We start from the raw sequence: 144,179 nt of genomic DNA, 5'->3' as shown, positions 1-144,179 counted from the left end.
TGAGCAGAGCACAGGTAAGGTACAATACAAACAATGGAATTTTAAACAAAGAAAATGAAATACAAAATACAAGAAAAAAAAAGCTTCTTCATATTAAAAACAGAGACGAGGGGAAGCTCTTCCGCTGAATTTAGTTTGTTAGCAGTCAAGTTATAGAGTATAAATACATTATCAATTTACAAGCAATGTGCAAAATACGCACGTTCACTCCTAAAGTGCAAATGCAATTACAGTACACTTCAAACGAAGACAAAAAGTGCCAGTGCATTCGAATTTTCAAATAGTGCAAAACATGCCAAAGAAAGTGCCTTTAATAGCTTATCAATTGAACCTGTCAAAAACTTAGGACTGCTAGCGTACATTTTAACTTAATATCAACATTAATCTGAGATATTTAGCTTATTTAGTTTAACCCCCTCGTAACCTCAAGAGTCTCCAGGTATTTCCAGTTATTTTCAAATCTCCTGACTGCACCCACCCTCTTAGCATAAGCTTTTTCAAAACTCCTTGACCTCCTCATTTTATTAAGCCATTTCAGATGTGATGGAACTTCCTTGGTTTTCCAATTTTGGAGAATTAGGGAGCGAGCAATGACACAAGAAATAAATACAAATGTTTCCTCAGTATTTTTAAGAAACCCTCTATCCTTACTAATCCCAAATAGGGCCAACTCTGGTGTGGGAAGAAGTTTTTTACCACCCAGAGCCACCTCTAAATCTGCGAAAATGGCTTCCCAAAAAGATGTAAGCTGGGGACAAGTGAAAACAATATGAAGCCAACCTCCCTTGCTCTCAGCTTGGCATCTGAAGCACTTATTCACTACCTCAGGGAACCTCTTCCCAAGTGCCTCCGGAGTCCAATACGCCAACCAGCGGGACAAGAATGCCATTCTCTTAAAATTGGCAGCACGCAACGATTTATAGCCCAACACACTTAAAGTTTCCCAGTCTTTATGTGTAAAATTACATTGTGTTAGGGTGTCTATTTTGACTAGATGACAATCTATCATAGAGGCTTGCCCCTCGTAGTGAAGCTTCTTGTACCAGTTTCCTATCCCGCTGATTTTAGACTCGTACAAAAGTGTTGCCATCTCGTTCGTTGAATCTAGTAAGCCACCTATATCTTTCCTTAGAAAATGAACAATTTGTAAATATTCAAGAAAAATGGGTCTGTCAGAATTACATACTCTGGCCAATACTTCTTGCCATGTAATAATGCTATTATGGATGATAAAATGCCTTAACTCCCTAAATCCCAAATTCTCCCAATTTATTATATGGCTATTTCTGATTTGCAGGCCTAAACAAGTACACTCTCGTAAGCTCAAAAACTTAGAGGCAGAGGAGCCAAGGTTTTTCTTAAAAAAGGACTGCACTCTGAATAAGTAGTCTTTCAGAGTCTTATATCGTGTCCTTTTTGGGAGCTTTGCAGTTTTTAAAAATACCTGGACTTGGGATTCAGCCTCCTGTAGCGTTTTTTCTAAGAAGAAGCAATCACGAATGTTTTTTGCACCTATCAGGCCTGCCATTAAATCAATAAAAACGCATCATAAAACGTTTTAACATGTGGCAGAGCCAGTCCCCCCTGTTCAGTTGGAAGTTGAATTACGGACAGCTTCACCCTTGGTGCTTTCCCACCCCAAACAAATCTTCTAAACAAAGTTTCCATGTCTCTAAAAAAAATACAATTCAATTTAATAGGAACATTACAAAACAAGAATATTAGTAGGGGAAGGATCGACATCTTTATCAAGGATACCCTGCCAATCAGACTGAGGGGGAGTAAAAGCCATTGAGCGAACAGATTCTTAATTTTATTAATCATTCTCCCATAGTTGAGAGAATACAACTGATTATATTCGCAGGTCACATAAATACCTAGGTATCTTATCGGGTCTCGGCTGGCAGCCTGAGCACGTAGGCAAGATGGAAAGAGGCTGAGTTTAGTATTTAGCGCGAGAACTTCAGTTTTCTTTGGATTTATTTTGTAACCTCCTATTTGTTCATAGGCCTTAAATTCCCTCAAAATACAGTCTAAATTCTCTTTGTTCATCCTTAAATAGAGGATAATATCGTCTGCGAAGAGCTTGAGCTTCGCCATCCCACGGATAGGGGCGGGAAATAAAAGGATTGTTTCTAATTTTGATCACCAAGGGTTCGATAAAAAAAGTAAAAAGCAGGGGAGATAACGGGCAGCCCTGCCTGGTCCCGCGATTGACTTTGATGGAACCGGCGTTATTCGAGTTTATTATAACCTTCGCTGAAGCATCATGATAGATATTTTGAAGCATCTTAATCACATGTTCTGGAAACCCAAACTGGCCCAGAGAATAAAACAAGGTTGACCAGTTTACTAGGTCGAATGCTTTTTCCGCATCGACCATTAAGATGCAGGCAGGGAATGAATTAATGTTGAAAAAATCCAGAGCCTGAATTACAAATTCAGTATTTGAGGCCATTGAGCGGCCAGCTATAAATCCAGATTGGTCGAGCTGTATAACTTCTTGTGCAGCATATACAAAGCGACGAGCCCAGATTTTCATTAAGATCTTATAATCTGAATTTAAAAGGCTAATAGGCCGATAGGAATTAATATCTTCTGGATTCTTATCTTTTTTAACAAATGATACTATAGTTGCTTCCTTAAAGGATGCAGGTACCAATCCACCTTGTTTAATATGATTAAATAAATTCTTAAGAGGTGTCGATAATTCCTTTATAAAGGTTTTAAAAAACTCGATTGGAAATCCGTGCTGCCCGCAGGCTTTCGCCCCTGCTGTAACTTTTATAGAGTCTACTATTTCCCCTATACTAATTTCAATCCCAAGTTCAAAAGCCCGATTGGCCGAGATCTTCGGGATTTCTATGTTAGAGAAATACTCCACTATTTGATCCTCCCTCACCGGATATTCGGTGGTATAAATACGACCAAAATGCTGCAAAAAAGCCTTTTGAATCAGATCCTTATTCACTAATTCTTGGCCACTCGTGGGATCCTTAATTTTAGCTATCGAGGCGGACTCCTGTCTCTTCCTCGTGGAATTAGCCAGGAGCTTGCCCACCAACTGGCTATCCTCATACACCGTCTGCTGGAAGGTTCTAGAACTATTAATTTCTTCCAGGATTAAAAAGTCTCTTAGCTCTGCCTTTGCTTGTACCAATTGATTTGGATGTAGACAGAGCTGAAGGGCGTATTCTTTATCTACAGTTTTTTGGAGCATAGATATTTTTAATATCTCTTTAGCCAAGGCCGATGTAAAAGATATTATCTGACCGCGAGCCGTGGCCTTAAACCCCTCCCAAACCGCAAATGGTTCAGCTGTATCGTTATTGATTTTAAAATATTCCGCAATCCATGCCCTGAACCCAGTTACCCACTCCTGGTTCTGAAGCAGAGTACGATCCAGCTGCCACCTGGATTGGTCTCTGCTTCCTGCGCCAATACTAACTTCCAATTCTACCTTCCCATGATCGGAAAAGGGATTACACCCAATAGATGAATCTAGGGTCTGGATGGATCTAGATATAAAAAAAAGTCAATCCTGGACGGTGTCCTGAAGCGATGAGAGTAGCAAGTAAAGGACTCCCCATCTGGATTCAACAGGCGCCATGGGTCAATAAGTTGGTATTCTGACATTAAGGCGCCTAAAACTTTTTTGATGTTAGGTTTTAATTGTTTCTTGTTTTTATTGGAGGTATCCTTTTTTAGATCTTGTATAAAGTTAACATCTCCTCCCATAATAATCTGCCCAGGAGCCCCTCTCAGAAAATCAATGATTTCTAAGATACTGGAGACTTCGTCGGATACCTGCCCATAATAATTGATAAAATTCATCACCTTTCATGTAATCTGGCAACAACCCATAACCATCTCCCTTTAGGATCCCTTTGAATTTGTATAACTTCCCAAGGAAGTCTTCTGGAGAAGTAAATGGCAACACCTCTCTGGGCGACCCCTGCTGCTGATGCAAAAACAGCGTGGGAAAAGTATCTTGGAATAAATAGATTAGGAGCATTTGATTTTAAGTGGGTCTCCTGGAGAAATAACACATGGGGATTTTAGGAAACTGCCCATTTTATAAGAGCGCCATATTTCTGTTTCTTTAAGACACCATTGGCATTCACTGATAGGATACCACATTTACTCATTTCCAGAAAAAATTATCCCACAATTTTACTTTCTCATATGCGAATAAATTCAAACCCTGTCTGTACCTTCTGCTCTTTTTAACTGCTTTCCCCCCAACCCCCCAAGCCCCCCAACCCCAAATGGATCCCCACTCCCCCTGAAATGTGGAGCCTTCAGGCAAAGGGGTAATGGTATAAACCTGGAGGATCCTACAAGAAGCGACAATTATAATGCATTTAAATAACACATCAAACCTCTCATGGTCGCTTCTCCTAGAAAGGAATAAAACACATCAGCAAGTACTTTTCAGGTTAACAAAGAACTTCAAAGAACACAGCCTTTAGTCATTTGAGACAAGCCTTTCTTCTTGTGAATGCGGGTTGGCTGCGACCCAGATCAGATCATCAGAATACTAAGGAAGCCCACCTCTGCAAAAAAATTCAGTACAGTGAAGTGAATCTCCCTCTCATTTCCGGCTTGTACATATGGTGCACTAGGAGCAAATCAGGCTTGTAAATACGGTGCACGCTAAACACTTCAGGCTTGTAAATACGATTCATGAAGAGTAATTCAGGTTGGTAATTATGCAGCACGTTGAATAATGCAGCCTGGTAAATTTGTAGGCAAAACGATAAAATGAGGCACATTCAGAACAGGGGGGCCAACAAGACCCAGTCACAGTGAACCCCGGGGTAGGGGCGACTTCGGGCCTCTCTTGGCCTACCGCCCTCCTCCCCAGGGGGTTACCTCACTTCTTTGGCCCTCCGGGGCCCTTGCGCAGACTCAGGGGACCGGAGTAGGAGCTCTAGCACGTCCGGGGCCTCACCCGTCCCTGCACGACGTGGGGGCAGTTCAGGAGCCCCGGCGCTGGGGCGAGGCTGAATTAGCTTTTGGGGACAACCGGAGGGGGCTATGAGGCTCCACGGCCCCCTCCGCGTCGATCTTGGGATTCCCTCGAAGGTAGGCAGGGGCGCGGGGCAGCAGCCAATCGCTGCCCGGCTTAGGCGGGGGCGCGGCCTATGACGCGGTCGTGTCTCCCGTCACGTGATGAGGGCCCAAGGCGGCTTCAGGCCTAGCGCGGCCTGTCAGTTTCGATGCGGCGGCTCTCTTCTGGTATACGGGGGCCGCCGAGGGGATCAGGCCAGAGCGGCGCTCCAGCCGGAGGGTACTTCCAGGCCTATTGAGAATTCCGGCAGCCCTCTTCTGGCATACGGGGGCCACCGAGGGGGAATACACGCTCCCTCTGAGGAGATTCCTGCGGTGAGTTGGCCGGGCAATAGGCGCTTCAGTGCACAGCGCGGTGACGGCGGGTAGCGCTTGGGAGTGCTTCTCAGCGCTAGGGGCCGGCAGGGCAGGGAGGCAATTTCGATGATCCCTGACAGGGCAGGCAGCCTCAAACACAGCGCTGGGCAGGAGGGCAAATTACAGCGCTCCACAACTTAGTCAGTCAGAACTGTGGCAGGATGGGGCAAATTATAGCGCTTATCACATAGTTCAGTCAGGGGAAGACAGATAGGCCCAGCTTAAGGCAGGGGATGCGTAGGGCAGGTCAGTCCAGTACCTTGTCTCATGAAGTAAGTCTCTTGGCGCTTGGATGATTCTGCGCCCTTGGTTGCTTGTTGCTTGAAGTTGCAGAAGAGGGGGGGGGAATGAGTTGAGGGCCTGAATAATTTCTCCCCAGTCACTGCAGATCGGCCCTGGGGTTCCCTACCACTGGGCCAGATCAGGGGGATAGCTTTGGACACCTCACTGAGCTTAAGAGGCAGCACCTAAATCCTGTCACTCCCAGTAGCATAGGTTCCTCACTAGGCCCACCCGCCTAAAACTCCTGGTGGGTTCCCCAGGTCAGTGATGCCCCAACTGACTAGAAAGTTTCCCTCCTTTTCCTTATATAGTGTCAGTTGGCAGTTGGCAGTGGCAGTTGGTACCTCCCCTATTCTGGAAGGTTCCAGGAGCTTCCCTCATTCTAACTATGGACCGGGGCTGGGTGGCTGGTGTTGCAACAATGTATGGGGACCCAGCCTGCTCCTGGCAACTAGGGTGCTACACTAAAAAGACCTCGCTGCAGTAGCAGCGGCCAGTGGCAGCCATGTTGAAAGTAGAGAGCACCTGCACCCTAACACAGGTTAGCTGTAAAAAGGTGCCCGAAGACCTAAGAACCAACAAAAAATAGGTGGAAAAAATGAGGCTAGGGCGAAAAGTCACGGGGAAAGATCACCCCAAGGCTGACAGGTCTAACAATGTTGAAGAGCTCTTTGTTGTTGTGTGCGTTGTTGTAAAGAGTTCCATAATGGAAGTCCTTTTGGCAGTTTGGATGAGTTGGTGGTGTCTGCGCTCTTTTGGGCTGCATTGCTGTCTGGTGTTTGTTCGTGGTGCCACTTCATCTCGAGCCTTCGACAGGTCTGCTTGGATGCCTAAAGGTCGGCGATGAACCAGATGGCTTTTCTGTTGGTGCGTCTGTTTGAGGGTTTCTTGATCGGACGAGAGTGTTGGCACAGTCGTTGATCCATTGCCTGAGGTTGCGTGTGGCAGTGTCGGTGTCGGCGGTGTCAGTTCGTGGGTTTCATACAAGGGTGGCGATTAGCTGGTCTTCGGTGACTTTTGCTCCAGCTGCAGCGGGGGGTCCGTTGTGTGTGGTGGTGCATGGTGGGTTTCTCGAAGGTGAAGTGGTGGTCGGTCCAGTGTAGTTTGGTGATGTGGTTAAAGGTGACATAGTTGCTGGCGAAGAAGATGATGTTGAGCATGTGTCCGGCGGAGTGGGTGGGAGTCGTGACAATTAGTTTGAGTCCGAGGTTGTCGAGCAGGGTGATAGAGTTGATGTTGAGGTGGAAGTTCAGGTCTCCGAGGCGGATGTAGTCCGTGGATGCAAGGGCATGCGTGCTGACGAAGTCGGGGATGTAGTCGCTGCACTGTGCCCGGGGGGCTCTGTAGACGAGGATTCCTCTGAGGGTGGTATAGGGGTCGATGTGGATCTGGAAGTGCTGGTGTTCGGCGGCGCTGAGAGTGTCGTCGGTGCTGGTCAAGATTCTGAGGGTGTTCCTGTGGCTGATGGTGATTCCTCCTCCTGCACTGTTGGTACGGTCCCTGTGGGTAATCTTGTAGCCGTCCGGGATGGCTATGGCGATGTCGGGTGCAGAGGAGGGGTTCATCCAGGTCTCCATCAGGAAGGCGTCGTCTGGGGAGGATGAGTCGGGTAGGTCCCAGAGTTCGATGGCGTGCTTGCGGGCAGAGCGGGTGTTGAGTAGTATGCATCTGAGGTGGTGGCGTCCTACCCCGGTGGGCGAGGAGGCGGCTTGGAGGCTGGTGAAGCTGCAGATCTGGCAGGAGAAGCGTCCTTGGGTGCGCTGTGGTGTGGCCAGGAAGCAGATGAATGATCTGCCAATGTTGAGTGCGTGGAGGGTGCTGGAGTCGTAGTGGCGTTCGGGGGGGCCAAGGGGTCTGGTGCTGGGCGCGGTCAGGCACGGACGAGCACAGGCAGGTTTGCATTTGGCACGCTTTTGGTACGGACGTCATTAGAAGGGGAGGTGGGAGGGAGGAGCAGGGGACGCAGCAGCGGGAGGGAGAGAGGAAGGCTGGAATGCTGGAGACCTATAGAGCGAAAAACAGGCGGAAGCACAGAATACAAAGAAAAGTAATACAACAGTGGGCCTAAAAAAATACAGCAGCAGAAAGCAAAGTAGTAATACAACAGTGGGTAACAGATACCGCAAAAATTAATACAACAGCAGACAAATAACAGGCAAAAAGGAACAGAGCGAGCACACAGATACTTACGGCTCACCACTTGGCCACCAGGGATAAGGGGCAGGTGGAAGCCTGCGGGTGGAGGAGGACCTTGAACTCGCGGCAGCAGCAAGATCAGGGAGCAGGGACATGGGCACAGACAGGTAGAGCTGTGTGGCGTGGAGAGCGACCTGCCTGGATCAGGGTCAGGGGTCGCTCCTTTATCTCACTCTTGAAACATGGCTCTTTAATCCACAACCAGCCATTCTCGGCTCCTTTATCTCACTCTTGATTCCACCTCGTGGCTCTTTAATCCACCACCAGCCACTCCCGGCTTCTGTAGCTCACTCTTGAGTCCACCTCATGGCTCTTTAATCCACCCCTAGACACTCTCTGCTCCTTTATCTGACTCTTGATTCCACCTCGTGGCTCTTTAATCCACCACCAGCCACTCCCGGCTTCTGTAGCTCACTCTTGAGTCCACCTCATGGCTCTTTAATCCACCCCCAGACACTCTCTGCTCCTTTATCTTACTCTTGATTCCACCTCGTGGCTGTTTAATCCACCCCCAGACACTCCCGGCTCCTTTATCTCACTCCTGTAGGTCCCTGCTTTCTCCCATTGACACTTTGTGTCATCTTTCTCTTCCCCTTTCTTCCCCCTTATGTGTTTTTCACTCCCTTGTTATGTGTCAAAGTCTGATGAGGAAAAATAAGTGCCGGCCCTCAAAAGGAGAGGGCTGTTGAGCCCCACCTGCGACCACCAGCTCAAATTAAGCTCTAATCAACATTTTGGGGAATATTTGTGTACAGAGCTTCGATATCCAAGGTGACCAGTAGTTGTGTCACCTTGTCGAAGCTCTGACCTTCAAACATTGAGATGGTATTGGCCGTGTCCTTTAGGTACGACCTCTGTTTCTGGACAATCGGTCTCAAAAAGAAGTCAGCATATTTTCTGTGAGGCTCTAACAGTGAGCCCAAACTACTGACAATGGGCCGCAAAAGGGGATTTGTTACATTATTGTGGATATTCGGCAATCCGTATATGGCCGGAATTATTGGATTGGTGTTAAATAAAAACCTATATTCATCTTCGCAAATCATGTCATTTTCCCTGCCATGATTTAGAAAATGGGCCACCTCTCTTTTTAATTTATCGATCATATTAAAAGAAACCGGTATATAATGCTCGGTTACATTTAGGAGAGACCCCATTTCATTGTCGTAGTCTATGCTACTCAACACTACTACCCCGTCCCCTTTGTCTGCGGGTTTTATTGTTATTTGGTCACATTCATCATGAGATCACCATAGCCTTTGAGTGAGAAGCAACAGCTAAAACGCAGACATTCGCTGTATCAGAACATCTTACCTCTTGGTTGATAAATGAAAGAATTTAGGGCCATCGGGTGGGGTGGGGAAAGAAGAAAAACAGACAGGAAGGAGAAGAATGAAAGAAAAGAAAACACAAAAAAGAGAATGCTGAGGAAGAGCATACACGCGAGTCACTCCATGACCACATCTCCTCGATCCATCACTGTGGACTTCTGATACAGCGAATGTCTGCGTTTTAGCTGTTGCTTCTCACTCAAAGGCTATGGTGATCTCATGATGAATGTGACCAAATAACAATAAAACCCGCAGACAAAGGGGACGGGGTAGTAGTGTTGAGTAGCATAGACTACGACAATGAAATGGGGTCTCTCCTAAATGTAACCGAGCATTATATACCGGTTTCTTTTAATATGATCGATAAATTAAAAAGAGAGGTGGCCCATTTTCTAAATCATGGCAGGGAAAATGACATGATTTGCGAAGATGAATATAGGTTTTTATTTAACACCAATCCAATAATTCCGGCCATATACGGATTGCCGAATATCCACAATAATGTAACAAATCCCCTTTTGCGGCCCATTGTCAGTAGTTTGGGCTCACTGTTAGAGCCTCACAGAAAATATGCTGACTTCTTTTTGAGACCGATTGTCCAGAAACAGAGGTCGTACCTAAAGGACACGGCCAATACCATCTCAATGTTTGAAGGTCAGAGCTTCGACAAGGTGACACAACTACTGGTCACCTTGGATATCGAAGCTCTGTACACAAATATTCCCCAAAATGACACAATTGGGGTCATGTCCGCAATATTGGCTGAAGAAAATCTAAATGGTGGCCACAAAGAGTTCATCCTTGGATGCATTCAGCTAGTATTGAAAAATAATATTTTTTTGTTTAAGGAAGAGCTTTTCAAACAGGTGAAGGGGACCAGCATGGGGGCCACATGTGCCCCCAGTCTGGCATGCCTCTATGTTGGCCATTTCGAACAGAAGCATATTTACAATGAAATGGCACCATACTTTGAAAATGTTTCTCGCTGGCACTGTTTCATTGATGATATCATCTTCATCTGGAACAGTGCCAGCGAAGAACTTCAGGCTTTTTTAGAATGGCTAAACATGGGAGATGAAAATCTTAAGTTTACAGCACATTTCAGTGATACTAGTGTAGATTTTCTGGACATTAAGATTAAAGAATCAGGAGGGGTGTTGGAAGTGGAGCTTTTCTCTAAGCCAACAGATAAGAATACCCTGCTCCAATACCAGAGTAACCACCCACGGTCCCAAAAGGATAACATTCCTTTTGGGGAATTTTTAAGGTTGCGACGCAACTGTACGAATTTAAATGACTTCTACTACCATGCAGAAGTTATGGACGAAAAATTAAGAGAGAGAGGATACCCAAAAAAACTTGTTAAACAGTCTTTAAAACGGGCAAGATTTTACGATAGGGACCACCTACTAGACATGAATAAAAAGAAAAAGAACAATGTCCAAGATCGGATAGTGTTTGTAAGCCAGTATTCGGGTGTAAGCAATAAAATCAAAAATATTGTGAATCGTAATTGGAAAATTTTAAATAATGGACTTACAACCCCAATATCCAAACCCCTTTTTTCATTCAGGCGGAATAGAACAATTAAGAATGCTCTAGTAAAAACTTATAAAAACTCTGAAAATAGCATCTAAAGTATCCTGAATAAGACAAAAGCAGTTGGTAACTACAAGTGTGGTACCCGTTCTATCTGCCCAAACTGTATTGAAACCAAAACATTTGAGTTCAATGGGAAAGTCCTGTCCTCCAAAACACTCAATAATTGCAGAAGCAAAAGTGTTATCTATCTACTCGTTTGCCCCTGTGGTTGGGGGTACGTGGGTGAGACTGGTAGGGAGCTCAGGATAAGACTCTTGGAACATAGGTCGTCCATTAAAAATAAAAAAATAAAACGCACCTTTGACTGATCATTTCCTCAAAAATAACCATGGGTGTAATGACTTTACGTGGTATGTTTTGGAAAAGGTCAATATAAATCGTAGGGGTGGAAATTTGGAAGCAATTAGGAAACCACGTGAACAATGATTCATGTGCCCCCTCAATACAATTGATAAAGGCCTGAACACGAGAGAAGAATGGATGAAGCTAGTAGCCAATCAGTAATACATGAAGAATAACTAGAATAAAAATATGAATATCAGGAACTATAGGATGATAGGTTTTTAAATAGAATGTTGCATCCTTAGATGTAGGTTTCTCAAAAATAGAATAAGATGTGGAAAAGGACAAACATCAAGGAAAATGAACCATGGAGGGCATCAACTAGTGGAAAAGAGATAGGAGTACTGACATGATAGACACACAATGCCTACGATATCATCGAAATTCACCGAATAAATAGGAAGATGTATAGATGCAATAACATTACATTACCGTTGAAATGTTAGTAATGTAAAGATAGGAATGTCCATTCATTATGATAAAAGTATATAATTTGGCCAAATCGATTAGTGAAAGGAATAGGGGAAAATGCACTAATAGACCTCTTAGATACGGAGAAATTTGGGGACGAAACAAATTCGAGCCATTGAAAAGCCAATGAACCAAAAATGAGGCCTGCAATTTGGACAGTAGGCACGAAATTGAATTCTTGAATTTCAAGTGGTTCTGAAGTAATGTAAAAATCATAGAGTTATTAACGTTTATTAGCGGGGACAATAAATGAAACTAAATGGTGGTATAAAGACGTAATCACCAGCCATTGGTAACTAAAAAAGAGGCTTGGTATTGAACTAGAAATAATGCGAGGTTACTCGCAATGCGTGTAGGTAACAAGGGGTTTAGGCCACGCCCAGTATCGAAAGCGAGGCTTGGTTATCGGAAAATGAGGCTTGGATGCCGTATATCGTGGCATGCTTATAAACAACAATTATACAATTAAAATGCCCAAGAAATAAGTCTTCATAACATAGGGCATAGAGAGCAAGCCACAAATGCAAAAATAATTGGTGTCGAAATAATTGGTGACACAGCCTTTGCAAATACAAGCCAAATCAAGGCTTGAAAGATACAGCCAATAATAAGATGAGGGACAAGCTCCTCCGGGTCTAAGGGGGGTGGAGCTCCGGGGGCAATGTATGGAATAGCGCTAACAGAAAAGTATTAACAGCTGTAGCTTATTAATTTCCACCAATGAGAGCCGGGGTTTAACATTTAAATAAACGGATGAAAGCGACCTACAAATCTAGCCGCTTTCCGTGAAGAAGACCCGGGTGAGTACGTGTGATTCCCAACGTCTGTATCAGCGTTTGGATTTTTGAGGTAAGGAGGCAAACTTTCAAGCTCTAATAGATGAGAGGAGCAATAGTAATAGAGGAAGTGTGTCTGTTTTACCTTGTTTACCGCAGAATATACCAAGTCCAACTAGGAGACATACGATTTAACATTACTTCGAGGATTGTATTGCGAAGGGAGGATCAAGAATACCTTTTTAAATGTAAGTATAATCTCCCCATAGGGATAGCTCTTTTTGGAACAAAACCCAATATATAATTGCAAACAGCGCCCCATGTTGTTTTGATTTCATTGTTGAGTCAGGAAAACAGAAAAAAATTGTTGAATCTCTACTGAGCCGCCAAATGCAATCTGCTAAGGGGAACAAGACGAACAAAAATACAATATAAAGAGGTACGTCTTGAGATGTAGCATTGGATACAAATATTTTAGGTATTGAACTACCGTGAAATAGAGAATTAAGTCGACAATTCTTTACCATAGAGACATGAACTAGGGACAAACCTGCTGTATCGCCCCCATAGGTGACATTTAGAATCATACGAGGTGGAGGAGAAGATTACTCATATAACGCACGAAAAAGGAGGTATGTTAAAGAGAAAATAAACTGTTACAAATAAATCAAGCGAGTGAAATAAGTGTGAAGTACAAACTTTTAATATTCCCGTTTCGTAGATTAAACTACACAGACAAGAAATACGAAAGTGACCTGTTTGAATTAACAACTAATAGATGTGGAAAGCAACTAAAGCATAATAAACAAGCATTTGCAATGCAATAGGTCTCGCATTAGGAAAGTTTGAGCTATTGGTCTTGTAAATGACAAATTTTTTATTCATGTGTTGGTTTTGAAAATAGCGAAATTAATAGCTTTGTCATTTACATTGTAATGCAACATGTTTTGTATTTACGTGACTTAGATGTATTGATATTGATATTACAAATAACAATGGCTTTTAATTTTTTTAAATAATTAATACTTAAATAAAAGTAATTTATAATGGCAATAGCTTAAACTTTTGTAAATAACTTTTGTGAAGATTATGTTCGGTGTATTTTATTGTGACGAAAATCCAAGAACAGAAGTGAAATATTAACATCTTTTTGTGACATTTGTATTAAAGCTTGAAACATTGAGAGAAAATATTTGAACCAGTTGTCGTTGAATGGTTGCACAGATTGATACTGTGGTGGCGCTGAGTGATGTTGTGTTGGCGAAGAGTGATGCTGTGGCGTTCAGTGATGCTGTGGTAGCGCATAGTAATGTTGTAGTGCCCCTGAGTGATGCTGTGGTGCCCCTGAGTGATGCTGTGGTGGTGCGATAGATAGAGTGAGGGCGATAGATAGCTAGAGGGAGGACGAAAGATAGATAGAGTAAGGGCGAAAGATAGAGTGAGGGCGATAGATAGAGTGAGGGCGATAGATAGCGGGAGGGCGATAGATAGATAGCGTGAGGGCGATAGATAGATAGTGTGAGGGCGATAGAGTGAGGGCGATAGAGTGAGGGCAATAGATAGAGTGAGGGCGATAGATGGAGTGAGGGCGATAGATGGAGTGAGGGCGGTAGATCGATAGAGTGAGGGCGATAAATAGAGTGAGGGCGATAGATAGATAAGATAGAGTGAGGGCGATAGATAGAGTGAGGGCGATAGATGGAGTGAGGGCGATAGATGGAGTGAGGGCGATAGATGGAGTGAGGGCGATAGATGGAGTGAGGGCGATAGATCGATAGAGTGAGGGCGATAGATCGATAGAGTGAGGGCGATAGATCGATAGAGTGAGGGCGATAGAGTGAGGGCGATAGATAGAGTGAGGGCGATAGATGGAGTGAGGGCGATAGATGGAGTGAGGGCGATAGATGGAGTAAGGGTGATAGATCGATAGAGTGAGGGCGATAGATAGATAGAGTGAGGGCGATAGATAGAGTGAGGGCGATAGATAGATAGATAGATAAGATAGAGTGAGGGTGATAATTAGATAGATAGAGTCAGGGCGATAGATAGAAGTGTGTGGTTGTGTGTGTGTGTGGTTGTGTGTGTGTGGTTGTGGGTGTGTGTGGTTGTGTGTGTGTGTGGTTGTGTGTGTGTATGGTTGTGTGTGTGTGTGAGGTTGTGTGTGTGGTTGTATGTGTGTGGTTGGGTGTGGTTGTGTGGTTATGTGAGGTGTGTGTGTGGTTTGGTGTGGTTGTGTGTGTGTATGGTTGTGTGTGTGGTTGTATGTGTGGCTGTGTGTGTGGTTGTGTGTGGTTGTGTGTGTGTGGTTGTATGTGTGATTGTGTGTGTGGTTGTGTGTGTGCGTGTGGTTGTGTGTATATGGGTGTGTGTGTGTGGTTGTGTGTGTGGTTATATGTGTGTGGTTGTGTGTTGTTGTGTGTCTGGTTGTGTGTGGTTGGGTGTGTGGTTGGGTGTGGTTGTGTGTGTGTATGGTTGTATGTGTGGTTGTATGTGTGGCTGTGCGTGTGGTTGGGTGTGGTTGGGTGTGTGTGTGTGGTTGTGGTTGTGTGTGTGGTTGTGTTTGTGGTTGTGGTTGAGTGTGTGGGTGTGAGTGTGGGTGTGAGTGTGGTTGAGTGTGTGGTTGAGTGTGTGGTTGAGTGTGTGGTTGAGTGTGTGGTTGTGCGTGTGGGGTGATGTGTGGGGTGGTGTGTGGGGTGATGTTTGTGTGGGGTGATGTTTGTGTGGGGTGATGTTTGTGTGTGGGGTTGTGTGTGGTTGTGTGTGTGGTTGTGTGTGGTTGTGTGTGTGTGGTTGTGTGTGTGTGGTTGTATGTGTTTGTGTGGTTGTGTGAGTGCGTGGTTGTATGTGTGTGTGTGCGTGGTTGTATGTATGTGTGTGTGCAGTTACAGAAAGATGTATGTGGAAGAGAGCAGCAGATCAGCACAGCAGAAGAGAACAGGGAGTTAAAGAAGGAGGCGGGTGGAAGAGAGCAGCTGATGAGCACAGGAGAAGAGAGCAGGGAGTTAGAGAAGGAGGCGGTGGAAGGTAACAGCAGATCAGCACGGGATAAGAGAACAGGGAGTTGGAGAAAGGGCGGGGTGGAAGAGAGCAGCAGATCAGCATGGGCGAACAGAACAGGGAGTTAAAGAAGGAGGCGGTGGAAGAGAGCAGCAGATCAGCACAAGAGAAGAGAAGAGAAGAGAACAGGGAGTTAAAGAAGGTGGTAGGGTGGAAGAGAGCAGCAGATCAGCACAGCAAAAGAGAACAGGGAGTTAAAGAAGGAGGTGGGGTGGAAGAGAGCAGCAGATCAGCACAGGAAAAGAGAAGAGAACAGATAGTTAGAGAAGGAGGAACGGTGGAATAGAGCAGCAGATCAGCACGAGAGAAGAGAAGAGAACAGGGAGTTAGAGAAGGAGGTGGGTGGAAGAGAGGAACAGATCAGCAAGGTAGAAGAGAACAGGAAGTTAAAGAAGGAGGTGGGGTGGAAGAGAGCAGCAGATCAGCACAGGAGAAGAGAATAGAACAGGGAGTTAGATAAGGAGGTGAGGTGGAAGAGAGCAGCAGATCTGCAGAAGTTAACAGGGAGTTAAAGAAGGCGGTGGAGTTGAAGAGAGCAGCAGAACAGCACAGGAGAAGAGAACAGGGAGGTAGAGAAGGAGGCGGGTTGAAGAGAGCAGAAGATCAGCACAGGAGAAGAGAACAGGTAGTTAGAGAAAGAGGCGAGTGGACGATAACAGCAGATTAGCGCAGGAGAAGAAAACAGGGAGTTAAAGAAGGAGGCTGGTTGGAAGAGAGCAGCAGATCAGCACAGGAGAAGAGAAGAGAGTTAGAGAAGGAGGCAGGGTGTAAGAGAGCAGCAGATCAGCACAGGAGAAGAGAACAGGGAGTTAAGGAAGGATGTGGGTGGAAGAGAACAGCATATTAGCACAAGAGTAGAGAACAGGGAGTTAGAGAAGGAGGCGGGGTGAAATAGAACAGCAGATCAGCACAGGAGAAGAGACCAGGGAGTTAAAGAAGGAGGCGGGTGGAAGAGAGCAGCAGATTAGCAAAGGAGTAGAGAACAGGGAGTTAAAGAAGGAGGTGGAGTGGAAGAGAGCAGCAGATCAGCACAGCAAAAGAGAACAGGGAGTTGAAGAAGGAGGTGGGTGGAAGAGAGGGAGGGCGATAGATAGAGGGAGGGCGATAGATAGAGTGAGGGCGATAGATAGAGGCAGGCTGATAGGTAGATAGATAGAAGGAGGGCGATAGATAGAGGGAGGGCGATAGAGGGAGGGCGATAGATAGAGGGAGGGAGGGGGATAGCTAGATAGGAGGGCTATCAATATAGAGGGAGAGCGATAGATAGAGTGAAGGAGGGTGATAGATAGAGTGAGGGAGGGGGATATATAGAGTGAGGGCGATAGAGTGAGGGAGGGCGGTAGAGTGAGTGAGGGCGGTAGAGTGGTAGAGTGAGGGCGGTAGAGTGAGGGCAGTAGAGTGAGGGCGGTAGAGTGAGGGCGGTAGAGTGAGGGCGATAGAGTGAGGGCGGTAGAGTGAAGGCAGTAGAGTGAGGGTGGTAGAGTGAGGGCGGTAGAGTGGTAGAGTGGTGAGGGTGAGGGTGTGTGAGTGTGAGGGTGTGTGAGAGAGTGAGGGTATGTGTGAGGGTGAGGGTGTGTGGGGGTGCGGGTGTGTGAGTGAGGGTGTGTAAGGGTGAGGGGGTATGAGAGGGTGAGGGGGTGTGAGTGGGTGAGGGTGAGGGGGTGTGAGGGAGAGGGAGTGTGAGGCTGAGGGCATGTGAGGGAGAGGGAGGGTGAGGGTGTGTGTGGGAGAGGGAGGGTGGGTGAGAGGCTGGGAGGGTGTGTGAGGATGAGAGGGTGTGTGAGGGTGTGAGGGAAGGTGAAGGGATGTGAGGGTGAGGGGGGGTGAGGGTGAGAGAGTGTGAGGGTGAGAGGGTGTGTGAGGGTGAGGATGAGGGGGTGTGAGGGTGAGGATGAGGGGGTGTGAGGGTGAAGGGGTGTGAGAGTGAGGGGGTGTGAGGATGAGGGGGAGAGGGTGTGTGAGGGTGAGTGAGAGGGTGTGTGAGGGTGAGGGGGTGGGTGAAGGTGGGTGAGGGTGTGAGGGTGAGAGGGTGGGTGAGGGTGGATGAGAGAGTGAGAGGGTGTGTGAGGGTGAGAGGGTGTGTGAGGGTGAGTGAGAGGGTGTGTGAGGGTGAGGATGAGGGGGTGTGAGGGTGAGGATGAGGGGTGTGAGGGAGGGTGAGGGGATGTGAGGGTGAGGGTGTGTGAGGGTGAGGGTGTGTGAGAGGGTGTGTGAGGGTGAGGATGAGGGGGTGTGAGGGTGAGGATGAGGGGGTGTGAGGGTGAAGGAGTGTGAGAGTGAGGGGGTGTGAGGGTGAAGAGGTGTCTGCAGGATGAGGGGAGAGGGGGTGTGAGGGTGAGGGTACGTGAGGGGTGTGAGGGGTGAGAGGGTTGTGAGGGTGAGGGAGGGTGTGTGAGGGTGAGAGGGTGTGAGGGTGTGTGGGGGGTGAGGGTGTGAGGGTGAGTGGGTGTGAGGGTGAGGGTTGTGAGGGTGAGGGGGTGAGGGTGAGTGAGGGTGATAGGGTTGTGAGGGTGAGGGAGGTGAGAGTATGTGAGGGTGTGTGAGGGTGAGGAGGTGTGAGGGTGGGTATAGGTGTATGGGGGTGCGAGGGTGTGTGAGGGTGAGGGGTGTGTGAGGGTGAGAGGGTGGGTGAGGGTGAGAGGGTGGGTGAGGGTGAGAGGGTGGGTAAGGGTGAGAGGGTGAGTGAGGGTGAGTGAGGGTGCTGTGATCATTTTTTACATCTACCTCTGCACGCAAATAATTTGCAGATGCTGCACAAAAATTGCACCTGTAGCGCGACCTGAGATTTGAACATGAGGCCATGAATGAAGGCCACTGAACAGAAAGAGAGTGTAAGGAGGGAGAGTCACTGAGTGTGAAATACAATGATAACGAGACCGAAGAAGGAAAGAGAGACTAGGGTTGTGATACGTTATGAGAGCAAGGGTGAGAGAGAGAAAGAAACTAGTGAGATTGCAGGACGAGAGGAACTTTCAGAATGTGAGATGCATGAAGAGAGAGAGAGACAGAGACAAGGAGAGGAAGGCTGTGGAGAAACTCAATGCGAGATACAATGAATGAGAGACTGTTAAAGTTCGTGCACGAGACAGTGAATGTAAGATGCATGACGAGAGAGTTAGAGGAGGAAGATGAGAGATACATGTCACGCGAGGAAGCCTTGCCACCAATTAACCTGCGGCTCAGATCACAGTAGGCCGCGTAACCTGGCTGCCACAATGAAGCCAATCACAGCCAAGGAAAATTCAGTCCAACTTACTCATCAATTCAATCTGGGTGACTCGTCTAGATGCCTGAGACAAGTGGGTGGATGTAGAGAAGGGCATCACCTGCCTACGCCGATTTGGGCCTGGTAACTTTCTAATGAGATATGGGCTAGAACCACCATTTCTCACACCACAAAACTCACAGCATTACAGCTCCTCTTATTATCACATCTATACATACTTTCCACGTACCCATGCACCATCTCGAACATCTCAACAAACAAAGGTTGCAAGCCTAAATGACAACCAAGTATGCATAATGCACATAATTGCACGAGCATCCCATTCCTCACCTCGTAAAGCAAAATAATTTAAAAGTGCTTTTTGTTGATTTATGCTCATGCGAAAGCAATGTATGCAATGGAGGTAAGTGCTTGCATCAAGAGAAATAGTTTTGATGCCATAGTGCTTGAAAAACCCCGTCAGGGAGACCAATGGTCACCTATAACACTACAGCATCAAGCACACCGACTTTCTCAAACAAGCCCTCGGCATTGCTGTGGCGGGGGAAGGGGGGGGAGCGTTAGCCTTTGAAGTCAGAAGCGTCAAAAACAGCGCTATGGAGGGGGACACATTGCAGTAAGCACGGAGAGACGGGGAGCAAATGGGAGCAAGGCATTGCGCAGAGGGGGCGGGGGATAGCATTCCTTTGAAGTGTGAAGCTCTCAGCATTGCTGTGGCGGGTCCGATGCGAGGATGCAGGCGGCTCGAGGAGCGAATGGCAGCAAGCGCGTGCACGGGCACATGCACTGAGGGTAATCCGCCTCCCAAAGCCCTCTTGGTCAGCTTTACTGTTCCGCCTCTATATGTCTCGACAACTGCAATGCGCAAGCGCATTGGCAAAGGTCGAGACCTAAAAACGAGTCAAAACTGGGAGGTCAGAAAGCAAAAGACAGGGGAAACACGCCAAAAGATGCAAGGTCTAACACATATGCACTATGTTATACTTATACATGTCTGTTTTAATGATTAGTTTATCATCGACTTATTTTCATTGGGTAGATGCGACTTTTACGGCTAATTGTGTGCTGATTTTTGCATTTTATCTAATCAGAATCGGGTCTTGTTCTTATTTGAACATGGTCCGAATTTTGAAAGTCAGAACATTTTTAAAATACATATGCCCTTAAACGGAAAAAAATGTAATTCCCTGGCCTGCCCCCTACTCAGCCAAAGATATCAACTAACCCACTAAAATAACATGCTAGCATGCTTAATTAACAATGAACTTGAATTAATTAGAGACCAGGGTTAAATAGATAAAGCATGTTAATTAGTTCGTGTTAATTATATAATTATGCATATTATGCATGTAGACTGATCTTAGTATGGAATTAGTAGTACACCCCAGCTGGAGCCAGTGGGAGAACATTTCAGAGCTCTGTAATCTATTTTGTCAGTTGTCCAAGCGCTGAAGAATGACAGATGACTGGAAGTGTGCGTGTTACCTCAGCGTGCGCGTGGCTGAAACGTGCTCCACCTGGAGCCTATTACAGAAGAGCGTTTAATCCTTCTGCCATCTTTCCCAAGGTGGCGATGGGTTATTATGCTGAGATCTTTGCAGCAGCACAACTATACACTCTATGCGGTAGACAATTTGCCTAAGAGAAGGCACTCGTGACCGCATTTAGAACTCGTCTTTCCTCCCGTTATTGACAGGAAGAAGCTCTCTGCCCTGCTAGCTGCCCTAATAGTTGGCAAGGGTTTACAAAAGGCCCCGAGCAAGATTGGATCAGATACCTGAGATATACAAAGCAATCTGCGACTATGGATGAGGAACTGCGACTATGGGTGAGGAGGTGTGAAGTAGAGTTGGCACCATTCTGAGGGAAACATTCGGGACATTTGTTCATGTTTGGAGATTCTGGAAGAAACAGGAAGGCGTAGGTCCCAGGGTAACATGCTGCATAACAAGCAAAGGATAACGTCGTGAGCGTGCGAGCATGCACCTCAGCTGTAAGGACGCACACTCAAAGTCACGCTGTAAGCGTTTCCATGTGCCGTGAGCGTGCACATCGGACGTCTAGGAAACTCGTCATCGAGAAAAGGAGCTGAACCTGAGGCGAGGCGGGTCGCAAACAGGAAGCCAGCCGGAAGATTTGCGGTGTGTGAGATAGCGGGGCTCCCGTGCTCATGGAGAGCCCCGCCTGCTACCGAGCCTGAGCCGCTGACCCTAGACACCTGAGGAGGAAAGACCGGCCTGGAGAGCAGGCGGGGGAGTCCTGAGTCAGCCCGGTGAGTAGGGGATGTGTAGACACTGTTTTTGGTGCATCAGGCTTGCGAGACAGGCACTTCAAGTGTGTGAATGCGCGTGTGTGACTGTGTGTGGATGCGCGTGTGTGACTGTGTGTGTGTGTGCGCGTGAGCCCGTGAGTAGGTTGGGGGGGGTGCGCGTGTGTGAGCATGTGTGTATGCAGTGTGTGTGCGCCTGCGTGTGTGTGTGTGCGCGCGACTGAGAGAGGCATGGCTGACTTCCTGGCAATCTGGAGATGTGCACGGCTCCGGGGGGGCTGGACGTGCGCGCCCACGATGTGAAATCGACGCGCGTGCCCCGGTCAAGATATTGATACACATCCCTCTCGATCTTTTCAGACTTCCTCACAGAAATCGGAAAGAAGAGGACGGTCAGAAAACAAGGAAGCACACATCAACTCCAAAGACAAGGGACCTGCTCATCAAAGTAAAAAGTTACAATTTCCAAGAAAGAAGGTAGCCAGTATTAAAATAAAACATGCCAATGATGCTGAGGACACAACTGAAAAACAGAGAGTGGGCCCAGACAATGCTAGACAGCGCAGCAGAAGTAACCATAGCTCGCAAGATCCTGATGAATCTTCTGGAGACAGTGCACACGAATGAATACATTCAAGTGGAAACTGCAGACACCAGTGTTAGCAAACCCCATAAATTATATGAAATAACATTACGTATAGAGGGGGACAAGACTAGGAAAATAAAGGGTCTCTTTTGGGATAACCTTTCAAAAGGCTATGATATCCTTCTAGCTGAGAGAGACTGGCCACCAGAGTTTGTCAGGGAGTGCCCTCATGGCGAAGAAATGATTATGCCTGCCTTCTCAAATCATATTCCAATTCATAAAAAATACACATTTGCAAGAAAATGGGCAGTGGCCCAAGCTCCTGCATTATATAAAAATCATGTAGGATGGGATGAGGATTCTCCTCCCCACAAAATCCAGTTAAAAAGTCAACCTACTGCACAAAGGCAGTATCCTGTTAAGCAAGAAGCTAAAAAACGAGTCAGGGAGATCTTAGATCAACTTGAATATCAGGGGGTGATTGAAACATGCACCTCACAAATGAACAATCCTTTGTTTCCTGTCTCCAAGCCAGACGATTCATATCGTCTAGTTTTGGACTACAGACACCTAAACTCATGCTGCACAACATTTGCAGTACAAAACTCACACAGTGCAGCACTAATGAATAACATCGTGCGAAAAAATATAAAACAACATTAGACATCTCAAATGGTTTCTTTTGTCAAAACATTGCACCTGAAAGCAGGTATTTGACCGCTTTCTCAACAATGGGGTCGTAAAAAAAATTCTGTTGTCTCCCACAGGGATTCAAGAACAGTCCAGGATTATTCTCAGCAAGGGTAACAGAGTTACTACAAATATATGATGATGAGGCATTATCTTATGTCGATGACATCTATCTCACAGATGATGACCTGGAGACACACTTGAAAAGAGTGAACACTATAATACTTGGGTTCGCAGCTGAAGGGTATAAATTCAACTTTAACCCCTTTGACTCTGATGACGAACTGAGCTCGTCATGAGTTACGCCTCTCGTACGCTCATGACGAGCTCAGCTCGTCATGTAACGAGCGTTTTTAAAAAACGCCGCGTACAGCGGGAAAAGCCGCCGCGCGCATGCGGTTAAAAAGTCACGAATTGCTCACCTAACTGTCCTGTTTTTAAGATATGAATTATCAAGTGAAGGCAAGAGCCTTGCAGACAACTTCTTAGAGAAATGTGCTGTACTCCAAGCACCAAAAACGCTGAAGAACTTACAATCAATACTAGGTTTCCTGAATTTCGGAAGAACATACATTCTAAATTATGCAGAGAGGGTTAAACCTCTCTTTGAATTAATAAAACCTGATTTCAAACCAATCAATTGGACTCAGAAACACACAGAAATGTTAAGATCATTACAAACAGACATGTTAACTAAAACAAAACTGCAAACATGCGCAAATGAACGCTACCTTGTAATCCGAGTCATCCCAGGAAGATGCGGATTCACGTACCTGGCCTCTAATGAGGGAGAAACGGTACCAATAGCTTACAAATTACATTTGTACACACAAGCTGAAATAAAATTCAGTTCTACTGAAAAAATTCTAACTGCGGTTCAAACTGCTGTAGCAAAAGAAAGAGCCCTAGTCCAAGGAAGAAACATGTCTGTTTTAACAGTAGAATCAGCCCTTGAGGCAGTGGCAAGACCACGCATTCCAAATGCAGTGGCATTAGATCCAAAATGGATACAATGGGAAAATTCTCTTGCTGCAGAAGACGTGAAACACGCTTTTGATCCGAAAATGAAAAAACTAGAAGATCTAGAATATGAAGAAGAATATCCTCTGCCAATCGAAATTCTGCCTCTCGAACAATACACCTGTGTAATCTACATGGACAGATTTGCACAACACTACAATGTGGATAAAAAATCCTACAATGCAGCGTGCGCGATTGTTAAAGGTCGCTGGCGCTTAGGTAAATTCAGACCGATAATCATCAAAACTGAATCACTCAGAAACTGTACAGCTCAGCGTGCTGAAATAAAATCTTTAAAATGGCGCTTGAAAATGCCGATCGCGAATTCCCCACACTAATAGTGTGCGATTCGCATTACTGCGTCAAGTCTTATAATAGTGACATGCAGACATGGATCAAAAACGGTTACAAAGATGACACAGGTGCCACAATAAAGCATAAAAAGCTTTGGGAACAAGTAGTTCTTTTGCAGAAAGAACTACAAAAGACTCACGTGATACATACACTGAGTCATCAACGTGATGGCATTCACGTTGCAGGGAATGAATTGGCTAACAGAGCCACAGCGGAAGCGGTTCAACCGGCTTCCGTAGCCACAAAAAAGCATTCTAAAAAACACATAGACATGCTGGCGGTAAAAGCCTCATTAAAAGGCGACTATGCAGCATTACCTCTCGACTATCCACTCAATAATACATACATAATTGATGCAAACTCCGTTCCTTTTGCTCAAATCCCTTGAGTGGGGGATAGAGTAATTCCAAACACGAACCTGAGAATCTTCTTGATTGAAGACGCACACCTGGGACAGGGTCTAAGGCACCAAGAGATCGTGAAATCTTTAAAAGAATTACAATCAGAATGCTGGTGGCCGGGGATGAGCCTGCAAAATTACAAATTTGCAAAGGATTGTCCAGACTGCAACAGAGATTGCAATAGTGAACCGGACCAGACTACTGCCAGGACTCCTTTACTAGAAAGCATCAGGCTATCTATACGCAGAAATCCAGCCGGAGAAATGCGTTCCCATAAAAATTAAGACTAGATTCACTTAAAATGCAGGCCCAAATGCTCGGCTGACGCCAGAACTGTTATACAAAGATGTGTGAGTCTTTATCGGCACATACGCAATTGGCATGCTACATTCTGACCAGGGTCCTGTGTTTAGCTCTCAAGCTTACAAAGAGGCCATGACCAGCATGGGCATTGCATTACGGTACTCTTCCCCCTTCCATCCTGAGGGTAATGCGATAGTGGAAAGAAAAAAACGTGACATAAAGCAATCTATAACGACGAGGGTATTAGGTTCGGGTGATGGGTGGGTCAAACATTTAACAAGTGTCCAACGTAGTCTTAACAATCTGCCAAGAAATTCTCTAAAAGGTATAATAATCCACATTTGTAAAGCGCACAATCACCCGTTAGGGTCTCTAGGCGCTGGGGGCCGTCGGGAAGATTAAGCAAGCTATTGCCCAGAGTCACATGGTGCTGGGCTAAAAGGTATCACTCCGTACGAACTATTGTTCGGCACTAGAATGCACATTCAGGATCTAGATTGTCATACTTCAGGGGTAGAAGAAAACGCCTTTGATATCAAAGATCGTTTGGCTGTTTTACAGGACTTAAATGAAACAAGAAGAAGTCTGAGTAATATAAAGTTAAAGCCAACAGCCACTGAAGAGAAACCACCTGTCGCAGCAAGACCTGTCTGGATTTCAAAGATTGGGGCTCTAGTCAGAGAGAAGATCGCGGTGAAGAAGGAATTTGGGCCTTCTTACAGAAAAGCAGTAACTGTCTTAGCTGTCAGCGGAACAAGATCAGTAGTACTACCGCCCCTTGCTGGTAAAAAGGAGAACAGAGTTGTATCCATCGACCTGGTAAAACCACAATCATGTGGCCAATAATAAGTAGTAGGCCCAGTGGACTCCCAAGAAGTAGCAGAAGACCAAATCTTGCTACAATCCAAGAGGTTCAAACTGAGAGACTAATCACTTTTGATAAACCTGCAGTGAAGAAAAAAGGACTATGCAACAAAGCCATGGAACTTGTGCCTCTCGAAACCCAAATTGCAACAGTTCGTCAAGAAACACCTGTCTACAACGATGTAGCATCGGACTATACTAATGTCCCAAAGAAAGATCCAAAAACTAAAGAAAATCCGGCAGTAATTCCAACAATTGACAGAACTGCATCTGGCTACTTCATCAATTTCGATGACTTTTCTGATGATCCATGTGAACATGAAGAAACGCCAGCAACAAAAACTTTCAAAGACAAAGTAACTGAACTCTTTCAGCAACTCAAGGAAACATATCTGATTTCTCCATGGATTGAATTTTGGATTGTGTTAGGTGTACTTTTCCTCCTGCTTTGGCTCATCATGGTTTTATGTTTGGGTAGATTTATTTATGGAAAATATAGTACAATGGACACAGCAAGTCAGAACATCAACTTGGTCCTAAAGCCTCACACATCATCTCACATCGAGAAAAGAGAACTGTCATCAGTGAACATCACAGCCAATCCAATACCCGGTGGGGTAGCATGGGACAAAACGGATTATGACATTTAAGGCCCGATTGAGCTCTTGAAATATCCACACCAGTTCAAGGTTTCATTAGGTGACTTTGTAAAACCAAGTACTTTCTCTGATGATTGGGACTTTGAAAATATTAATAATATGATGTCAGATTTAGTAATGTCAGCTAAATTCACAGAACATGATTACTTGCAGGGTTCATCAAATTATGAAGAAATGTACTGTTATAATCACTATGGTCATCACTATTTGCATAAAACTGCTCAACCTAGAAATGTTTTTAATTATAACCAATGGGAACATTGTGCAACACCGCCTAAAGGCAGCTCGAAAACATTTTATGAGAAATTCCCATACTTCTCAGGGTTTAACACAAGTGATGCAGAAACGTTTTATTTTAAAATGTTAAATAAGACAGGAATAAAAACAATGTTGACAAATACTAAATTGATTTATTCTGAAACATTTTATGAAAAAATGACTACATTTGGTTTTGAATTTTGGAAAAACAACATTGAAACAAAAACCATCTGGGGTACAAAAGACTGGCAGGTACATGGTTTAGAAGCATTATTTAGAGCCTGCATGATCCCAGAACAATTAATATTCCTGAATGACACCATTCAGCAAACAACCTGTCTTGGTTTAGCCAAGATAAAAGACTTAAACAAACCGTCTATTCCAAAGCCCATACCTGATAGTAATAGCACTACAGATGTGGAGATAGACGTATCCCATATTTTACACCAAAACAGAACAAATCCTGATTGGAAAAAATGGTTGATCTAGCTCATAGACACAAATAACTGTCAAGATATATTCCTGAACAAAACATAGGGGTTAAAACTGAACAGGCCAGACCCAAGATAATCGCAGAGACAACATCCAGGGATAGTTACAACATACAGTGTAGGGAAACTATGCCTCGAATGGCTACAGAAATCCACACTGGCTAAAATTAAGCAACACTTGACTTTACTTAAAGAAGGTGCTGACTTGTGTGATTTCATACTGGGACCATGCAAACAGCGCCAACAACTTTTCATATACGCCGGTATATATGCTGCTTACAATGAGGCTTGGAAAGTAACACAATTGAAACTGCTGAACAAATATGAGAAATTGATCGTATAAATTTGGGAAAATCCCTTTCTGTAGTGGACAATGGGTTATCGACTCTGTCCTCCAGAATATATTCACTGGACAGCATCGTATCATATGCTATTGATATAATAGAGCAGGACTTGCTAATGTTACAACATGGTCAGTCCCAATTACGTTCTTTTGTACAGCTAGGCTGGACGCTGCAAAATCTGCGTTCAGGCTACGTGCCATGGCGTTTAATCAACACAACATCATTATTCTTTATCTTTAACCTTACTGATAAACAAATCAGTTTGGCACAAAAAGGAGCAGACTATACGATTCTGAGCATTGAAAAACTTGAGAGATTACCATTGACAATGTCAGAGAGATCTGTCATTGAATGGATAATACATGGAACGATTACAATCCCAATAACAACTTTCCAGTTTAAGTATTGCCAAAAATATATACCAGCAGGCCTGTATGAAAGGTTGGGTAAAGGATACATCAAGTCAACATGGAAATTACCTTATACACACAAATGTTATAGTGAAGGGAAAAAATAGGTATTTCTTAGTGGTAACAATTGTAAAAAATCACTAAGCGGTACACTTCTGTGTCAAGGTATTAACTTGCATGGAGCCTGCGAAGGTTCTTCAAATAACCTTTCATGTCACCTGCATGGCACTCCTGCAACACAGATAGAGCCATTTTTCAGACTGCTTTCCAACGGCAGCTACGTTCTAATAAGTGACCACAGCTGTTGTGGCATGGTGCCAGGAAACGCCTATATTGTGAGCGTTACTTTCATGGTCACTTGCTGTATGCAAGTATTGTATCCAAGCAGCAATCCAGACATGGAAGCGGCAATATGGCTGTAGGAGAGTAGGGTCTGCTATCCTATGGTCACCCCAAATTTTTGCTTTTTGCTTCACTGGTTTTCGACTTACTGAGGCTGTGGGCCTGCTAATCAGACCCCCAACCTGCTGTTCTCTCTCTAAATTAGTAATACATGTGCTATAGGTACATACCACAATTGGAAATGGACTCCTTGTCAGCCCCTGTACTATGCACTATAGGTGCTCAGGGCATAGGTGCCACCAAGGCCTACCAGGGGCTGCAGCATAGCTTTTGCCACCCCTGGCTGGTTCTTAAATTGACACAACTAGCTGATCACTCAGCTGGGGCAAGATGGTGTAATCACCTCTTGCTTAGATATAGTATACCTATATCTAAACCTATATCTGGACACATATAAACCTGTGAGCCACTCCTATGGAAGGCCTTATCAATCCTGGAGGCAGAGTGCGTGGTTTAATGTGAGATGGAGCTCTAGCATGAGCTGAGCCTGTCTGCAGCTGTCGGGAATAACTCCCTAAGCTGTTCCGGGATAACGCCATACCATATACTATTAAGTGCATTATAATCCTCGCGGTTATATGGCAACTTTGGTTTGGCTTTATCAAAACATGTCGTGTAAGGTGTCATACGATTTGGAATACTATCCCCTCGCGAGGCCTGGCGACGGGGATAGCATTCCACCCCTCTAGTGGGAGAAGACATGTTACTTTACTGAAATGCGGTTGATTTTTAAAAGAGCCTCAGATCCACAAAATGGATGCTTCTGCCACAGACACGGGTCTGACCTCCTGCAGCTGACCGAAACTCAGCCAAGGAGGCCTGGACAAAGGGTTTCCTGTCGCAGGGAGGTGTCACACCCCCCCACACAGGAGATAGTGGATTGTGGCAGGGAGGTTTGAAAGAAACCAGACACTGCTTGGGGAGCACAAGGCTGCCCCTTGCATAATCCGGCCAAACCGGTTCTGGGGCCCACCAGCCCCCGTCCCAGCGTGGCCTGGATCAAAGGAAAGGGGTGTAGCCACCCCCTTCCTGGGTCCCACCCATAGGAGGGGACCTAGCAGGTAATCCAGCCCCCTAGATTGGTATAAGAATGGGAGCAGTGCCAATGCACTTCAGATTATCCTGATGAAACATAAGAAATGAAACTCTGGACCCTTCGACATCCTACTCGACGTAGAAGACTGAAGAATCTCCCTTGTGGTCAAAGAGTGACCACCCTGTGCAAACAGGCACCATCCAGCACCTCGACGTCTGTTTTGTTGCAGTTCCCGCCGGAACTCGAGCGACAGATCGACGAGATCAAGCTTGCCTGCCTTCTTACTGCCCAATCCACAGTCCCTGCAGAGCTGAGACCCGTGGAGGCGACCGGAAGCGTGGGGCACGCCATCTTGAAAAGACCATGAGACGCTGACCGTGCAGCCCACGAGTGACCCTCGAAGCTGTACACCGGGGATTGAGAAGCCCCAACCCTGAGTCACTTTTGCACCGAAGCTCACCCCTCTACACTCGACGAGTGCTGCGTGGGGCCCTTCTGCTTCCTTTGGCTCAACGCATTGGCCCGGTCACTTGCCAGCTGGCTTGTGGCCCCTGTGCCGGCGAAAACCTAAATACGACTTGTGATTCTGGTTGCTCCAGACTTGCACCCGCTCCTCTGAAAAGGAGCACCTGCTCTGATCCTCCTGGTCCGAGTGAGAAGCAATCTTCCAGCTTCGCGTGGATTGCTCTTGCCAAGTGTTGTTTGCTCCAATCTTGAAGCCGACAGTGCCGACGGTGAGAGCCTACATGGGACAGCTCGTGACCCGCTCCTGGACGTCGCAGATGCCCCAGAGCCCACGTGGCAGTGGAGAGAAGCTCCTCGACAACCACCTGACAGCGCCCGACAATGCCTGGTTCCGTCCTGGTTCCACCCTGGTCACTGCTGAGTGACCCAGACTCTGTCCCCTCTGCTTTCAGGTACTTTTCTACTCTGATCCACCCTTGGATCACACCGGACACTTCTCCTTCACATCGCCTGCAGCATCTTCAGCTTCAAGCACCCGGAACCTGCGTGACGAAACCCGACGCCACTTCGACCCTATGCACCCGCTTCCTGTGGGTGAGGTAACATTGCAACGCCGGTGTTCACACACTGGCACACACCTCTAGGGTCTGTGTCTGAAGTTTTGTCCTTCCAGGTTCATCGGAAGTATCCTAAAACTCTATTTGTGTAACTTTTACGCACCATTGACTTAACATTGGTGCATGCGTGTGCTTTTAAGCACTGCACCCGAATCCCACGGGCTTTTCCCGACTTCAGCATTGCTTGTCCCGACTGCTCCCAGCGATTCCCTAGGCCCTAGGTCTAACCACTGTTCGATTGGTATTTCTTATACCACTTTCTTAGTATATGGTCTGAGTGGCCACCCGCCCTCATCCATAATTGTGCAACTTTGTATGTTATACTGTGCTTTTGATTTAACGCTTGTGCCCCTTTGTTCATAAAGAGTACTGGGGATTCTTTTTAGAAATAAACACATATATTTTTATAATATATACTTGTGTGGTGTCCTTTCATTTGATATTACAGGACTGTGATTGGTAAAACAGCTCGCTTAACACGACCTCTTGAGTTTAGCCTTTAAGGCTGCTTAGTCTATGCTACCATTAAGATAGCTTGTCTACAAGGTTGACTTACAACCAGACACCATAAGGGATAGTTTGGACTGATACAAGGTGGTCCCAGAAGTGGAAACATCATATATCAGGCCAACTTCTCACAATGGCCTTCTTTGAATATCTCTTCTATTCGAATTGATACTTTAAGCAGAATGAAGTCAATTATTTTACAGACAACTGTGCCTTTAACCTCGTCCAAAGAGACGTATGGATCTGCAAGTTGCAAGGACAGCGGCAGAGATACATTCCCTATTATTAACAAATTGCCCCGTGCATTTTGTAGAAATGTTAGGTCAAATTTTAAACATGTCTGATACCAGTGGCATCACATATGTATTTAAGACAATTTTTTCGGGACGGTTAGCACCCTTTGAAACAGTTCTGGGCATTTTCCCGAATTTTGTGCATTCCCTTTTCGGCGGCCTGCCTCTTCTTTTAGGACTCGTAGCAGGAATTTTATTTTTGATCCTTCTGCTCCGATATGGCAAGCCAAGCCAGAGACAATACTCCAGCTACAATGGGAGAGACGATCCTAGCAATACGCTGCAGAGACCGAATCACTAAAGTCCTCGGATTAGCCCGGCTAAGAGATCTGAGTGCAACTTGGTTTCTTTCATTCAGACCAATCTGGCAAGATTGCATCTTACCTGTGCTTCGATGTCTGCTATGCGGAGAAGAATGCGTGTTGGACGTCTGTCTTACACTACCATCAGCAGTACCAATGGATATCGATACTTTGATAGGTCCGGTAACGACTCATGCAACGTGTTGTCCCCAGCGGCTGCCTATTCTGATGACGGCATTCGTTACGACTTCACCATTACGAGTAGGTGGCAGTGAAGTACGAGATGAAAGCGGCACCACACAGGTACAACCTTCTGTGAGCATTGCTGATCCCGACATCGATGATGGCAATGATTCTCACATATGCGCTATTTCAGCATTTTCGAACTTGGTCGAACATTCACCTGATGTTGTAGACCAATTTTTCGCAACCCTGTCTGATATGATGTTCTCTCCCAACAACGAGAATAACTTTTAATACAACGAGCACACAGCGTTCCCTGAACTCTGAATTCGGCCTTCAGTTTTTGATAAAACGAAACTACTGAAAATAATTGGAACTATTTTTTCCCCTGAAAGCGAAATTATTTTTTCCACTTCCAAAATATTTACCTTTTGTTGGCACATGGTACTATGCTTAAAGTAGAACTATTCTTAGAGAACAGAGCTTCTATTTTTAGAGACATTAGAGACAATATTTTACCTCAGCCTCTAGCACATGTACAGTATTTTGTAAATATGTGATGAAATGGTCTCAACCTTCTTTTCTGTATTCAGAGCCATTTCATAAATGTAATTTTCGCAATTCATTCAGCCGATATTTATATATGCATTTTCTGAATGATATCACTGCTTGAAAAACGTACAGTACCAATACTCATTTTCGTGTATATACCATACTCCATTTCAAATGCAATTTATGTATTTTGGGGTGGGTTGGAAATCACAAATGCATTGTTATATGTTTAATATTGCTTAGTATTTAGTAATGATGGACATTAATACGTGGAGTGGGTGTTGTGAATCTATCTAGGATCCTAATCAAGATATCCCCGATTCATGCCCTTATATGGTTATAACAAAACGTATCCTTATAAAGGCATAGGAATCATGCTCATATCTAGTCATAGCCCATGCTGTCCAAATACGGCATGGCTACTCCCATAGACTCCTAGAAAGTACAACGCGTTCTTTAAACAAACCAAGCCTCCAGCAGCCCGGGAAATACCCCTGCTTTTGTTTTGATTTGCACAAGAACTCCTGGAGTCCAGAAAGAACTGTTAGTTCTTAGGGACGTCTTATGTCCAACCTTACGTCAAACCCGGCACCTTTCAGGTATAAATATACCAATGTTGCCTTAAGCAAGCACACAGTGGTTTGGAGCAGAGCGGCTATCTACTTGCCAGACGCCCAGCTGATGCGAGTGCCGAAGGAAGCCGACCCTCCCCATTTGACGCACTGAGAGAGACTCTGTCTTTTCTCCTGCTGAGAAATTCCAGCTCCGGTGTTTCCAGTCACCCTTGCGGGTTGCTGGGAGATCGAGTCCTGAGAGAGAGATACAAGACCTCCTACATTCTAGAACCAAGGTACGGAGCTGACTAAATCCTTAAGAGAATTCTTGATTCAGATTCTTGGCAAAAAACCAACTTAACTTAAACTGCAACGTACTCCTTCCCACGTATTAGGCTTAGGTCAGGTACACCGGGGTAGGCGTATCTTAGAAGCACCAGTTGAGTACGTTAGTCAATGTTTTTATGTATGTATATATTTTATCCATTTTAAAGTATCATATGGCTAAGAAACCATATCAATGCTTTTACAGTATTATTTCATAATACTCCTTTTACTGTACGCACTTTACTTCATGATAAGTATTGCAATTGTGGCAACTCATTTCTCTTGCATGAGAAAGAGGACTGCTCAATAAATAACACCTTTTATTGAAAACGCCCGTCTCTCTATTTCTCTGCACTCTGGTGAAACTAAGTATGCACGATTGACTGAGTGAAATAACTGTCTATTGTTTTCACACGGCTCTAGAGATATACTCTTTATTCTGAGGGAGCAAAGTTGTCATGTTTATGCGGTTGTCAGAAGCTAATCCCTTCTTGTCTAAATCAGGAAGGTTAACTCCTTCTTGAACATTCGAGAAAGTTTCTAGTGACCTCTGAGCTAGCTGGCAAAACTAATTAAGTCTAATATAGTCAGTAGAGACCTAGATGACCTCAGTCCTACGTCTACACTGCTGTTTATATTATTCCAATGTGCAGAGCCTATTGGGAATATAGGAACTACACTACACACCATCCCACATGCATGCATTTGACACAGCAGACACCATCCCACATGCATGCATTTGACACAGCAGACACCATCCCACATGCATGCATTTGACACAGCAGACACCATCCCACATGCATACATTTGACACAGCAGACACCATCCCACATGCATACATTTGACACAGCAGACACCATCCCGAATGCATACATTTGACACAGCAGACACCATCCCACATGCATACATTTCACACAGCAGACACCATCCCACATGCATACATTCAACACAGCAGACACCATCCCACATGCATACATTTGACACAGCAGACACCATCCATGCATACATTTGACACAGCAGACACCATCCATGCATACATTTGACACAGCAGACACCATCCCACATGCATACATTAGACCCAGCAGACACCATCCCACATGCATACATTTAACACAGCAGACACCATCCCGCATGCATACATTTAACACAGCAGACACCATCCCACATGCATACATTCAACACAGCAGACACCATCCCACATGCATACATTTGACACAGCAGACACCATCCCACATGCATACATTTAACGCAGCAGACACCATCCCACATGCATACGTTTGACACAGCAGACACTATCCCACATGCATACACTTAACGCAGCAGACACCATCCCACATGCATACATTCGACCCAGCAGACACCATCCCACATGCATACACTTAACGCAGCAGACACCATCCCACATGCATACATGTGACACAGCAGACACCATCCCACATGCATACATTTGACACAGCAGACACCATCCCACATGCATACATTTGACACAGCAGACACCATCCCACATGCATACATTTGACACAGCAGACACCATCCATGCATACATTTGACACAGCAGACACCATCCCGAATGCATACATTTGACACAGCAGACACCATCCCACATGCATACATTTAAGACAGCAGACACCATCCCAATGCATACATTTAACGCAGCAGACACCATCCCACATGCATACATTCGACCCAGCAGACACCATCCCACATGCATACACTTAACGCAGCAGACACCATCCCACATGCATACATTCGACCCAGCAGACACCATCCCACATGCATACACTTAACGCAGCAGACACCATCCCACATGCATACATTCGACCCAGCAGACACCATCCCACATGCATACATTTGACACAGCAGACACCATCCCACATGCATACATTTGACACATCAGACACCATCCCGAATGCATACATTTGACACAGCAGACACCATCCCACATGCATACATTCGACCCAGCAGACACCATCCCACATGCATACACTTAACGCAGCAGACACCATCCCACATGCATACATTCGACCCAGCAGACACCATCCCACATGCATACATTTGACACAGCAGACACCATCCCACATGCATACATTTGACACATCAGACACCATCCCGAATGCATACATTTGACACAGCAGACACCATCCCACATGCATACATTTAACACAGCAGACACCATCCCGCATGCATACATTTAACACAGCAGACACCATCCCACATGCATACGTTTGACACAGCAGACACTATCCCACATGCATACACTTAACGCAGCAGACACCATCCCACATGCATACACTTAACGCAGCAGACACCATCCCACATGCATACATTCGACCGAGCAGACACCATCCCACATGCATACATTTGACACAGCAGACACCAACCCTCATGCATACATGTGACACAGCAGACACCATCCCACATGCATACATTTGACACAGCAGACACCATCCCACATGCATACATTTGACACAGCAGACACCATCCCACATGCATACATTTGACACAGCAGACACCATCCATGCATACATTTGACACAGCAGACACCATCCCGAATGCATACATTTGACACAGCAGACACCATCCCACATGCATACATTTAACGCAGCAGACACCATCCCACATGCATACATTTGACACAGCAGACACCATCCCACATGCATACATTTGACACAGCAGACACCATCCCACATGCATACATTTGACACAGCAGACACCATCCATGCATACATTTGACACAGCAGACACCATCCCGAATGCATACATTTGACACAGCAGACACCATCCCACATGCATACATTTAACGCAGCAGACACCATCCCACATGCATACACTTAACGCAGTAGACACCATCCCACATGCATACATTCGACCCAGCATACACCATCCCACATGCATACACTTAACGCAGCAGACACCATCCCACATGCATACATTCGACCCAGCAGACACCATCCCACATGCATACACTTAACGCAGCAGACACCATCCCACATGCATACATTCGACCCAGCAGACACCATCCCACATGCATACATTTGACACAGCAGACACCAACCCTCATGCATACATGTGCGCGAACAAAGCATGGCGTCTCACGGCTGCGCACGCGCAAGGCCGCGCGTCACGGCTGCGCACGTGCGGGGCGAAGGCACTACTTCCATTCACCGAGTTAGGACCTATGACCTGCCCTAGACAGAGAACGCTCAGCCTCACTGCGCATGCGCAGAGCAAAGACACCCCCCCCCCATAGAGAAGCTCTGCCCTGAAATACATCTCACCCTGTGCTGTAGCGCGAGGCGCCTCGCGCTCCGTGGCAGAAGGCAGCTGTTGCTTCTCACTCATTGTGTCCCTGCGCGGACACCGTCCCACCTGTGCTGGCTCTGAGGTGTGGCCCTTCCCTGCGCTCCGTGCTGTTGGAGCCGGTGCTGCGCTCCGGCTGTGAATCTTTCTTGCAACAACTTCTGGAGTTGGATTGCCCTAACAGCGGTGTCTGTCCGCCGCGCATGCGCAGTTAATCCAAGGCCTCTTTAACCCACGCTATGGGAAGCGCTGTCTGTCCCCAGCGCCTGCGCAGTTGTCCATGAACAGCCTCTTCTTCCCGCGCTCATGGTTCAGTCCTAGGGTTACACAAAGACCCTACAAAGCTCAACCCGACCCCAGCAGGGAGCCCAGGCCCCGCATGAAACCCCAGGTGAGGTCTTGAGATACAAAGACTGTCTGGGGCTGGAGGGTCTCGAGCCTGCTGACCGGGATTCATTTGTTGTTTTTGTTGTTGTTGCATCGATGGATGATTATTTTGTATCCACAATGCTCCTTGGCCCTCACTGCTGGAGTTGGGTCGCTCTTTACAAGGCCTCAGCAAACGGGGACATTTGTTTCTCCGGCGCTGTGAGATGCGTTTTTTGAAGGAATGCAATGTGCACACGCTGGCGCTTAACGTAAGCGTACGTTGCGTATCTCTTGCGCGGTGTGTGGAGACCCCGTGTGTTCAGGGCGAGAATACTGATATCTGCGCACTGCATTGGGGAGCCGGACAAACTCTACCTGCGCCTTGTTGCGCGATCCGAACCGCTGGGTGTGTGGACAAGGGGAGTGACCTGGATGCGCTGTCGTCACGAATAGCCCTCACAAGCCCCCCTCCTGACGTGCTGGTGACCCAGGTGCTCATGTCTCCTGTGGGGTGAAAGGGACCAGATAACAGAGGGAATAAAACATAGAACTTGGTGGGAAAACAGTCCCAATACTTGGGGCATATCAGCAAGCTAGATACGTCCAAACACATGCTCATGAAACAAAGAGCAAACTGTCAATACGTTGGGGTGGCAGGTCGCAGCTGTGTGGTGGGATCCCGCTAGGGCGTTGGAAGGAGTAATGCTCGTTGTTGAAGAGTGTAATGTCACGATTGTGTAGTAACACATTATGCGGGTAACCTCCCTTCCGGGATTTCTGCTTCACAAGAGGCTGTTGGTGGTGGCATACTACTGGATGACATCTTCTGGTATGTTCAGTACAGGGCATCGTCAAGCAGTGGGGTGCCGGGGGCAGTGTAACAGAGTCCCCTGTGGGATGGGCCCCGTTGCTGTCCCCTTGATGTCTTCCTCGGAGGGGGAGCCCATAGGTCCGTGACAGCTTGGAGGGCTTTGCGACGCTCCCGCATGATCTGCTCTAGGTCCGGTGAGTCGATCTCATGTCTTCTCGTAAGTTCTCCCCAGTTCTGTTGCCCCTGTGTTTGCGTTGGTTGTGAAGCGCGGCTCCTGTTGCGCGGTGCTCTTTGGCTACGTTTTGGCGGTATGACCGCGATCGGTCCTTTTGTACAGTGGCGGTCTTCCCATTCGCAGGCATCTGCTGCAGTGGAGAAGAAGTGTGTGGAGCCGGCGTGAAGGACTTTCAGGCTGGCCGGGAACAGCAGAGAGTACTGTATGTCATTTGCCCGCCGGTGCCGCTTCACCTCCAGGAAGGACGCTCTGAGCTTCTGCACCGCTTTGGCGTAGTCAGGAAAGACCATGACTTGTTGGTTTTCGACTTGTAGTGGACCTGCACGTTTGGCGGCTCGCAATACAGCATCCGGATCTTGAAAATGCAGAAATTTCGCAAGCAGTGGGCGAGGTGCGTTACTGGGTGGTGGTGTACGAGCTGGGACTCGGTGGGCTTGTTCTATCGAGAAAAACGCTGTGCGGTCTTTAGTTGGAGTAAAGGATTTGACCCAGGCCTCCACGTACTCAATCGGATGAGTCCCCTCCACGCCCTCCGGTAGACCCAGGACGCGTAAATTACAGCGTCGAGAGCGCCCTTCCAAATCATCCAAGCGTTTTTCCACGTTCGTCAGATGACCCAGGGCTGTTTGGAGGGTCCGCTGTTGCGTAGTCAGGGTGGGCTGTATATCAGCGAGGGATCTCTCTCCTTCCCTCACCTTTTCCGCTAGTTTCCGATAATCGTCGCGGATTAGATTGATGTCCGTGGTGAGCGCGCCCAGGCGCTCCTCCTTTGAGGCGCTGGATAGTTCAATGGCCGCCAGAACCCGATCCAGTTTGTCTGAGATGGTGGGGTCTGGCTGGGTCGCTAGTGTGTCAGAGAGAGTGTTGGCGCGGGGCTGATCTTCTGGCGCCATTTCAGGGACCGACGTCTGTTGGGTGGCCCTCGGCTTTCCCATGCTGCTGTTCGTGGATGTCCTTCCTTGTTGCCGTGTCGATCGTGGGGACGGAGCTCTGGCAGCGCGCCCCAGGGGATCGATTGTTCAGCTTGTGGCCCTTTTGTTATAGGGGGCGTAATGCGCCCGTATGTCTCCAGCACCCCAGAGGGGCCCTCTCCCCCGTACTGCCAGTCGTGCCACTCAGGGGGGGTGCCCGCTCCCTGCCCAGCATGTTGGGGGGCCCCTCAGAACACACAGTTATATTTAATATGGCACTCGTTGGGCAAGTCAGCAGCGGGGCACAGTCACGGTCTAATGGTACTGGTCCTGTCTGAGATGAGACCCACACACTGCATCGGAGGGCTTGGAGTTGGTCAGGGCCAGTTTATTCACCGCGTCCTGGCTGCCATGTTAAGGTCAGGCAATGGCGGGTCGCAGTCCGGTCCTCCGGTCGAGGAGACCTGTCGGATGGGAGTGGAATTGTGGACGCCTCAGGGGTAACGTCGCGCGCCTGCTCACCTCTGTATTCGCCACAATCCCAGGCTTCAAGGAGTGTGGGTAGTCGATTACGGGCCTGGCTTTCCCGCGGGAGCCATGATAGGGTCAGGCAGTCTCTGGCGCGAAGGTACGAGCTTTCAGGAAGGCCTGTCAGAGCGGGGTCTCTAGGTAGTCAGCCCCGGGGTCTGTCACCCGCTGGCCGCCGGATGAGGTCCCCGACCTATCCGTCAAAGGTGCACTGCTGTTCGGTGATGTCACTGCCGTCCGATCGTCGCCGCTGGCCTGCGACCCTGCACGGCTCTCTGCTCACCCGGGGCTGAGGACAATCCGAGGTGGTCGGAGTCGCGGGGGCCACACCAGGCTTAGCTCATGCCCCAAGCGCTCCTTCTGTGCCCTTGCCACCGAGGATCGTTCGGCTCGGCTGCGTCCTACAGGTCAGTCCGGGCTAGGGACGGGTGGCCGCCATGTTGGATTCGGGCCCGGGGACAGGAGTCATCGGCTGCATTGGATGTTGCTGCAGTTAACGCCACTATTTTCGGGCACTCCCTGGTGTCGCTGGGATTCCGCTGTCCAGAGGGGCATTTGTTTCCCCCCGGTCGACGAGTTATGAGGATCTTCTGGGCCGCCCGGCTGCGGAGCCTCAGCAGACCGTGTCCGCCATCGTGGCTTGCTTAGCCATGCCCCCTTCTAGATGACTGCATGAAGCTAGATAGAGCCGCAGATATTCCCTGGTTAAGCTATGTTTCTCTGCAGCTTTCAGCACTAGGACAACCAAAGCTATTTAATCAACCAAGAAAGCCGCACCTCATGGAGGTGAAAATTATAAAAACTCAATTCTTAACTAGGAGAAATCTGGATAGGGAAGCAAATGAACTTAAGAAACCTACATGCAGATTTTTACTGATTATAAGTCCTGAGATTTTAGATGAACCTCTTTGGTCTTTTGTTAATAATTTGCATCATCGTTTTCTTTTATCTAGATTTAAATTTAATTGTATCCATTGGATCCTTAATGTACCTAAAGGTTTCTCAAAGCCAGGAACCTTACAGCCATGTGCATGTGACACTTTTTCTGACCAAGATCTGTTGTACTTTATGTTCTTCTGTTGCTTTTATACTGAGCTGCGACCAAAATATATTCTACCACTTTTAAGAAATTGCTATTTTTCACAAGTAAGACTAGCACTGATTTACCTGCAAATGTTCTACTCCCAACTTATTTCTCAAGTCACAAGTTTTTTATCAGGGGCTATACGTAAAAGAAAAAACATGGGTTGACAATAGCAATGACTTGGCTCTATTTGGAAATGTTTTTATTTTATTAATGCATATTATTTGTGCTCTTAACCACATTCGTTTCAGAAAAGGGGGTGGTGATGAACAGAGTGTCTGAATTAAGCAGACCACTCTTACCCAGTCCAAAGATCAGGGCTTGATCCATCACCGTTATTTAGCTCACTGCCCCATCCCAGCTCAGAACCTGGCTATATGCAAATTAGTCTGTCCCTGGCCCAGTGCATCATGGGAACAGGGCAGACCAAACTACCAAGCCAATTCTTCACCAGAAAGGAGACAAGCTACCGGGGACCGGTTTCTGGCATTTCAGCCTCGTCGGCCCGGCTTGCTTGAATCCTGATGGAGCAGTGAGCAAGGGACTCATGTCTGAGTATACCCTGCCACACCTATAGTGGCCAAAAACGATTCAGAAAAGGGGGTGGTGATGAACAGAGTGTCTGAATTAAGCAGACCACTCTTACCCAGTCCAAAGATCAGGGCTTGATCCATCACCGTTATTTAGCTCACTGCCCCATCCCAGCTCAGAACCTGGCTATATGCAAATTAGTCTGTCCCTGGCCCAGTGCATCATGGGAACAGGGCAGACCAAACTACCAAGCCAATTCTTCACCAGAAAGGAGACAAGCTACCGGGGACCGGTTTCTGGCATTTCAGCCTCGTCGGCCCGGCTTGCTTGAATCCTGATGGAGCAGTGAGCAAGGGACTCATGTCTGAGTATACCCTGCCACACCTATAGTGGCCAAAAACGATTCAGAAAAGGGGGTGGTGATGAACAGAGTGTCTGAATTAAGCAGACCACTCTTACCCAGTCCAAAGATCAGGGCTTGATCCATCACCGTTATTTAGCTCACTGCTCCATCCCAGCTCAGAACCTGGCTATATGCAAATTAGTCTGTCCCTGGCCCAGTGCATCATGGGAACAGGGCAGACCAAACTACCAAGCCAATTCTTCACCAGAAAGGAGACAAGCTACCGGGGACCGGTTTCTGGCATTTCAGCCTCGTCGGCCCGGCTTGCTTGAATCCTGATGGAGCAGTGAGCAAGGGACTCATGTCTGAGTATACCCTGCCACACCTATAGTGGCCAAAAACGATTCAGAAAAGGGGGTGGTGATGAACAGAGTGTCTGAATTAAGCAGACCACTCTTACCCAGTCCAAAGATCAGGGCTTGATCCATCACCGTTATTTAGCTCACTGCCCCATCCCAGCTCAGAACCTGGCTATATGCAAATTAGTCTGTCCCTGGCCCAGTGCATCATGGGAACAGGGCAGACCAAACTACCAAGCCAATTCTTCACCAGAAAGGACACAAGCTACCGGGGACCGGTTTCTGGCATTTCAGCCTCGTCGGCCCGGCTTGCTTGAATCCTGATGGAGCAGTGAGCAAGGGACTCATGTCTGAGTATACCCTGCCACACCTATAGTGGCCAAAAACGATTCAGAAAAGGGGGTGGTGATGAACAGAGTGTCTGAATTAAGCAGACCACTCTTACCCAGTCCAAAGATCAGGGCTTGATCCATCACCGTTATTTAGCTCACTGCCCCATCCCAGCTCAGAACCTGGCTATATGCAAATTAGTCTGTCCCTGGCCCAGTGCATCATGGGAACAGGGCAGACCAAACTACCAAGCCAATTCTTCACCAGAAAGGAGACAAGCTACCGGGGACCGGTTTCTGGCATTTCAGCCTCGTCGGCCCGGCTTGCTTGAATCCTGATGGAGCAGTGAGCAAGGGACTCATGTCTGAGTATACCCTGCCACACCTATAGTGGCCAAAAACGATTCAGAAAAGGGGGTGGCGATGAACAGAGTGTCTGAATTAAGCAGACCACTTTTACCCAGTCCAAAGATCAGGGCTTGATCCATCACCGTTATTTAGCTCACTGCCCCATCCCAGCTCAGAACCTGGCTATATGCAAATTAGTCTGTCCCTGGCCCAGTGCATCATGGGAACAGGGCAGACCAAACTACCAAGCCAATTCTTCACCAGAAAGGAGACAAGCTACCGGGGACCGGTTTCTGGCATTTCAGCCTCGTCGGCCCGGCTTGCTTGAATCCTGATGGAGCAGTGAGCAAGGGACTCATGTCTGAGTATACCCTGCCACACCTATAGTGGCCAAAAACGATTCAGAAAAGGGGGTGGTGATGAACAGAGTGTCTGAATTAAGCAGACCACTCTTACCCAGTCCAAAGATCAGGGCTTGATCCATCACCGTTATTTAGCTCACTGCCCCATCCCAGCTCAGAACCTGGCGATATGCAAATTAGTCTGTCCCTGGCCCAGTGCATCATGGGAACAGGGCAGACCAAACTACCAAGCCAATTCTTCACCAGAAAGGAGACAAGCTACCGGGGACCGGTTTCTGGCATTTCAGCCTCGTCGGCCCGGCTTGCTTGAATCCTGATGGAGCAGTGAGCAAGGGACTCATGTCTGAGTATACCCTGCCACACCTATAGTGGCCAAAAACGATTCAGAAAAGGGGGTGGTGATGAACAGAGTGTCTGAATTAAGCAGACCACTCTTACCCAGTCCAAAGATCAGGGCTTGATCCATCACCGTTATTTAGCTCACTGCCCCATCCCAGCTCAGAACCTGGCAATATGCAAATTAGTCTGTCCCTGGCCCAGTGCATCATGGGAACAGGGCAGACCAAACTACCAAGCCAATTCTTCACCAGAAAGGATACAGCTACCGGGGACCGGTTTCTGGCATTACAGCCTCGTCGGCCCGGCTTGCTTGAATCCTGATGGAGCAGTGAGCAAGGGACTCATGTCTGAGTATACCCTGCCACACCTATAGTGGCCAAAAACGATTCAGAAAAGGGGGTGGTAACCACATTCGTAGCACAGTTATAAATGTTATCTGTTTGTGGCCTGTTCGGTGAAATTTACTTTTATGGCCAGAACGTGGCCGAATAAAGTTTTATTGAACTGAACTGTACTGCCTGCTAAAGGGACTATAAGTCCCAGGAGACCTGTTTGTCTGCAGGTGGAGGAGGAGGGAACACAACTTCCACTCGCTATATAGTGCCAGACTCTCAAATGCAGTGCTGGGTGGCACACCACTGCAGCTGCTTGGTAAAGGGACTACAAATCCCAGGAGACCTGTTGTCTGCTGGGGCAGGAGGAGGGACTGCATCTTCAATGTGCTACGTAGCCCTTACTGTCTCACGCAGCACAGGATGCCAATCGCACGTCTTCATTAGGCCTGTAACTGTTAGTTTAGCTGAGAGGCTGCTCTGCATTTCCCTGTATGCAGGCAGCTGCACAAAGCAACTTTACAGCTGGGAGCCCCTAAAGCAATTATGAAAGTGACACAGCTCGGAGCTCTGCAGTCACTGACTGTCTGCACAACAAGTTATGTCCTGTTCAGTTTCATAAAGCTGGCTCCAGCCCGCTCACCGTAGGGCCTCTCACGAGTGCCCTTATTTATGTTTCAGGTTCTTTGCAGCAGTAAGGTCAGTTAAAATAATGAAATTAAAAGATTGTGAAAGAACAGATTGCAATACTTTGTGAGCTTTTGAAAATATATTGAGTCCGTCAAACAAACGTAAGTTATCGTATAGCAGTCAAATAAACCATATATCAGTTCATGAAACCCACTGTTATTACGCAACACTGTCTTCTCCAATGTGTGCAAACTTCAACCGATTTCACAAAAAATTCATCCAAATAGTATAGTTAGGAAAAAAGCGCTCTGACGTGGCAAGCACTGGAAGCGTCATAGCTCTTTATTTTCTTACGGCAGATTGGTAGTATGGGTGTTGGGGTAAGATGTAGCATTATAAGTCTAGTTAGCTGTATAAGTATATATATTTAAAAGTAAAAATCTGTTGTAATTCAAGTCTGTAAAAATATATAATATGGAAATTTGTTTTAAATGTTTGAAATAAATGTATGCGTCTAGGATGTGCATCTATCAGTGACATACAGTCACAGGGAGAGTTTAAAGTGTACATGCGATTGAAATCAAGAAATAAACAAAGCATGTTGAGAAAAGTATTTAAAGTATGCGGTCTGGATGTGCATCTGCTAAGGGCATAGTTACTAGGCAAGTTTAAAATATATACGTGAATATCATTAAAAGAAAGCTATTGAATGAAGTTTTAAAAAGAGAAAAAAAGCCTCTGGTAACAAAATATGTTTGTAAGTAGACATCAAGGGAGCAGGGAAAAGTAGATCCCACAACCCAAACAGTGGAAGGATACACAAGTACCAGGGCATGCTTCAAGGAAGGTTGAAATTAACGAAGGATGACATGGGAGAATGCGCTGACCAATGAACAGAAACATACCGATCGACAGACCTGATTCTGGTGGGATACCCATGATTTTTTAAGCAAAAAATTCCTTTATTTTATGTGTCACAAATACCCTACTGAAAGCCCACCAGTAAGCCCACCTGTAGGTTCGTCACTGGATGTAAGGCTGTGACTAAATTATACTAGGTGATTCAAATGCAGAAAATGGGAGGAAACATAGAGCAAACAATTCACTGAGGAGAAATGGGACAAGCTATGGGGCTACTGTTAGACCTGGCATCATTGGCGTGAGCCTCCCTTCCATTTTTGACGGCTTGCCTCCTCTGTTTTGACATGTTTTTGCTGGATTTATGCTTTGGGCACTGTGCCACTGCTAATCAGTGCCACAGTGCAAGTGCTCCCTATGTTAAATTAATGTACTAATTGGTTATTCCATGATTGGGTTATTTGATTTATCTGTCAGCCCCTAGTACAGTGCACCATGTGTGCCCAGGGATTGTAAATCAAATGCTGCTGGTGGGCTAGCAGCACTGGTTGTGCCACCCACAGTAGCAGCTTGTAAAGTGTGTCTCAGGCCTGCCATTGCAAGGCCTGTGTGCAGTCTAGCATTGCCATGGCGACTTGGCCAAGTGCACCCACTTACCAGTCTCTAAACATTCCCTTTGCTTCATATTAGACACCCCTATGGTAGACTCAAGGAGAGAGTGCATTGTAAGTATAAGGTAGGACATGCTATGATGTGTGTAGCATATTCTAATAGTGAATTACAGCCATTTTTGTTTTTCTCTATCAGTTAGATTATTACATTCTTATAATCCTAACTGACTCAGGGAACACGGTGGAAATTCGAATTTAGTATTCCTGACCTCAGAATAATAAAGTACATCTTTTAGTAAGGTTTATTTTAGTATTCTGTGTTTGCAAATACCACTTTTAGAAAGTAGGTATTTGCTTGCCTAACCATTTGAGCCTGCCTCGGCTGAGTTGTGTATGGCTGATGTGCTGAGTAAGGTTGGGGTTCGTAAGGCTTTTGAGGAGGGTATATGAATTTCAGTCATTACGGTCCTCTAGGTGAAAGTTCGGGTCTCAAGGAAGGATGAAAGTTCTAGAGTTGATGGTAATCTCAGAATTAGATAAAACACACACAATGGATTAGATTCATTGCAATTTCCAGTTTTTCTGTTACACAGAATTATATCTGTATTTTACTTTGGGACTGTGAAGTACCATAAATAAATAACCTATGGAGCTATACTTACCACTAGCCCTCAATACCAATTACCAAATAATCAGTCAGTTGGCAGTGAAGAAAGTTCAATCATTTATTAAACAAAAATACTCTGTAGAGGAGCCTCTCTGACCCTCACACCTCGGGTGCAGAGAGAAGACTGCTGGCTTATAGTCAAAACAGAATATATATACTTTCAGATCAACACATGAAGTCACTGTACATGGAAATGTACAAGCTGACCCAGGGGGCCTCAAGGAAGGACCATATATGGCATACAGGATTGGTTCAGAATACCTCTATTCTATATAATAAGGTCAAAGGGGTGACTCCCTTTCGTCCTGGTGCCCAGGAGTGGAGGCACAGAGCCTTTCGGAATGCGCTTATCACATTCAAAGCCAGATGTAACCTTGAGTCCTTGGGGAAGGGAAAATACAATCTACCTTTCAGCTGCTCTCTGTAACTCAAATATTGGGATCCTGTCAGCAGAATAGAAATAACACGTGACTACAGCTTAGGATAGGACATGGGCAACAAAATGGCGTCTGCATGGTTTTCGGCCTAACTCGCTAATACAAAGGGAAAACAGTACGATGCTCCTAATTTCACTAAAGTAAATACATGAGTAAATATACATTATATAATATATGAAATGATATATAGGTACATCATGCTAACAATATATAATTGTATCTAATGCTACTGAAAGGGAGGGAAATCAGATTTTTCATCCCTCACCCTCTGACTTTTGACAATTCACTCTGTTGTTAACCTAGAAAGACATAAGTCAGCTACTTCACTTTAATTCTTCCAAAAAGTTTGACGACACTGAATTCTTCAATCTCTGACCCAATGAGAACCTCATTCAGTTTGTGAACATCTGAGGCGAAAAAAGAAAATTGGGGTTTTCCCCTCACGGGATTCGGTCCGTATGAAGGTCACCTTCTTCAGATATCAACCGTTGTATCCTCTCTGGTTAATTATTTGATGTCTTGAATACTACGTGGAATGAACATCCAGTCCCCTGTAATCCCATACTCTTTACCAAGAGACTAAAAACGGCCAAAGTGTACACCAATTACATTGAGAGTGGATAGATCCCCTTCTAACAATGCTATGATGTGACTGGCTGTGATGGCAGTAGATTATTCATCCGTGTTCACTTGCACCTCTAAGGGGAATACTGCTGACTGAGGGTGGGGAGGACAGCTTTGTGTCTGTCTGTCTGTCTGTTTGTTGTTACTTGCTAGTTGTCCTATGTCTCTGATGTGCCGGACAACCTGACCATTTCTATTGCTTTGGCTCCCCTACCTGATATTGGAAGTAGGTGGGGAAGGTGGGGGATCTTGAAATCCCTTTCATTGTAGGAGCAGTTTTCCTCTGAGCTCAGTGAAATCCAGCTTCCTTTTCTTCAGTCAATTTTAGCTCTGTGACTTTATAACTCAAATGCCAATTAGGAAGAAGGTGACCTAGAGCAGCTCAGAATCACCTGATCTTTGAACTGTTCAGCCAGGAAAGGAGCAACATCTGACTGGAATAAAGTTCTGGAACTTCTTCATGAGACACCTCTTTCCTTGAGTGGGCTTCAAACCAGTGAACCACCACAAACCACAGGCCACTTACAGCCCAGCTGGCCTCAGAGCAACAACAAGCATCATCCAGGGCAGTGGTGGTGTGGAAACACACTTTCTGTTGGTCGTTCTATGACCACAGGTGTCATGGCACCTACCGTTGCGGAAAAAGACGACCCCAATGCCGCAGCCCGAACCCTGCACAGATGGATCACTGATAACAACAACACCTTATCCCCCCTCAAGAAAAACAACAACACCCACGCCAAGAAAGCTAGATGGTTTATCACCGAACTTCAAGAGTGCAGACGCACCTGCTGCTGGCTTGAAAAGGACTGGAGGAACACCAAATCCACAGAAGCCCCCAACAACTTCAGAGCCGCCACCGAAGTCCACCACCAACTCATCAGAAAAATGAGGAAAAAAAGCGCTCGAAGACAGAATCTCCACCCACGCCCCCAACATCAAAGCATTCTTCAACATCAATAAGGAGTAAGCTTGATCTGTCTGTCCAAGCAACCGTAGATGTATCCATGAGAAGGCTTCTGGTCCTGGTACTTAACCAGGTTCAATCACATCATTGGTAGACGTGCCATTAATGTCTACCTCATCTCGGGCAATTGGGTACTCCATGTCATCCCCACTGGATAGCCAGCCTGTGTCAACCGGCACTAGAGAGAATCTCCTCATGCTCGAGATACTTCTTCCCAACTATAGTCCTGTCAGCACCTGTGTCAGGGTAAGGACCTTCCTCCCTTGGAGGCTAGCTAAGAACAGAGACCCAATGTTATTTGAACGGATGCACCTTGGAACGTCTGTGTCCCCTTCGAAAATGGTGATTGCTGCTAGATTGAATCCAACAGGGAGCTATTACCCAAGTCAACACACTCGGTATAATGGGTGCTGCTGAGACACGTCTGTCACCTGATAGTTCTTTACTGAATGGCCACTCACTATCGCCCCTGTAGCAAGTTATCCCTTTTGGCTTGAAAGAATGTTCTTTCATTTTTGAACTGACTTGAAATCCAATTCCTTCTTTGACTGTGTCATACCCCTGGGAATGTTATACTGTTCTTACGAATAATGTAGGACTGTGTATTCTGGGCAACATAAATTTCAGAATATGGTCATTCAGTTCACATGTGTCATCAGGAATTGTTGGCCTGGTTCCTAACTAGCTCACAGTGCCCCATCTGAACCCCCTAAACTTACTAGGATACCAGATGCTTAAGATGGTACATAACATACCTGACTGTCATGTATCACAAAGCCAGCCTGTGTAGAATGGTTAGCATCCATCTTTTTGAGACACTTGTCATGAAACAGAACCTAGAATGCTTATGATACAATATTTTTTCAAAGAATATATGTGATTTCACAATGCAGTCATGCCATTGTCCACAACAACCAATGCATTTTCCAAATTAATCCCGTCAATTTGTCCTAAGTGTTCAGCAGGGCCCTGCTGAGGAGTTTTCCACAGTTCATTGTAAGTGGAGTGTATGAATCTGTAAGAATGTGGTGACCTAAGACCCAAGAACAAATCTTGTAAATCCATGTCATCAGAAAGGAAATATTAGATGTTCCTTAACTACAGATAATGTGGAATGTTGTAACCATTGCTGTGTGGAAGCAGGTTCGGGTTATCAAAAAGTAGAACAGCGAGGCTTGGCAGTCAGGAACAGTTTAAATTAATTAAACAATAATGGCCAGGAATAGCTGCCACATCTCCGACAGCTTCGTGCTGGAATTCACTTTGCATTAGGTCCGTGGCATGCTTCATTCTGTATGCCCGGTGCAATAAAGTGAAGCTTGCCCCCCTTTGGGCAGGACATTCTGGTACAGTGGGTCATAAATATTGTGTTTAGATACTTTATTCCTCTCTTATAGAAGGGACCATTAATACCAACTGGATGTCACATTCTGAGGTGGTCCTGGTATGTTGTGTATGTTATCTAGAGAAAAGCTTACTGCAAATACATTGTTTGGGCTTCATCTGATGAGTGCAACTGACCGGCTGCTCTGACCTACTCCTTGGCCAGAGTGCATGCTCTCAGCAGTGCATTTATTTGTGTTTGAGTGTGTGCATCTGACTTGGTGCTTTAACACCTTCAGCGCGGCGCGAATTTTCGCGCTGTGCTGAAGGTTCTAATGAGCCTACCGGCTCATGACGGAACGGTTCCGTCATGAGCACAGGCCAACCGACGCTCATGACGGAACCGTTCCGTCATGAGCATCGAAGGGGTTGAGTATTAGATCCTGGGCCCACATGTGATTTTTTCTGTTGCAATCTTCCTGGTATGTTTGAGGCTTGTTCCATGTCTGATGTTTCCATCACGGTAAGTTCTAGGAATGAACAGAGGACAGCTGTGTTATATTGATCTGATAAAGGGTCACTCTGGAACTGTAACAAGTGTTTTATGGTGATTTAGGTAGTGCAGGCAACAGTTGTTCTCTGGTGTTCTGGACTCCTATGGGACTCCTAAGAGCGGGCCCTTTTAATAAATTAACCCAAATCTAACATTGCCCCTCCCTAATTGAGTTATCTACTACCCTGGCTGTTTGTGTCCGTATCTTGAGCATGGACGGTTCCTGTTTCTGGCTTGTGGTGTGAGTGTTTCCCTTGGCATTGTGTGTCCTAATCAGGTGTATTCCCCCTATTTTCAGGGAAGCCTTCTTCACGCAGGCCCATATTAGTTGCAGGGTGCGGCACAGCAAGAGCAAAATTGAAACCACTGGTAACGATGCCTTACATCAATTCATTTTCAGTAATTGGGCAATTAACGACAGACTAATGAAAATGGTCAAATAAAACAACCCCCCTCTCTAACAAACTTCCTAGTCCGAATGACTGAGTATAACAAATTTGCAGTCATAAAAGAGATGAAAGGGCTTTCCAGGGAATGAATTACTGTAAGGGCTGAAGAGTAAGAAAATAGACTCAGTTTTGTTAACATTCGGAGAATGAATTTTTATCTTTACATTTTATAAAAACAACAGAAGAATAAAATATGAGACATTGTTTGAGTAGACCAGCCATCACAAGGACATACCAATAGATTATTTAGTTTATGTTCTTAAAATTAAATCTCATCCTTGTTAAATTATATTGTTGCATGTTATAAGGAGAGATATGAATCATGTCCTGTGGGCACCCTAGGAAGTGTCTGGTAGAATATAGCCGTGACTTTACTTTGATTACATTGACATCTTTCTAACTCACATTTATTAACAAGAGCCTCTCTTATCTCAGTTTTGGAGAAAGATAAGCATTTAGAGGGTGTTGTGTACAGAAAACCTAGGCCCAAATCTGTGAAAGACTTCTTGACATATGCTAGCCAAGGAATACTAATGGCTCGGTCAAGGCTGAAAATATCTTTTATTACAGCTTGAGTCAACATAACTGAGTCCCTTTTCTAGATACTCTACCATAAGAGGAGCGGGCCAGTTTGATTGTGTCAGTAATAAAAGGGAGGTCGAGTTCTTTGTGGCCAATCAGGTTCGAGCAAGCCAGAGTAACTGGAAGCAGCATTTTAACAAACGTATCCTCCACTTTCTGCAGAGCACCCACTTCAGCTGTGCCCCATATTTCTGCTCCGTAAGGGGCTATGGCTATGGATTTTGACAAATAAACTTCAACTGTACGCTTTTAACACTTGTATTATATTTGTACTTGCACGTGTATTTTCATACTAATAATTTAGAGGTCAGTTTATTGTATATGTCCGTTTTGACAGTTAGAGATTGAGCTACTTTCCACATTCCAAGATGTCCGCCATCTTCACATACATAACTCCAGTCCATTTTCCGCTGTTCACTTTTTTAAAATCACGTGACACCGCTTGTAGAGCACTAACGCTCTTTAAAATAGAGCGAGAGAGAACGTTTTAACGCGTTTAGCGCCATCAGCACTGCATAGCGTTTTTTTCATCTAACTTTATAGACAGATGTGAAAGCTCATAGCGGACTTAGGGCAATTGACAATTGGTAGTTTAAAGATGCATGATATGACATCAGACCCACGCTTACCAGTGACACTTTTTTTTACAGAATCTAGTTGCAAAGCATCAGCCTTTCGACATTAACCTCGGGCTCACACTGATTATTTTCACTGATTATTTTCACCATTAACTTTGTCTATCACATCAGTTCACACTGCTGCACGTTTTTTTGTCATTACAAACAGGATAACACTTAATCACCCACTAAAATATTGATATGGTTTTTACCATTGGTCTTCTGAGTATCAGTAAGCACATATCGTTTGAAATCCAGGAAGTTCTCACTGATGAAGATCAGGAGATGCTCGAAAGGCATTGGAGATTACCACAAGGGAATGATGAATATATAATTTAATGTCTGCAACTACAATGAATATATAAGAAAGCAAAGGATATATTGCTTAACATGAATGAATAAATTCAGTAATTGTTTTCAATGGAACTTTTGTATTGAAATTTAATCAGAACTATACTAAAGAGTGCCCCAAAGGGGGATGCGACCAGGTTCTATGGAAGCACAAAAGTATAGTTGAATTTAAGACGTTCCAGGACGGAAACGTCACCCCAGGGTGCACCCACGTAAAAAGAAGAATATTTTATGTTAACTTTTCTTACTCTACACACAAAGTGAACGGTTGTGCGCACCATCCACTTTCTAAATATCTTTTGGAATATCTCACTGGTGATGTAAGCTGATAACACTCAGCTAATTATTTCCCTGTCAGCAGTCGACTGGCTTTTGTGCCAAATCTAAAAACTTTGGTGGCCAGATGGAAGCATGACAACTGTTTAAAACTTAACTCCAAAAAAACAGAGATCCAGGGAGTACCCAGCCTAGCTGCCTAGATGCAGTTTTACATGCCGTCCAGAACACAGAGCTTCGCCAATCTGAACGTGGCCCACATCCCTCATCATAGCAGAGCCAGAACGAGAGGTAGCTCCTTCCATGTCTTAGATCTGACCCGATGGAAATCTATGCCTCCTACCCTTAGAAAGATTCAATATCACTTGCTGTTCCGGAAACATTGGGCTGACAGTTTCACCTCTCTGCTGCTGTGTTTCTTATGATCCTTTTATGTCCCTTGCTGATATTGTCTGACACCTAGACCCTCTCCTTCCCCTCAGGGCAGGAGGTCTCCCGGTGTTCTAAGGCTCTGCTCCCCTCTTGTAAAGGGTCAAAGTGGTAAAACCCACGCAGTAAGTGTCTTTATCAGCAGCCGAAATAAGAGACAGTGCACACCAATACCCAGCCCAGTAAAGGCCTGAAACAGACCCGAAATGGAGCATGTACCTACATGTTCGCCTCCCCTGTTTGTACCTCATAAATATCTACCTGTGCACTTCCTCCATTTGTATGCCCCCGGCGAGCTTCTCTAGAGATGCTTAAGATCCTTGTACTGCCAACCATGGCGTTTGACTATCAGATCATTACCTGATGTCTGCTGTGTTCGAGTCACTCCCCTGCTTTAGCTGTCAATGAACCCTGCAGAGCGAGTACACAGACATAAGGCAGTATGGAAGGCGATGAACAGGGAGTAAGGTAAAGCTGAATGTAAGAAATGTGGAGCGGTGTAAATGCTGCAGTCACCCTCAAGCAACGGACATCTTGCCCCACTCTGCCAAGGCTCCATTCATCGAGAGTGAAGCATGCTGGCACCAAACTTAAAACATTGTCAGAAACCATGGTAAGGTAGAAAAAGACAAAACGCAGACCTGTATTGACAGCAGAGATATCGCAGGTATATTACTGCCTGTGATGGAATCTATATAATAAATGCTGCAATCTTACAACAAATGCTTGAACCATCCCTGGGAAAGTGGCAAAGATAACTTAACAAGCAGAAAAGTAAAGACATGCGTTGCAACTTCAGCTGCTCCAGTGTGAACTGGAAAGTATTGTTAACAAGAGTGTGAATCGAGCTACATTTGTTATACACCCCCACCTGAAGCATTACCTTTATTAGGTCTCGGCTAGCCGCGCGGAAGCGCGTCTCCGCCGAGAACCAATTGCTGCCGTGTCTGCTTCCCAGGAGACAATCCTGGCCACGCGCATGGTGATTTGAAACTGCTACGCGCACGCGAACGCACGCTGTGGCCAGGCGCTGTCTCCTGGGAAGCTCGAAACACCACACACGCATGCGCATACACACAGACACACACACAAGCGCCCATGCATGCACGCACGCACATACATACATACAGAGACACCCCCCCCACACATACACACACACACAAGTGCACCAAGGCCCCCCTCCTCCACCACCGTCACAGTCGCACACATACATACACACACGGGCATACACACACACACACACACACACGAGTGCACCAAGCCCCCCCAGCTCTTTTGAACTTATCTGGCCAATCTCGGGGGACTCTGCTGTCAGCACGCGGCACGCAACCTCCTGCTGGCGCGGCCCCGGGGCGCGAGACGCATTGACTCCGCCTGCCTCCTCTTCCGGTCCGGACGCGGCCCCGCCCCCGTCACAGGCGACCTTGCCTGACTTCCGGTGCAGCCGCGGCGGATTCCGGGGGGCATTTTCTGTTGCTCCCCCTCCCTAGTCACCACGTAGACTGAAATCCATATTTTACACAAAAAGGATCTTCCATGTTTCATGAAAAACATTTTACGAGAATTACATTTACTGTGGCATCTGGGTTTTGAAGTCACATTGATTTGTGTGAAAACATTAGCTAAACATCTAATACAATGATTAAGTGCATTAGTATAAATATACAGCTAATGACTCCTCTTCTGTGGAAATAATGATATCCTACAAGTAAAATTCGTATCGCCAAAAAAAGAAGATATTAGTTCCCATACAGATACGATTGTATCCCAACAAAAACAGTGTGGATGTATTAAAACAGCAGTTTAAATATGAGTGCAAGCCCGTGTTGGATGTGACTATGAGTGTGTGGGTGGCCAGTGGCTAAAATATCATTTGAATTGCTTGACACAGGAAAAGTGCAGAATGAGTGTGCCGAGCAGTGAGTGCAGAGTGAGTGTGCAGAGTGAGTGTGAAGAGTAGTGAGTGCAGAGTAGTGAGTGCAGAGTGCAGAGTAGTGAGTGCAGAGTAGTGAGTGCAGAGTAGTGAGTGCAGAGTAGTGAGTGTAGAGTGCAGAGTAGTGAGTGTAGAGTGCAGAGTAGGGAGTGTAGAGTGCAGAGTAGTGAGTGCAGAGTGCAGAGTAGTGAGTGCAGAGTGCAGAGTAGTGATTGCAGAGTAGTGAGTGCAGAGTAGTGAGTGCAGAGTAGTGAGTGCAGAGTAGTGAGTGCAGGGTAGTGAGTGCAGAGTAGTGAGTGCAGAGTAGTGAGTGCAGAGTAGTGAGTGCTGAGTAGTGAGTGCCGAGTAGTGAGTGCCGAGTGGTGAGTGCAGAGTAGTGAGTGCAGAGTAGTGAGTGCAGAGTAGTGAGTGCAGAGTAGTGAGTGCAGAGTAGTGAGTATTGGCAATGTAAATGACAATGCCAATAGCTCTACTTTTAATGATGCCAAGACCATTGCATTGTAAATGCTTGTTATATACTTCCTGATGCGGTACCATTATTATATACTTCCTGAAGTGTTACCTTTATTATATACTTCATGAAGAGTTATCTTTGTCATATAGTTCTTGAAAGGGTTACTGTTGTTATACACTTCCTGAAACTAAAGTGACAGTAGCACATCCTGATCCATCTCTTTTTCCACAATCCCTTCTTGTTTAAATGAAATCTTGGCCATGTGCATCTTCCTAAAGCTGTACCTCTAGCAAGAGGGCGCTCAGTGAGTGCTCTTTCTGTACTAAGTTACTCTGTGAACACCGGAAAATCACCTCCTTTTCTGAAGTAAGTAAGAGTGACATGTTCAATGAAAGATTTAGTTAAATATCCGTGTATGGTGAAATAGCCCTTGGTAACTTTCACAAATGGTAAAGAATTATGCATTTTACAACTAGTTAAATATTGTGTATTCACATTCTCTTACATTTCCATTTAGTGATTTTAAATCTCTTTACATCCTATAGGAAACCGGCCTTGAATGCACAAATGATCATGAATGACAGTAATCGTGCAAATCTGAAAAAAAGCACTTCATAAAAATGAGCGCCAATACTCAGGAAAAGATCTGCACAGTCAGAGACTGAGGAACCTGAACATAAACTGATAGATCCTGGAAGAAGCTGTCCAGAGCAATTCAGTGATTCTAAGAGTCTGAGCTGTGCACGCAACAGGACTAAGAAATGACCTCTAGAAAATTAAGGCAACAACACCGACAAACTACCTCCTGAATAAACAGGCCTCCACCACCAGCTTTGATCATGTGTTCGGTATGAGGTGGATACAGCATTGCTCTGCTTTCTGTAAGGATGGCCGACCACCATTCAGTGTGCTAGGTGTATTGTAATCTCTTTCTGGCCAAATCACAGGAACAAGAGAAAATAACAATGGAGTGGAGCCAGACAACTGAAGAGTAAAGGAAAGAGAGGGTCTCTGATCTACAACAGACTGAAGACTAATCTTTACCCGGAAACATGCAAAACCACCTAAAATAAGCTTTACTTGCCACAATTATAATAAATGTACTTGGTGAGTTTTGTATTTCATTGTGAAATCTCAAATCAAGCATCCAAAATACCACACACATGCAGGGAATGTGAGAATAACACAAGAGCTTTATCAACCATGTTAGCTCCTCAGGACACGCAGTCATGGGATGCAGACAAATATAAACCCGACCCAGAGACACTAACCAAGAAAGAAGAATCATACATATGCAGCAAGAGCTTTAGTTTGTCATCACTACTAAAGAGCCATCAGCAAACACACACAGGAGAAGCAACGTGCAATTGCAATGAATGTGTGAAGAACTTTAGTCAGTTAGAATTCCTAAAAGATCATCAGCGAACACACATGGTGGAAAAACCATACCATTGCATTGAATGTGTGAAGAGCTTCAGTCGGTTATCACAACTCCAAAGACATCAGCGAACACACACTAGGGAAAAAGCATACCGTTGCAATGAATGTGGAAGTAGTTTTAGTGATTCCACAAACCTCAGGATTCATCAGCGAACACACACAGGGGAAAAGCCATTCCAGTGGAGTGAATGTGTGAAGAGCTTCAGTCGGTTATCACATCTTCAATCACATCAGCGAACACATACTGGGGAAAAACCATACCATTGCAATGAATGTGGAAGTAGTTTTAGTTATTCCTCAAATCTCAGGAGTCATCAGCGAACACACACGGTGGAAAAACCATTCCAGTGCAGTGAATGTGTGAAGAGCTTCAGTCGGTTATTAGACCAACAAAAACATAATCGAACACACACTGGGGAAAAACCATACCATTGCAACGAATGTGTGAAGAAATTCAGTCAGTTATCAACCCTCCGGAACCACCAGCGTACACACACTGGGGAAAAACCATACCATTGCACTGAATGTGTGAAGAAATTCAGTCATTTATCAACCCTCCGGAGCCATCAGCGAACACACACTGGGGAAAAACCATACAAGTGCAGTGAATGTGGAAATAGTTTTACTGATTCCTCACATCTCAAGAGACATCAGCGAACGCACACAGGGGAAAAACCGTTCAAGTGCAGTGAATGTGTGAAGAGCTTCAGTCAGTTATCACATCTCCAAACACATCAGCGAACACACACTGGGTAAAAGCCATTCAAATGTAGTGAATGTGTGAAGAGCTTTAGTCGATTAGAAAACCTACAAAGACATCAGCAAACACATATTGGGGAAAGCCCATATAATTGCATTGAAGGTGGAAGTAGTTTTAGTGACCCTTCGACATTAAAAAATCATCAGCGAACACAACTCGGGGAAAAGCTATTCAAGTGCACTAAATGTGTGAATAGCTTTAGACGATTATCGCTCTTCAAGACTTCAGCATACACACACAGGTGAAAAACCTTACCACTGCAGTGAATGTGGAAGTAGTTTTGGTGACCCTTCAACATTAAGAAAACACACTTAGGGGAAAAGCCATTCAAGTGCACTGAAAGCACGGAGAGCTTTAGTCGATTATCAATTCTACGAAGACATCAGCAAACACATACAGGAGAGAAACCATACCATTGCAGTGGATTTGGAAGTAGTTGTGGGAAGGATTTTCAGCAAACTACAGGGATTAGTGATAAAACCTATAAACACAACACACTTGAATAAGTTTAACAAGCAAAGACTAGAGATTATTTCTAGCTGATTTTAGTGTTTGGTCCTTTTGTGCAACAACCGGTTCAATGGCAGCTGCTAGAGAACAACGTTCAAAGGCAGAAAAAGTAAAAGTAGGAAATTGTGACCTGTAAATGTGAGAGAAAATGCTTGCAGTGCACAACATTTATCTCCAAAGCCCTGACACGGGAAACAATGTTGCTCATTTCAATCACATGCATCTGTAAATGCACCCACCCTAGTGGCACTTCCCAAGAGGTGTCCCATATAAAGCTGGAGCCTTGGTAAATTTGCTGGCTCACCGCTGACTGTAAATGATTCATGGCCAGATTAATTGTATATGAATATATTTTATACCTTTCTTATTTACAGAGAATCACCCAACCAACTCATAACTGGTGAAATGCCAAAATTATTGATCAGAGAGAAAGCTGTTGAAAAGTTTAGTTCTTAATAGGTTTCTGAAAGCTTGACGATTAGGTAAAGATTGAATCTTGAGCAGTAAAGAATTCAGCTCTTGGAATTCAGAAATATCGACTCGCTGCTTCACATTTCTTGATCCTTGGCACTGGAAAAGAAATCTGGATTCATAAGTAAAGGAACACAAAAGATACTGAGTTTTGACACAAATGATATTCAGGTTTGCATTTACTAGCTTTAAGCCCAACCCTTTTTAACATCTATATCCATCCTCTGGGAGAAGTGGCCAGGAGCAGAAGATTAGCTGTGGTATTTTACACGGATGACACACAGCTGGTGGTGGTATTATCTGAGGACTCTAAGCAGGGTGCACTTAAGTTTCAAGGAGATTTAACAGATATTGATAGTGGAGAAATGCATCCGAGGCTCTCTGTATTGCCCACAGAATCATGATTCTCCAATCTCGTGCTATTCTGGCTAGCCTCATAGCCTCCTATAGACCTACCCGTCAGCTGCGCTCCAAGGATCAGCATCTGACGGTTTTTCCTCGGTTAAGCTTTGGAAATCCCTTCCTGCACATATTAGAAACATTTAAAAACATTCTCTCTTCCGTAAAGCCGTCAAAACTCTCCTCTTCCCTGCATAATTGCCTCCTCGGTGTTCTTGGCTTGCTTATGGCAGTGACATTGTAGCACTGGTACGCCCGTTGTTGGGGCAGCTGCACGCTTTATAAAACCCCTTAACATAACATAACAAGCAAAAAGAAACCCTCGTTTTATAAACTGTCAGTGAATGAATGGATATAAAAAGTATGTGCTGCCTCATGAGCCAACAGTGAAACTTTGTGATGCAGTTGGGACGTCCTCAGACCACAAATAAGAAGGATCATAGCATTCTTAATCATCTGTAATGTCCTTTTGTGTTGCTGGAGCTGTCAAATACACAGTGTTCTCATAGCCCAGCCTTGCATAGAGGAAGGTGTTCACCGATATAATATGCACATCAGAAGAAAGGATACATCTTCAGTAGTCAAAGATAGTAGAAGCAAATGCTTTCCACCAAGTTAATTTTAAGAAAGTGCTGAGTCCGGGAAGTTCTTCCTGCTGCCGACCATCATCATCACCAGCGTCACCCAGCCAGTGAGGAACAGCAAGAAGACAGCTCTTCAGCACACCCATCCTTATACATAACACACTACAGGGGTTTGCTCCAGGGTCAAACCCACTTTAGTTTTACGTTCACAGCAACAAGTTCTAACCTGGACAATTTATATTTAGGATTAAGTGGTTTGCATGGCCATTAGTGGCATAATACTTTTGAAACCCAATACTTTATACATCTGTGTTAATGATACATAACCAAACATCCAAACACCACCCACGGATGGACATCCAAGAGCCTTTAAAAACCACACTACAGAGGTGTGTACCAGGATTTACTTTAACATTAACATGAACTAAATTATGATACAGCAAGAACAATCATGCTGTTATGAAATGTACACAATGATGACTAGATGTTACTTATTAATAATAAATGTATGTTTTTTGATATGTAATAAAACAACACATTTATTTGAATTCATGGTATTTGACTGCTGATTGTATAGGAGATCTTAAATGTGAGTTATTTCCTAAACTATAAAGATAATTTGTGATGTCAGCAAGGGGCCTAGTTTATTTGGCAATAGAGGGGTCAAATGATCTCAATAGCATGACTGCTTTCAGCAGGAGTCTGCCGCAGGTGGCATTAGAGGGGCCTAGTCTCAATAGCATGACTGCTTTCAGCAGGAGTCTGCCGCAGGTGGCATTAGAGGGGCCTAGTCTCAATAGCATGACTGCTTTCAGCAGGAGTCTGCCGCAGGTGGCATTAGAGGGGCCTAGTCTCAATAGCATGACTGCTTTCAGCAGGAGTCTGCCGCAGGTGGCATTAGAGGGGCCTAGTCTCAATAGCATGACTGCTTTCAGCAGGAGTCTGCCGCAGGTGGCATTAGAGGGGCCTAGTCTCAATAGCATGACTGCTTTCAGCAGGAGTCTGCCGCAGTTGGCATTAAAGGGGCCTAGTCTCAATAGCATGACTGCTTTCAGCAGGAGTCTGCCGCAGGTGGCATTAGAGGGGACTATTCTCGCCAGTGTGCCTTCTCTCAGAGTGAGAGGTGCTGAAAATATGTCTGTATCCTGGCACTTCTCTTGTTAATAATCTATAAAAATACCACAGAATGTTGAGTACTTGAAAGCAGTCTGCCATACAAGGGATTTAAACATGAATTTGTCAAATAGATTTTTTTTTTTTTTTAAGGTTCTTATATAGCACTGCTTTATCTAATGTCTGGTGGGTTTTCTTCAAAAGCCCTTTCTCCTTCGGAAGAAGTTTTCAATCGACAGACCGAGTGGGATTTCCGATGAAAGGCTGACAATCCATCCACCTCTAAACATGGCTGGTGGGTGGACCGTTGGTTTGGCTGGTATAATGTTTTGTTGCATTTTTGATAGAGTGCCCTGTCCACCACACCCTGAATCCAGCCCATCTTTCTTTAGTGATTTTTCTTTTTTGGGTTACATTTGAAGACTCTCCCTTACCTTTATGGTTTGACAGGTGGTTCACGGTCTGCCAGAGGAGCAGGCGTAACAACTTCCACTACCCCGTTGGACTAGCGGCCACCATATTTAGCTATCTCCACCAACCTGGCTATCCCTTTGTCTTGAGAGGAGCAACAGGAGCTCCTCTAAAAGCACCTAAAGTTTACTGAATGGCTGCCTTGTTTCCCATGGGTGCCCAACAGACTTTTTTGTTTACCTTCTTGTTGTAAAACAAGGCATTAGTTGTGAGGCCTGCACAAATAATGGGTCTACATTTGTCCTTCACTGGGAACCAAACACCCCAATGTAGCGCTTGACTCTAGGAGGGTAGCGTTGCAGAGCAGTCTAAGGCTTACTCTAGGGCTGTAGTGTGGGCTAGAAATCGCCATTTACAGGTACGCAGAAATAACACTCTGTACTTTTCTTTATAAAAAGGAAGAGTACATTTATTACACTCACACTACTCAATACTATGCATCAATTCACAAATATACATAAGTTGATGGAAATACTTGTTGACATTGCGTAAACACTTCCACCCCTCCCGCGGGGGGGGTCTAGTACCGCTACTAACTATGTGAACATCATCAACCCCCAAATGCATCCGGTTGACCATAACCTGTATTGGTGGCCAACCCATTATTTCAACAAGCACTTATAATGGGAACATCTGCCATAGTGACACATAACCCTGACTGACAGCATCTCATGCTCACCATACAGTATACATATTTAAATCACAGTGGCTGACAGTCTGGTTGTTCAACTAACGCATTTGCAAGAATACATGCCTAAGCATCACTTGGAATGGCAGGTACTTATCATATTTGGTAACATGATCAATGCAAGTCAATCCCAGACCCTAAACGGCATCGTATTCATTATCACTTGATTATGAAATTACAACCAGGCACCATGGCAAGAACGCCTAGCAACATATTTCCAATTTACTTATCAATCCGCATATTGCATGTGGCTTCCCAACCCCAAAAGAAACAATATTACATAAATGCACCACTTGTACAACTGCACCTTTACACCTCTAGGGGATGTCTCCACAAAGACAATCCATGTTCAGCCTTTCACAGCTCTGCGCAGTCAGAAGCATCAGCTCACAGCTGAAGAACAAACACCAGCATTAGGTAGTCTTGATTAAACATGAATAACCCTTGAGGGGTGTGAGAAGTTAGCCTGGTATATGATGTCCACTATCCTAGTGGGCACCTTGCGCCCGTCTAAATGACCCTTATTGATGGTGGTTGTAAAGTCAACCTTATAGACAAGCTATGCTAGTGGTAGCATGGACCAGCAGTCTTAGGCTAAAAACTTCAGAGAGCATGTGAAGCCAGTTGTTTTACCATATATAATCCCTTGAATGCCAAATGAAAGGACACCACACAAGGTATATATCAAATATATATGTATTTATTACTTACACAACCCCTCTGAACTCTTTCTGAGGTCAGAGATCGAAATGCATTACATGTTACTCATTTAGCATACTTTAAGTTGCACAAATACAATTCTGCCCTAGGGGCTTCACGAACCATATACTAAGTAAGTGGTATAAGAACCACTGCACGAACAGTGAATAGGCCTAAGGCCTAGGGAATCGCTGGGGCTACACTACAGTACTAAAGGTTAGGAAGAAGGAGACCCACGGATGGTGCCTGCAGTGTCTAAACACAGGTGCAGGTTCTCATTGACTTCAATGAAGCACGAAGGAATCACAAAGTTACTGATTTAGGGCACTTCCGAGTGGACTACGATAAAACCCCTTTAAACTAGTACACTTGGATAGTCAATACCCATGGGAGCACTGGAGTACTTGAGTTACCTCACCCAGGGAAGCCAGGTGCATAGGTGTCTTTTCGTGACGGGTTTCGTCGATGCTTTCAATGGAGAACTGCAAAAGAAGTGCTGCAGGCGGCTGAAGGAAGAGTGTCCGGGTGGATCTAAGGGTGGATCGAAGCAGTGAAGAACCTGAAAGCAGAGGGGACAGAGTCTGGGTCACTAGCCAGTGACCAGGGTGGAACCAGGTGATGTCGCGATGCAAACAGGTGAAGAGGTGAAGCTTGTCTTTGCAGCCACGAGGACCAGGAGGTGTTGACGATGCCCAGGAGCAGGATTCGAGCTGTCCTACAAAGGATCTAGTTGACTGCGGTGTCGGTATCCGGATTGGACCCAACAAGCCTTGGCAACCGCAACCCACACAGGAAGTGAAGATTGGCTTCAGGTCAGACCAGCAAGGTCTGAGGCACTTCTCTTTTGGAGGGAAGCTGGAGCAAGCCCAGAGCAACCAGGCAAGCATTGGAAAATCAAAGGATCGTCTTCGGAGGCTCACTAGCCAATGGGCTAGCAACCGCGAAGACGCGTCGAGCTGAAATGCAGGAGGGGGCTCCACGTGGCACTCGTGGAGTGAGGAGGGCTGAGCTCTGGTGAAAATGATGCTCGGGTCTGGGGCTTCTCTTACTCCAATGCACAACTGCGAGGGTACCTCGGTCGTTGCACAATTAGCAAAGAGCAGGTAGTCCAGGATAATCGGTCCCACATCTCTCGTGTCTGCCACGGGTCTCAGCTTTTCTGTGGATGTGGATCAAAGTCGGAGAAGTCTGGAAGTCCAGTTTCTGAGTCGCTGAGTTGTCGGGTTCCCGTTGGAGCACTGACAAAGCAAACTGTCAAGTTACTGGTGGTGCCTGTTTGAACAGGGTGGTCACTCCTTGACCACAAGGGAGATCTTCTTCAGTCTTCTAGTCAGCATAGAATGTCGAAGTCCAAGAGTTTTGTATCGTAGTTTCTTTCCAGGGTAATCTAATGTCTCTAGGCACAGCTCCTAACTTTATACCAAACTAAGGGGCTGGATTACCTCCTAGGACCCTCCTATGGGTGGTCCTGAGAAGGGGGTGGTTACACCCCTTTCTCTTTGTCCAGTTTAGCGCCAGAGCTGGGGCTGGAGTGCCCCAGGAACTGGTTTGAACCGGGCTATGCATGGAGCACCATGTGTGCCTCAGACAGTGTCTGCAAAAGCATCTTTCCATTGAACCCACCCTGCCCCAATACACTACTGGCTGTCTGGGGAGGTGCTAGCACCTCTCTCGACAGGAAACCTATTGTCCAGGCCTCCCTTGCTGGAGTTTCCCCCAGCTGCAGGAGGTCAGACTCGTGTCTGTGGCAGCAGCATCCATTTTGTGATGCTGAGGCTCTGTTTAACTTTAACCGGGTAAAGCAGTAACATACATCTCTTTTCCCTGTAGAAGGGTGGAATGCTACCCCCGCTGCCAGAATTGGTGGGGGGGAGCATTCCAAAGCATTTGACACCTTACAGGACATGTTTTGATAAAGCCAAACCAAAGTTCGCATTTAACTGCACAGATTATAATGCACTTAAGAGTATTTGGTATGGCTATATCATAGAACAGCTGTAAGGACATGGTTTCGAAAGCTCCAGAGGGGCTCAGCTCATGCCAGAGCACCCTCTCACATAAAACCAAGCACTCGGCCTCCAGAATTTTCGAGGCCTGCCATATGAGTGACTTATAGGTGCATATGTGTCTATTTATAAGGTTAGATATAGGAATACTATATCTATGTAAGGGGTGTTTACACCACATTACCCAAGCTGAGTGATCAGCCTGTGGTGTCAGTTTGGATGGCCAGCCAGGGGTGCTATAATACATACTGCAGCCCCTGGTAGGCCTTGAATGCACCTATGCCCTGGGTACTTATGGTATACTATACAGGGGCTCACAGAGGTGACCCAATCAGGTATGTACCTAAAGTACATGGTATCAATTTAGAGAGAGAACAGCTGGGCTGTGGTTCTGATTAGCAGGCCCACAGCCACACTAAAGTCGAAAAACCAGTAAATCACAGCAAAAAGTGGGGGTGACCATAGGAAGCAGACCCTACTCTCCTACACAACCCCCCCCCCCCCAAACGTAAGGACATTAAACTAACCTTGACCAGTTGAGTCTTCAGGTTCTAAGTGGAAATATCTAGAGAGTCCATCTGCATTGGAATGGTCAGTCCCAGGTCTATGTTCTACTGTAGAGTCCATCCCCTGTTGGGAAATGGACCACCTAAGCAGTTTGGGATTTTCACCCTTCATCTGATTTAGCCACAAGAGGGGCTTATGGTCTGTCTGAATTTTGAAGTGAGTACCAAACAAGTATAACCTCAGATTCTTCAGGGCCCAAACCAGAGCAAAGGCCTCCCTCTCAATAGCTGACCAACGTTTCTCTCTGGGGGTCAGCCTTCTGCTAATAAAAGCAATGGGCTGGTCTTGACCATCTTTATTCAATTGTGAAAGAACAGCTCCCACACCCAACTCAGAAGCATCTGTTTGGACAATGAATTATTTGGATAATATGGACTTTGTAGAATAGGTGCAGAGCACATGGCCTGCTTCAGGTCATCAAATGCCTTTTGACAGCTGACTGTCCACTGAACTTTCTTTGGCATTTTCTTTGAGGTGGGGTCATTAAGAGGAGTCACAATGAACCCATAGTTCTTAACAAACTTCCTGTAGTAACCAGACAGGCCCAAGAAAGCTCTGACCTGTGTCTGGGTGGTTGGAGGAGTCCAGTCCTTTATGGTCTGGATCTTGCGCTCCAGTGGTTGAACCTGACCTCCACCTACTAGGTCACCCAGGTATATAACCTTGCTCTGCCCTATCTGGCACTTGGTAGCCTTGATAGTTAGGCCTTCCTTCTGCAGGGCCCCCAAAACATTCTTCAGGTGGATCAGGTTATCTTCCCATGTGGAGCTAAAGACAGCAACATCATCAAGATAAGCTGCACAGTAGTCATCCAGACCTGAGAAGACTTGGTTCACCAACCTTTGGAATGTGGCAGGTTCATTCTTCAGACCAAAGGGCATTACCACACATTGATAATGTCCTCCTGGGGTTGAGAATGCTGTCTTCGCTTTTGCATCCTCGGCTAGTCTGATTTGCCAGTAGCCAGCTGTCAAGTCAAATGTGCTCAAAAACTTGGCAGAAGCCAATCTGTCAATGAGCTCATCTGCCCTTGGTATTGGATGGGCATCTGTCCTAGTGACAGCATTGAGCCCTCTGTAGTCCATGCAAAACCTCATCTCTCTCTCACCATCTTGGGTGTGAGGTTTAGGCACAAGGACTACAGGACTGACCCAAGGGCTCTCTCTGGGCTCAATAACTCCAACTCCAATATCTTTTGGATCTCTGCCCTGATACAGTTTCTGACATGGTCAGGTTGCCTGTAGATTTTACTCTTGACAGGCAGTGTCCACCTCATGGGTGCACCAGCTTGTCTGACTTGGAGTCAGAGAAAACATATGTCTGTAGGACTGTAGAACTTGTCTGAAGTCCTGCTGCTGTTGGTCAGTGAGGCTGCTTGCCAAGGCCACTACATCGACTGAACCATTTATTTATTTTATTTAATGAATTTATATGGCGGGTCAGCTACCCTAAGGTTTCCCGGCGCCCTGGACATGCACTCACCTGGAAGGGAACAAAGAGGTTTATTGATTAAACAACCATGTCTTAATGCCTTTATGGAATTTTGCTTAACTCTGTTCCAGTCGTAGTTGAAGTGGAAGCGAATTCCACAGGACAGGAGCCAGTTGCGCAAAGGAGCGGCCCCCCATCCGCACTCGTTTGAATCTAGAGACTACAAATTTCGCCTGATTCGATGAACGAAGGCGAAGAGATGGAATATATTTTTGGACCAGCTTACATAAGTAGCTGGGAGCCATTCCTGTGCTGATTCTGAACATAAAGCAGAGTGCTTTAAATTTGGAGTGATTGCCGCTCTTAAGCCAATGAAGATCGCGTAGATAGTCAGAGATGCGGGTTCTTCTAGGGAGGCGAAACAGTAGTCTGGCTGCCGAATTTTGGGTAACTTGTAACCGACGAGTGACTTCTTTATTGGAGCCCAGGTATAAGATGTTCCCATAGTCCAGTCTAGAAACAATGAGAGCCAGGACTACTGTTTTTTGGGCCCCTTTAGGAAGCTGCCAGAGGATTTTCCTCAGCCATTTTAAAATGGCAAAACATATGGAGGCAGTTTTCGTTACTTGTTGTCGCATTGACAATTTATCATCGATCATAATGCCCAAATTGAGAACAAATGGCACAGGTTGAGGGGTAGGACTCATTTCGTTTGGCCAATGCAAAGGACCACAGAGCTCTTTTTGTTCACCGAGGATAAGCAGCTCTGTTTTACCCCCATTGAGCTTCAATTTATTGGAGTGCATCCAAGCCGCAATCTTTTGAAGTCTAATGCGAAGAGGAGACACCTCAGCCTTGTCAGCTACCGATAGGGAGAAAACAAGCTGTGTGTCATCTGCGTATGAGAATATCGTAAGACCGGCTTCTTCTGCTAATGACGCCAAAGGACTTATATATATATATTGAAGAGTAACGGACTTAAGATGGAACCCTGAGGGACTCCATACTGGGCGATCATCGTCCTAGACTTATTATTTTTGGAAAAAACCTGAAAAGATTGATTAGTAAGAAAACTCACGAGCCATTGCAGGGCAGAGCTCCTAACACCCTTTATTTCCAGAGTCAGGTCAAGGGTTTCATGGGAGATGGTATCCAAGGTGGCGCTCAAATCCAATAATATGAGTGCCACCGTGCCACCCCCATCCAGTCTTTGGCGGATTGTTTCAGTCACTCCCAGCAGAGTAGATTCAGTTGAGTAACCTGCTGTGAACCCGGATTGTGACGGGTGCAGAAGATTGTTGGTATTTACAAATTCCGCCAATTGGTTATTCACATGCTTTTCCAGGATTTTGGAGAAAGCCGGTAAGAGTGAGACAGGGCGAAAGTTAGAGAAAACCTCTGGGTCCCCGTTGGCTTTCTTAGGTAAAGGTAAGACCTTGCATGTTTCCATGTGTCAGGCATCACTGCTTCCCCCAATGAAGCATTAAGAAGTCCCCTAATTTCGTTTAGGATATGTGGGTCCAGTTGTTTTAGAATGTGAACTGGGATAGGGTCATTCGGGGAACCCGAATTAATGCTTTTTAAAATTTCCATAAAGGAAGTAGGGTCTAACAGTTGCCAGCTAGTAAGTAGATTCCTAGGAGGTCCAACCAGCTCGTTGTTACAGCTGGGGGCAGGGCTCTGCTCTTTATTTGTTCTGAAGTCGGTGTAAATTTCAGAGATTTTATCCTTGAAATACTTTCCCAATTGGTTACATTTCATAACCGTTAGTTTAGGGGGGTCAGGTTGTTGTGCTGCGCCCGACAAATCTTGTACCATCTTAAACAGGAGTTTAGAAATATTTTGTGCAGCCATGATGTTATTTTTCATAAATTCTGAAATTTGGTAGGACTGATAGCTTGTTTATATTCCGATTTTTTTATTGGTTCATAATGTTTCTTCCACTGCCTCTCAAGCACCTTGCATCTACTTTTTTCAGTTTTAAGCGATTCTGAGAACCATGGAGCAGGAGGGCGGCTAGATCTGGGTTTATTCTTAGTAAGTGGAATGATAATATCTGCTGCCTCAGTTAGCCATTTATTAATTATGGTCGTGTCTGCTATTCTAGCCTCTTTTATATCTGGCATTGAGTTGAGTAATTGAGCATTTAAGCTGTCATTGTTAAGCTTTTTCCAGTTCCTGGACCAAATGGCATCAGCCGATTCTCTTTTCTGTGACATTGCCAGCATGATTTTAAAACTAACCAAATAATGGCCTGACCATAGAAGAGGTATAGTTGGCTCACATGTTAAGTTGATGAGACTAGAAAAGACGGGGTCTAACAAGTGTCCTGCTTTGTGTGTGGGGCCGGAATTACGTAGCAACAAATAATTAAGAGCTTCAAGATCAGAGATAAGATTCGAGCTAGTGGAGCAGTTGTGATCCTCAAGATGTAAATTAAAGTCTCCTAAAATGGAGAAATTAGTGGCTTCCTGTAAATATGGGGAAATAAAGTCTGGAAATGCAGCCACCCAGGCTCCTGCTGCTCCTGGGGGTGGGTAAATCAACATCCCTGAGAGTGTAAACTGGGGTGTAAGTGTTAATTTAAATAATCCGGCTACACAATAGTTTAGTGGTAAATCTTCCCATGTACAGATAAATTATTTTCTAAAAATAATGCCTATACCTCCACCCACTCTGTTCTTGCGATCCATCCTAACAATCGTATAATTAAGCGGGACTGCCGTGGCTATATCCGGTCCAGAGCTATCATTAAGCCAAGTTTCCGTCAGGAAAATGGCGTCAGGCTGGAGATCATTTATTAAATCATAAATATCTTCTTTATGTTTGGGCAACGATCGACAATTTATACTAAAAAATCGGAAATCTCTGGTCGTACTAACCTCTTTATGCTTTCTATAGGGATTATGTTTGTTGTACACCCGAGTATCCTCTAACACATTTTGCAAGCTCAGGGAAAAGGAGAAGTTACAGCCCTGGCAAGAAGATGAAGGATGTTATAGGTTTAGTAGTTTACAATTCTGGTGGCAGGCAGAACATAGTTTATTAAGCTCACGGTATGAATATTTAAGTTGGATCGTATTACGAGCAGTGGGGGTGGCCCCTGGTCCCGGTTGGTCGCGGACGGACGTAGACGGGCTTCCCTTTGGCGAACCACCGGCGCGCCTGCTGCACGCTTCCGCTGCGCATCGTACTCATGGGCCTTCTAAATACTGAACCAGGAGTAGTCCCGCCCCCTGTCCTCTAACCCGGAAAGCGTCTGTACTGCCTTCACTCCCTCTACAACAACCAGGAAAAACCTGTGGTGGACCAGGGAGTTGGCGGACTGAAGTGCGGGTGTCAGAAAACAGGAAGCAGCCCTGATGATGATCCATCATCAGGGTTCTTAGTGAGCAGGTCTGGGAGATGGTCACTCTCCTCCTCCTGTCCCTCATCTGTAGCCATGAGCAAACCCCAGTCTGTCCTGTCAACATATGCCTTGAATCTGTAGACATGAAGCACCCTTTGGGCGCTCCTGGGAGTTCCAAGGTCAACCAGGTAGGTTACCTCTCGCTTTTGCTCAACAATAGTGTGGGGTCCAGACCATTTGTCTTGGAGTGCTGCTGGGGCCACTGGCTCCAACACCCACACTTTCTGTCCTGGCTGGTAAACAGTCAGCACAGCCTTTTGGTCATGCCAGGCTTTTTGGAGTTCCTGGCTAATCTCAAGGTTTTTAGATGCCTTTTTCATATACTCAGCCATCCTGGAGCGGAGACCAAGTACATAATATACTATGTCTTGTTTAGGCTTTTTGAGAGGTAACGCAATTCTTCTTTCATCAGACACAGGGGTCCTCTTACAGGGTGCCCAAATCGAATTTCATAAGGGCTGTAGCCAACCCCCTTCTGTGGGACCTCTCTGTAAGCAAACAAAAGGCAGGGCAGCAAGATATCCCATCTTCTCCTAAGCTTTTCAGGGAGTCCCTTGATCATGCCCTATAAGGTCTTGTTGAATCCCTCCACCAGACCATTGCACTGTGGATGGCAGGGTGTGGTGAACTTATAGTTCACTCCACATTCTTTCTACATAGCAGTCAAATATCCAGACATAAAGTTTGCACCTCTGTCTAAGACAACCTCTTTCAGAAAGCCCACTCTTGAGAAAACTCCCAGGAGGGCTCTTGCCACAACAGGGGCTGTTGTGGTCCTTAAGGGAATAGCTTCTGGATACCTGGTGGCATGATCCACTACCACCAGTATAAATCTGTGCCCAGATGCTGTTTGGGGATCCATTGGTCCAACAATGTCTATCCCAACTCTTTCAAAGGGTACCCCCACCACAGGTAGTGGTATTAGGGGGGCCTTTGTGGTGCCACCTGATTTGCCACTGGTTTGGCAGGTGTCACAGGAGCGACAAAACTCATTGGTGTCCTCTGACATGTGTGGCCAGTGAAAGTGAGGGACAAGCCTGTCCCAAGTCTTGTTCTGGCCAAGATGTCCCGCTAAGGGAATATCATGGACTAAAGTAAGAAGGAAGCCCCTGAATGCCAGAGGTATGACCAACCTCCTGGAAGCATCAGGCTTGGGGTCTCTAGCCTCTGAATAAAGGAGTCCTTCTTCCCAATACACTCTATGGGTACCTGTAGCATTCCCAGCAGCCTCAGCAGCAGCTTGCTGTCTGAGGGGTTCAAGAGAGGGGTAGTCTAACTGCGCCTGCCTCAGATCTGCCCTTGAAGGTCCCCCGGTCCCAAGAAACTCAACCTGATCAGGCTCAAGCTCTTCTAGGACAGTTCTTTCTTGTTTCTCACTATCAGCTTCCTCAGAAGGCTGATCCTCACTCTGAGGCAGGAGAGGAAGCACTGCCTTAACGCTACTGCTCTTTCTCTTGGAAGGCAACTGGTCCATAGTTTCAGGATCCAGGGCCTGTTCAGTTTTGCACTTTTTGGCCTGTGACCTGGTCACAGCAAGGACATGTGCTGATATACCTAACATCTCTGCATGAGTCCTATACTCCACTTCAGACCAGACTGAAGATTAAAGATCATTGCCAAGCAGACATTCTACAGGGAGGTCTGAACTAACAAAAAGTCTTTTGAGGCCAGTTACCACTCCCCAGGAGAAATAAAAAATGACCATACTATGGGTGGTAGTGACATTGCTTGCATTGGTCACTAGGTAATTATCACCTAGTATTATCTGACCAAGGTCCACATAGTTAAGCGTCACCATGGTGACACTGGCACATGTGTCCCTGTAGGCCTGAGCCACATTGTTATTGATTAAAGGTATTTGCCTGTACTTGCATAAGTTATTAAGACTCACAGTAGAGGACATAGCCATGTCCTCATCACAGACAAGAACAGCTTGAGTTGGTATTCTGACTAGGCCAGAATCCATCTCAGTACCCAGGGTTAACCCCACTATAGCCTTGGGTTGAGAACCACCACTGTTAACTGTACTAGGGGGTGCCTTAGGGGCAACAGTGGTTGGAGCTGTCTCCTTCTTGGTGCAATCACTAGTCCAGTGAGAATTAACCTTACAAGTTTTGCACCAGGGTTTCTTTGGGCCTTCCTTTTCGTAGATTGTTGGGAACCCCCACCATTCGAAGCTTTTTGGGGACCTTGAGAAGACTTCTGGTCTTTTGCTTTCTCCCCACCCTTTTGGTCTTGCTTCTTCTGATCACCACCTTGCTTCACCCTGGTTCTGACCCATTTGTCTGCCTTCTTTCCCAATTCTTGGGGAGAGGTCAGATCAGAGTCAATCGGGTGTTGATGCAATAACTGGTTCTGACAATTATTATTTAATCAAATTATACAATCCTGTATAGTCTTTAACCTTACTGCCCAGTAACCAGCCTTCCAGAGCCTTAGTTGCACAATCTTCAAAGTCAGTCCAGTCCTGAGTATGTGTCTTCTGGGTATCTCTGAACATCAACCTATACTGCTCAGTGGTTAAGCCAAGCCCATCTATTAGAGCACTCTTCAGGACATTGTAGTTGTCAGCATCCTCATCACGAACTGTGAGGAGCTTGTCTCTACCTTTTTCTGAAAAGGAGAGCCATAAAATTGCTGCCCACTTGTTAGAAATGGGGTTGCCAATTCTACAGGGGGTAGCATGGAGCAGAGCGGGCAGGCCAAACTCCTGAAGACATGTGCGAAGCATCCACGCAGTACCCACAGACGACACACCAGGCACACTACAAAAGAGACACGACACTGGGTTGGAAGTAAAAGAATAACTCATGTATTGTCTCCAACCTGCAAAAGTAAACACAATAATGAACTGTAATCAAAATAGGGCGCCAACTGGCGCCAGGGCAATGGATACCAGGGGGATTATTTACAGGGAAAATGGATAAAGCAAGAAAAAGGGTAAGTCCATCAGTTTCCAGGCTGAAATAAAAAGAACGTTAGCAATTGACATGAACCATCAGCAATATCAATGTGAGGGCAAGAACTTCTACGCATCAGCCTTTGGGGCAGGTCAACATGAAATAAAACAGTGCCTCCTGCAAAAAGGAACAATAGGCATGCAATCTTAATACCAGGCCTAGGCAGGCATAATCGCATTCACCGTGGGTACTATCAGATAGGCAGAGCACAGGAGCCTAATACACCATCTGGAAACTGGTCATTGGTGGAGCATAAGTAAACCACTCCTGTATGGCACAGGTAACATTGCAGGGGTCAGACATAGCATAAACCACTAAGTGTAACAGCGTTATCCACACCCATAACCATGGGGCCATCCCATTAGCCTCAACACCTCTAACATGGGGCATATACCATCAACTCAGACCCATTGGAAGACTGGGCATGGCCCTTCAATCATTGCCCCTGCCCCCTGTTCAGCAAAAGCAGTCCGGGGCCTGGGGGGCCATAGGCATGTAACCCTACAACAAAACCCTGGTCCCGGGGGCAAAAGTCAGGACCCTATGTTGCAGGTGCCCGCTGACAGGCGGGGCACCTGGAGAACAACACTGTTCCTGGGGGCGGAAGTTCACCACGGAATGCTGGCACCGGGGGTTGGGCACCAACAGTATGCCCCGAAATACCCCCAAACACAGTCTGTTTGAGCCCCCCACTCACCGGGCTCTTTGTGATGTCCTTCTGGCTCCGGGCTCTCACCGGCGCTAATGCAGCAGGCGTTTTCCGGGCTGTTCCCTTCCGTGGTAGGCGCGGGGCTTTCCTTTCCAACCGGGAGCCCCACGGGTCACATGCAGCACCTTCTCCTGCCTCCCCAGTCTTCCCCGGGCGGATCCTCAGGCACCGATCCTGTGCCTCGAGCGGACCGGCCTCTGGGGCTTAGCTCGTCCTCCTGGTAGGTCTGGGGAGGATGGGGGCTCTCCCTCTCCTGGGGGCCCCCTTCGCTGGTGTTCCGGGCGGTCCCGGGCCTTCAAGCAGAGGGGGGGACTCGCGCTCTCCTGCGAGCTCCCCTTCCTGACGGGTGCCGGTTCGCGGGCTTCCGGGGCTTCTCCCTGGGACAGGTCCAATCAGAGGCCTCCCCTGGAGGGGTGTGGTGCCGGCCGCTAATCCCAGCGCGGCCGGCAAGGAGGTGTGGCAGAGCCAACCAATGGCGGGACCCCAAGGGCGGGGGCGCGGCCGATGACGTGGCTGGGCGCCCCAGTCACGTGAGGGCAGTGGCGGCTTCAGGGACTAGCGTGGCCCTCAACGATATCACGGCGGCCCTCCCTCGCTTCAGGGGCCGCGGCAAGGAGCCTTGAGCAACCGATGACTTGTCTTCTGCGGCGCCGGGGCCGCGGCAGTGATCGCGGCTAGGTTTCTCCCTCATCCAGGCCCCGGGCCGCGTGGTGAGTTTCAGGTGGCAATTCTGCGGGATGGGCACCCGCTCCTAATTTATTCAAGACGCTGGGTAGGCACGCGCGACAGTAGGACTTAGTCCAAGAGCGCCAAGACGTGGGGTAGGCCCCTGCGGCGCTTTACAGCAGAACCATTCTTTTTTGGGCCACACAGCGCTTAGGTGAAGCAGCGCTTCGGGAGCATAACTTTGCCGCTGTAGCGCTTAGAGGCACAGCGCAGGCTCTATATGCAGCGCTTTGTAGGCAGACAGCTCCTGAGCAACACAGCGCTCCCCAACAACAGTTATCTGGGGCTCCCACAGCGCTTCCAGGCAGCACAGCTCCTTGAGGGCACACTCTTCCTAGCCCAGCGCTGTAGGATCATTCAACACAGCGCTTAGCAGGTACAGCACTCCCAGATTATAGCGCTTAGCAGGCAATCCGCAAGGCACTCTTGGTCACAGTGCTCTGGGGACACAAGCAGTCTCCTGCAAGACAGCGCTTCCAGGCACACGGCGCAAGGGGGGCGGACAGTCCCAGCAGCATGCCCCAGGGTAACTCTTCTCACCTCCTGGGTGGTGGGTCCAAGGTGCTCCTTCCATTCTAGGCGCTTCAGGGTCCTAGGGGGGGCCCTCCTTCGTCAGGGGCCCGGGTGACAGAGCTTCAAGCACTACTGGGCCAGGTCAGCAGTTAGTGGGGGCGTCATCAAAACAGGGCGGTAGGCTTTCACCATCCCCACTGTAGCTTGGCCCTCCTCCTACACAGCAGCCTGAACTCCTGAAGTGGGGCTCCACTAGCCCTGGGGACAGTAGGGGGATTCTAGGTGGGTGCAGGGTCCAGCACACAGGCCAAGTGGCAGGTACCCTCACATTCCTGCCCCAGCTCTGTCTCTGCACATGGTGGCACATCCCCCTTATTTATACCCTCCTCACCCCACCTCCCAGACAGTACCAGCAGCTTCTGGAATTCTCTGGAAAACTGGTTTAAACTTGCTCTTGGGGAGGAGTAGAGCACCATGGGTGCCAGGCTTTCCCTCGAAAAGCAGGGGTGGCTGGGTACCTAACAACTAGACTGCTAACCTCCTGCAGTCAGGTGGCACAACATACAGCCATGGCATCCATTTTAAAAATTGCAGTTCACCAGGGTACATTTACACACTGGGGGGAATTGACAAGTGCTGACACCATTGCATGACATTACACATTAACATGGTGTCTCACACCACACATGGCCTATACAGTAACCTTTATCATGGGGGAGACATCCTACATTAGGGGGGCAAAAGGCAAAACATTTTGGGGGAAAAGGGTCAAGTCCAACACCACTGACTTTGGGGTACCTGCTGTACTTTGCAAGCCCTCTCCAAAGCATTTATCCACTTGTGGATGCCATTCCCACTCTGGTAGGGAGGGACAATCTTACTTAGATTTCTATGGCCATTTGACCTTTCCCTACCTCTAGGGATGTTGCTGCCACCAGTGGAATCTAATCCAGTCAACATTTGCTCTCTAGCAAGAGCCAGGGTATCTTTGGCAAGGGCAATTTCTTGCCTCTTGATCCTAAGCTTGACTTCCCTCATCCTAGCCTTGTGCTCCCTTCTCTGAGGTGAGGTCATCCTCCTCACTGCTGAGGTATTTGACCCTATTAAGTCATCAGAGTGGTGGGAGTCACTGGAAAGTGACCTCCTCCTTCTGTGCTCAGTTTTAAGCCTACTTGGGGGCCTGGATGGGATTCTCTCCTGTCCAGCCCCATAGTCCTAGGTTAACCTGGTTCAGTTCTTCAACTTGGACCTGATCATCATCCTCATCATCAGACCCCCCTGGATTGTCATCCTGGGAATCCTCTGTTGATGGATGGCCCCCTCTTCCACTACAGTCTGATCTGGGGTTGATGCTTTCTCAGCATCATACTCCACTAACAAATATATAATGTGTCTTAGGGTTGGACTCTGTCCTTGTCTCAGTCTCCTGAGTGAACACAAACTTCTAATTTCATTAAAGGTAAATGTGTCATAGTGAGAAGGGACCCTGGGAGGGTCCACTTCCTCTGGGAGAGACACACTAGGCTCTTCTCTCAAGGACATTCTCTAGTGAGGTGTGGTGTGTGCACCTACCTACACTAAGTGTTACCTACTAGAACCTCTCTAGGAGTTGTAGTCAGGGTGTGCTAGGCCCTTTCCTCTACAACAACTAAGTTCAGTAGAACTTAAGTATTCCACAATGGTAACTCGCGTCTGTGTTCCCACACTGCACGCGTCTCCCGTGGGTCTCCTACTTCCACACCTTTGGTCCTGTAGTGTAGCCCCAGCGATTCCCTAGGCCCTAGGCCTATTCACTTTTCCTGAAGTGGCTCTTATACCACTTACTTAGTATATGGCTCGTGAGGCTCCTAGGGCAGAATTGTTTTTGTGCAACTTATAGTATGCTTAATGAGTAACTTGTAACGTATCTCGAACTCTGACCTCTCAAAGAGTGCAGAGGGGATGTGTTAGTAATAGATACATATATATTTGATATAGACCTTGTGTGGTGTCCTTTCATTTGGTATTCAAGGGATTATATATGGTAAAACAGCTGGCGTCACATGCTCTCTGAAGTTTTAGCAAGACTGCTTGTCCATGCTACCACTAGGATAGCTGGTCTATAAGGTTGACTTTACAACCATCATCATAAGGGTCGTTTAGACTGGTGCAAGGTGCCCACTAGAATAGTGGACAACATATGCCAGGCTAACTTCTCACACTGGGGTTGGAGAGTTCTTTCACGATGTTGACGAGCTTGTTGCTGTTGTGTGCGTTGTTGTCTAGTCAGCCTTTGAAGGAGACTCTTTTGGCTGATCTGATGAGGTGATGGTGTATGCGGGTGGCGTTTTTGTGGGTTGTGCAGTTGTCCGGTGTTCGTTCACTGAGCCATTTCTTCTCCAGTTTTCAACAGGTTTGCTTGGAGGCCTGGAGGTCTTCTGTGAACTAGCTGGCTTTGTTGCTGGTGTGACATCTGAGGATTTCTTGAGTGGGGCGAGGGTGTTGGTGCAGTCGTCGATCCACTGTCTGAGGTTGCAAGCGGTGGTGTTGGGGTCAGTGGGGTCAGCGGGTGGGCTCTGGCTGAGTGTGGCAGTTAGCTGGTCTTCGGTGACTTTGCCCCAGCAGCGACGTGGCATCTGTTGGGTGCGGTGGTGCGTGGTGGGCTTCCTGAAGGTGAAGTGGATGCAGTGATGGTCAGTCCAGTGGTGTTCGTCGTGTGGTTGAAGGAAATGTGGGGGCTTGCGAAGTTGATGGGGTCATGCGTGTGGACGGCGGCGTGGGTGGGTGTTGTCACAAGCTTTCTGAGTCCGGGGCTGGTGAGATTGTTGATCAGGGTGGTGGAATTGGTGTTGGTGTTGTTCTCGAGGTGGAAGTTTAGGTCCCCGAGGAGGATGTAGTCCTTAGAGGCGAGGGCGTGTGTGCTGATGAAGTCAGCGATGGAGTCGCTGAACTACAGTCGGGATCTGGGGGGTCTGTAGACGAGGGTTCCTCGAAGGGTGGTGTTGGGGTCGGTGTGGATCTGGAAGTGCAGGTGGTCGGCGGTGCTGAGGGTGTCGTCGGTGTTGGTCGAGTCTCTGAGGGTGTTCTTGTGGACGATACCAATTCCTCCTCCTACTCCTTTGGTGCGGTCCATGCGGTTCATCTTGTAGCCTTCCGGGATGGCTATGGCGATGTCAGGAGCTGAGGCGGGGTTCAGCCAAGTCTCCATCAGGAAGGGGACGTCTGGGGAGGTTGAGTCGAGGAGGTCCGCATGTTTGCGGGTGGAGCGGGTGTTGAGGAGGATGCATCTGAGGAAGTTGGGTTCTTTCCTGGGCGGAGGTTTGGCAGGGTGGATGCTGGTGAAGCTGCAGTTCCGGCAGGTGAAGGGTCCTTGGGTGCACTTCGGGATGCCCCGGAAGCAGGCTTGTTCTCGTCCGGCGTTGAGTGCATGGAGGGTGCTGGCATCGTAGCGCAGTTGGGCATTGTGGTGTTCGCGGGGTCAGGGGTTCTGGCACTGGGCACGGTCCAGGCGCGGACGGGCACAGATGGGCTTGCCCTAGGCGTGCCTTTGGTGTGCCAGTGGCGCACCCGCTCCGTGCGTCTGCGCATTGCCCGCCATAAGTAGGGGATTTGGAAGGGAGGATGAGCTGGGATGGGGGAGCTGTCTAATGTAAGCGGGGGGCGGGGCAGCAGGGGGGGGCAGCGGCAGGAAGCGGGACCGGTGAGGGAACACAAGGAAAAGCAGACACAAAGGGACAACGAGGGCAATACACGAGCAATAAAAACAATATTTAGACAACCAGAAAACGAGCACAATAAGCGGGCAAAAGCAAGGCAAAAGCGAGTAAAAGCAATCTTAAGGCACAGAACAGGCACAATAAAATGGGCAAAAAACGAGTACAGAAGCCGAAAAAGCAAACCTAAGGCCTACCACTGGCCACCAGGGATGAGGCACCGATGGTAGCCTGCGGGTGGAGGTGGGTCTCGAACTAGGCAGCATCTGAGCTGGAGCACGGGAGCAGTCCGGTGGAGCTACGTGGCGTGGGAGCGACCTGCCTGGCAACAGGGTCAAGGGTCGCTCTCACTGCCGCGCAGAGGCCGCCATAAGTAGGGGAGGTGTGAGGGAGGTTCAGCTGGGAGGGAGGAGCGGACTAATGGGAGCTGTGGGGCAGGCCGCAGAGGGTGCTGCGGCGGGAAGCCTGACCGGCAAGGTTACACAAGGCAAAGCGGGCACCAAGGGATAACGAGGGCAGTACAAAAACAATAATTACAATATTTAGACAACCATAGGGGCACAGAAAACAAGCACAATAAGCGGACAAAAGCCAGGTAAAAGAGGGTAAAAACAAACCTAAGGCACAAAACAGGCGCAATAAAACGGGCAAAAACAATACAGAAGCGGAAAAAAGCAAACCTAAGGCCCACCACTGGCCACCAGGGATGAGGCGCAGGTGGTAGCCTGTGGGTGGAGGTGGGCCTCGAACTAGGCAACAGCTGAGCTGGAGCACGGGCGCAGTCTGGTGTAGCTATGTGGCATGGGAGCGAGCTGCCTGGCAACAGGGTCATGGGTCTCTGAGCCATGTGTTCAGTTTTTCTTAAAAGTATCTGCTCTGAACTTTCAAGACGAAGGTTCTGAGGAAGTTTGTTCCACTTCAAGGGACCAAGAAAAGAGAAGGAATGACACCTGCCCTCCCCCAGGAAATTCTTGGGACCAAAGCTAGTGCCTTACTGGAAGAGCAGAGCTTCCTTGCTGGGCAGTACACATGAATTCTTGTGGCCAGATATCTGGGGCCTATCGGGTGGAAGGTTCCAAGGATCAGGACTAGCTCCTTGAACACAGTTTGTTTCCTCACAGGCAGCCAGTACAGCACATGCAGGTGCGTAGAAGCCCAAATTACCAATCGCTGATTAAGAAGTAGTCGTGCTGCAGCATTCTGGACCACTTGGAGTCTCTGGTAGCATAGTCCAATAGGCCAAGATAAAGAACATTTGCACAATCCAGGCTAGATGTAATCAAGGCATGGATCAAAGTTTTCTTGGTGGGACCAGACAGAAGGGACAAAAATATCTTTACTACATGGAGTAGAACAAAGCAGCTCCCTACCACGGACCTGACTTGAGATTGAATCGGAAGCTGGTTGTCAAATTTGAACCCTAGGTTTCTAGGTACTCCTGTTTGAGGAAGCTGAAGTGGTGCTTCTTCTTACCAGCTTGTCGAACAGTTAGGGGGTGAAAGAGAATTTCCGTCTTGTCGGCATTGCACATTAGTTGGTGCTAATGCTTCTAGGAGAACATTGTAGTCAAGCAGGGACTGTTTGAATCAGGAATAATTTCTTTGCCTATATGTGATATAATCTTGGCTCCAAACAGCTCATGCACCTTCAAAACTACACAGAGGTTACTCCCCTGTCACATTGCTGAAATAGAAAGGCAAGAGTGTTCGAACGGAGAGATAGAAGTGGTCAACTAAAACAGTGGAATCATTGGAAACAAGAGCCATCAAGCCTTTTGTGGGGTGCTACACTCAGTTTTTAACCATTTTGAAGGTGCTGGACCTGTCTTTCTTTCATGTATAAGGGGTTGGCTGTACAGCAGAGACAGATCCCCGTGGAGTGGATAGAAGGGATATATACGGACACCTTCATCTCTGGATTTTGTAAACACCTTTGCCATAAGTGCTCATTTGTAGAAAACTAAGATAACAAATTGTGGCTGGGAGATATCATTTTTCCTGAAGAAGGTGGCTGTCAAATATTAGAAGCCGCCGAAACGCGTTAATGCTTTCCAAATAATCTTTTACACTAGATCTTTGGGACATTTTGTTAGTTGAAGATAACTGAGCAGATGAGATATTCCAACTTTTTAACAAATGATCTGTTATAGACTAGTGATGGTTTAATGACATGAGATAACTGTCTAATATGTTCTCCCGCTGTGTTTGTCTAATGAAAAGGGTTTTTTGATTGGGAATTTTATTTGAATTGTTTAATTATATGTTTTGTATGCTCTTTTTTAATTATATACAACAATTGTTTTTTTAAAGATTGACATTGTTTGTACAGTTTTTTAATGAATTTATAATACATTGTTGAAGAAAATTTGGTGCACAATGAGTATAGCAAGAACTCATTTTTATTCTCAGTATGTTTTGGTGATATTGTTTTTTGATATACGTGTGACAGTGAAGTGATTGAGTTTGCCAAAGGGGATCTTTATTTCTTGACTATGGTCTACTTGGTGCCCTACCACTTTGGTTTTAAAGGGCCCCTCTCTTTTACTGAGACAGTTTGTTTCCTCACAGGCAGCCAGTACAGCACATGCAGGTGCGTAGAAGCCCAAATTACCAATCGCTGATTAAGAAGTAGTCGTGCTGCAGCATTCTGGACCACTTGGAGTCTCTGGTAGCATAGTCCAATAGGCCAAGATAAAGAACATTTGCACAATCCAGGCTAGATGTAATCAAGGCATGGATCAAAGTTTTCTTGGTGGGACCAGACAGAAGGGACAAAAATATCTTTACTACATGGAGTAGAACAAAGCAGCTCCCTACCACGGACCTGACTTGAGATTGAATCGGAAGCTGGTTGTCAAATTTGAACCCTAGGTTTCTAGGTACTCCTGTTTGAGGAAGCTGAAGTGGTGCTTCTTCTTACCAGCTTGTCGAACAGTTAGGGGGTGAAAGAGAATTTCCGTCTTGTCGGCATTGCACATTAGTTGGTGCTAATGCTTCTAGGAGAACATTGTAGTCAAGCAGGGACTGTTTGAATCAGGAATAATTTCTTTGCCTATATGTGATATAATCTTGGCTCCAAACAGCTCATGCACCTTCAAAACTACACAGAGGTTACTCCCCTGTCACATTGCTGAAATAGAAAGGCAAGAGTGTTCGAACGGAGAGATAGAAGTGGTCAACTAAAACAGTGGAATCATTGGAAACAAGAGCCATCAAGCCTTTTGTGGGGTGCTACACTCAGTTTTTAACCATTTTGAAGGTGCTGGACCTGTCTTTCTTTCATGTATAAGGGGTTGGCTGTACAGCAGAGACAGATCCCCGTGGAGTGGATAGAAGGGATATATACGGACACCTTCATCTCTGGATTTTGTAAACACCTTTGCCATAAGTGCTCATTTGTAGAAAACTAAGATAACAAATTGTGGCTGGGAGATATCATTTTTCCTGAAGAAGGTGGCTGTCAAATATTAGAAGCCGCCGAAACGCGTTAATGCTTTCCAAATAATCTTTTACACTAGATCTTTGGGACATTTTGTTAGTTGAAGATAACTGAGCAGATGAGATATTCCAACTTTTTAACAAATGATCTGTTATAGACTAGTGATGGTTTAATGACATGAGATAACTGTCTAATATGTTCTCCCGCTGTGTTTGTCTAATGAAAAGGGTTTTTTGATTGGGAATTTTATTTGAATTGTTTAATTATATGTTTTGTATGCTCTTTTTTAATTATATACAACAATTGTTTTTTTAAAGATTGACATTGTTTGTACAGTTTTTTAATGAATTTATAATACATTGTTGAAGAAAATTTGGTGCACAATGAGTATAGCAAGAACTCATTTTTATTCTCAGTATGTTTTGGTGATATTGTTTTTTGATATACGTGTGACAGTGAAGTGATTGAGTTTGCCAAAGGGGATCTTTATTTCTTGACTATGGTCTACTTGGTGCCCTACCACTTTGGTTTTAAAGGGCCCCTCTCTTTTACTGAGATAATTTTGATGAGTATACAGAAAACGGGGTGAGCTATCATTTTAAACAGGGCCCACATCTCGTTAATGAGAGAGGCAGAGATAGCCAGGCCCAAAAGTCTCGCTTCTGCAACAACCTAGGTGGGCAAATAGTCCGCTCTCAACTCCTGCTCTGTGAGTGGGTAATTTCTATCAACAGATATTGAAAATGGTTCTCTAATTACCTGAAGGTCAGCAGTAACCTGGCATGACGGCATATCCCCTTTAACATGCACATAAATGGATTTCCCCCAATTTACCTGTAACCCAGAAGCATCTCCATAAACCTGAAGGATCTCTATTAATCTATGTATAGTAATGTCAGGGTCTGGAATGTATAGCAGTATGTCATCCACTAAAGTGGAGGAGTGTGGCTCACTGATTAGAGTGGCAGACCCTGATGCAGAGGTCTGGAACGGGACCAGGGTTCATTTCCCGACACGGCAGGGTCCTAACCCCACAAATGTCCACGGACTCGACAATTCTCACCTCGGTGCCTATTCTAATCATGGGGTCCCACGCTGCAACTCTGGGCAATAGCATGCTTAATCTCCACTACGGCGGCCCACCCGCTGCGGGATGCCTGGCTTTCACCTTGGGGATGCCCAGTAGGGGTTATCTCACAGGGAAAAAGCCAGGACGGGTTCCCAAGGCAAGCGCCTTGATGCCTCCGGGTGATACGTGTGCTATATAAGTCGCAATACATACATACATACATCTGCGTAAAGCAACATTCTATCCTTATAATTGTTTCCCCAGTCCAGATACCTGACACGTGCATCTAAGCGGATCCACTCCACCAGAGACTCAATATTAAGGGTCAACAATAGGGGCGTGAGAGGGCAATCTTGTCTGGTATCCTTCTATGTCAGGATTGGGACCAAAATGTGCCATTTAATCTCACTTGTGCCCAAGGGGAGGTGTAAAGAGTATTGACAAAACAAATGAAATGTGGCCCAAAATTCATTTTGGTAGAGCAGTTCGCACAAATGGCCACTGTACCAAGTCAAAAGTCTTGTATATATCTAGCAAAAGTAGGGCCGCTGGGCTGCGGAAATGGTGCACATGGGAGGGTATAATGTGGAGGTGCCGGAGGCAATGACGAGTGCTCTTATTCTGCATAAATCCATTTTGATCATCGTGCACTAGGGTTCGGATGACATTATGTAATCTCATGGCTAGCACTTTTGTTTGGGCTTTAGTTTTGATATTATTAATTACTGAAATGGAATTATAGGTGGTACAGAGTTGTGGGGGCGTATGCTGCTTCGGAGTAACTGAAATAACTGCCCCTCGCAAGAAGTAAGAAAGCATGCAATTCTCAGAGGCCTCTTCAAACATCAACTAAATGCGGAAGAACCAGGGAGGAAAATGCCTTGAACAATTGAATAGGATACCCTTTGGGACCTGGGGCATCATTTGACGCTGTCCACACCGAAAGATCTCTTAGGATGGGATTCTGAAGTTCAACAGGAGGGGGATGTACACAAGAATATAATATTTTGTAGTAGTGGGCGAATGTCTATGTAATATCTGTGTTCACCATTGTAATTGATCCTGAGAGTAAAATCGATGGGACAATTTTTGAGATTTGCCTTTGTTTGGAAGCCAGTATAAAGTTTCCCAGCCTTGTCACCCAATTCATATATTCTGCTTTGTGAATTCAACTAACCTGTCCATCCAATAATGTGCATTTTCTACTTTAGTGTGGTTCTTGGATGTTGAAGGAGTTGAGCGGTGTCGGTATGATGTGCATTCACCTTCCTCTTTCCTAGCGGATTAATCTGGTCTAGGTCAGTAATCTCCCTGTTAGAAATGGGGGTCTCTAGTTGGCAACCGTTTGCACCTTTGTCCATGTAGGAAGCCTTCTTCCTAGTCAGGGTAAGGGGGATAAGCTTCTAAAATAATCCCTGCTCACCCCCTTGGTCGCTTGGCACGTGCAGACAGGCTTATCTAAGAGACAGTGTGTAAAGCATTTGTGCACACATACAGTAATCAAGTGACAACACTACAAATGGACACCACACCAGTTTAGAAAAATAAGTCATCTTTATTGAAACCAAACAAGACCAAAATAACGCAAATCCACAATACAGTAATAAAAATATGACTCTCAAAAGGTAGAAAAAGTTCTGATCAAAGCAAATTGCAGATGCAACACTTTTCACATAAAGTACCTTTGATGCTTCACGCGCACAAACAAAAACTATTGCAGGGAAGGTAAAGCGTTGGTTCCTTATGCCCAGGCAAGGTGATGCGTCAGTTTCTTACTCCAGGGGAGGTGATGCACTGCTGCCTTACTGCCAAGCAGAGGCGATGATGCGTTGGTTCCTTACTGAAGGGGAGGTGATGCATTAGTTTCTTACTGTGCGGCCCCAGCATTCTTGCAGGCGTGGCGACCAGATGCGATGCCCGAGAATCAGGGATGCATCAGTTCTCGCTGTGGCAGCGGCAACGACACTGCATTGCTTTCTTCAGCCGCGGTCCCATGATGCCTTGGTTCTTGCAGCAACACAGCATGGCCTGCATCGGAATCGGTGTGGTTATCTCTGATTTCAGAGATCGGTGCATGGAGAACGGTGTGCGGTGCTTTCTCAAGTCGTGGGCAGCCGCTCTGTTGCTTTCTTCAGCGTTGCATCAGAAACAGGTGCGGATGCGTCACGTTTCTTGAGGTTGCATTACGTTTCCAGCTCCCATCGGCAAAACAACCTCCAGAGGCCTAATACAGCCACAGGTACCTCTTGGCAGTTCAGAACTACCAGCAAGGAAGTTCCGGGGAGCTGGTGGTGAAATCTTTGTATCCCTGAGACTTCAAAACAGGAGGCAAGCTCTGCTTCAAGCCCTTGGAGATCTTCCTCAAGCAGAAGACACAGCACACAGCAAAGTCTTTATCCTCGCCTTGGCAGAAACTGCTACTGCAGACCAACCCCAGACAGCTCACAGCAAAGGGGCAGTATTTCTCCTTCAGTCTTCTCAGCTCTTCTCCTTGGCACAGGTTCCTCTTGAGGTCCAGAAATGATCTAAAAGTCTGGGATCTGGGCCCCACTTCTTATAACACAAAATCCTTTGTTCTCTGGTGGCATAGAAACTCTTTGCCCAGCCCAAACCAGTTTTGTCCTCTCTGGTGCAGCTTCCTGGCAGGAGGTAGAGACAGCATTGTCCAAGGCAGACCAGGCCCATTCAGATGTGAAAGGAATCTCCTCCCCCCACTCTGAATGCAGCCCAGGTCTATTTAGCCTAGCCCTGACTCACCCTGGAAAGGCAGGACACGCCTCACCTCTCCCCCCACCCCTCCAAGTGGCTGTCTGAACAGAATACACATCCCTAGCCACTGTCACTCCAAAGCCAGACAGTCAATACACAAACCTAGCAGCGGCACACTGGATGGCTATGCAAGAAAATATCCACTTTCTAAAAGTGGTATTTTCAAACCCAGTACATAAAAATCATTCTTACTAAAGGATGCATCTCTTTATTCTGAGTACAGGCATACCAAACTCTATTTTCCAATCTTGTTTCCATGGGCGGTTATACTTATAAAGTGTTATAAGTAAACTCCTCATTCTATCCTATAGGACAGATAGCATTTCAACAGTGAAAAACAAAATTGGCAGTATTTCACTATCCGTACATGCCACACACATCAGGTCATGTCCTCCCTTGCACATACACTGCATTCTGCCCACAGCGGTACCTCAGGGGTGACTCACATGTAAGAAGAGGAAAGGTTAGGGCCTGGCAAGTGGGTGCACTTGCCAGGTCGACATGGCAGTACTAGACTGCACACAGCCACTGCAATGGCAGGCCTGAGACCCTTTTGCAAGGCTACATGTGTAGGTGGCACAATCAGTGCTGCAAGCCCACAAGCAGCATTTGGTTTACAGGCCCTGGGCACACACAGTGCACTGTACTAGGGACTTAACAGTAAATCAAATATGGAAACACTAATACATGATAACAATTTACAGAGGGAGCACTTGCACTTTGGCACTGAACAGCAGTGGCAAATTACCCAAAGCATCCAGACCAGCAACAATGAAATCCAACACACATTAAAACACAGGAGGCAACAGCAAAAAATGGAATGGAGATCCATGCCAAGGCTGCCAGCTCTAACACTCCCTCTTCCCATTTTCAAGCTTACACCTAATCTGAGCCATGGTACATCCTCTAGGCACTACCTTGAATCCTTCCCAAACTTTAACTTCTGAAGAGATAGAGCCCGCAATAATGTTAAAATAATCTATGATCTTATCCCACAGATGTTTCACAAGAGTATTATCCTATAGCCACCAAGAATTCAAACACCATATTCCAGCTGAGAGCTCACAGAGCTCAAGTTTTTGAAGTTCCTAGGAGCTAAAACGAAGTAGACTATTGATGACCCTACAGGAAGTGATGTCACCTAACATTTGACGTTAATAATGTCAGAGGATGAGATATTAGTGAAATTATAGGAATGATGAGTACACAGCTATCATCCAAAAAATTAATACAGACATCCAAATTAACGTTACACCAAATGTATAATCTGTTCAGTCGTCAAGGTGAAATATTGAAAATGTACTGTTATCAAAATGTAGGCCAGTGGGTTTTCTGAACTCTATGAAATGAATAATATCTCTCTCTTTGACTGTAAGCGGCTACTCTGCACACAGTAGAAGTACGAGCAAAGTCACATATGGAATTCTAGTTCTGGGCTCCCCCTTCTCCGAGTTATAAGATTCAGCAAGTTTGAGTGACACTTCAGCACAACCTCTAAATGTGTGAGTGTCACTCATGATGAGTGAGACTTAAAGGCTCTGATGTGTGTGTGTGTGTGTGTTGGATCTGATGTCACTGAAGAGGCAACAAATTCAACTTGCCTGACAGTGCTACGAAGCCCTCCTGCACCCGCACATTGATGGTGTGTGGACGAGGAGTGACTTATGATAGGAGAGAGAGTTACCAACTGGGCGGTCTTTTACCGGCATGGACTGTATTTTAATGTTTCGGCGAGTACAAAAGTAGGAAGATTAGTTAAAGCTGGTATGTTTTCCTCTAATCAGTGCAAACTTAAAATATCAAACATAAGCAGAAATCACTTCACTTTAAAATGTGATCTAGAGCTGCCTTAACGCATCAAGACTGATAGTTAAAGTAAACAAAGACAGCAAAGCCATTTTAAAAATCAATACAAATACTTTTATACAAAGTCTTATTGAAACATAATATCCGGGCCGTTGCAAAATCTTAAAACATGACCAAAGGTGGTAACTCTAATAAGAGCCTGTATGAAGGAGTCTGGCATTAGTTAGTGATGGAATACCCTCTCATCCTCAGACCCAGCACCGGTCACTCACTGCCAAGGGACCATCCACTGAGGGAGAAACCTCTGAGAGTCAAACCTGATTGTTCTGTCTTATGAATTTATTGAAACTGCAATCTACTTTTTTCTTTATTTTATAAGTGAACCTTTGAAGGGAGGGAGTGAGCAGGTAAACAATGCAGAGAAATGCAAAACTTAATTTGGAATGCTGTTTGAATATATACAGCCCTACCAAATATAAAGAATTACCCACAGAAACAGGGACATTAGAAAAACGCTGTCCAGTTTAATTCTGGCAGTTTCAACATTTTCATATAATTAATAAAATAGAGACTGTCATTTCCAATTGACTGTAGGCGGTGGTTCTGTCAGAAGCCACCAGAGGGAGCTCCTCGTCTGCTTATGAAACCACTGAGCTACACATTGGATGAAAGAGAGAAGGGTTTCCTCTTCCAGGTCAGCAGCGGCAGAGACAGCACTAGCAGCGGTGGTGACATCACTTACGGCCTCTCCTTGTGTGTGTTCAGCCTGCTGCAGACGAGGAAGGAGCCCTGTCTGTCTGGGCAGTTACCTTCGTCTTTAGACCCTCACAGACCCCCCCTCAGACCCCAGATCTGTTCCCCCCACATTCACCCCCAACAGCCGAGAGGGGGAGGAGAGAGCATGGACACGTCTGCACAGGTCTCTGCTCAGGTAGGAGATTGTCAGCACCTTCTGCTGTGTTTGTAGAAATAGACTGAATAATCCTGGAGGGAATCTCTGCAGGAGCCGGGCTGAGCTGGGCCCTTCTATCCGGGGCCCGGAGGGGGGGGGCTGTGTTCTTCTATCGGGGAGCGCCTGGAGGGCTTTACTCCCAACTCTGGAGGTGTTTGTGGGCATCATTTGTGTTAAAAAGGGGATACGTGTGCACTGCATCTTACTGCACTATGAGGAATCTTGACACTCTGTACTGCATCTTACTGCACTGTGAGTAATTTGTGCATGTTAGACCTGGCACCTTGGCGTGAGTTTCCCTTCCACTTTTTGCTGATGTGCCTCAGATGTTTTTGCTGGTGTCCGCCGCTCAGGGCACTGCGCCACGACCAACCCGTGCCGCAGTGCAAGTGCTCCCTAAGAAAAGTATAACTGTGATTGGTATACCTGATTGGTTCATTGGATTTACTGTCAGTCCCCAGTAAAGTGCACCAGGAGTGCCAGGGCTTGTGAATGCCAATACTGCTAGTGGGCCTGCAGCGCTGGTTGCGCTACCCACAGAAGCAGCCTTAAAATGTGTCTAGGGTCTGCCATTGCAGAACCTGCGTGCAGTCTGGTACTGTCATGCTGGCTGGGCAAGTGCACACACTTGCCAGCCCCTAAACCTTCCCTTAACTTCATATTAGTCACCCCTATGGTAGGCCCTAGGGCAGGGTGCATTGTAAGTATAAGGTAGGACATGCCCTGATGTGTGTGGCATGTCCTAATAGTGAATTACTGCCAAATTCGTTTTTCACTATTGTAAGGCTACCTGTCTCCTTTAGGCCAGATGGGCTGCTGGAATTATTACACTCTATAATCCCAGCAGGCTCACGGAACATGGTAAAAATTAATGTTTAGTATGCCTGAACTCAGAATAATAAAATACTTCTTTTAGTAAAGTTTATTTTAATATCCTGTGTTTGCAAATGCTACTTTTAGAAAGTTAGCATTTGCCTGCCTAACCATTTCAGCCCGCCTCTGCTGGTATGTGTATCTGACTGTCTGGGATGTGTGAGTGACAGGGCTGGGGGATGACAGGTGGTGAATGCAAGGATTACACCTTAGTGGGAGGTAGGAGTGCCCTGGACTCTGAATCAGGCTGTGCTCTGCCACCACAATGCTGGCTCCGCCCCCTGGGGAGCGACTGATGACTCAGTCTGCACCTGGCCCAGGAAGGGCGAAGCACTGTCATCAAGGTACTCCTGGCTGCCCCTGTCCACACAATGCTGGCTCCACCCCCCTGTGGAGCATCTGATGTGCCTGCCCCTCACACTGAAAGAAGAAGCCAGAACACACCAACAAAGTACTCAGAGACTGAATAAGGTTATGCAGAGGCCCCCCTGGCCTGCAAGAACAAAGGAAATATGGTATAAAAGTAGGAGCCCTGCTCCTTGTAAATCAGATCCTGCTTGTGAACCAAGACGCCCCTTTGCCCGAGGAGAAGGAACCAAGGAAGCTGTAAGAGGAAGACTGTCCCTGTCCTGGGGGACTGACCAACAGTGGGAACCTTGCTGCCAAAGGAGAGGAGGAAACTCTGCTGAAAGACCTTGCTTATTTTTACTTTCTACCAAAGACTTGTGCTTCAAGGCTGATCTCCAAGGGCCTGGAAGCGAGCTGGCCCCCTGAACTGAGACCCAGGACCATTGGGCTCTCTCTCCCTCATCGAACCGAGCTGCTGGGCTCATAAATCTTGAATTGGGCCTGGACGTGTTCCCGAGTCCGTGCCACTGCCGCCTGACATCGTGTGCCCCGCTGATTGCAGCCGCCGCCGCACTGTGTCACCCCAGGGCCGCCCTGCACCTGCCTCGCTGTGTCCCTCCACGGCCTGAGCCTCACAGCCCCCGCTGACAGTCCAGCTGCTGGAGCCGCCAGCCGAGTGCCCGCCTGCATCTGAGCCGTGAAGAAACTGCTGCCACACCCACCCTGCTGTTGGAGCCCTCGAGCCGCTCTCACACTGTGAAGCCGGGCTGCCCACACCCGCCTCGCCCTCCTGAAGGACGCCCTGATCTGCGGCTGCATCCCCACTGGGGGGAAAGTATTCCAGAGATTTGCCCCCTTTGCCTGTGGAGTCGCCGAGCACACTGCCGTGTACTCTTTTCCCGGCACAGCGCTATCCTTGGAAGCAGCGTTTCCCCGCTCCAGACTCGGCTGCCTGAAGTACACGTCCTATGCGTAAAGCGTACTCCTTGGAAGGCCGCAGAGATTCTGCACGTTGTACCGGCGGGAAGCCAGAAGCGCGTACGACTCGCACTAGGCCTCACAAGCATCCCGGTGTGCACGCCGTACACCTTGGACGTACCAGCCTTGCCCCGCCTGTGAAAATTAAACTTAGGATTGTGACGTACACCTGAAGTGTACCTACATTGCCGCACCCCTTGCTCAAGGCCGGGCCGCCTCACCAAAGTCCGTGGCGTACGCCTGCAGCGTACCTACTTGTCCCGCTCCTGTCCCCGGCCGCGCCGCACCTAAGGGCCGCACTGTACACGATGTACAGGCCGCCCCCCTGCCGCCTTGCCTCGTGGAAGAAGATCGGACCAGAGACACAGTACGCCGCTGTTCATCATCATGCCTGCCAGCGCCCCCTTTTAAAGGTACTGTAACGTCGCATCCTGCACTGGGCGCACCGGACCCCAGAGTCCCTCGTAGCCGGCCCCCTTGTTCTGTGCCAGTTAACCCCGCCACGTCCTGCACAGTCAGTACACTGCACACCAGTGCAGAAGAGACACCTTGCTGAAATAAAAACGCACAGAAACGCTTTAAAAGAATTACTTACATCCTTCAGTGGACCAGAAGGTCGGTGTTAGATTACTCCTAAGCCTCCTGCCTGCCTGTTAGGGGGCCCTCGTGGGGCAGATCTACACAGAGCGCTATTTACAAGCGCAGTCTCATTGAGAAGGATTGTGGGCAACCTTTTAAACAACGTGATTATTGATTTAAAGACGCTTTGCTGAAGGGAACTGTATTTTTAAGTAACACTTGAATTGAAGCATTGAACAGCCAAGAAAAGTATTCATTCCAACCCCAACAAAAGTATTGTGTGCATCCTAATTTAATGCTATTTAAGGTCTTGTGATAAGTCTACAAAACTGCTATCTTTTACATAAAGTCTACGTATTTTTTTATATAAATACAGCCTGGTGTCCATTTGTGGGGGGATCAGTGTTATTTACTGTGTGTGATTATGAATGCTTAACTAAATGCGCCCTAGAGATTAGCCTTGACTGCTCGCACCACGCAACCTAGAGGGTGAGCAGGGGTTATTTTAAAGAGTAAGTCCCTTGCCCTGACTAGAGGAGAGGGTCCCTGTTTGTCACAAGTGCATACTTGCGCCAACCAGAGACCCCCAATTCTAACAGTGCACTACACGGTATCTATCTTACTACACTGTAAGGTATCTTTGTCACTGCACTGCATCTTATGGAACTATGAAAAATCACTGCCAGGAGCTCGACTGAGCTGGGCTCATCTATCTGGGGACGTTTTGGGGGTAGGCGAGAGGGGGAGTTCCTTCCTGCCCTGGTGGTATTTGTGGTCATAATTTTTTTAAGGGGGAATCTATGCACACTGCACTGCATCTTGAGGAAAGCTAGTGTGCACACTACTGCTTTTTATTACACTGTGAGGGGGGTTTAAAATAAAAGAGGAAATCTGTGTAGACTCCTCTTACTTTTACTATTCTGTGCAGGATGCTTAGAGCACATCTGTGGTCAGCAAACGGAATCACTTTTTACTACAGTTCGAGGGGCGTTTAAAAAGGAGAAAATCTGGGCGCACTGCGCTGCTCTTTACTCTTTACTGCGAAAAATCTGTCCATACTGCACTTCCTTCTACTACACTTAGGGGCACACAGCACAGCTCAGCAAGTCACCTGGCTGCGCTGCGTGATAGGGAAGGGCAGGAAGGCGCTGTGTCTAACATTCTACAGTGCAGTCCTGTCTTTTCCCTGCGCTGGCGCACAATGTGCTCCTAGCGTCAAAGCCGGCGCCCCTGCACCTTGGTGCAAGCGTGCGTGCGTTGTAAACAGGACTGTTTTTGTGCTGGAAGGGGCACCTTCCTGCACAAAAGCAATCCCCAGAAGCATTTTCCTCTTTCCATGTGTGCTGCAGACTCCAGAACACACAGAAAGGAAGGAACGAGGAGAATTAAAGATATTTATCCTCGTTACACCGTTCATGGGGATGCGTTCCATTTTGACGCACTCCCAGGTCTTCCAATGTTGGTGAATCTGGGAATGCGGCTAAATCTATGGAACCCGTCGCTGGGGCAGAGTAACGCAAAGCAGCGATTTGAGTTGCGTTGCGTTACTCTAGATTTATCCGGCCACATATGGCCGTGCAAGGCGGGCTGGCGTGTCCTGATAAATCTAACTTAAGAGTTGCGTCTCTTTTGCGCTTCATTGTGCGGCTCAAGGCCGACGCAACTCTTTGATATGCCCCTGAGTGCATAGGACGCCACATATGGCCATGCTAGGCGGGCTTGCGTGTCCTGATAAATCTAACTTAAGAGCTGCGTCTCTCTTGCGCTTCATTGTGTGGCTCAAGGCCGACGCAACTCTCTGACATGCCCCTAAGTGCATAATACGCCACATATGGCCGTGCTAGGCGGGCTTGCGTGTCCTGATAAATCTAACTTAAGAGCTGCGTCTCTCTTGCGCTTCATTGTGTGGCTCAAGGCCGACGCAACTCTCTGATATGCCCCTAAGTGCATACAACACCACATATGGCCGTGCTAGGTGGGCTTGCGTGTCTTGATAAATCTAACTTAAGAGTTGCGTCTCTCTTGCGCTTCATCGTGTGGCTCAAGGCCGACGCAACTCTTTGGTATGCTTTTAAGTGTGGTATTTTCAGAAGAGATGACCTGTGCACTTTGCTTCGTTCTTTACTACATCACGAGGGGCGTTTACAGAAGAGGAAGTCTGGGCACTGCACTAGAAGCAGTCTTAGGACCACAGGAGGAAATCTATTTCACAGCAGAATGAGGGGTGGTTACAAAAGAGTAGATCTGTACACTCTGCACTGCAGTTTACTGACACTTTGAGGTGCCTTTACAGAGAGAATCTGTCAGTACTGCACTGCTTTTACCTATCCTATGAGGGGCAGTAACAGGAGAAAAGCTGTGTGCAGTGCACTGCTGTGTATTACACTACCAGGGACATTTACAGAGGAAAACATAATGAGGGGTGTTTACACAAAGGAAATCTGTGTCCAAAGCACTGCTTTTCACTATATTATAAAGGGTACCTATCGATCTGGAAAGTGCATGGATGTTTACTCACAGTTCGAGAAGTGTTTAGAGTAGAGAATGCTGACTGCTTTTTACTCACACTACGAGGGGCATTTACTGTAGAAACATTTATAAACTGTACCACTTATTACTGACACTAATGGCTTTTAATTATGTATGTATGTATGTATTTATTTCTTATATAGCGCAAAACCTTTCACCCTACGGGTATCTTGGCGTTCAGATTTTTACACATAGCCCCCGTTGCAGCGGCATGGTCAGAGGTAGGAAATTAGGATTAACAGCCTCTAGGAAACAGCCAAGTTTTTATGCTTTTGCTGAAGATTGTCAGGGTGTTAGATTGTCTGATTTGAAGAGGCAACTCGTTCCAGAGACGAGCTGCCACCACACTAAAAGCCCGACCGCCCATCCTAGATCATTTAAATCTGGATGTTGCCGCTAAATGCATTATACAATGGAATCTGTGTACATTGCACTGCATTTTACTCACACTATAAGGATTCTGATTGCATCAGATTCTCTCAGTGCCTGGCCTGTGTTATTGCATTGTTTGCATCAGATTCTCATCGTGCCTGGCCTGTGTTATTGCATTGTTTGCATCCAACCCTAGTGCCTGGCCTGTGTTATTGCATTGTTTGCATCAGATTCTCATCGTGCCTGGCCTGTGTTATTGCATTGTTTGTGGCACATTCTCCTAGTGCCTGGCCTGTGTTATTGCATTGTTTGCATCAGAATCTCTATTACACGGCCTGTGTTATTGCATTTGTTAGACCTAGTACCATTAGCGTGGGTCTCCCTTCCTCTTTTTGATGGATTGCCTCCTCTGTTTTTGATGTTTGCTGGTTTAGACGCTTTGGGCACTGCGCCACTGCCATTCAGTACCGCAGTGCAAGTGCTCCTTGGAATCTTGGTGTTTAATTCGAGATTCCATGATTGGTGTATTTTATTTGCTGTCAGGCCTTATTATCGTTCACAGGGGTGCCCGGGCTTATAAATCAAATGCTGCTGGTGGGCTTGCAGCACCAATTGTGCCACCCGCCGGAGCAACTCGTAAAGTATGACTCAGGCCTGCCACTGTGGAGTGCTGTACGCAGCCTGGGGCTGCTGTGTGACTCGGCGAGTGCAACCACTCATCGGTCTGTGAACCTTCCCTTCACTGCATGTTGGTCACACCTAATGAAGACCTGCGGTCAGGGTGCATTGTATGTAGAAGGCTGGTCATGCCCTGGAGTGTGTGGCATGACCTAGTAGTGAATCACCCTGAGTGCGTTTTTCACTATTGTAAGGCAACCTGTTCCCCGTAGGCCAGAATGAGCAGTTTGATTATCGCATCCTACAATTCTAACTGACTCAGGAAACCAGGTGGAGAGTCGAGTTTAGTATGCCTGATCTCAGAATGATAAGATGCATCTTTTAGTAAAGTTGGTTTTACCATTCTGTGTTTGAAAATACCACGTTTAGAAAGACGGTATTTTCTTGCCTAACTATCCAGCCTGCTTCTGCTAGCGTGCGTATTGTGTGTCTGGGTTTGTGAGTGACAGGGATGGGGGACTCCAGGGGGTAGGGCGCGACAGCACTTGACTGATTGTCCTGAGAGTGGTGGGAGGAGTAGGCACCTGGGTCTGAAAAGAGCTGGGCCATCTTCCACAACATTGGCTCCACTTCCTGTGGTGAGTCTGAAGACCCTGGTTCACCCCGACAAAGGTAGAAGACACGCACTGGTAGAATGCACCTGAAACTGGGTTTGACCAGGCAAAAGACCCTCTGCCTTCAGAGAACAACGGATTTATGGGTATAAATACTTGGGCCCAGACCCCAGATCTTTGGAATTACTCTGGAACGAACAAGATGACCCTCTGCCGAGGAAGAGCACCTGGAGACCACAGGAGTTGTACTGCCCCTCTGCCAGAGCGCTGTAGTGGGTTGGCCTGTGGTGGTGTCTCTTGTGCCAGGGAGAGGTAGAAAGGACCAAGGAAGAAACTTTCATAATCTTGCCGATTATTCCCTGAGGGCTAGAGTTGAGCTAGCCTCCTGTTTGAAGACGCAGGGATACCAACGACTTCACCTCCTCTGTTTGAGCAAAGCTGGAACTGCTGTTTCAGCCACTACAGAGGAACTCTGAAACTCAACCCAGCTAACTTCGCAGCCATCTGTCACGAGACCGTGAGCACTGCTCTGACTCGCAACGTGGACCGACGCCTACCGCTGGTCTACAACCGGCTCCGAGATCGCCATCTGGGCAGAGCTGATCATCGACAAGAGTGACCAAGCACTCACTGGCTCAACGACATCAGCAACAACCTGTTGTGCCGGCGCTGCCGTCACTCTACTACCTTTCTGGTACGAATCGAAGCCGCCTCCTGCCTGCATCCGCAGCTATGATCCCGTCACATCGCTTTTCCCCGAAGCAAGGAACCAACTCTACCAACGTGCCACACGACATCACAGCTCCCTGACGCCAAGAAGAGCCTTTGTTTGTTTTCTTAAAGGTACTGTCCCGTGAGAGTCTAGTTGTGACTCCGGGCCCGACGCTGTGCTCCTCGCAGGCAGACTGTACCCTGAGAACTCTTTTGTTCGTTGAAACGATAACTCCTGTTGGGATTATCTGTTGCCAGAGACACTTGAAACTAAGAACCTATTTTTGAGTAAACCGTAAAGCATATTCGTACTGTGGATTTTTGCCGTTAAGGTCTTGTGTTAATTATATAAAACGTACCTATTTTTTTATAGATCCCGGTGTGGTATCCGTTTGTAGTCGTTCATCTATATTACTGTATGTGTTTACAAATGCTTAACACACTGCCTCTGAGATAAGCCTGTCTGTTTGTGCCAAGCTACCAAGGGGGTGAGCAGGGTTATCTACAGCGTGTAAACGCCCTTGCCCTGAGGTAGACAAAGGGTCCCTACTTGACAAAGGTGCATACTGTTGCCAATTAGAGACTCCGGGTTCTAACAGCCTTGTTTGCATCAGATTCTCCTAGTGCCTGGCCTGTGTTATTGCATTCTTTGCATCAGATTCTCCTAGTACACGGCCCGTGTTATTGCTTTGTTTGCATCAGATTCTCCTAGTGCCTGGCCTGTGTTATTCCATAGTTCGCGTCAGATTCTTCTAGTGCCTGGCCTGTGTTATTCCATAGTTTGCTTCACATTCCCCTGGTGCCTGGCCTGTGTTATTCCATAGTTTGCATCAGATTCTCCTAGTGCCTGGCCGGTGTTATTGCATTGTGTTCATCAGATTCTCCTAGTGCCAGGGCTGTGTTATTGCAGTGTTTGCATCAGATTCCCCTAGTGCCCGGCCTGTGTTATTGCATTGTTTGCGTCACATTCTCCTAGTGCCTGGCAGTTGTTATTGCATTGTTTGCATCAGATTCTCCTAGTACACTGCTTCTGTTATTGCATTGCTTGCATGAGATTCCCCTAGTGCCTGGCCTGTGTTATTGCATTGTTTGCGTCACATTCTCCTAGTGCCTGGCAGCTGTTATTGCATTGTTAGCATCAGATTCTCTTAGTGCCTGGCCTGTGTTATTGCATTGTTTGCATCAGATTCTCCTAGTGCCTGGACTGTGTTATTGCTTTGTTTGCATCAGGTTTTCCTAGTGCCAGGTCTGTGTTATTGCATTGTGTCCATCAGAGTCTCCTAGTGCCTGGCCTGTGTTATTGCATTGTTTGCATCAGATTCTCCTAGTGCATGACCTGTGTTATTGCATGGTATACATCAGATTCTTCTAGTACACAGCCTGTGTTATTGCATTGTTTTTGTCACATTCTCCTAGTGCCTGGCCCTTGTTATTGCATTGTTTGCATCATATTCTCCTAGTGCCTGGCCCTTGTTATTGTATTGTTTGCGTCACATTCTCCTAGTGCCTGGTCCTTGTTGTTGCATTGTTTGCATCAGATTCCCATGGTGCCTGGCCTGTGTTATTGCATTGTTTGTGTCACATTCCCCAGTGCCTGGCCTGTGTTATTGCCTTGTTTGCATCAGATTCTCCTAATGTGTGACCTATTTATACCATTGTTTGCATCAGATTCTCCTAGTACCTGGTCTGTGTTGTTGCACTGTCTGCTCTCCATTTGTTATTGTTATTGTTATTGTTAACTGAAGCTTATATAGCCCCAAATCACCGTCAGGTCTCTAGGTGCTCATGACAGAAGGAGATAACAACAGCAGAGTAGATATTGAAGGAGTGTGTGGCCGTGGCACTGAGCGGTGTTTAAGGCTTCCCTAAACAGGAGCGTTTTTAAAGACTTCCTGAAGTGCAACAAATTTGATTCTTTGCGGAGGGACTCTGGAAGTTTGTTCCAGATCTGTGGAACCAACACAGAAAAGGATCTCCCTCCCTTTGTTGCCAATTTGTATCGAGGGCAGGACAGCAACTGTGTGTTAGAGGACCTTAATGATCATGTGGGGTTATAAACCCCAAGGCGCTCTTTGATATAGGCAGGTGCTTGGCCATAAATTGCCTTATGGGCAATGCATAAGCTTTTAAACTCCACCCTTTGCTTTATGGGGAGCCAGTGTAATCTACACAGCAGTGGGGAAGCATGGGTCCGTCTAGGTAGCCTAAAGATTAACCTAGCTGCATCGTTTAAGACCACTTGCAGCCTGCTGGTCAATGTTTTAGGCAATCCCAAGTAAAGAGCATTCCCGTAATCCAGTCTTGAAATTATTGTGGCGGAGACAATTGTACGAAGCGTGAAAGGGGAAAGAAGAGGGACTAGCTTTCGTTGCTGTCTAATTAGATTTGTGCAAGTCCCAACAGCAGAGGAAATCTGGCTGGCCATTGACAGCTCATGGTCCATCTTTATCCCGAGGCTTTTTACGTTAAGACATGGTTTCGGGTAGGGCCAAGCTCTTGGGGCCAAAACAGGTCACACCAAGGTGAGGCAGTAGTTGAAACCACTAAGACCTCCGTTTTGTCCGGATTTATCTTCAGCGCGTTCGCTGTCATCCAACTCACAGTGTGTCTGAAAATATTTTGAGCTTGGATCTGTGCAGATGCCGTGTTATCAATGCTGAGTAGCAACTGAGTATCGTCGGCATAGTTGAAAATTCTGCAGCCCATATTTACCAGAGAGTCAATCAGGGGTTACAGATATGTTATTTTCAAACAGTCAGTCAGTCAGTTATTGTCAGTCAGTCAGTCAGTCAGTCAAAAGCTTTTATTATCGGTTAAAAACCATAAAAAGACATGTTACAAATTCACAGACAAGTTAAGAATGTTAAAAAGTTAAAAACTCCACTATAAGTGCTAGATCATAAAATATACAAGAAAGAAGGAGAAAAGCACAAGAGGGGCAAACTTCCATATTGCGGTAACAATAAAATATGTCTGAAGGCCCCACACAAATTTTTAATTAAAAAAATTAAAAAAATGCCCCCACCACAATCAGGAAGAAGACCCGTGAGTAGTGGGCAGTGATTTGGTATTTCCTTTTAAAATTGCGCACCTAGAATACCACATGGACAAAAGAAACCTTGATGTTGCAAACACAGCCAGGGCCGTGGTATCAACTCTTAAAATTCTGAACACCTCCCTAAAATCCCTAAGACCCCTGGACTTACAGTATTGGATTATCCACTTAGCCCTCACCCTATGGTACGAGGGGCAAAAGAGCAGAGCGAGCTGATTTGTCTCCTCTGCACACCCGCACCCGGGGCAAGTGCTCGCTAGCTGTGTGGCCTTAGACCACTTGTGCGTAAGACCCCTAAGGGGCAGTGAGCTATGCCTAAACTGAATATACAGTTTCTTTGCCAGGGGAGGCTGGATATCATCCAGGAATTTCTCAAAATTGGGAAGTGCTTTAAAATTAAGAAAGTTATCAGTCAACCTGCCCATAGAAGAGTTTGTTAAAACACTAGGAAGGTGATATTGGTTTAGAGCCAGACTCAAGGATTTTTTAGATATCCGTGAGCAGGCCACCTCAGGGGACGCCCACAGTTCCCCCAACCCGAGTGCTGAGGTGAGGTGCTTGATATGGCTCAACCATGGAATCTTCCCCACACAACCTCTGGACAAGAGATCGCCCAGGTCCTCTCTGTAGCTCACAGGTTCCGGAGTGGACCAGAGTCGTCTCCAATATAATAGCGGACGATTCGAGATGATTTCCTGTATGGGCACTATACCTAGATCAAACCTTAGGGGGATTAAAGAGGTGCTCCGGGGGAGTCTCAGAATGCGTCTAATAAAGCTATTTTCAGTAAGGGATAGCGGAAGAGCACGAACGCGCCCCCACAGATCCGCTCCGCAGATCTCACCCCCTCGCGCCTGCACTTTATAGATTTCAACCGGTGGACCCACCAATTTCTGGGAGGTTTCGTTAAAGACTTTTAAAATGCCACCTTGAGATTGAGACGATTTCAGATTGGCAGTGGCTGTGTGGGAGGTCCAGTCCATTCTATCATTAAGGGTGACCCCCAAATAGTCGAATGTAGAAACTCGGTCCGAGGGCAGTCCGTCCAAGTGGGGGTGGGGACAATTTGATTTTTTGGGGTTGTACACCATGTACTTGGTTTTGGAGACATTAATCTCCAAGTCCCTCATTCTGCAGAAACCACAAAAAGCTTCCAATGTACGCTGGATACTCCCAAATGATTTAGACAATAGGAGGGTATCGTCTGCGAACATTAGTGCAGGTATTTTCCACCCAGCTAAGCTAGGGGAGTCCAAGTCCCTAGCACCAGTTAAGTGTGCAATCAGCCCGTTAAGATAAAGTGAGAAAAGCGTGGGGGCTAAAACGCACCCTGCCTCACGCCTTTGTCCACAGGGAACGGGGCCAACAACTCCCCACCCCTCCCAAACCTTACCCTAGCATAGTTAACCTCATGCATGCGCCTAAAAAGGTCACACAAATAAGTCGGGGCACCCAACTCTAAGAGTAAAGCCCAAAGCTTGTCCCTCTGGACCAGATCAAATGCAGACCTGAGGTCCACAAAGATCAAGTACAAACTACCTGCCCTTAGGGTGACAGTCCTCCAGTATATAAGCTGTAGCCTAAACAGTTGATCGATCGTCGATACCCCAACACGAAATCCTGCCTGCAGGGAGGTTAGGATGTGGTGGTCATCCATCCAGTTCTGCAACCTAGTTAGGAGGACACGTGCAAAGAGCTTCTGGAGTACGTTGATCAAACTGATGGGGCGGTAGTTCGCCGGGTCGAGGGGGGAGGCCTTCTTATAGATGGGGATAATTTCAGCTCCCAACCATGTCGGAGGAATGTCCAAACCCTGCATAATAGCATTGAAGAGGACACAGATGTAGGGCACCCACACCCTTTGCTCGGTCCGGTAGAGGTCGCCGGGAATTCTGTCCAGTCCCGGTGCTTTCCCTGCCGTCAGGCTTTTAAGAGCTGCATTGACTTCTAACAGCGTGCAGGGATGACTGACTTGTACCATGCCCTTCAAAGGTGCTGTTGCCAGTAGTCTTGGTAATTCCTGCGCGACAGCTGTGGAGTCTAAGGGGCTAAGTGAGTATAGTGGATTAAAATGGGCAAGCCACACATCTTCACTAAGGTTAGGTAGAATGGCGGACGTCCCTACCACCGATCCCCCCCGAACCAAATTCCAGAAGGACCTATAATCCAGGGCAGCAAGCGCCTTGCTTATCTTTTCCCATCTATCAGCCTCCCACTCGACCTGGCCTCTTTAATTAGTTTTTTATAGGATTGCCTCGCATTCCTAATCCGTGAGGGTGACCCCGATTTTGCCTCCTTTACCAAGGCAGTTTTAGCCGCCTTGCAATTTTTATTGAACCAATGATGTTCATTCTTCCAGGCCCCAGACCTGCCAGACTTGGTGGAATAAAAGTAGTCAGCTAATGCGCTGAAGAGCTCATTGTGGGTACGCTGTAGGGCCAAAAGGTTTGGTGGATCTGAGTTGGAGCATGACAGATTACTAGCCACTAATAGGGCCCCAGCTACATGGTTATAGATCACCGCTAACGTGTCCGGGGATAATGCCACCTTTGCCCATCTAATTTGTCTACCTCCCGCCATTTACAGCAGATTCTCGTTGCGGGAGGTTTCCACTGCGCCCTGAGTTTTTTGGTTCCCTAGGTAAGTGACCAATTACAGTGTTAGCAAATTGTGGTCACTATCAACCCTGGGGATTACCGTAAATGTTTTTGCTTTTGCCCAGAATTCCACATTGACCAAGATGTACTCAATTGTAGTGCTTCTATCTGGTCTGTTAAAGGTGTGGGCACCTGGGATATCTGGTGAAAGTCTACCGTTACATGCCCTGAGGGAATTGGCTATGACCAAGTTATTAATCGCAAGAGCCAGAGGCGATAGGTGCTTTTCTGGATACATGGAACATTGAGGGATTAACCAGGTCTCGTCCTCTTCTGCAGTTACCGAGGGGATCCCCGAGAATGGTTTGAAGTGGCAGTTGAGATCTGCACCTATTATTATAATATAAGAAGGGGGGAAAGATGAGAGGAGTGCTTCCAGAGCCTCTAGAATTGATAATCCTAGCTGGAGAGGATTCTGGCGTAGATAGATATTGATCACTGCCACAACCGAGGCATCCTTAAGGGTGAGTAGAATACAAAGGATGTCTGGGCTGTGTGTGTCAACTACCTTAGCTGAGCACCCCAGGTGCACAGCCACCCAGGTACACAGTCCTCCCGATGGTCTTCCCCTGAGACCCTGAACTGCCGGTATATGATAGGACGTGAATCCTACCCTTAGAGGGGGAGACAGGAGCCAGGTTTCCTGGAATAGGCATATGTCGTAATCATCCATCAAATCTCCCCACTCCGGGATCATCAGCTTTGCCCTCAGCCCTGCTACATTCCAGGACCCAATTAAAGAGTGGCAGTGCGATACTCGCACGATGGAGGCCTCCGGATATGTGTCAGGGGATATCGAAGGGCGACATTGATAAGTACCCAGCTCCCACTCCCCACCTGGAACATTCTTGATCGGGGGTGGCGGAGGGGTTGGGATACAGGCTGCCAGGGGACTCCGATTTAGTTCCGCAGGCCCAGCTTCACCACTAAAGCCTCCCTCAATATGCCTCTCCGGGAAATATATGGCCGTGGGATCATCATCTTCAGATGGAGGTAGTCAATCCACACTACTCAGGGCCCTATATCTATTGCCCACTGGAAGATTGTACTCCAGGTCATGCCCACCAATTTGGGGGGAGTGCTGCACCATGGCTTGTGTATAAAAGTACCCCAGATGGCGGGTGCACATTTTACCCGTATTATCCAACCCGCCACTACCTAAAATGTGTTTGACCACCTCTGTATCCCTAAAGTTAATGATCACACAGTCGCCTCTTATATCCTTGCGTCTAGTTCCCAGCCAGCTAACTCTACGTGCAAATAGGATCTCCCCTTGCCCAGGTCCCGCTAATGGTCTATGCCTATTTAGCCAAAAAATAAGTTTATTTTTTAGCTCCGGATAGGATTCAATGGTAGATGTTTCCAGGGGTGGCACTCCCGTAAGCACTACCACATAAGGCATGGCCTCAGGCGGTAACATGTGGTTTCAGAGAAGCAGCAGACACTGGTCTACTACCAGCAGACTGCAGTTTCCCAGGTACCACCGGGGGGGGGGAGCGGGACACAAGTTGATGGAACAGTTACAGTTGGTACTGCCGAAAGGCAGGAGGAACCACCAAAGTTGCATAATGCTGGAGAGGATTTTTGCACGACTACATGGGCCATAACATGTGACGGTTTGGTAGCTGAAAAACCTCCCCCAAACCCATACCCGCAGTGGCATTAAAGGTAGTACCAGAGCCATCACCCCTAACCGGGTTCCCCTGTGAGCTAGATGGCTGGGAATTTGTTAGTGATAAGGGAAAGGATTCTATCTAATCTAGATGACAAAGATTTTACTTGGGAACTAATGACCTGTTCAATATGGGCCTGCATATCAATCATCAAATGTGAAAACCAAAGAGGTGGACCAGAAAGGGGGGGAGAAGGAACAGGCTCAGTCTGCGAGCTAGTAGATGGAGGTACTTTCCTTTTCACGTATTTTCTGGTCGATTTTTATTTTTTGCGTTTGGGACTGGGCTTAGGGTCGCTTATTTCTTCTGGGTGTAGAATAAGCAGAGAGGGCGGGGCAGAAACAATCACCTCCGGTGCAATCTGGGCACACGGTAACACCAAAAAAGAGGGCATTTGAAGAGCAGTAGACTCAAACGGATTGGGAGTCACTATGGAGGCGTCCCCCTCTGGCTGAGGGAGGGCCATTGCGGGGGTTATAGATAAACGCCTTTCCGTATTTTTAATGGCCGTTGCTACTGCTCCTATAGTTTTCTGGAGCATTAAATCGATAGCAGTAAGGGTCGGGAGTGTTTGGGTCGTAGCTGCTAATTGCCTGGTCCTAGGGCGTGAAGTGGAGGGCTTAGTGTTTTTCCCCATACTGTTCATATCATGAGTCAAACTGCCTCTATCCCTTCTAGACCACAAAGAAAAAAGAAATAAAGAAATATTTCCTTATTAGGACCCACTCAAGCACAGGACATACTAGAAGTAAAAACCAAATCTTGACTGTTTAAGAGGAAGTGAAGTGTAAGCACAAGGCCACAAGGTGAGTTGTAAAAACATAAAGTTGGTTAAAAGAATTAGAATACAACAGTTCGAATTCAGAGTTCTTACTATCCGTTAGGTAGAGCGTCAGGGGGGTGGCCCAGCCCAGCCTCGGCCTGCCCCTGACGGCAACAGACGGTCCCACCCTTGTCCCCGGCTTTGCCCGGGCGCGTTCCCGCGTGCGTTCCGCGCTGCGGGTCCCGCCCGCTGTTATATAGATCCGATGGGCGGGTGTTCGGGCCTCAGGCACAGGTGTGACAGGCACGGACTCCTGGGAGTTGGAGTCCTGTGCTAGCGTGCTCCTCCTGCCCCCACAGCCAACGATGTCCTAGTGCTGCAGTCGGCACTCCCAGGTCAGTGCTCCCGAAGACAAAGTCCCCCTGGGCTTGGCAGTAAGCTCCGGTGATTTGTGTAGCGAAGCGGGACCCGCGCCAGCGGGTTCCGCGAGGAGCTATGAAGGTCCGGTGGGCGGGTGTTCGGGCCTCAGACACAGGTGTGACAGGCACGGACTCCTGGGAGTTGGAGTCCTGTGCTAGCGTGCTCCTCCTGCCCCCACAGCCAACGATGTCCTAGTGCTGCAGTCGGCACTCCCAGGTCAGTGCTCCCGATTACAAAGTCCCCCTGGGCTTGGCAGTAAGCTCCGGTGATTTGTGTAGCGAAGTGGGACCCGTGCCAGCGGGTTCTGTGAGGAGCTATGAAGGTCCGGTGGGCGGGTGTTCGGGCCTTAGGCACAGTTGTGACAGGCACAGACTCCTGGGAGTTGGAGTCCTGTGCTAGCGTGCTCCTCCTGCCCCACAGCCAACAATGTCCTAGTGCGGCAGTCGGCACTCCCAGGTCAGTTCTCCCGATGACAAAGTCCCCCTGGGCTTGGCAGTAAGCTCCGGTGATTTTTGTAGCGATTGTGTAGTATTCTAGTAGTTGCAGCTTTTCTAACAAAGTACATTTTATGTTATGTTATATTATGTTATATCCACTTGTAGCACGCACGGATACTCATGAGTGTTCCGGCGCGATGCCAGAGGGGTACAAGGAGTGGCTAACAAACAAAAAAGTGAGCCTTAAGTTTCCTTTTGAACACAGCTGTGTTCTGAATGGACCACAAAGCAAGGAGGAGGGCATTCCAGGCTGCGCTAGCCTCACCACAAAAGAGCTACCGTCCACCCTCTGAAGCTTAAAGCATGGAACCCGAGCCAGGCGCAGGGACATAGATCGGAGCTCACGCGACGAAAAGTAGAAGGAGAAGCGCCTCTGAAGATAGAGGGGGCCAAAGCCATGGAGAGCACGGTGGGCCAAAACCAAAGATTTGAACTCCTGACCCTGTCAGCGACAGGAAGCCAGTGAAGACATCGTAATTGTAGAGCCACACTGTTCCTCGCCAAAATTCCCAATAGTAGTCTGGCGGCCGCATTCTGGACTACCAGGAGCTTTTTAAGCAGGTAGCCAGGGGTGCCAGCATAGAGGGCATTGGCGTAATCCAAGCGAGATAAAATCAGTGCACATGTAACAGTTTCTCTTGCCGCTTGAGGGAGAAGCGGAAAGAAAGTCCTCAGAGTCTTAAGGAGGCCGAAACAACATCCTGCCAGTTTCTTGATGTGAGTTATAAAAGAAAGACTCTCGTCAAACCACACTCCCAGATTTTTGGTGGGCTGTCCCGATGAGAGGGGAAGCGGGGAGTCAGATGGCCACAGCTGCTCGCGGAAGTCTGCAGGAAACTTGCCATAAAGCAAGATGTCAGATTTTTGTTTGTTGCACTTAAGCTGTGCATCGGCCAGCCATTTAAAGATGGAAACTAGGCACTGTTGCGCCGCTGAAACGGAGTCCGATGTTTTGTCCCAGGTAAACAGCAACTGCGTATCGTCCGCAAAGGCCATATCCTTAGCCCCAAGTTCCTCTGCCAGATATATCAGTGGCGTAACATACATTTTAAAGAGGAGCGGACTAAGGTAGGAACCCTGCGGGACTCCAGTGGTGACCAGCTGAGGGGAGGAGGAAAAAGGCGGGAGACAAATCTGCTCGACCCGCTCCCAATAAATTGTATATTACTGCAAGGATACTGCACGGTTCCTGCAGCAGTAGTCCATTAACTATTTATGTAGAAACAGGCAGCACAACATGTCTACCAGAGATTTCTTTAGGTCAGAAATAACATGTTAGAAATGGGGTTACCAATTCTACGGGGGTAGCATGGAGCAGAGCGGGCAGGCCAAACTCCTGAGGACATGTGTGAAGCATCCACGCAGTACGCACAGATGACACACCAGGCACACCACAAAAGAGACACAACACCACTTCTGGTTGGAAAAAGAATAACTTATGTATTAGGTCCAACCTGCAAAGGTAAAACTCAGTAATGCACAGTAATCACAATAGGGCGCCAACGGGTGCCAGGGCAAAGGATACCAGGGGGGTCATTTACAGGGAAAATGGGCAAAGCAAGAAAAGGGTGAGTCCATTAGTTTCCAGGCTGAAATAAAAAGAACGTTATCAATTGGCATGAAACATAGGGTCAGTATTGCAGGGCAAACACAGGCATTAATCCTTGTCATCACCTTAGCAGTAGGCTGTAAGCGTAAAATAAAACATTAGGCATAAACCCAGGTTGACTTGTATTAGCACCTCCTGCAAAAGGGAACAACAGGCACGCAATACTACCATCTGGCCTAGGCAGGCAGAATCACCTTTAACATTGGGCATCAACTTAACATCTATATATATTGGGTTTAAGAAAAGCACCTTAGGTGCATCAGTGGTAACAGGGAAACCCTAGGCATCAAAACCTTAGGCAGGACCATCTGCAAATAAACTTCATAGCCTGACCTCCACTTTCGGCATGGGATCAGGCAAACTCTTTACTGCAGGCACAACCCTATCCCGGGGCGTAAAGCATTGAGGCATTTCAAACATAGCCCCCTTCCTAACAGGTCAGGCGTCCTACATGGGGTGGCCCTTAAATTAGTAATGCCCCCAATTGCTGCCACTACCCTCTGTCCAGCGGGGTAGTGGTGCAAAGGCAGTCCTGTGTGGGTGGCACGAGGGAGTCCCTCTTCTGGGGCTCCCTGAATAACGATGGTCCCGGGGGCGGGCACCAACCCTGTGCCCTGACACCCCCCCACCAGAGTCTAATGGAGCCCCCACTCATCGGGCTCCTGATGTCCTTGTGGGGTTCTACTGGGCTCTAATCAGAGCATGAGAGCCCCAGGGCAGCTCCTGGGATCTATGCGGGCCACACGGGGCCCGCAAGGCCTCACTCAGGCCCCTGCAGCACAGCGCTGGACTCGCGGCAGCACTCAGGGCTCTCCATCCACCGTAGGGGCCCGACAGCACTTTGGCTCATTCCGGCGGTTTCCTCTTGTGGGGCACAGACCGGCAGGGTGGGCTCCCACTCCGGTCGCTCACCACGGGGCTCCCTCGAGACACCGGGAGCCCCGCAACATCGCCGCTCACTTCCGGCTACACCCGGGTTCCCCCTCCCTCACGGGGACCCGCCAATCTGTGTGCGGCGGCTAGGGGGCGGGGCTGGTGACGTCACCGGTACCCCCAGCCACGTGATGCCGCCCGTCCCGGCTTCTGCAAGGCCCCGCGCAGCTTCCTCAATGCTGCGGCGGCCCTCTCCTGGCTCCGGGGGGCCGCCGCGAGGGTCCAGTCACTAGCGGCACTCCCTTGATCAGCGACCCCGAGGTCGCAGCGGTGATCCCAGGCACGGCGCTTCGTCAGACGGCCCAAGGGGCCACAGTGGTGAGTTCGGCTTCGGCGCCAGTGTGGGGTAGGCACCCGCTGATTAAATATTTATGAAGCAGGGGTAGTTGATCGCACCACACGTGGGGCAGGCATCCGCGGCGCTTTTGAGCCCACAGTTCTTCCTGGCCCCGGGCTGCGGCAGTGAGTAGGACCTGCAGTGTGACTTGGGCACAGCGCTATGAAGGGGGCAACATCGCTTAGAAGGGCAGCAAGACAGTCCTGGTCACGGTGCTCTGGGAAATAATAGCGCTTCCACACACACAGCGCTTAGGATTCTGGCGCTTAGGGGCAGTCAGCTTCTCCAGCCCCAGTGCTTGGACGCTCAATTCTTCTTGCAGTTCCAGGCAGTATAGCGCTTGACAGGTGCACCACAGGCAGCAACTCTCCCGGCCCACAACGCTTCTTCTAGGCACGGCGCTTTAGGATTGTAGCGCAAGGGGGGCGTACAGTCCCAGCAGCAAGCCCCAGGGTAATACTCCTCACCTCCTGGGGGTGGGTCCAAGATGCTCCTTCCCTTCTAGGCACTTCTGGGTGCAGCACTTGCGTGGCACAGGGTCCCGGCACTTCAGGGACCTAGGAGGGCCCTCCTTCTTCAGGGGGCCAGGGGACAGAGCAGTAGGCACTACTGGGCCAGGTCAACAGCCAGTGGGGGCATCATCAAAACAGGGCTGTAGGCTGACACCATCCTCCACTGTAGCGCGGCCCTCCTCCTGAACCGCAGCCTGAACTCCTGAAGTGGGGCTCCACTAGCCCTGGGGACAGTAGAGGGGTGATAGATGGGTGCAGGGTCCAGCACACAGGCCCAAGTGGCGGTCTCCCCTGGCAGCAGGTCCCCTCACGTTCCTGTCCCAGCTCTGTCTCTGCACATGGTGGCACAGCTCCCTTATTTATATCCCCCTCACCCCACCTGCCAGACAGAGCCAGAACCTTCTAGAATTCTCAGGCAAACTGGTTTAAACTGGCTCAGGGGGAGGAGTAGAGCACCCTGGGTGTCAGGCTTTCCCTCCAAAAGCAGGATTGGCTGGGTACCTAACAACTGGACTGCTAACCTACTGCAGTCAGGTGGCACAACGCACAGCCATGGCATCCATCTTAAATGCGACATTTCATCAGTGTACATTTTACACAATGGGGGGAAAATACATGCCCACCATTGCATCACATTATCACATTAACATGGCGTCTCACACCACACATGGCCTATACAGCAACCTTAACCATGGGGGAGACATCCTTAAATTAGGGGGTCGAAAAGCGAAAATGTTTGGGGGAAAAGGGCCAAGACCAACTTAGTAACAGCTAGGTAGGTATGATGTAAAACAAACTGGTAAGTGAGGTTTTAAATAAAGGAGCTGTTGTGATAAACAGACAGCAAAACGTCCATGTTGAAACAACAGAAGTAAGACAATGGTACATGTTATGAAAAAATGGTTGAATAATATACAGTTCTGTGCGGTGTTTCAATATTTGTTCCTGTCTTCCAGTCTATTTTACGAACTAACTTTGAGCCTGGAGCTTCCACGAATCTCAGAGACAGGCTGTTCAAAGATGGTAACAGAGAACGTTGAAAGATTTGAGTCTGGATGCTGGTAGATGGTTTTAAAGAATGGAGTCTGGATTGGACTACCAAGTGCTGGTAGATCGATTGGTAGCTCCCGGAGGGTGTTTAGTTGGTCTGTGTGTTGGCAGAATTGTCCAGGAGGTCTAAGAAAATTTCAGCAATTTGCAGAGGGTTTGCTGAGGACTAAGACCGCTAAACTTCATGCAATATTGACTTGAGGGTGTGTGTCTGGGCAGGATTAATTTGATTCTGATGGCAAAATGTATGACCTTGTCCAAAGAGCATTGATGTGACCGAGGATCACCATCTTCTGTTACAACAGATAGAGAAAGCCAATGTACCTCGAGGTTCTTGAAAAGCTCTCTCACTGTGCTGGTACAGTCCGTATGTTCACTAGTTGCCATTTTCAAGGGGATGTTTAGTAAGAGTGGTTGAATTCATCCTTGGAATTGTATTTCTAGCTTCAGCTCTTGGAGTCTTGCAGTATGTGGTGGATGCGGTAGAACTCTCTCAATTTTCCACGGAGCTTAGAAAATCCAGATTGTCCTTCATCTCACAGCTTGAGACCTGTGGCTTGACCAGTCGAATTGCAATAAAGAAGGTGACCTAGGCCAGTTGTACCTCACCCGACCTTTGAACTGATCATTGACGAAAGAAGTCCTGCCTGGAAGGAAGATCTGCACAAGGCACCGCTGACAGAAGTCCTGCCTGGAATGAAGATCTGCACGAGGCGCAGCTGACAGAAGTCCTTGCTGGTGGTGGCCTCAAAGCAGTGATTGACCCACAAACCACACGATCCTTCAAGCCCAGCTGGCCACAGTCACCAAAGCAACAAGAAGCTTGATCCAGGGCCCTGGAGCTGTAGTAACACGTTACCAGCAGAGTGTAACTTTGCCACAGTGGTCATGGCCCTGGGGGACCAAGAATTGACTGATAGGATTATAACAGGCAGACAAAGTCCAAGCTAACAGAACATCACATCAGCGGAATAAGTATGTTGTCAAGTCGTTCCTGAAACCACTATGACTTTACTGAGGGAAGGGTTGAGTCGAGCGAAAAAAAGAAGAAATTCAGTTTGTGATACCTGCACTCACTGAAGGTCCTCCACCCCCATCCAACCCTCTGTAAGCGAGGACAATAGGTGAGGCCTCAGGTCACTGAAGGTTTCCACCCCCAACCAGCCCTCTGGAAGTGAGGAATATGATTTAGGACCCAGGCGATGGGTCTTAGAAGTCATGTAGGAGTAGTGTGCGGGCACCAACACGTCAGGCCAGGAGGTTGGACCCCCTTTGTACTTTGTAAGACGTCTGATGAATGAGACAGAGGAGTTTGAAGCTGACCTGTTTTAAATCAAGGCGGCAGTGATAGGACATGATGATAGTTCTGCTCCCTAACTCTATCATTGCCAGCATATTCAGACCAGCATATTCTGAAAGTGTAGCTGTCTTCCCCGTGCAGCCTTCCACAAGTTGAGGTAGATAGTCCAGCCAAAAGAGAAGAATAAGCTCTTACCCCCTCAACTCTGTTAGGAGAGGGTAGTAGTTTTGTTGAATCATTCCAGTAATCCTGTTGTAAAACTCAAGAAGACCAAACGTTTTTGAATTTGAGGAAGAAATCAGACATCGTGGGCAAATTAACTTCCAATGTTTTTAACCTATTCAGGCTCAGCTGGTGTGGGACAAAGCTCTGGCTTTCCTGTTGAGAGTCCTCTAGCTATGAGAAGAACTTCAGTTTGAACTCTATTCATATTTATACATTTAGTACTCATCAGGAAGTAAATGGCTGTCAAGCACACCCTCAGACCGCTAATGGAATTGTCAGAATCCCTGCCCAGCTGTGTGTCACCAGCAAAGGATAATACTTTCAAACCAAATGAGTGGACTAACCTCTCAGTGGTGCCACATCCGGATTACGGAGAAAGGGTGAGATATCACATCCATTGGGTTCCTCCATAAACTATTGCCACCATTGCTGAGCAGATGAGCAGAAGAACAACAGTGTTCCTGTGCAGGGGCCGGGCTGGAATCCTGGGTGTTACCCAAACAAGAGCATAGTCCCCTAGACTTTTATGACCTGATTTAGAGTTTGGGTACTACTTTGCAAACACAAAAGAATAAACTGCCTGGATGGCAGACCTTAAGGGTTGCAAGCTTCCTCTGATAACCAATAGAGTAGGGATCGTCAAAGGAGGGGCATTACACTGCCCACCTTATTAAGGGTGGGTCATGTACTGTCCTTTTTAGGTCTCGCCTAGCGATGCAGCGCATTTACTGCACACTTGGCGAGATCTATTGTCGTTGATTTATTTTTTTAAGGGGTGCAGAAGATGTGCACGCGCCCTGACAGGACATGTGCACGAGTATGGTGTGCCGGCACGGCGCGCTTACTTCAGCTGCTTCCATTTACCAGCTTGTGATCGGACAGCATTCCATTTGTCGCTGCTTGTTGTAGTGTGGCATGGTTAGGATTGTAGCTCCTTCCCCACGCCGCTGCCGGTAGCTTCCGGTTTACCGGTGAAGCTACATGTTGGTATCCTGCCCTCCTGCCCTCTTATGCTGGTACACAGTACATTTGCAAAACAAACATTTTTATAAGATATGTGCAAAATGATGCAGCTTTTGGACTGACTTAGATGCGAGGCAGCGCCTCAAAAAGGAAGAACACGGTGCAGTTAAAAACTGGTACAAAACTAATCTACTAGTGAAAGTAACACCATATTATGTGCCTACTGAGGACTCAGCAAGTGTATTGGGTGCAGATGTTTGTCTTCTTTTGTTTACTTCCCCTGCCCCTGTGAGAGGGCTTGCTCTCGTGCTCGCTTTCTCGCACCTAGGATTTCCTTTGCTAAATGAAGTGTTGTGCAGGAGAGAAGGTCATAATACCAGTAAAACTTAAAACAATGAAAGCATACATAACAAGAAACCCAAACGACGCAATGTTGAACGCGGAGTAAACTGTGCAACACAGATGTGTGTGTGGTACACGGTACGGTGTGTGTGTAGTGCTGCAGAACAGGCACCTCACCCCCAGGTAGAAACAGGTACACAGAAGGATGCAGACAGGCAGTCACCGGCTAGCAGTGTTCTGAACAGGACTGCCCGCTTTATCACCCTTGCCCTCCCGGTATGCTATAATAGATTAGTAAGGTGCCTACATTTTCATTGGTTTAATTTTATTTTGTACATTTGAGTATATATACATGCATATACCATCTGTAGGTATGTTTAACATGTGGTGGTTAATTATGACATATGACTTGTGTGTGCCACACCTCTCATTCACTTTTTCACATTCTTTCATAGTAGCGGCCAAGCCTTCCTTTTCTGCACACACCGCTTCATATTGAAGTTAGCGGCCATGCTTTTGTTTTATCTTGCCGGGCTCGCCACAAAGAGCTTTTCACACCTACCGCCCGGTCACAAACGCTATCTTACAGGAAGAACAGCAGTCGGTAAAGATAAAGTAACTGGCAAAGGATCATCTCATCTGATAACAAATTATAATATATTCACTTTGGACTGTTTTCCTTATGTTACATGTGCTTAATAGTTAAATACCTTTTGATTCTATTTTCATTTAACATTTACTTTTTATTTTACCTTACATACGCTCAATGTTAATATTCATAATCAAACCAAACCTCACATTTTAGAGTTAGGTAAAATACTTTGCTATTTGCAATGCGCATAGCTCTAACTCTTGAAAATGCGAGACCTATTGCATTGCAAATGCTTGTTTTTGTTAGTCACCTCCAGGTAAAACCTGGTAGCGATGGACAGAAAAGAAAATAATGATCCACACTCCCCGTGAAAAAACTCCCAGTGTGTTTTTCAGAAACAAACTCCCACTTTGTAAACATTTGGTCGATTGCCATCAAAATCGAATGTGGGCGCCCACCACCTTTATATGCTCTGAAAAGAACCCCTGTCAATGTACAAAGGTGACGACTGAGTCAACAGTCTTCTCTAAATTTTAATTTGACGTTTTAACTGGACTAGTCAGGCCTTTCGTTCGGTGGTGAACCAAATACCAAAACTGCCTCAGCACTAAAAGTAGCGTAAGTGCTACTGGAAGCTTTCAAGACACTGGTAGCAAAGGCCCATTGAAGTGGACTCCGTAGATGGCATTGACTCAGTTTAGGTTCATGTCCCATTGAGTACCATGACGCTATGAGACCAATTTGAGTCTTAATTAGTCTAATACTGCGGTATCTCTTGATGTGACACTAAACCCTAGGCCTTGATAAACTGGACATAGAGGGAAATAGCATTTACAATGCACCATTTACCATGCATGCCTTTACAACAAAATGCCAAGTATATATATATATCAGATGTGTGTGTATATATCACCTACAGGTGGTTGCCAATAGGTAGTTCTAATTAGGATGTAGTTTTATATAGGAAGAGCGTTTTTCATTTGCCAATAACTTTGGTGTCATTTGATGAATCCTTGTGAAATTTTTAAAAGTAGTTTGCAACTCACTTTAGCTGCTGTCTTTTTTCGGGGTGATCTGTCAAGCGTGGGCTTAGAAAAAGGGGGGGGGCAAAACGCTTTTTCCCCGTGTTAATTTTCATAGGAAATTTAGTAATGGCTACAGCCCTGACCTGCTTAACAGAATGACACCAGATTTGGCAGGAAAATGGATGTTGATTCAGGGAAGTGCCTTTTTGTGATTTCTTTAAATCTGTACAGTAGTTGCAGAGTTATTTAAAGAAATAGCTTGGGACACGGAGGACCCGCAACTCCTCTCAATCTCCTGCTGTGATCTGATTGGCTACCAACACTTCAAACCAGGAAGTGTTGGAAGCCATCTTGTGACTCTGCTTGAATCAAGTCACAGAAAAAAACATTAAAAAAGAAAAGGGGGTCGGGTAGAAACACCCTGGGCGGGGAGGGGGAGGGGGTCCCACAAGGACCTCGCATGGCCAAAAAAGCATTAAAAGAAAATAATTTCAGCAGGATCCGTGGACCCTGTCGAATTTTTTGTTGTTAAACCAAGCGTGATCTCCTGTGTTGGCCCCAGGTGGGCCAGGTCCTGAGGGCATTTCTAAAAATAATAGAGTGAGGGGCACACAGGTCCCCCCCATGAAGCTGAATATTGCCCCAGGGGCCAATCACCTTCCCGGGGCTTCTTTAAAAATTAAAGTGGGGGAGTCTAGCACAGCAGGGCTCGAAAAATCCGAAAAATTGTACTAGTCCTGCAGGTCTAGTACCTTGGAAAATCCCCTCGACCTAACTGTAACCTACTTGACATCCGTCTCTGAAAACAGTGCAAAAGTGTCAAGATAGCAAGATTTAAAGGCATCTTTATTGCTCATTCCCTTTGTGAGCAATAAAAATGCCTTTAAATCTTGTTATCTTGTCACTTTTGCTCCGTTTTCAAAGACCAAGGACAAAAGTTAGTTTGTCTTCCTACTCACCAGAAAGGGCGAGTAGGACCTAAAAATAGCTCGTCCTAATCAAATCAATTCTCCCTCGGAAATGCGAGCGGGCGATTGGATTTGTCGAGCCCTGTACAGCCTCTCCCACTGCCCAGGAAACACCACCTCCCCGGTGCTTATTTAATTATAATTGGGGGGCTCTTTGACTCCCCACCTGCCCCGGTGTCCGCCACCTCCCTGGGGCTTTCTCTTTACACAAAGCATGGGTCGCGCGGCCCCCCGTTCTGCCACCTTCTCAGCGCTTTAATTTTAAATAATGCGGGGGGCCACACAGAACCCCTGTGGCCCCAGGGAATGCCACCTCCCTGGGCGTTTTGTCAATTTGGAAGGTGGGGCCAGCGCAGTCTTCCCGGAGACCCAGGGACCACCTCTCCAGGGCTCTACTGTTAATTGATGCGTGGGGACCACACAGACCCCCCTGCAACCCCAGGGACTGCCACCTCTTTTATGTTAAATGTATTTCGGGGGTAACATGGCCCCTCCATAGCCCTGGGGAAAATATGAAGAACCTGCAGCCAATAATGGCCCTGGGCACCCCCAGGGCAGACTCCAGCTATTTCCTGGGGTGCCCACCGCTGGGACATAGCTGTTTGTTGTGGCTTGGCGGGAGCTATACCGCTCCGGCCAAGCCACAGCAAACTGTGTTCCACTTCTAGCAAGCGAGAACAAAAAAAATGCTCGTGCTTGCTGAAAGCGGGGCATTATGGGGCACGATTCTAGTAAATATAATTGTATTAGCTCTCAGCTGAGCCTGGAGAGCCTGCACCCTGAGGAGGGTTTTGATATTGGATACTATAATATTCACAGCACTCTAGAATTTCGTCCCATAATGCTTTGCAGGGCCATTGGTTGGGATTGTATTTTTGCCCATACCTGTGCTTGGGGTGGTCCTAGGAGGATGGGACCACCACCAAATCATTTCAGCATCGTGTGCTGTTTGTGTTCAAGGATTCTGCTTGGTCCTCTCCCTAGGTTAGGAAGGACCCCAGAATCATCACTTCTCTCACTGCTTGCTGTATTTTCATTTTCACTTTTGTGAGATGATTATATGCATTTTAGCATGTAATAATGTTACTTGTCGTTTTCCCAAGGGTATGTGAGGATTCTGTTTTCTTAATTGTGGTGAGATGGAATGGAGTTGCAGAGCAGAATTCACGGAGGTTTTGATCAATTCCACAGGCTTCACCCGTCCTGTATGTCTCTGAGATGCCCGCAGCCCTTGACAAAGTGCTTCAGCGCACGAAACGCGTTGGGCAGGACAGTGAATTATGGCGAGACATTCTGCTGCTTGACATCGCTGTTTTCTTCAATAAAATTGAGGCGTATTGTTACTCACCTGTGTGGATCTTCTTACAGCAGGCAACCTTGTTAGATATATATATATATATATATATATATATATATATATATATATATATATATATATATATATATATATATATATATATAATGAAACCGTGACCAAAAATCTGCCACAATCATCCTGATAATACAAAAGGCACAAAATGTAACAATAAAGTAAAGAAAAGAATTAGAGTTCTTTGTTTCAGATTGTTCAGGGTTGCAACACTTCAGCAAGATAAAGTTTCAACAAAAGTGTAGGGAGTCAGTAACTAAGAGTACTTATCTGAAAGTGCCGTCTTCATCCTTTCTTATTCTCCCGAAAGATGCGTGTATAGTTTGGCTCCAGTTATATAAGGTTTTGATAAACACCCTGTTGACCTCCCAGATAGACTGTCTCTCATCCGAGCCTCTCAACGGCTCCTCTAGGCAAAAATTAAAATATTAGCACAACCCAAAAGATGTTGTTCTGAACGCACCCTTCCTGCGGGTAGAACATCCAAAGGAAAAAACTATAGAAATCAACTTGTTTCTTCACGAGCGCTTCTGCGAGGGTCCAGAAAGCAGGAATGTAGTGATCCGGTAGCAGGAAATCAGGCTATTTGCTCGTTTTTGGCGCTCCAGCGTGAACACGAGCCGTAAGCCTGAAAATGCTGACAGACGCAGCTGGCGGGTTAAAAGGTTGCGATCGCGCTCCAGCGCGAATGCGTGAAGAAAAAAAAGTATATTTGGAAACACCGCGGCATAAGGCTCTGCCGGCGAGTGAGGAAACGCGGCTTCGAGTTTCTATCAAGGTCGGGATATTTATTTATTTATTTTTGGGTTTGTATAGCGCTAGAATCGACTCCCGAAGGAGTATCTCTGCGCTTGAGGAGGAGAGTAGGAAGGAGAGTAGGAACTGGCGAAGTTAATAAGTGAGAAACAAGAGAGTCTTTAGCAATTTCCTAAATGTCGTATGTTCTGAACAGAGTCTGAGAGAGTCAGGACGTTCATTCCAGAGACGAGGACCGAGGTAGGAGAGGGCCTTCCCTCCCAATCTTGTCCTCTTAATAATAGGTACTTCAAGAAGATTTTTACTGCTGGAACGCAGGGCGCGTGAAGGAGTGTAGGGAATAAATTTGTCGGCCAGATAGGATGGGCCCAGATCATGGAGTGCTTTGTGGACAATGCAGCAGACTTTAAACCTAATCCGTTGGCGGATGGCCAGCCAGTGGAGCTTCACTAGTAGAGGGCGCGAAGGTGACCTAGGAGGAACATCCTGGACCAATCTAGCTGCAGTATTTTGGACTATTTGCAGTCTGCTTAATAGGGAGTCATTAGCTGAGATCAGGAACCCATTACAATAGACCAGGCGACTGATCACTAAAGCCTGGACTAAAGTTTTACGGGTAGAGTCCGGAAGTAATGGAAAGACCCTCCGGAGCATTCCGATTATGTGGAAGCATGAGCCAGCAGTCTGTGTCACTTGCTCTTTTAGGCTAAGGGCCTGGTCTAATCGGATTCCTAAGTTTTTTATAACTGATTTAGGGGCGGGATTGGGGCCCAAATCTGAAGGCCACCATTCCGGGGTCCAAATGAGAGGAGCATCACCGAACAGCATCACTTCTGTTTTCCCTACATTGCATTGCAGGAAGTTGTTTACCATCCACTGGGACACAGCTCGCATTTCATCAGAGAAGGCCCGTTGGACCGTCGTAGTAAGTTTGCTGAATGGAAAAAGGAGCTGTGTATATCACACAATGTGGCATCCCCTGGTACCTCGGCAAGAATACACGGGCAGATATACACCAGCATATCTCCTCTGACGCGGACTGCACCTTAGAAAACAAGTGAAAAGCACTGGCCAACAGGAAAGAGGAGCATATATAGGAAGTAGTAGGTCAGATAGTAAACAGTGAAGACAGAGCCCTCCTGCAGGTTTTATGGGACTTGTAGTTCTCTGTCCTTATTAGTACATTCATACCTTCTGGCTGCCAATCTTACACCTCCCTGGCTGAAACGTGACACTCGCAAACTCAACAATGGTTAGCCCAGAACCATCTTTTGTTGAATACCCTCAAAACTGAATTCCTGCTGATTGCCCCCACAACCACTCTGCACCGATCCGCGAATGGCTAAAACAACTCACAGCCCTGAACTGCACCCCTCACGTGGTGGATTCCGCTAAATCATAGGGCATTACCTTGGACAAATACCTTAATATGCAAACTCACATCAACACCACCATTAGGGGTGCCAACTTTCATCTTAACACAATTGAGAAATTCAAGCCTTTCCTTCCGCCAGAAGACTTACAGCCTGCAGTACAATCCCTGGTGATATCTCGACTGGAATATGGCCTGGTGACCCTTGCAGGGCTTCCTAAAGCGAGCTTGGCCCCTCTCAGAGCCACGCTCAATGCATCGGCCAGGCTCATCACAGGCTCCAAAACACACGATCGCATCACACCTGGCCTTTTGCAGCTCCACTGGTTGTCTATTGAAGCCAGGATCCATTTCAAAATAACTTGCCTCACACACAAAGCCCTGCATTTCAACACTCCAGCCTATCTGGTGAACAAGCTTGTTCTTTCTGGAGCCGGTCCGAACTTAAGAAGTACGTCCATACTACTCTTGAAACCTCCAAAATTCAAAAAGGAAAGTACGTACAAATGTGCTTTCTCCGGCCTTGCACCTAGAACTTGGAACGATCTTCCTACGGAGTTGAGAATCAACCCCCCCACTGCCTATTTCAAGAAACAGGCCAAATGGATTTTCCTGAGTGGTCATTAACTGCTCCTTAATGTACTATTTCTCTAGTCCCCTTGTTGACAGATTTGAAATTTTTTCCCAACGTATTTTTTGCTGCGTAGTTTTGATTGGTTGTTAACCTTTTATTTTACTCTAGGGCTGTTTCGCAACTAAATATCAAGATTACTTCGGGGACAGATTATAGATTTGACATTTACTCTACTATGCTGTGACGAGCCAGTATATGATTGTTTCACTGAATGTTACAGGAAATTTTTTTTTTGCACTATATGAGAAACTGAACTTGTAGGTATCTGACTTTGTTTACTGTTTATGGTTTACTCCTTGTTGTTTTAAAAATGTTCAGGCATGCTTCGGCCTCTATTTACAGCGCTCTGATACCCGCAAATGTCATATTCGCGCTTTATACAACTTTTCAAATAAATAAATAATAAATACATTTACTAGTGTGTAATTCTACACATGCAAAAGATTTACACCTGGCAGCTATCATCTGACTAGTTTTGTTTTCAAACATTGTTGAAAGAGCTGCTTAGTCCTCAAAACTCCAACTCTTTCTGCATAAATAAGATAAGCTGCAAACAACTCTTCTGGGGACACAGACAAACTCACTGACACCAAGAGAGAAACAGTAATAACGTTTATTCACAGGCCCTGGGAAAACCCATTTTCCTGCTCATCTTACAGACCCATCTCCCTCCTAAACGTTCATGCTAAACTATTCACAGGTATTCCGAGCCAAAAACGTACTCCATTCATAATGGCCTTATGACTGCGAGTCACAGCAGTGGTGAGATAATACTGTGCCGTTAATAAAATGGATGCTTTCCAACACTGAAAAGACACTGGACACAATGTCCGCCAAGGGCCTGATTTATATTTAGACGGATGGTTTATTCTGTCATAAATGTGGCGGGTGTCCCGTCCACCCTATTAAAAGTGCATTATATCCTGTTGCAATTGTTATAAAGCGGACGGGATCTGTCATGTTTGAGGAAATAGCCTCTCCAATAAACTCAGAATCAGGCCCCATGTCTGCACCAAGTGTTGTAGAAGGAGCAAGAGCCAGCATTATAGGAAGAGGGCCTAGAAACAGTTATAGTGCCAGAGTCACTGAAGCACCTACCTGTTCACTTCCTCTGTTTATACCTCATAAGCACCTACCTGTGCACCTCCTCTGTTCCTATTTCATAAGCACCTACCTGTGCACCTCCTCTGTTTATACCTCATAAGCACCTACCTGTGCACCTGCTCTGTTTGTACCTCATAGGTACCTATATGTGCACCTCATCTGTTTATACCTCACAAGCGCCCGCCTGTGCACTCTCTCTGTTTATAGCTAATAGGCCCCTTCCTGTGCACCTCCTCAGTTAGTACCTCCCAGGTGAGCTTCTGAAATGAAGCTTGTGAGCTCCATACTGCCAACCACGGCCTCTTCTCTATCAGGCAATTATCAGACATCTGCTGTGTGCACGCTTCAAGTGTGTCCCCTGCCACACCTAACAATGAACCCTGTAGAGTGAGTACACAGACCGAGGGGAGTAGGGGAGCTGAAGGACATGGAATGAGGTGTACCTGGATGAAAGAAATATGGGATGGGAGAAATGAGACTTAACCTGTGGACAGCAGTCACCTCCTCCTGCTCTACCAAAGCCCTGTTGAGTCACAAAGTAGCATCATGGCCTTCAGACAGACCACAATAAGTCAAATATCTTGTAAATGTTGAAAAACAAAAGCAATTATTTATATGCACACATCTGTTGGATGCTTGATATTTCAGTTAAAAATTGGTTGTGATGGATTCTCTATAAGGAATAAATGACTGATATTGTTGAATAATAAATTACATGATTTAATGTTTGTTTGCCATATCTGTGTGCGGAATATAAAGACGGGTCTTTGCAATCAGCCCCTCATTCTGTTTTACAGAAAACCCTGGAAGGAGCTGCTAATTGAAATACAACAGGATCTTAACTTTACCCACTTTAGGAAGAACTAAAGACTCATTTTTTAAGTTGTCTTTCAGGGCAGAATCAGTCAATAGTTCAATGGAGATGGATATATATTACGCTGATAGAAAATCCACCTCAACTCAGGATAATGCTCCAGTCTTCCAGGTTAGAAGGATCCAGAAATGCTTGAGCCAGGAGGGCTGTAAAATGTGTTGAAGGTGACTTAGGGCTTTATTACGAGTGTGGCGGTCTTCCAATGGGACTACCACAGCGGAGGTCCCAGGCAGACTGTCAAGCCCATTGAGAGCCCGCCGCCGGATTATGACCTAAATCCAGGCTGGGTGGGCGGTGCAGCAGCGGTCTCGCGGCAGCTGTATTAGGCCCATTAGAGAGCCTAAACAGCATACCACCACCTTAAGAGTGCCTGCAGCATGTTCCTGCACCATGTCATGCATGCCACACTATGCAGGAACAAGGGTGCAATTCCATGGGGTGGCACAACATGTGCCCCCCGCATGCAACCCCAGGAGCAGAATCGGCCGGGGCCCTGTTAGGTCCCCCTTACCTGCATGTCCTTTATCCTTTTCAAGGCGGGGTCCCCGCCATGAAAAGGGCGGTGAATATTCAGACTTTAATATGCTCGGCGATGTCGGCATCGGCACTGCCAACATATTCAGGGTGTTTGCAGACCGTCTCCACAGCGGGATCCTTGATCCTCGCGGGGTGGCGGTCTCGTGGCGGTCCCACCACCACACTCATAATACGGCGGTCAGACCGCCAGGATGGTGGCAGTTGGACCCCCACCGTGAGTGCGGCGATCATGAGGGCCGTCGCACTTGTAGTAAGGCCCTTAATGAGCTGCAAGGTAAAGGCGGGAGTTGGCATTTGAGCTGATCCAGTGTGAACATGAAAGCATTGTGGAAGACGGTGTCTGGAGTTACCGTTGTCATATATACTTCCTAAAGAGTTACCTTTGTCATGTATACTTCCTAAAGAGTTACCTTTGTTAGACACTTCCTAAAGAGTTACCTTTGTTATACACTTCCAAGTTACCTTGGTTAAATACTTCCTGAAGAGTTACCTTTGTTATACACTTCCTGAAGAGCTACCTTTGGTAGCTACTTCCTGAAACTAAATTAACAGCAGCGCTTCCTGATTCCTCTCTTTTTCCACAATCTGTTCTGTTTAAATGAAATCTTGTCCATGTATATCTACGTAAAACTCTACCTGTAGCACGAGTTCTCTGTGGCTGCCCTTTCTTTAGTAAGTTACTCTGTCAATAATGGTAAATCACTGCCTTTTCAGAAGTAAATACAATGTGACATGTTCAACCACAGTTTTATTGAAATATCCATGTATGGTAAAATGTTCCTTACTAAATTTTAAATATGGTAGAGAAGAGATGTCTTATCCAGCTGGTTAAATATTGTGTATTCACATTCTTTACATTTGCATTTAGTAATATTGCATTTCTTTGCATCCGATAGAAAATAGGACTTAAAGGCACGGATTGATTATGAATAATGAAGATAACACATCAAACCTGAAAAAATTATCAAAAATAAGGAGCTCCAAAAACATCAGTGCAATCAGAGGCAGAGGACAGATCCAGGAAGAAGCAGTCAAAGGCAATTCAGTGAGTGTACGAGTCTGAGCTCTGCACCTCGACACCCCAAGACGAAGAAATGACCTCTACAAAATTAAGGCAACAAAACTGACAAATCACCTGCTGTATAAACAAGCGTCCAACACCAGCTTTGATCATGAGGCCGGTATGAGAGTTGGAGGAAGGTCTCGTGTCTATTTGGGATCCATAGCTTGGAACAAAATCCCATTTCAGCGTTGAGCTGTTAGCAATATGATAATGTTTAAAAAAGGTTGAAAACTTGGCTTTTTGTCCATGTTTGAAACAAACTGATTTACTTTATTTTCTGACCTGTGCTTTGCCCCGGGACACTCTTTGGAGTAGCTGTACACATTGCAAGTCGCTTCATCATCATGATGTGGCTAGAGCAGTGCTTCTCTATCTAAACTGGCAACAGACCACCATTCAGTGCTCTAGGTGTATTGCAAACTCTTCCTAGCCAAACCGCAGGCACCAGGGAAAAGCACAACGAAGTGGAGCCTAACAACTGAAGGCTGAAGGAAAGGAGAGTTCTGCTCTCTAAAGTACAGAGTATTGTCCCAATTTGCACCTACCGGAACAAAGATTAAGCTTTACCCGCAAGCATGCGAAGCCATTATCCAATCTAAAGATGCAATCACCCACAAGGAAGCCTTACTGATATTATGAATGTGGCAGGTATTTAGTGAGTCTTGTATTTTATTGTTAAATCGGAAATCAAGCGTCCAAAATATAACACGCATACAGGGAATGTGAAAATAACGCAAGTAGTTTATTAACTATGCTGACCCTTCAGGAAACACGGTCAGGAGAAAAATCGTGCAATTCCAGTGAATATGTCAAGAACTTTAGCCAATTAGAAACCATAAAAGAGCATCAGCGAATACAAACAGGGGAAAAACCATACCACTGTACTGAATGTGTAAAGAGCTTCAGTCGGTTAACAGACCTCCATAGACATCAGAGAATACACACAGGGGAAAAACCATACCATTGTACTGAATGTGTGAAGAGCTTCAGTCAGTTATCACACCTCCAAATACATCAGCGAATACACACAGGGGAAAACAATACCTTTGCAATGAATGTGTTAAGAGCTTCAGTCAGTTATCACACCTCCAAATACATCAGCGAATACACACAGGGGAAAAACCATACCATTGCAAGGAATGTATAAAGAGTTTCAGTCAATTATCAAGCCTCCATAGACATCATAGAATACACACAGGGGAAAAACCCTACCGTTGTAGTGAATGTGTGAAGAGCTTCTGTCGGTCACACGAACTCCTAATACATCAGCAAACACACACAGGGGAAAAACCATACCATTGCAAGGAATGTGTAAAGAGCTTCAGTCAAATTGCAAACCTCCACACACATCAGAGAATACACACAGGGGAAAAACCATACCATTGCAGTGAATGTGCCAAGAGTTTCAGTACGTTAGCAGAACTCCAAACACATCAGCGAACACACACAGGGGAAAAACCATACCATTGCAAGGAATGTGCAAAGAGCTTCAATCACATTTCAAACCTCCACAGACATCAGAGAATACACACAGGGGAAAAATTATTCCATTGCAAGGAATGTGCAAAGAACTTCAATCAGATTTCACAGCTACACGTACATCAGAAAATACACACAGGGGAAAAACCATACCATTGCAGTGAATGTGTGAAGAGTTTCAGTACGTTAGCAGAACTCCAAACACATCAGCGAACACACACAGGGGAAAAACCATACCATTGCAAGGAATGTGCAAAGAGCTTCAATCACATTTCAAACCTCCACAGACATCAGAGAATACACACAGGGGAAAAACCATTCCATTGCAAGGAATGTGCAAAGAACTTCAATCAGATTTCACAGCTACACGTACATCAGAAAATACACACAGGGGAAAAACCATACCATTGCAGTGAATGTACCAAGAGTTTCAGTACGTTAGCAGAACTCCAAACACATCAGCGAACACACACAGTGGAAAAACCATACCATTGCACTGAATGTGTAAAGAGCTTCAATCAAATTGCAAACCTCCGCACACATCAGAGAATACACACAGGGGAAAAACCATACCAGTGCAGTGAATGTGCCAAGAGTTTCAGTACGTTAGCAGAACTCCAAACACATCAGCGAACACACAGAGGGGAAAAACCATACCATTGCACTGAATGTGTAAAGAGCTTCAGTCACATTTCAAACCTCCGCAGACATCAGAGAATACACACAGGGGAAACACCCTACCATTGCAGTGAATGTGCAAAGAACTTCAATCAGATTTCACAGCTACACGTACATCAGAAAATACACACAGGGGAAAAACCATACCATTGCACTGAATGTGTAAAGAGCTTCAGTCACATTTCAAACCTCCGCAGACATCAGAGAATACACACAGGGGAAAAACCATACCATTGCAGTGAATGTGGCAGTAGTTTTACTTACTCTTCAGCATTAAGAAATCATCAGCGAGCTCACAAAGGGCAAACAAATCTTTTAAATGCCACGAATGCTTGAAAAGCTGAAGTCCATTATCAATCCTAAACAGGCATCAGCGAGCAAACGCAGAAGAAAAGCCTTCAAGTGCAATGAATGTGTGAAGAAATGTAGTCAATTATCAAGCCTATGTAGACATCAGCTTGCACACACTCTGTAAATACCGTACAACTGTAGTGAGTGTAGAAGTACCTTTAGGAAATCTTTCGCATTAAGGATTCATCAGTTAATGCACACGGAGAAAAATCCTTTCAGGTGCAGTGAATGTGTGAATATCTTCTGTCAGTTATTAAACCTACGGATACATCAACTAACACACACAGAGTAAAAATGGGCATTGCAATGAATGTCAGAAGTGATTTTGTCAATTGCAAACACACCTGGGCTAAACCTTACAATTGCACTAAAAGTGTGACGAGCTTTTGCCAATTTCTGATCCTACATAGCCTCAGCGAACACACACCTTCATTTAACTCACTTAGAAATAATCCTAGAGATGCAGTGAATTCAGAAAGAACTTACGAACATTAACAATGATATTGACTCATCTGAAGACATATACAGGAGCAGAACAGTGCAGTTATTGTGAGATGAAGGAATTACAGGAACAAATATATAATTATGTGTGTTATTCAAATACCAGATGAATGAAGACTCGACTAGAAGAAAAGAAGAAAACCAAAGATTTGTAGAATAATAAAAGTGTCTGTTCCCAGTGATTGTTCACTTCGGTACACATAGAAAAAAAAACGTGATATAACAGGAAATCTACTGGGAGACTAGCACAATGTGAAATAAAAGAAAAGAAGCACTGGTGGTTTTTATTTGGCGATGAAGAGTTGCAAAGAAAAACATCCAAGTGTTCCTGTTCATGCTACCTGTAAAAGTGTAGGGATGAATATGATTCTGCCTGCACACATTGCTATATTAGCATAAGTGAGTTAGTTGCGAAAACGCCATTTTGCTGCTTTTGCACACGACACTACATCTCTGTTTTTATAAAGACAAACTGCTTGCTTTTCCTTCACATGAGAACGATCTGTGTTTCACATCTCCAGACTCACACTGCGACCTCAAGTCTGCACAAAGTGTTCAAGGTTAAAATAACAATGTATGCTGTTGATGCAGGTTGATCGGCCCACGCTCTAAACACAATACGAACACAGCTGCTCATTTCTGAAACTCAGGTGCTTTTAATATTGCACTGCATGCATGAGTCTAGCACTTGGGAAAAACCTTTCAATCAACAAAGAGCTCTGCTGATCTGGGATGCGATTCACTTCACCTGACTTTGGAGGTATGGGGTTCCCGGTTTTAACCTAGAGATCTTCTATTATTATAATACCTAGCACCTAGCAAGGGGAGGGTGGTACACAAGGCGCTATAGACCTGGTTCCACTATCATTATAATATGATTTCTCCCTCTGTATTTTATGGAACTGTAACAATGTTGATTGTATTGATTTTATGCATCTTTTTACTTATGTTAGCAAATATACTGCATCTTAGAGCACGTAGTTGAAATAAACATTTTAAACTATACCGTGTCTCTGATTGCTCACGTTGTGGACATTTATAAGAATAAAAACAAAAGAGTGTTCTTGATTCCCACTATTCTTGAGAGGTCCCAAAGTCGCTTGTTCATTGGTAGCTTCGCTGTAGTACGGAGAATGAATGAGACACTGTTGCTAGTCGTATAGGGGTTCTGGGCACTGAGGTGGATTTTTGGTACACCACAATACACTGAGGTCCTTGTTTCCTGCGCATAGTTCTGTGCATGAGCAGAATTCCTGCAACATGGCGCCCAAAGTCTTGATTAGTGCTCGTATCTGTCCACAATACCCTCAACACCTTTTCCTGTTAACATGCGTGACGGATTAACCTACCTATATGAATGTGTTATAGGTTAATTCAAGCATGAGATTTATGAAAAGGTTCACATTTTGAATACTACCCTTTGTTGTACTGCAATTTATATAAATTGTTTTTCTTCTCTATGTCCTCATGGGTGATAGTGACATAGCTCAGCATAGTTGGACAGCGCTCCGGCGTCATCTGACGCAGTTTGGAGTACCAGACGATGGTATGTCTGTTATCTTTGTGGTGAGTGCATATTCGGCGTTCTCCTTTGAACTTTTCTACTCTTGGGTCACGTTTCCTGCAATAAATGCAGATGAGGATACATTTCATACATACACTCACACTGCGATTCCTGTGAACTATACTCCATATAGGACACAAGAGATTCCAGTTTCGCCATGGCAGCATCGTGTTTGGTTGTATGGCACCCTCCCCCACACCGTAACTCCGGTTCGGTTAGGTCGCTTGTCAATTCCTGGGGCAACTTGGCCAGTCTTAGCCGGGTTCACACCATATCCACGTTATCTCAATGCCCCGATTGACGACTTGTGTCAACTTTATACCTCTTTTGTTGGGGTACATAGGGCTTTGGTTCAATATGTTTCTTGCAGCGGAACAAGTTGGACCGGCCGGGATGTAGATTAGTCCATTCATGGTTAATTCGGTTAATTCGGTAATGGGCAAGCACCCTCAAACTAAGTAAAATATGTTTTATTGTCTTGCTGAGAAATTTGACCAACTGGAAGCAGTGTTTCCTAATACCACTCCTGTGGAAAAACACAGGATTCTCACAATTAATTTGCAGAAAGACTTATTGCCAGAGTTAACAGATTGTGAGATTTGGGGTAAAGTATTTGCAGCAGAATATGCGAAGTATTTCTGCGCGCTGTCTATGAATGTCTTGCCCTCTGTGATCAAGCATGTTCCGGATGAGCACAGTGCGGAGGCGGCTGTCGAGTTGAGAATGAGGCTCGTTGGAGTGTTTGACGTAGTTGCTGATCTCATCTTTTGTAATGTAAAGGGAGATGCGGTTAACTTTCAGGTGTCAAATGCTTTGCGCCTTGTCCAAGACGTCGACAAACCCCGAGCGTTACCATGAATTATTGCGGAGGCTTATAAGACCATTGGCCGCAATAGTTTGGGTGTTAAGCCTTTTGCTAAAACGGCAATTCAACCGCAGACTCAGATAGCAAAGTCTACTAAAGACAACCATCCAAATTTTCCAAAACAGAATTGGAAGAATAAAAATCAGGGGAAGCAGCAAAAGAAACAGGGGTCGCGTCCGGCGTCGCGATATCAGCGTCGCTCCGAAGCCGCCAATTCCTTTGTTGTGCACAGCGCAGCCGATTTAAGGCGCTGCCACCGTAACTGCACCCATTTCAGACACCATCTTGCTGGGAGGAAGGGTTGCGTTCCAGTTGTTGGACGCCTCCCCCCCTCCCAGTATATTTAAGGGGCGTCACATACTATAGCTGTGATATTTGCCATATTCTCCCCTGAGGCGGAAGCCGGGGGCTCTCAGCTCTTTTCTGTTCACTGCCTTACTGCACGCTCTTGAAATACAAAGTACGTGTTTTTTAAAATCTGTATATATTTTAACAGCTCTATTTTAAACGCTACCTCTTTACACTTCGGCACGAGACTAGCGTCGCTCCGAAGCCGCCAATTCCTTTGTTGTGCACGGCGCAGCCGATTTAAGGCGCTGCCACCGTAACTGCACCCATTTCAGACACCATCTTGCTGGGAGGAAGGGTTGCGGTCCAGTTGTTGGACGCCTCCCGCCCTCCCAGTATATTTAAGGGGCGTCACATACTATAGCTGTGATATTTGCCATATTCTCCCCTGAGGCGGAAGCCGGGGGCTCTCAGCTCTTTTCTGTTTACTGCCTTACTGCATGCTCTTGAAATACGAAGTACGTGTATTTTAAAATCTGTATATATTTTAACAGCTCTATTTTTAACGCTACCTCTTTGCACTTCGGCGCGAGACTAGTGTCGCTCCGAAGCCGACAATTCCTTTGTTGTGCACGGCGCAGCCGATTTAAGGCGCTGCCACCGTAACTGCACCCATTTCAGACACCATCTTGCTGGGAGGAAGGGTTGCGGTCCAGTTGTTGGACGCCTCCCGCCCTCCCAATATATTTAAGGGGCGTCACATACTATAGCTGTGATATATTCCATATTCTCCCCTGAGGCGGAAGCCGGGGGCTCTCAGCTCTTTTCTGTTCACTGCCTTACTGCACGCTCTTGAAATACGAAGTACATGTATTTTAAAATCTGTATATATTTTAACAGCTCTATTTTAAACGCTACCTCTTTGCACTTCGGCGCGAGACTAGCGTCACTCCGAAGCCGCCACTTCCTTTGTTGTGCACAGCGCAGCCGATTTAAGGTGCTGCCACCGTAACTGCACCCATTTCAGACACCATCTTGCTGGGAGGAAGGGTTGCGGTCCAGTTGTTGGACGCCTCCCGCCCTCCCAGTATATTTAAGGGGCGTCACATACTATAGCTGTGATATTTGCCATATTCTCCCCTGAGGCGGAAGCCGGGGGCTCTCAGCTATTTTCTGTTCACTGCCTTTCTGCACGCTCTTGAAATACGAAGTACGTGTATTTTAAAATCTGTATATATTTTAACAGCTCTATTTTAAACGCTACCTCTTTGCACTTCGGCGCGAGACTAGCCTCGCTCCAAAGCCGCCAATTCCTTTGTTGTGCACGGCGCAGCCGATTTAAGGCGCTGCCACCATAACTGCACCCATTTCAGACATCTTGCTGGGAGGAAGGGTTGCGGTCCAGTTGTTGGACGCCTCCCACCCTCCTCTAAACCCGCCCCTTACATGTACAAAAACATTAACCCTCCCCATCCGCGCAGCGGGCGGGCGCTGCGGGCGCGCCGGCGGCGCGCCAAAGGCCAGCCCGTCTGCGCCCGTCCGCGCCTGGACCGGGCCCAGGGCCACCACCCCTGGTCCCCTTAACCCAGCGACTTGTCTACACTACTCTAATATTAAGCTGCTCGAGATGCGTCCTCACAATCACTGCGATTGTCGAAAGCTTGACCCAATATCCCTTCCCGGTCTTTTCACACAGTTCTGTCCTCATTGTATGGTTTCTATCCCCCTCGCCATTAAATCACCCTCCAGTGCTAACAAAAATACACATACCAGCATATCAATAGCACTTTCTAATGTACGCTCGCTCGGTAAACACCGACAGGATATAGCAGACTTGATAGAGGATAGGAATTTAGGTATATTATTCATGACCGAAACTTGGATGGACAATTCATCCGACCCAGACCTAGTGATTGCAGTCCCAAGAGGTTTCACAATCTATAGACACGATAGACAGCATAAAAAAGGGGGCGGAGTAGCGATTATCGCCCGTGACTCACTTAATGTGAGAATTACTGCCACCCCGTCATCCTCCTGCGAAGCTTTGCAATTCGCAATCATGCTATCCCCTTCCAACAACTTCAAAGGGATCCTCGTATACAGACCACCTGGATCACGACCACGATCAGACTTTATCACGGATTTGAGTTCTATCCTGGAATCCCTGGCTCTGGAAGACTCTTTTACAGTTTTGGGTGATTTTAATTTTCACCTAGACAAACTAGAGGATAGGGATACTTTATCTCTTATCTCGGATATGAAGACATTTGGTCTTCCCCTTCTGGTTAACTCTCCTACGCATGACGGTGGCCATACACTGGATGGCATCTTCTCCAATCTGGAGGATATCCACATAAATCAAATCCTCCCTTTCACTTGCTCAGATCATTACGCCATCTTAGGCTCCATCATCATCCAGGAAACACTCACCGCTAAAGTATTCGCCAATTCCCGTCAACCGTTTAAAGCCTGGAATGACATAGATAGTCCTAGCCTGAAAACGCTACTTGGTAATTCCAACCCCATTTTTTCCGCAGACCCCAACATTGCCACCAAGCAATTCCACGACTGGCTGGGTACTGCTGCTAATTCACTGGTTCCCACTAAACAGGCGACCAGAAACAGACTCGCCCCCTCGGCACCTTGGTTCACTGAAGAACTAAGAACCCAGAAACAACTCTGCAGGAACAAGGAGAGGCATTGGCGGAAGGCCTATAGCGAAGACAACAGAATTAGCTACAAGGAGACGTTGGTCAAATATAAAACCATGATCAGTGAGGCTAAGAAAAAGTACTTTAGCGAATGGATAGAGCTAGCAAAAAACTCCTCTAAGGAACTTTACAATACCACCAAGCAGCTAGCTGGTTACTCCCCTGATCTGAACCCACCTCCCTCTCAATCTCTTTGCGATGCCCTGGCTACCTTCTTTTTCACGAAGGTCAATGACATCTTCTCGGCTTTCTCAAATAATACTAATACCCCCTCTATTACCCATACCTCGACTTACTCTGCACCCAAGTTTACTCATTTTACAGATATCACCAACGCTCAAACTGCGGAAATCATCACCACGATCAAAACAGGCTCTGCACTTGATCCTTGTCCTTTTAAAATTCTTCCACCTATTATCGATGTGCTTATACCTGCCATTACTCTAATCTGCAACACCATGTTCAGATCAGGTATTTATCCAGACGCCCTAAAAAAACTCTCCTCAAACCATTACTAAAGAAGCCTCACCTTGATAAGGATGAATTGAAAAACTACCGGCCAATTGCAAGCCTTCCATTCCTGGCCAAAGTGGCCGAAAAAGCAATGAATTTACAACTATCTGCTTTCATAGAGGAACACCATTTACTCGATGATACTCAATTTGGGTTCCGCCGATTCCACGGTACGGAGACTGCGCTGATGAAAGCCGCAGATGACATCAGATCTGTTAGACCTGTCAGCCTTAGGGTGGTCTTTCCCCGTGATTTTTTTGCCCTTGCCTCATTTTTCCCACCTTCTTTTTGTTGGCCCTTAGGTCTTCGGGCACCTTTTCATAGCTAATCTGTGTTAGGGTGCAGGTCCTCTCTACTTCCAACATGGCTGGCACTGGCCCCTGCTACTGCAGCGAGGTCTTTTTAGTGTAGCACCCTAGTTGCCAGGAGCAGGCTGGGTCCCCATACAATGTTGCAACACCAGCCACCCAGCCCCTGTCCATAGTTAGAGTGGGGAAGCTCCTGGAACCTTCCAGAAGAATGGCGGACCTGACTGTTCCCGCCTTAGAGAGTGGTCACCTGACCTGGGCATATATAAGCAAGGGAGGGAACTTTTTCTAGTCAGTTGGGGCATCACTGACCTGGGGAACCCACGCAGGAGTTTTAGGCGGGAGGGCCTAGTGAGGAACCTATGCTACTGGCAGTGACAGGATTTGGTGCTGTCTCTTAAGCTGGGTGAGGTGTCCAAAGCTAGCCCCCTGATCTGGCCCAGTGGTAGGGAACCCCAGGGCCCATCTGCAGTGACCGAGGAGAAATTCTTCAAGCCTTGAACTCATCACCCCCCCCCTTCCACTTCAAGAAACAAGCAACTAAGGGCGCAGAACCATCCAAGCGCCAAGAAACCTGCTTCCTGGGACCAGGTACTGGACTGTGCTGCCCTGCGCATCCCCTGCCTACAACTGGGCCTACCTGTCTCCCCCTGACTGAACTGTGGGCCAAGCGCTACAATTTGCTCCCATCCTGCCTTCCTTGAGCTAACTGCCCTCGAGACTCTAGCGCTGAAGCCCCCTGTGAGGCACTGGTATTCTAAAGCGCTTCTCCCCCTCAGGAATCATCTTGTCAGCGAGGCACTGCATTTACCCTCAAGCGCTCACCTGCTGTCCCCGAGCGCTGCGATAGCCTGTTGCTGTCTGCCGCTGTCCCGCCGGGCCTGGAGGCGCCAGTGGCCCCCTCCTTCTGCCCAGCCGAGACTGCCCCTCAGGCGCTGTTGCTCAGCGCATCAAATCACCGCCGCAGCCCACGGAAGCGATGTGATACCCCTTGGTGGCCCCCGGTACCAGAAGAGGGCCGCCGCAGTGTGGCCGGGCCCCACCCGACTAAGGGGAGGTCACGCGGCGGCCCCGGAGCCTGAGGAAGGCCGCCGCGTAGTCCAGTCAGGCCTCGTTAGGCCTGAAGCCAAGTCACTGCCTCCATCACGTGACGAGGGCGTTCGGCCTCGTCATTGGCCGCGCCCCCATCTCCCTGTGCCGCGATTGGTCCCGCGGCCCGGCCCACACTGCTCCCTCATTGGCCGTCACCGCGGGCCCCACTGACACGGCTCGGCGGCCAAAGAGAGCTGCACTTCACTACGGAGGGGGCCGCTGAGCCTGAGAGCCCCCTCCGCTTGGCGCCCCAAACGCTGGTCCAGCTTCGCCCCGGCGCCGGGGCTCCAGAACTGCCCCCGCGGCGCACAGGGGCGGAGCTCCTTTCCCCCCAAGCGGACACTTTGCAAGGGCCCCGTAGGGCCGAAGAACACAAGGTAACCCCCTGGGGAGGAGGGCGGTAGGCCGAGTGAGGCCCGATGTCGCCCCTCCCCCGGGGTTAGCTGAGACTGGGTCCTGTTGGCCCCCTTCTGAATGTGCCTCGAATATTTGGAGGCTGGAGGGTCAGACACTTTCCTCATTATATCGTAGTGCACCATATTTACAAGCCTGATATGTTCAAAGTGTACCGTATTTACACGCCTGATATGTTTAAAGTGTACCATATTTACCAGCCTGTTAATGAGAGGGAGAGTCATTTCACTGTACTGAATTTTCTTGCAGAGGTGGACTTCCATAATATTCTGATGATCTGATCTGGGTCGCAAACCGATCTGTATTCACAAGAAGAAAGGCTTGTGGTTGATGACTAAAGGCTATGTTCTTTGAAGTTCCTTGTTAGACTGATAAGTACTTGCTGGAATGTTTTATTACTTTCTAGGAAAAGCGTCCATGAGAGGTTTGATGTGTTACTTAAACGCAATACTATAGTCGCTTCTTGTAGGATCCTCCAGGTTTATACAATTACCCCTTTGCCTGCCAAAGAGTCTGATGCGACAGGCGGGGTTAGTTAATGTTTCATTGCTTAGATGAGCTGGTTATTATTTTAATGAAAAGTCTTACTGAAATGCTTAATGAAATGTTCACCCATTTACAGGAAATGCAAACTGAACGTGATTCATGAAATGTCTTAATGAAATGCTTATCTGAAATACTAATGAATTACTAATGCATCGCTCTATTTGAAAGCCTATATAAAAGATCTTGATTTCTTTCAAATACAACTACTGGTGTGGTCTCCATTATTGCGCCATTGTGTGTTTCATTGGATGTGTGTGTTAACTGGCTGCTTTACACGCAAGCCCCTGGCTGCCTTCCTGCTCGAGCCATGCTACCCCCCGGAGAACTGGTGGTCCCAGTTCTTACATTGTTGGCGAGCGGTGGGATCCAGGAGGACCTGTAGCTACCTAACACCCTCCAGTGGGACAGAGTGTACTGCAATTAATTGGACACCTGTCGTGCTTCAAGCAAACCCAAATGCCCACCACTGTCTAGCCTGCAGCAAAGTGTGTTGAACCAGCATTGTTGCCCACATCTTAGAATTTTTCTTCCAGGTTATCTAGGTCCTCACCTGACAGAATGGAGTTCCAGCTGGCTGACCTTGATAGGTACACTGTAGTGTTGTTAAGGGAGTTTTGTCAGGGGATGGTGCCTGTGGGGACGAGAGCTGTAAAAGAAGAGCTCCGTACCGCCTTGAGGGCATGGGTAAGGGCCCACCCAGAGGAAGAAGAGGATGGGGAACAGGTCACACACGGGGAGGCGGACACTCAGGAAGACCCAGGCCTGCTCAACATTGACATGTCAGACAATATATTGCCAGGAAGACGTTCCGGGTCAGGAAGCAGTGTATCTAGGGAGAGTGTGTCACCGCAGGAGTACGAGGACAGGAGGGAGGAGAGACGATTGAAGTGGGAGCTTGCCAAGTTAGAGCACGAGAGGGAGAGAGAAAGGGAAGATAAGAATCTGGCTTTAGAGAGAGAAAGGGAAGATAAGCAGTTTGCTTTGGAGAGAGAGAAATTAGCATTGGAGGAAAGGAAGCTGGCGCACGAGCTGCAGCTCAAGGAAATGGAGCTGCAAGCATTGCAGTTGAGTGCACCAGGAAGTCCTAATGGTGGCAGCATACCAGGAGCTCATCAGGAGCCCAGATTCTGGTTACCCAAGGAGGTGATAGCGAGCTACACCAAGGGGGATGACATTGCCAGGTGTTTGGAGGCGTATGAAGTGGCCTTGACTGCCCATGGGGTGCCTGAGAAACACTGGGGAGGTGATTTGTACCGGTTTATACCTCCTGATGTCAGGGACTCACTCCTGTAATTGGAGAAGGCAGACCAGTTTAGGTATTCCCCCATGAAGGAGGCACTTATCAAACATTTTGGCCTCACCCCTGAAAGGTATCGCCAGAGGTTTCGTGGCAGCCATAAGCTGTCCACGCAGAATTGGGTGGATGTTTTTGAATATGCCCGAAAGGCTCTGGATGGTTGGGTGCGTGGCAGCGAGGTGCGTGATTTTGAGGGTCTGTATAACCTTTTTTTGAGAGAGCACCTCTTGGATAAGTGTTTTCCGGAGTTGCGCCAGCATTTGGTGGACCCCAAGCTTACTGATTCCCGTGAGCTCGCGGAGGAGGCGGATATTTGGGTCAGCACCCGGGTGTCACACAAGGGCCCCGGGGGAGATGGCCCGAAAGGTGGACAGGGCGCCCCTCAGAAGAAAGAGGGTGGTGATAAAAAAACAGAGTTCTCACGAGGCCCACAAACTAGACAGTTTGGGAAAGGAGTAGGTACCCCACCTCAGAACCGTTCCCCAAAACCCACTTACCCTGACAAGAGTCAGCAGCCAAAAGTGGTCCGGTGCTATGAGTACGGAGAGGTCGGACACTACAAGGGGGATTCCCAGTGTCGCAAACGACCCCCAGCCCCCACTGGTGGCAAGAGTCCCGGGGTGGCTACTATAGCGCTTGGGTTGGAGCTGCCCCTAGATAGGGAAGGGGAGTGGACAGGCTTGACCCTGGTTTCACTTGGAGATAAGGAGATGGTCCCAGTGATGCCCTTACCATCGAATACTGCTAAGTACCAGCAGAGGGTGAAGGTCAATGGGGAGGAGGTGGACGCTCTGAGGGACACAGGAGCCAGCCTGACCACTGTAGTGAGGCGGCTGGTGTCCCCTGATGAGGTTCCGTGACGATTTTACTCGTGTTTGTAATCATTGTCGTAAATACATAATTTTGGTATCAGTGAACCGCAAATGATCCATTTAGTATATCCTGGTGTTTTCGCTATGCTACGAGCAAGAGCACTCCTGTTACCAACACATTTGTGATTTACCCATGGCATCCATCTTAGAACACGGAAGCCATTTTGTATTCCTTGCCCTCACATAGTCAATGGACACGCAATGACTTCTTTTTATTTAAGGACACGTAGGCCTTAACCGGCGATTCACCTTGCTAGTGACACGTGCACCTTAGGCCAGCAACGCTGTGGCAGCATGACTCGGCAAGAACTGCCTCCCCAGCCTGAGGCCAGTCCTGCTATACTGGTTCTTGTGTTCGTTAGCCTGATCATGATTAGGCGGCCGAAGCTGGTAACCGTGCCCATTTACGACCCACAAACATTTCTTATCCTGTCTTTCTATCTTCTGCACCTGGCTCTGCTCCTTTCCTTCTGGGCCTTTATTAGGGGGAGGTAACGAAATTTACGATGAGGCGGTCCGGGTCTTGAATGAAGAATTGACATGGGATTATGATGGACTAGTGGGAACCCCTCATTTGTAATGTTTTGACATCAGATACTGATGACGATTCCTGTGCAACGCCAAATATTTATTGTTTAAGACACGAATGTTTAGAACTGTGGTAACATGTAAAGAATTTGCCTGAAGCCCAATATTTAGTATATAAGGAGCAACCCTCTTTGTACAAATTGAACAGGCTCCTAGATACTGCCCATGTGTAGTTTCTGTGACTTCTGTGTCCCTGCAGTAATAAACCTTTGGTCTTTGACGCCACCATCGAGAAGCCCGTGTTTCTGTTTGTTTGTGCACCGAGACAGGTGGAACTCCGGGGTCTTCGGGTGTTATCCCTGACACCTCTGGACGGAACCAAAAAGTCCAGAACTCCAATTGGCGCCCAACGTTGGGCGACGTCATTCGGTACCGGTCCAAAAGCCTGAAGAGTTCGAGGAGCTTCGTGTGAAGATTTCAGAGGGAGGCGCCCCACTTCATCGATCCCGGCATATCGCAAAAGTGGCCCCGACGTTCTCTTCCACGAGGGTTCCCGTTCAGACGGCTGCAGTGGTCCGTTGCCTTGACCGTCGCCCTGTCTTGGACCCGAGGTGCAGTCCTCAGTACGGCGAAACGTGACGGGTTTCTCCTTGGTGACGTCTTCAGTGCCTCAGTTAAGTATTCAGTGGTTGCTAGTTGGTTATTTTGTAAGGGTTGCTCCTATTTGGATAATCCTTTTAGTTCTCAGTTCAGTTCAGTTCTGTAAGATTATCACTGGTTATTCTGGTTACGATAATCATTCTGTTCAGTTCAGGTATCGATACAATTGTCAGTTCTGGTAGGCCTAAGTTCTTGGTTCGAGTGCGCATCTTTTCTGTTTGTGTCTTGTTTGTTTTGTGTTCCGGATTATAAAATGGTAAGTCGGAAAAATCGTATGTTGTCTTGTTTTAGTTGCAACAGTGATTCCCAGTTGGAGGACTCGTGTTTGGTTCCTCCGATTGGAACTCCCCTTTATGATCTTTATTGCAAGTTTGGTGTGGGCCCTATCTCTTATAACGAGATATGGATCCACTACACAGAGAAAGATGGTGTCCTTAGTTGGCCACTACATGGTAGTTTTGAACCTGAAGTTCTCGATAATCTAGAAAGAAGGTTGTTTAAGAAGAAAGCCCGGCCGGCAATGTTTGATTCTTTCCGTTATTGGCGAAAAGAATCTAAACAGAGAGAAATTAAAAAGTTGAAGAAAGAACAGAAAGAGCAAGAGTTGACTTTAGAACAGTCTGCTAGGCAGCTGCAACTCAACGAGTCTGAGAAAGCGATGGAGGTGGCCGATAGAGAGCGTAATTTAGCGATAGACAAGTGCTATCCTGCTTTACCATCGAGTACGGCTAAGATAGTAGAGGACCCTGAAAAGGATCCCCTGTTGTCTTACTTGTTACGATCACCCCCACCGTATGCACAGGGTGCTACGGCTCCACCTATACCGAATGTTCAATTACCGGTTGCTGGACAACCTGGTGTCCCTGTTCCCGCTCCCCTGAATCAAGTTCCTGTACCTCCTGTAGTCAATATTAATGTTCCTTCGACAACCCCTCTTCTAGGGTTGCCGGCTTCTTTACCTATGCCTGTGTCGCTCACACCTGCTACTTCACAAGCTATCTTGCCTGCTACTCCTACTGTTCCTGATCTATCTGTTCCAACTGCTACTCTATTTTCTGCCTCTGCTAATATTATGACTCCGCTTTCTGTTCGTCGAAGAATCACTGATTCTGTCTCTAATATTTTATCTCCCTTCTATAAAACTCTGATTAAGACTCCTACCTCTGACTCTGTGCAGAGACGTAGTCAGCTTCCCAGTACTGAAGAAAGAGGAATACTAGATTCCACTGCTCTTAGATGGGTTTCGAAAGTTGGAAGATATAATGTACAAGATGTATTAGATACATTTATGCAATGGAATGAACCGACACAACGATATGTGTTCGATGAAATGTGTTTCCTTCTACGTGAGGAATTGGAAGAGGATGACCCTGAATCAAATCTAGGAGAATTAATTAATGTTCAGAAGGAGTTTGCTGCAGGTATGATAGTTGGACAAAATATAAAAGAAGCGATGGAACTGATTTTAAGTTATAGGAATGACTCATCCCTTCGTTCACCAAGAGAATTAGAGAAACGTAGTACGAAACAAAATCGTCAATATCCAATGAGAGAGGTTCCACCAATTTGCCGTGAAGCTGTGCAAGCTAACGCAAACCTTGGTATTGCAGCAGCTCCGGCCCAATTCCAGAGAGTCTGGATACATATTCCATGGAAGCGAGCTGAAGTATTAGCAGTGAAACAGGCCTTGCCAGATCCGCGTAAAAATCCTGCAGGGTACTACAAAGAGTTGGCTCAGACAGTTGGCGCTTGTGTATTGAATCTTGCTGACATAGATCTGCTATTTGGTAATGTAGTACTGCAACCAATTTGGGCTAAAATTCGTAAAGAGAATCATCCAGTTGCCCTAGGTGGTGACTGGGCAGCTATAATTGCAGCGGATGGTCAACAAATAGGTGGTTCCAAACCTGAACCTTTAATTGCTAATTTGCCTGGTAGAATAATCGATTTAATGAAAACCTTGATGCCAGCATTGCGCGTTAACTGGGACAAATTGTCCGCGTGCAAACAGAAGAAAGACGAAAGCGTCTCCGACTTTTTCACAAGATTCGAAGAGACTTTCGTGGATCATAGTGGCCAGGATATGAGCACAGAAGGAGGTCAGAGATTATTTGTTGATAAATTTGTGCACAATCTGTTGCCAGAACTTAGTGGTAAATTAAAGAATTCTGAAAGTGCGTGGGCTGTCTCTACGACTGCGCAAATACTTGCGACTGCTCAGTACTATGAAAATAGGGATAAAGAAGAGAAGGAAAAATCAGATAAAAAGACGAAAGATTTAAAAACTAAAGTACTTTTACAGCAAGCTTATCCGCCTCGCATGAATCAGACGAATATGCAGCAAGGGTCATATCAAAGAACGGATTATAATTTTCAAAGGCCACAATACCAATGGAATCAATGTGCTTATTGCAAAAAGGAAGGTCATTACAAAAGTGAATGTCCAGTTCGAACGCAAAATAATGCTGCGGCAGCTCAGAGAGGTCGTGGTAGTTCTATGCAAAACTCTAGAGGTCGAGGACGAGGTGCTATGCCTCCGCAGACGAGTGATCGCCCCTCTAATTATTTCGACCAGCGAAATGGACAATCTGCCCAACAGAATAGGTCTCCACAGTATCATGTCGAAGACTATTATGAAGCTAGTGAGGAAGTTCAGCAAAGTGAGTACTAGGACAGCCATGGACAAAGAGAGGGAGTAGTATCAGTTCCAGTAGATCAGAGTGGGCCTTATGTCGCAGTAGCAACATCAGGTATAGTCGAACCGTTTCTGTTGGATACTGGTGCAGCAAAAAGTTCTATCATACATGCGAAACTCCCTGGCGCACCTTTGTCTGGCTCAACAAACGTTTCAGTAGGTTTTTCGGGCGCCCCTGTTCACAACCCTGTTTCTGGTCCTTTGTCTATTTCTGTTGGACCCCGTCAATTGAAAGCACCCCTGATTTTGACGACAGGTTGTAACGAAAATCTGCTTGGACTTGTTAAAACGCCTGTACGCGACATTGTACTGTTCTCCAGCAGGAGTACAGCTTACGTTGGGTAAAAGAATAATCTCTCCGATGTACTTGTCGATGGATGCGCTCCCACCAGAGCTGCGTTCACTCCCTGATACTCTTTGGGCGACTGGTCCTAATGATGTAGGTCTATTGGAAATTCCACCCTATGTAGTAACTTTGAAAGCAAATGTCAAACTTCCACGAATTCCACAATACAGAATCTCTAATGAAGGTGAGCGTGCGCTCCTACTGATAGTACAAGACCTGATCAAGAAAGATGTTGTAGAAGAGACTAGAGGTAATGTCTGTAATAGTCCTGTACTGCCTATTTTGAAACGAACTGACCCTACAAAGCCTCCAGTATATAGGTTTGTAATTGATCTTAGAGAGGTTAATAAAATTGTGATCCCACAGTTTCCTGTGGTACCAGACATTACTGCATTGTTAACGTTGATTCCTGCTACAGCAGCATGGTTTTCGGTTGTCGACTTGAAAAATGCCTTTTTCAGCATTCCGATAGCCGAGGAAAGCAGAGATATCTTCGGTTTCTCTCTAGGAGGACGAAGTTTCAGATTTAAACGCGCTCCACAAGGTTATTGTGAAAGCCCATCCATTTACAGTCAAGCATTAAAAAGCCAGTTAGATTCCTTCGTACTTCCTCGTGGTTCTGCTTTAGTACAGTATGTCGATGATCTTCTAGTGGCTGCCGATGACAAGGAAACTTGCAAAACAGCTACGATTTCTTTATTGCATCACTTGTCAGATTTGAATCATAAGGTGTCACCTTCAAAAATGCAATACTGCTGCCAAGAAGTGACCTACCTAGGTCATCTCTTGTCAAAGGAGGGAAGGAAGTTGACCCCAGAGAGAATAAAAGCAATTACACAGATGAATGTTCCTAGCACGCAGAGAGAAGTACGTGCCTTTTTAGGTATTACCTCATATTGTAGACAATGGATCCCAAATTTTTCTCTTTTAGCAAAACCATTGGTAGCCTTGACTGGGAAAGGTGTTCCGAGTCCGGTACCATGGTCTGCAGAATGTCAGCAGAGTTTTTCTGAATTGCGAAATGCACTGTGTTCAGCACCTGTATTGGGTACACCCGACTACAGTAAGCCATTCACGCTCTATGTCCACGAGAGAGAAGGTTGTGCATTGAGTGTTTTGACGCAGAAATTTGGTGATAAACAACGCCCTTGTGCGTATTTTTCATCAACATTAGATCCAGTAGCTAGAGCATTGCCTAGTTGCTTGAGAGCTACAGCCGCAGCTGCAGCTTCCATTCGACAATCTGCTGGTTTAGTAATGAACAACATGCTAGTAGTTATGGTTCCTCATGCTGTGGATACACTCATGAACCGAACCAAGACGCAACACCTTACCAGTGCTAGATTATCAGGTTATGAACTGACACTGTTAGCTAGTCATATTCAGATCAAAAGATGCAATGTATTGAATCCAGCAACATTGTTGCCGACTAGCCAAGAGTCGAGTGATTCCGAACCACACGACTGTTGTTTCAAAACTGAGGAAGAAACAAAAGGACGAATCGATCTAAAAGACACTCCGTTGTCAGATCCAGATGGCACGTTGTATGTTGACGGGTCTTGCTTCAAATTGGAGAATGGTGATGTGACTGCTGCTTATGCAGTAACAACTTTGAGTACGATTGTGGAGACTGCAAGAGTGAGTCAGAATTCTGCCCAGGCTGCAGAATTGATCGCGCTAACAAGAGCGTGCGTTTTAGCTAAGGGAAAGAGAGTGAATGTGTTCACAGATAGTCAGTACGCGTTCGGCGTGGCCCATAGTTTTGGCCGTTTGTGGAAAGAAAGAGGTTTCATTACGTCCCATGGGACTAAGATTCAACATGGTCAGCTAGTTAATGACTTGTTGGAATCTCTAACCTTGCCGACTGAAGTTGCGATTGTGAAATGCAGTGCTCATAAAGCAATCACGGATGATGTTGGTCGTGGGAATGCTTTTGCTGATGAGATTGCAAAACAGACAGCTAGAAATGTCATGAGTAGAATGTATGTTGCAACGTCTGCAAGATGGATTTCTGAGTCTGGAATGTGTGAGAACACAGTGGAAAGCGTGAAGGAAATTCAGAAAGAGGCGACTGAGGAGGAAAAACTTGCATGGAGAGAGAGCACGGGTAAATTGGACTCGAGTGGGTGTTGGATTGACTTGTCGGAACAACAGCGTTGGATGTTGCCTGATGCGTATGTGCTTGCAGTAGTAACGATGGCACATGGAACAGCGCACATCAGTTCAAAAGGGATTTGTAAGATGTTGGCTCCGGTCTGGAAGAATGACGGGATTAGTAAGTGTGCAGAGAGAGTGGTGAGAAATTGTATGGTATGCTTGATGCATAATCCTGGCAAGGGAATCCCCACACCTGCAGGTCACTTCGCTCCTCCTTCCTGCCCCTTTGAGGTGATCCAGCTAGACTTCATTCACATGGATCGTTGCAATAATCTGAAATACGTCCTAGTGGTAGTTTGTGCTTTCTCCAGATGGATCGAAGCATACCCACTGAAGGACAATACTGCCTTATCCACTGCCAAAATTCTTCTTAAAGAATACTTCCCCAGATACGGAATGCCACGGATTGTATGGTCAGACAACGGAAGTGAGTTCGTAGGGAAAGTTATGCAGAGTGTGTGTGCCGGCCTAGGGATTAGACAGAAATTTCATAGTGCGAATCATCCCCAGTCCGCGGGTTTAGTCGAGGGTTACAATGGCACCCTTAAACTGAAACTCGCTAAGATACAAGCATCCACGGGTTTGTCCTGGCCAGACGCATTGCCTTTGGCTTTGCTATCAACAAGAGCAACTGTACATTCTAGAGTAGGGCTTAGTCCTTACGAAATAGTTTTTGGCCGTCCTGCAAATGTTTGGGGGGTACCTAGACCGAAAGAATTTAAGCAGCTGGAATACCCAATGTTAATTGATTACCTTTTCGACTTGACTGCTAAATTGAGTCTTATTCACCAACAGGTTTTCGATGCATTGCCAAAGCCACCGGAGAGTCCAGGCCATCAGCTGAAACCGGGTGATCAGATGGTCATCAGAAATTTTGCAAGAACAAAAAATCTTCAGCCCAGATTCATTGGCCCTTTCCAAGTCCTGCTAGCAACGAGAACTGCTATTCGTGTGACCGGAAGGAAAAATTGGATCCATACGACACATGCTAAACGTGTGCCTCTGCCACTTCCTTACGACAACTGGGTAAAGAAAGGAATCGGTGCCTCTGAAACGGAACAAATCCCCAGGTTCATACCTTTCAGCGATGCAGAACTGATCACGGATTCACCAAATTCTGACTCTCCTCCTGAAACTGCTCTTTTGAACCCTGAACATTTGTCATCCACACCCAATGAACATTTGCCATCTGCGAACGTGAACATTGCAACGTCAGCTGAAAATACATTGTTTCCAGATCAGACAGCTCCTGCAAAACTGAGATACAACTTACGTTCTCGCAATATGGACAAATAAAGCAGGAAACTGCCTATTTTCAGATTTGAATTTGCTATACATTGCCTCCAGCCAGGAAGTTTGCTAATACTTTGTATTGTTTCTTTTTGTTTTAAAATTGCCTTGCCGTCTGGGTAGCCGTAGGGTCGTGGCTGTGTGCCTAGTTGAATCTGCGGGGGTCAGACACAAGGTCGATCTTTCTGTTAGTTCTGGGAACTCCCAGGGCTGATAGAGGCATTTTCATCTACGTACACATCATCAGTGGTCGCGAACGGTCGTAGAAGATGGAGCTTCCTGAGCTACAACGAGAAAATGTAATTTATGTTCGCAGAAATAGACTGTACAGAATACTACACAGCAAATGCTTTCTAATGCAATGTGCAGTTACATTTTTAATTGTTTTGATAACGTTGGTGGGTGGAATCGTCTTTGGTGTACATTTGATTTTTATGCCAGTAACTACAGTACCTTCCCTTGATCCTACTACTTCTACGGTTTCTTCTATGCATTCTTTTCACTCATTTCCTGAACACGAACAAGCTCGACGCTCAGAATTTATTAACAATACATTTGTACAGCTCTTGCATCAACACCAACTGATAGTTAATACTACAGACTGCTGGGTGTGTGGCTTGATACCCCACACTATGGATAAAGGCATTCCCTATCTAGTCTTGCCTTTCAGCTATAATGGATCATTTCAGGCCTTTCAGACCATTTTTTCATATGCCCTTGAGACCTATCCTCCGCGTCCACCACGGTCCACTAAATACAACTCAGCCAACAAAGCTTTAGTCCAGGGAATTATTGACATGATTAAAGACGTCAATAATACTCCATCTTATTCTAGAGATGAATTACTGGTGTATTTGAGTTGGAACTCTACAGAGTATCGCCTTAGTTTGGGAGAAAGCAAGCGTAAAAGCTCCACTTCAGTTTGGGTCGTGCCTCACCGAGGTCAGGTCTGTTTGCAAGGAAATGGGAGAAATCCGAGAGCTCAGCTAGGGAGGAGTGAGTGCGTTGAGACTTACGTATTTCCGTCTAACTCCTCCCCTGCCTTTCT

At 46.7% G+C, this 144,179-nt stretch overlaps 1 protein-coding gene across 1 annotated transcript; it reads left to right on the top strand.

The window, feature by feature from the left end:
* The first annotated feature begins 55,581 nt into the window (after positions 1–55,581).
* Positions 55,582–124,954, top strand: LOC144806640 (uncharacterized). Its single transcript, XM_078672959.1, is given in 2 exon segments — positions 55,582–56,983; positions 123,008–124,954. Coding segments are annotated over 2 exon segments (2,805 nt in total). The 5' UTR covers positions 55,582–55,640; the 3' UTR covers positions 124,470–124,954.
* The last annotated feature ends 19,225 nt before the right edge of the window (positions 124,955–144,179 follow it).

Source organism: Lissotriton helveticus, assembly GCF_964261635.1.
Source record: "Lissotriton helveticus chromosome 1_1 unlocalized genomic scaffold, aLisHel1.1 SUPER_1_unloc_92, whole genome shotgun sequence".
In the NCBI taxonomy this organism is placed as follows: Eukaryota; Metazoa; Chordata; class Amphibia; order Caudata; family Salamandridae; genus Lissotriton; species Lissotriton helveticus.
Note: the sequence above shows the minus strand (reverse complement) of the source record. Positions and strands in the feature narration are given on the sequence as shown.